Here is a 115,236-nt window from a genome sequence, read left to right as displayed (position 1 = left end):
GCAATTATTTCTGAAGTCTATTATTAGCTTAGTTTAGGAGAGTAGAATAATCTTTACAATCAGAGGACCAGCCAGCTACAGGTAATTCTCGATTTAGAACAGTTCATTTAGTGACCATTCAAAGTTACGAAGCTGAAAAAAGTAACTTACGACTGTTTTTCAGTTACAACCTTTGTAGCATACCCCATGATCATGTGATCAAAATTCAGATGCTTTGCATGGCAACTGGTTCATATTTGTGACCTTTACTGTGTCCCAGGGTCATGTGATCCCTTTTTGGGATCTTCTGACAAGCAAAGTCAAGAGGGAAGCCAGATTTACTTCACAACCGGGTTACTTATCAACTGCAGTGATTCACTTAACAAATGTAGCAAGGAAAGTCGTAAAATGGGGCAAAACTCACTTAACAAATATTTCACTTAACAACAGAAATTTTGGACTCAATTGTGGTCATAAGTCGAGGATTATCTGTTCTAGGAGGCGGAAGTTGGGTCAAGTATAGGTAGTCTTTGACCGTTCAAAGTTACAGTGGCACTGAAAAAAGTGATTTGTGACCATTTATGACACTTAATGATTTATTGCAGTATCCCCATGATCGCGTGATCCAAATTCAGACTCTTGACAGGTGGATTATATTTATGAAGGTTGCAGTGCCCCGGGATCATGTGATCACCTTTTGCAACCTCCTAACAAGCAGAGTCAATGGGGAAGACAGATTCACTAATTTAACAACTGCCATGATTCGCTTAACAACTGCAAGAAAAGTTGTAAAATGGAACAAAACTCACTTAACAAATGTCTCACTTAGCGATATGAATTTTGGGCTGAATTGTAGTATGTCGAGGATTACCTGCAATGCAGGATGGTATTCACTTACCTTCGCTACCGGTTCGCAAATGTGAGCGCATGTGAGAGGCTAAAAAGCGGGAGGTGATGACATCCAGGCAGGTGGACGGAGTCTTCCACAACCGCCACTACCAATTTTCCCAAACCGGATAGAACCGGCTGAATTCCACCACTGCTGCAATGCACTAAACAGAACAGTCTTGATGGTGTGGAAGCTTTATTGTCCATTGCAGGTCATAAGGGAATGTCATTCTCTGATTGGGTAAAGAGTATAACGAGAAAATTACTCAAAGCAGAGAATTACAACTGTTTAGAGGGATCAGAAAGATCGAGCTTTGAAACCTGCACATGAATGGTATTTATCAAAGGAAGAATGAGGTTTCACTTCGAACCACCAGTCACAGTTATGCAGTTCTCTGGCTTGTTACTCTTGTTGCATGACTTGAATAGCTGAAGTGTTCCAGAAGGAGAAAGTCTTAATCTGGACTGAACAATTGGGAAGTGGGGGAAAGCCCCAGAGGAAATAGCCAAAAGCAAACACTGCTTTTGTTACAGTATTTTGATCCAGCATATCACTTCTTTCCTTATTTTAATTTCTATCCACATTTTTTTTATTTTTTTTTATTTTTTTTAATTTGATTTATATGCCGCCCTTCTCCGAAGACTCAGGGCGGCTTACAATGTGCTCAGCAATAGCCTTCATCCTTTTGTATATTTATACAAAGTCAGCTTATTGCCCCCACAAACTGGGTCCTCATGTCACCTACCTTAGAAAGGATGGAAGGCTGAGTCAACCTTGAGCCTTGGCGAGATTCGAACCCTGCAGTAATTGCAGGCAGCTGGTCTTAATAAGCTTAATAACAGGGTGCCTTAAACCCCTGTACCACCAAGGCTCTTAAAATGTGATAAGAAAAAAAAAGCATGCCTATGCTACGTTTCCCACCGCTACTTGCTTTTGTATTTTTGATTACTCAGAAGCATTGCACGTGTGACTATGCACATATGTATCCACATTATAGTATGCACTAAACCAGAGTTGGGCTTCACATACTGTAGCAACTGGTTCGTGCATGCATGCGGTGTCACAAAACAAAGCAATTTGTTCATGCGCACCATCCACACCTGCATGCAACATCAAACAACACAGCAATTCACTAGCACGCACCGTCTACACGTGTGCAGCATCAAAAACACAGCGATATAGGAAAGGATTGTTCCCGAGCAGGTGGGCGGAGGTTGCCACTACCGATTTGCCCAAACCAGTTTGAACCAGCTGAATACCAGCTCTGCACTATACTGTAATACAATAAGATTTAGAGGACTAACAGTCTGACATCTGCAGAATTTTGTGACCTCAACAGAAAGTAGATGTTTTGTTTCTCGGGAAAAGTCACTCTTTCTCTTCTTGCCCTATTCCAAAATGGAGAGGGGGAGCCTCAAGATTTCTGCAGCATGGAAAATTGGGAGTACTGGGGTGTGGATAGAAAAGTCTCTGTGCACAGCTCTACCTAATTCTGCATTCACCAGGACCTGAGAGGTTTTGTCCTCTTACGTTGGTGGGCATGAGGCCATCCTACTTTCAGAGTAAAAAGTTCTGCAAATTCTAGGATGCGTTATTGAATAACAGACTTGAAAGAATCTTGGAAATCATTATCCAGCAGAAAAAGAAACAACGCCTAATATCATCTGGCTTTTCGTTCCCTCTTTCTTATTTACTGCTGTCTTAAAATAGCACAACCATTATAGAAGGAATAGAATTTCTCAGAACTGGAAATAGCTTCGCAGTAGTAAGCCCTCTCGAATTATAATTTTGCAATTGGTGGCAAGACAAAAACAAAAAAACTCACAGGTTTGTTTTTCGCGGATATATTTTGCCATGATTTCCTGAAAGAATCTTTTGCAGCCAAGCAACCTGAATATTTAGTATAAAAAACTGAAGACTGTAGAGAGCCTGATTATGTAAGCATTGGATAAACCGTGGAAATTCTGGGTTTCAATGTTATTCAGAATTCACCTCTCTGATTAGTGTATCATAGAATTATATAATTGGAAGGGATCTTGGAGATCTTCTAATCCAACTCCCTTCCCTGAGCAGGAATCCTCAGACTATTCAAAAAGGTGATTGCTTGAAACCTTCTCTGCTTCCAGGAGATGTTCCACTGTTTAATAGCTCTCATTGCTAAAAAAAAGATTCTTCTTTATTTCAAGCTTAGATCTACCTCTTTAAAGTGTCCACCTGTAGATATACTCTCTTCCTATGATGGCTGTTTCAGTATTGGAAGATGGCTATCATGTCTGCTCCTAGCCTTCTCATCTTTAGGCTAAGCATGCCCAGTTCTTTTGCAGTTCAATTTACAACCACAATAGCGACTGAAAAATTCATAGTTAACTGGTGCAGCTGTTAAATGAGACATCAAATGATCACAACTTGTGACTTTCCTTGCCGGCTTCCCCACTGACTTTGCTTGTTGGAAGCTGGCTGGGAAGATTGCAAATGGCAGTCATGTGAACTCAGAATACTGCAATCATCATAAATATGAGCTGGTTGTCCAGCACCCAGATTGGGATCATGTTGCTGTGGGGATGTTATGAGAGTTGTAAATGCAAGGACCAGACATAAGTCATTTTTCCCCAGGGCTGTCATAACTCAGAACAGTTGCTAAATGAATGGTTATAAGTTGAAGACCAGCGATAACTTCTTCATAAGACTTAGTGTTCAAGTTGCTCACTACCTTTGACACTGTTCTCTGTACTCTTTCCATTTCTTCAGCATGCTTCTTAAATTGTAGGAATCCTGGTGCAGTGATTAGAATGTAGTATTGCATGCTAACTCTGCCCACAGTCTGCAGTTCGATCCTTGATGGGCTTGAGGTTGACTCAGCTTCCATCTTTCTGAGGTTGGGAAAAGAGCCTCGGTGATGCAGCGTACTAAAGTGCTGTTAAGTGCTAGGACTTAGCTGCCAGCTGCCTGCAATTAGTGCAAGTTCGAATCTCACCAGGCTCAAGGTTGACTCAGCCTTTCATCCTTTTGAGGTAGGTAAATTGAGGACCCGGATTGTGGGGGCAATAAGCCAACTTTGTATAGAACAGTACCACTTGGGGGGGGGGGCGGCGAAAGCCCTAATAAGTAGGTATATATAAAAAAGTATGGAGGCTATTGCTATAATGCATTGTAAGCCGCCCTGAGTCTATGGAGAAGGACGGCATATAAATTGGACTAATAAATAAATAATTAAAATGAGGACCCAGATTGTTGGGGGCAATATGCTGACGTTGCAAACTGCTCAGAGAGTGCTATAAAAGCACTATGGAGCAGTATATAAGCCTAAGTGCTATTACTATTATTATTATTATTATTATTAATAATAATAATAATAATAATAATAATAATAATAATAATAATAATAATAATAATAATAATAATAATAATAATTTTATTTCTATACCGCCCTTCTCCCGAAGGACTCAGGGAGGTGTACAGCCTATTTAAAAACACAGACAAAACAACAATATAAAATTTAAAATAATTAAATAAAGTGGCTCAAATTTAAAACCCCAATAAATTTAAATACCCCAATTTAAAACTATTGTGTTGATAGTCCGGCCTGGCGGAACAGCAGGGTCTATTGCTTTTGTGCTGGCCAAAACTGGATGTACTATATTCTAGGTGCAGCCTAACTAGTGCAATGGAACAATGTCCTTGGCGTTATATCTCTGCTGATCCTGCTCAAGATCCTGCTGGCTCTTTTGATAGCAGCAGCACACTGTTGCTTTATGCTTAATCTGTGATCTATCAGGACATCCAGATCCTTCTCACCAGTATTAGTCCTAAGCCACATACTTCCTATCATGTACCTCTGCATCTGTGTTTTGGCTGGATTTTCCTACCTAGAACATAATCTTACATTTCTTGCCATTCAGGTGTGCATATTGTTGAATAGAGGCCAATATTCAGGTTTATGAAAAGCCTTTTGAACCTTGAACCTTTGTGGGAAACCGAAGCACCAAAGCTCCTTACATCCAAATATTTACTCTTCAAATGCATTCTTCTAGGGCTAGTTTCTATTAAAAAAAATCCCAAGCAATTCGGGTATGTGAAAAGAGTGGGAAGGGAGGGAGAAGAACTGGAGAAAGCAAGAGTCGGAATATAACTAGCAGATGCTGAGAATAAAAACAAGGGAGGGCCTGACTGACTTAGGTCATATCCCCATGGCTACTCTGCTTCCAGTTGCTCTTTGACTTTAGGGACACAAATGCATTCCTTGACTCTGGCTGGTTTGTTTTGACTGCCTCACAGTTTTCCAGCATTCATTAACTTCTTAAACTGCAGCTCACAAGACACTCCACAGGGACTGTTTTTCTACTCAGCTTCTTTGGCTGTTGTGTACTTTGCTTCTGGATGCCAACAAGCACGCTCTAAATAAGGGACTATATGACTGTGAGTAACATCTAGTCAGTGGATGTGTGGTAAGTCTTTTCTTTACCTGTTGGGGTTGATCTGAATTAATTTGATAGAACCTTCAAATAGCATCTAAAGGGTGATCTCTACACACCTGGGGATATTGGGATGAAGCTAGGAAGAATTAATTCCATGAGAAATGAAGACAGGTGATCAATATTTTGATATCAGCAAGATTAGTATTAATCAACTATGGGTACCAAATACTAAAGAAGACCCACTCCCTAATCTTGCACATTACTCCTCCTAACCTTACATAAAATTGCTGACTGCATTTTTCACCAAAAGGCAGGGATAGGTAAGCTGGTACACTCAAGGTATTCTGGATTGCAACTCTCACAGTTCCTTGTCACTGGGTACAACACCTGGAGGACATTTCAGTCCAAAAATCTCAGAAGCACCAGGCTGCTTCCTCTCCAATAAGACACATTCATTGGGAAGATGAAACAGTGACTGCTCCATCATCACTACAACAGTTAGAATCTTTCTGACTTTCTAATCCTAGCAAGGTTGAAGCAATTTTCCCTTCTCTCCTGTTTTGACTCAACACTGTTGAGATATATGAACTGGGTGGTAGAAATGAACCAAGAGTTAACAAGTAGGGGAGGGGAAATAACTAGTAAGTACAATCAAAGCCCTTCTTGTTATGAGGATGGAGTTATGGAATGGGATGAAGGAAACTGGACAAATAATCTTTGATGTGAAATGCTTTAGTGGCATCATGAATGAGAATACAGGTTCATATGCTAGTCATTCTGATTTGCCACCTCAGTACTTTGTCAGCTATTCTCCTGCTGCTCAAATAAATAGTCCTGGGAAATGGTGCCAAGGGACTAAATGGAAAGGATATGCCCACAATGGCCCAAATTTGTCAATAGTGCTGGATAGATCCCAGCCACTGACCATATAATCAACCATATTATTGTCAGAACATCCCACGTCATATTGACAGCCAAAAGAAGAAGTAATCAGCTAAAATGGATCAGCTAAAGTTAAATGTAAGTTGCTTCCACTGTTAACTGGAGCTGAAATAGAATCATTATAAGGTCATAGTGGGGTACCTTTGCACCATAATTAGGAGCATGGGAAGAAAAACCCTAATAATTCAACAAAAATGCTGTTTCAGACCCTGGCTGTATAAATGGAACACAACCATAACATCCAAGGAATCACACTAACCAACAAATCCTCTGTGCCTTTTTATACATTCAGTATTAATAAATCTAAATACCTTCATTACCCAAACTACATAACATCATCAAGGCTAGTCAGAACTTTTTCTAACTGTTTCTCTAAAATTCAACTTTCATTTCCATAGAGTATTACATGGAAAACCATTACCTGAACAATTTTTAAATCAGAACATCTAGATATTTTTTCCAAGACTTCATTTCTGTTTTATCAAAAGCTAATCTGTGATATATTTCTTGTCTACTGGGTTTTACTGTTGATTGTCAATCCTAAAAAGTAAAAAGCTATTCACCACATCAGTACCTTAATTGTCAATTCTAAGGTGGTTGTTTTACCTGTTGATTTTAAAAAGAATTAACATTCCACTATATTCTGTTTTTGTTTAGAATAAACCACACATTTGTGTCCAGTTCTGGTAAACATATTTAAGAAAGATTCAAAGAAAAACAATGAAGATAATGAATCTACCGGAAACTAAATTTTACAAGGAGCAATGAAGAAATTAGATGTTTAGCCCTGAGAAAAGAGGCAGGATATGATATCATTTTTGAAATATCTAAACAAAGAAGATTAATAGTTGGTCTTTATAACAGAGTTCAAGACAGAGTTAATAGACTGTTATGGGGGGGGGAAATCCTAAAAATAAGTACAGTTGAACAGAGTAGTAAAATCAAATACTGAGTATATAACAGTTTTCAGCAGTTTTCATAACAGCTATAATATGTAGAGATCACAAACCAGATGTCTATCACAGCATCAAGCTGTAAAGTTGCCAGCAAACTGTTGAACCCACCTTAGGATGAACTTTTGTTTTTCTCTTTGGATTCAGAAAGTTAGACATTCAGGTAGACTCTTTGAAGTATATGAAGATTGCTTTAGACAGGTACGCTTCCCTGAAATTAGCACAGAAATGAAGAAGGCAAACAGAACCTTTACTCATTGCCAATTCCACTTCTATTTTAAACGGGTTTATCTATATAAATACATAGCTGACAATTCTTTGAGTTAATAATGCTGTAAATTACATCTTTGTGGATTCCCACTGAAATCAACAGAGATATTCCAATCAGAATGTTATACATTCATTGTAATATCTTCCCCTGTGATCCCTGACTTATTATGTCATGAGATTGGTTTACTGTTGATCTTTTCTTCTGGCTTGGCTGATTTTTGACTCTGAATTAGTGACTCATGATTGAATTCCTTTCTGCTCATACTTCCACCTAGCCTTAATTTTACTCCTTGCTCATAAAACAAGTTGGTTTATGTTTACACCCTCCTTAACATTTATTTTCAAACCTGGGTAAATTGGATAAAAAAATTGGATAAAAGTGATTTTTCTTTGGGTAATGATACATGAATCCATCAGCCAATCACAACAGGGATATTTAAATAAGGGTTTTCTGATAAGTGGTTAAAAGGACTTTCTGATAAGTAGTTTAGGGGTATGAAGGAGAAGGTTTAGGAAGCACTGTTGTATAAAATATTTAAAATCACCCATTTTACACTGAAATCAAAGGAACAACTAAAAATCCTATGAATGTGGAACTGATCCCTGACCACATAAAGCGAAGTCTCTCTTAAAATGAGCTCACATCCTGTTGAATTCTTTTATTTTTAGCAAGTACAGTACATTTGTGAGATATTCTGAACACAACAGGAGTCTGGTAGCCCCATTTCAGCATTTTTTTCACGAGCCTTATGACTTTTAATGAAATTTAGTAGTCTGAAAAGGGGCTACTAGACTCATTTTTTTGTGTTCTACATTCCTAGGATTCTTTTTATGGCTACCATAGACTGACACAGTTCTCCTGCAATATCTACAGAAACTAAAGCTTGGCTGTAACATCAACAGTTACGGTTCATTAGTACATTTGAGCTGTTTAGTGGAAGAGAGTTTATTTTATTGGTTGTTGTTGCAGCGGCTCATTGTGGATTTCCTGCTCAAATAGCAGCACAGAGAAGGGGGAAGAGAAAAAGCGAAGAGGCTATTCATATTCATATCAGTTTCCACTCTGCATCAGGCAGCTGTTTTGCTCTGTTGCTTACTTAGAGTGAGATCATCATTCCGTTTCTGAAGTTACAGCAGCTTTCCCTCTAAAGTAAGGAAGATATCGTTCATGGGTGAGCCTCAGTATTACTCCTTTTTACCCTTACTGACTAATTTCAGGTAGGAATGACTTTTCCTTTTGATATTTTCAGTCGTTAGAAAGGGGCCATCGAGAGGGTAAAGTAAAGGGCGAGGATCTTGTTGTTCAGATTACACTTAAAAAAATGTTCATTGGGAAATATACTGTCTTAACTAGCCCTTTCCAGATACTTGGGACTACAGCTTCCATCCGACCCCATCAGTATGTGTTGTAGTCCTATGGATCTGGTAAGTGCCAAGTTAGAGAAAGTGAAACAGGAACTTTTCCAAAATTGTAGATAAGCAGAAACATGGTGTGTGACGCTAGGAAATATTAGGACACCACATATGAAATTGCATCATCCATTCAAACGCTTCTCTTACTGCTTATTTTTCATCAAACTCAATAGCTATATTGTATACTAAGGTCTGCTATATTTGATCTCATGCATGGTTTAGTATAGCTATTTTTTCTACCCATTAATTATTCACCAACTATAGTAGTAAAGGCATTTCTATTATATGAGACATTATTTTAGAGTGTTTTATTTCATTGGTATACATAGGCATCTCACCTAAGTGAAATGTCAAAAGCAACAAACCCCTAACTGATGACTTACCTCCATTTGTTTCTGAAGATATTACTTTAAGTAGGCAAGAGGTGGTCAACTCAAATGAACTTTGCATAGGTTTCATTGCCAATTCATAACAAATACAACGAGCAGGCTAACAAATATTTATAGATACACCGCTGTGAATTCGAACAAGTGCTTTGTTTTAGATGAAAAATCTTAGGGCGATATATGCTATCTCTTAGGAAAGTTTTCCTAAGATTAAGATTTGTTTTGAAAGTAATGTTTTGATGAAAACCATAACAGCCAGGCGGTTTAGTATTGTAAATCTATTTAACTGTCCATGAGCTCATCCAGTACTGTAAAAGTAGATAAACAAATGTTCCTCTGATGTAATTCTCATAGTTTGTTGTCACTGGACATACTGTCCAAGGCTTATAGGAGTTGAACTCCAAAACAAATAGAGATCTACTTCTAGTCTACATACTCTCTTTCTGGTCACCAACAGTAAGCAATATCAACTTCACCAGACCAGGAACTGGGAGTAGAGAAGAGAAAGAAGGCCCTACCCAGTGGAATGAAAGAAGAAAGAGAACCAAAGAGATAAGAGAAGACAGAATTTAAACTGAGTTCTGGCTCAATCGTCAACTGAAGTAGTAACGATAGTGAAAAGTGGAAGATCAAGGTAGAGTCACAAACCTGTGATATATCCTCAATATGAACAAAATTATTATATAATTTTTTTGTGGACTACAGTCCCTTTCACATGAAAGGGTACTTTCTTGATTCAATAAAAATCTATATAGATTCTGTTATGAAGAATAGGACCCCATTTATTAATTTCTTATTAATATTATGTATCTTCATCCACAACATAAATCCACTTCCCTTGGTCTTACTTTTTTCAATTTTTCCTCTACCACAATTATTTTTTAAAATAATTTCTTTTGCAATTTAGAATCATTCTGCATATTTACTGAAGTAATAATTACAAAATGCAAAGTAATACTAAAGGGAGGTTGAACTGTGATACAGTTACACCAAATGATATTGCTAGTTCACATTATAAACTTTTTGTGAATGAAAAAAAGATTGCTATTGGTTTAAGCTTTTAATATTCATTTAGAAAAGATGCTTCACATTTTTGGACAGATCATTCTGCCCCAGTTTATTCCCATCATTTCATCAAGCCACCCATCAAATAAACACATCATCATCACCATCACTAAATAATTTTATTTTCTTACTTTTCTCCTTGCACGCCTCCCCCCCCCCGAAGAATATAATCTAATGGGCTCAAGTACTGTACGTCTGATTTTTACTGTGCTGCTTAATTTTGGGGGGTGTTTGTCAAGAAAAATGAGCAAAGTAATATGCCCTACAAAATAGGGCATACATTTCAATAGACTTTCTTTGGTTGTTTTTGTAATAATAAGGTAATTATTCTGACAAACAATAGCCTGACTTGAAAGAAAGTATCCCACTACATTTTCAATTCATTAGATTTTAAAGAATTATCTGAATTTTCTTTGAATCCAAATGTATGGAGGATGGCATGCAAACAAGGAAAACAAGATTGAAAATAGTTTTGTGCAAACTTTCCCCTAATATATACTTTCCCTAAACAAAGAGCAAATCCTATACTCACTCACATTGATGATGTTACCTAGATGGTTAATGAAATGTCTGCAAGATTCAGTTCAACCCTGAGCTATATATATTCTCTTCTATTGATTTATCCTAATTGCATTTTTTAAAAAAAAATGGTGGATGCAAAATTTGGAATCAGGAGACAAGTGGGGAATAATTAGAATTTTATTAGTTTAAAAATGTGTTATGTTCATGTTCAAATATGAACTGAACAAATTGATCCCCTTTCCCTGCTGACAGTCAACCTGGAATGACTTCTCTATACATAGCTTTAGCTTCATTCTTCCAAGATCTTTAATATCTTGGTTTCTTCATTTTAGCAGAGGAAATCTGTGAAGGTCTATGTTGATTCTTAGCTATTTTTTTTTTGTCATTAAGGCAAATGTGAACATTCAGGAGTAGAGTTATTTCTGCCAGTAAAACGTAGAGTTAATCTCTGTATGGTGGAGCTTGTTTGTTGTAATACACTAATATCAAAATAAATAAAGAAACTACAGTTTCATACTATGGGTTGCTTGTGGCAGGCTAGAAATTTTGGCTATCAATTTGACATAATATAGCTGGGCTCACATTTTAAGTCACGTTAGTCACACTTATTTTAATCATGATTTCTCAACAAGCTTCATTGACTTTATTCACAAAAGATGCTAAACCAAATCGCATTGTGGGTTATTATAAGAATCCAATTATAATCTCTTGGGTCAAGAGATTATAGGAAAGCTGGAATGCATAAAGTACGACATGCATGAAAATGTCTATGGGCCAGCTATATTCATGCTCAATATGAAAAAAAAAAAGCTGTGATAGCTGAGGTTATTCAGTGTTTTCATTGGCTGAAAGAAGATATTTTATGTTGTGTAATAGGAAGAGAAGTGGAGGAAGTGGAGATTAACTCCAAGGCCATGTTTATTTCATTTATTTATCCCATTTAGAAACCCCCCATCTCCCTCACAGAACGACTCTAAATGGTGTACAAATAGACATAAAACATAAAAATTATATATAAGTACTATAATAAAAACAGTTAATAATATTAGATGGCTACCTCACGTGGCTGAAGCTGGGAAGTTGGAAGACAGATTTGAGGAGATAATTTTTGATGCTCCAGAATCTGATAGGGTTTCCTCAGATGTTATAACAAAAAAACCTCATTTTTTTCTTCTTAGTGTTTTCTTACAAGTGCAGGGTATGTTTTTTTTCCCAGATCAACCAAGTGTTGATCCATTGGAGGCAACAGGAATTGACTGACTGACTGACCTATTACTCAAGCCTGACATTGTGAGCTAAGAAAAAGTGACTTCCAATTGCATTGAGATTCTACCTTTTGTTTGAGAGCTTAAAGTGCCTTCTCTGGCTCATATCTTCTAATTCCCAATCATGTGGGTTGCCTGAAAGACAGTGACTGGTCAAAATTTTCCAGGAACTGTTCTGATCCACTTTAGCAACACTGAAACAAATCAATTATCCCACTAGTAGTATTCTGCATGTAGAAATGCAAGGAATACTATATTAGCCTTCAAAAAATATTGAGTCAAATCTTGGATAGTTCCTTCTATGGTTTTAACATACAGTGCTCTCAAACGAAAGTTCTCCAAATTAAGTTTCCATGTCTATTATACAAAGTAAAGGTAGTCCTCAACTTTCAACAGTTCATTTTGTGATTGTTCCAAGTTACAACGGCACTGAAAAAAAGTGACTTATGACCATTTTTTACACTTATGACCGTTGTACCATCCCTATGGTCACATGATTTATATTTGGATGCTTGACAATTGGTTCATATTTATGACGGTTGCAATGTCTTGGGGTCATGTGATCACCTTTTGCGACCTTCTGACAAGCAAAGTCAATGGGGAATCTGGATTCACTTAACAACCATATTATTAAATTAACAACTGCAATGATTCACTTAACAAATGTGGCAAGAAAAGTCGTAAAATGGGACAAAACTCACTTAACAAATTTCTCACTTAGCAACATAAATTCTGGGCTCAATTGTGGTCGTAAGTCGAGGACTACCTTTAATAGTTAAACTTTATGTGGTGCCTATCACTGCTTAGGCTTCTAGTAATAATTAATCACACTAATACTATGTACTATGTATTTATTAGTATTTTAAATTTCCAACCAAAGCCATTAAACTTTTGTTTTTACCTAGGAAAGGTCTGGAATCAGTGTTTCAAAGTCTGCTTTTCATGAACCATAAAAACATAACTTTATTATGAAGACTTTTCTGCAAAGACAAATACCTCTTCTAATCATGAATTTTGGACTTAATGTTTTCTTTCTTCTCCTGTCCGCTATCCAAGCAAAGCACTCTTATTTTATAAAACAAGTGCATTGCAGGTGTACCTGCAATGAGGGGCAGTTATGTGTAGGAAAAACCCTGGATTACCAGAGGTTGTAGCCTTAGACTTGGGTGAAAACGTGATGGGATTCTGTGAAAGACTAAAGAAATAAACAAAGAATTCACTTGAATGCAGCCATTTTTTTAATTACAAGAGTTTTGATTAGGGTTCTAGATGATGGTGGTGATTATTATTATCAACTAACATATTTAATGGCTTAAACATATTTAAAAACTCCTGGCCTAGAGACACCAGAAATGAACCTCCATGAAATTAAAGTGTTATAGTATAACTATTCCTTGTTTCCGCATTTTTTTCCCCAGACAAAACATTCTCTCCTTCTTATTTCCAGGTAATGATTAACTGAAGATGACGGGTCCCTGGACAACATGTTGCAATAAAAAACATAAATCCAAGAATGAATTACAGGAGTTGGACTCAGTGGCAGAGAACAAGAAGGAAAAAATGCAAATGAAACAAGAAATCACCTTGCTTAACGGCATTTGTTTAATTGTAGGGAACATGATTGGATCAGGAATATTTGTATCACCCAAGGGTGTGCTGATGTACAGCGGCTCGTATGGACTTGCGCTTCTCCTCTGGGCCCTTGGTGGGGTCTTCTCTTTGTTTGGAGCATTATGTTATGCTGAACTGGGGACATCCATACTTAAATCAGGAGCAAGCTATGCCTATATTCTAGAAGCTTTTGGGGGATTTATAGCATTTATCAGACTATGGTCTTCCTTGTTGATCATTGAACCTACCACTCAGGCAGTCATAGCGATTACTTTTGCTAATTATATTGTGCAGCCAATATTTCCATTTTGTGAGCCACCCTATGGAGCAGTTAGGTTGATTGCAGCGGCCTGCATCTGTAAGTAAAATTTTACTTAGTCCTTGCAATAATTTGTTATATAGTGCAGTTTTAGAATGTAATACGTTTTATTCATTTTCAGAACAACAGTGAGCCAAATCAGAATCTGCCATTTTATCAGAAGAACTTTCTAAATTCTTATTAGCTTAGTAGACTTGATTTGAGGATGAAAGCTGTTAAATATGAAAGGTTTTTGTATAGTTTCCTGTTAACTACCAGAGAGGGAAGAGTCTGTATGCAGGGGATTTTAGATTTTGGTTTTCATTGGGAATGTCCCAGTAGTGGGTTTCAAATTTTTTTACTACTGGTTCTGTGGCCATGGCTTGGAGGGTGTGGCATGGCTTGGTGGGCGTGGCTTGGTGGGCATGGCAGGGGAAGGATACTGCAAAATCCCCATTTCCTCCTGATCAGCTGGGACTTGGGAGGCAGAGAATAGATGGGGTGGGGCCAGTCAGAATTTTTACTAGCAGTTCTCCGAACTACTCAAAATTTCCGCTACCGGTTCTCCAGAACTGGTCAGAACCTGCTGAAACCCACCTCTGGAATGTCCTCTTTAGATCTTGATTATTGATTTCATATGTGATAAAACCAAACAGAACAGAAAACTGGAATTCAAAGGCATTGGCTAATCTAGTAAGTCACCAATTACATTATTATTTAGAGTGGGCAAGATCCAAAATACATAGGCCAACTATTTAGCTCCATGTGTGAGAATTAAATATGCTGCCCTAGAATGTGAACCAATATTTCATGTTAGAAATGATCAAGTAGTATCATATTGGACTAACTGTATCTAAAAATAATTTGAGCCTACCCCTTTTGTCCTTTAACCCAACATTATAACCTTGCACATGAGATCTAGATCAGGGCTCTCCAACCTTGGCAACTTTACGACTTGTGATTTCAACTCCCAGAATTCTGTGAGTTGAAGTCCACAAGTCGTAAAGTTGTCAAGGTTGGAGACCCCTGGTCTAGATGATGGCAATCTGGTGGCTTCCAGCTATTTTGAGCAGCAAATTCACAATTCATTATTATTGGTCTTGCATCTAAAAATGGTCATATTTTTATATTATTATATTATTATATATATATATTCAGCACATAACTGAAACTGAACTTCTTTTCACCTTCTCAATACCCCTGTAATAACATTTGCATTTCTGCTCTTTAAAAATGGGAAACTGAAACGAAACAGAAAGGTTTGCCAAGCCCATATAAGTTAAATATCTGAGGAAGGAATTCAAAAAAATTGTGCAATCATTCCAACATTTACTGAAAATCGTAGCACTGTGTGATTTATTTCTCTGAAAGTATGTGCAGTATTTTAACAAATCCTCACAATTTCTCTTAATCAGCCCGATGGCGAAATAAGAGGAGGTTTAGGATGGCATTTCTTCGCAGTTTACTCATGTGATCTGACTGACAAATTCTTTCCATCCTAAAAATGGCAAATCTGGTTAAACTTGCTCGGAAATTATACCATTATCCATCAAATATAAATCATATTTTCTTTAAAGAATAGCTTATGTTGTTCCAGTTGTTTTGGTTTCTGCCTCCAACTGAAGGAATATGGAAGAAAGATATGGACTCATTTATTTATATCCTGCTTGCAAATTTGTTTTTGGTCTGCATTGGGCGCTCACCTTTACAACTAGTCCTTGTTTAGCAACTGCCTCTTTAAGTGACTTAAGTGACCGTTCACAGTTTATGACCAATACCTGCACTTACAAAGGTCTATAAAGCAAAAAAAAAAAAGAAGCTGAAATATGGTCATAGGCACAATTGTAATTTTATTTAGGAACAGCTCCACTTAACAACCAAGTTACTGATCCCAAATATGGTCGCTAAACAAGGCCTACCTGTAGTTCTATAATACATGCACCTACACTTTTGAAAAACAAAACAGCCAGGCTGTTCAAAAGAGATATTTCAAATAGCTTTTGTATTCTAATTAAATTCTAACAAATTTGTTAGAATTTTGTATTCTAACAAAGTTTATTATGTTTGTTTCCTATTTTTTTTGTAAGGCTCCCTGACTTTTATTAATTGTGTCAATGTGAAGTGGGGAACCCGAGTACAGGACATTTTCACATATGCAAAAGTAATGGCTCTTATCATGGTCATAGCTGTGGGCCTTTATAAAGTTAGTCAAGGTAAGAATGAACTTATTGTTATAAATATGGCAAAGTAAATAATAGATAGAGGCAAACATTGATTTTAAATCAGATTTTACTTTTTGGCTCTATGATATGAGTGTGTGTGTAAGTGAGTGTGTGTGAGAGAGGGTGTAAGTGTGTGTGTGTGTATTTGACATTATCTATTCAGTGGTGAAATCTAAAATTTGTTACTACCAATTCTGTGGGTATGACTTGGTGGGAGGGGGTAATGTGACTGGGTGGGCGTGGCCAATTTTTTTTTTATTATTTTTAAAACCATTTTTTCTACAACCTCTTCAGCGAAGAGGTTGTAAAAATGCTTTCAAAAAGCTCTGATGATACCAGCTGAGTTGCCTGATTGGCAGAGGCTTTTTTAAAAAGCCTCTGCCGATCAGGCAACTCATCTTGGATCGTCAGAGGCATTTAAAAGAAAAAAAGGGTTTTTTTCTTTTAAATGCCTCTGATGATCCAAGCTGAGTTGCCTGATCATCAGAGGCTTTTTTAAAAAGCTTCTTGCCTGATCATCAGAGGCTTTTTTTTTATTTTTAAAAGCATTTTTTTCCACCGAAGAGGTTGTAGAAAAAATGCTTTTAAAAGTAAAAAAAAAAGCCTCTGATGATTGTGAGGCTCAGCTGGGCATGGGGGGGCAAGGATTTTTGCTACCAGCTCTCCGAACCACCCGCCTCCATCGCTACCGGATCGGGCGATCCAGTCTGAACCAGGAGCATTTCACCCCTGGATCTATTCCTGTTATGCAGGAAAAAAAATATTTTGATCCATCTGCAGTAATTTCTAAGGTCATGAACCTCTGAGCACTTTGTTTCCATACAACTCTTGTTTTCCAATATATACAATTTTCTGAATAACTTCATATTGGACATGCAGATCAGATAATGTAATAAATTGTATTATGTAATTATTCCTATGGCTGTAGACCAGGAAACACCAAAATAATTCAGTTTTTAAGACTGGATAAGACAACCTTTATCAGCATCCAATCCTTCTTGAAATCCATTTTTTGTAATGTGTCAAAATCTTAGTCATCATTATTTCCAAAAGCACCTTTAACCATGTACTGCCAGCAGATAATTACTAGAGCAGGTAACTACTGAGCAATCCAAGTTTCTGCAAGTTTTTATTTTATATTTTATAACAGGGAGCTGCTCTGAGTTCATTTTTCTTTTTAAATATAATGAGGGCAAAGTAACTCCACTAAAGAAAATTCTTGGAAGGACGTGTCATCGTATAGAACTTGCTTTCAAGCGGTGTATCTTTGCTCACATAACTAAATAACAATCTTTTGTCACTTTTCTCCTCTGATGCCAGAAAGCTGGTATGAACAGACTTCCTTCCCAGAAGGATAAAAAGAATTTACAAGCAATATAACCAACTACAAATTAAGTTATGGAAAGGGAAAATGTTACCATGATTTTTGTGCAGTGAATATTTCAGTTCTGCTCTGTTTTTACCTGAATATGTATAAAGTGCCTATATGCCTAAATTTAAACAAAACCTGAAACTTCTGGTGTTTCCACAGGAAAAACGGACAACCTCAAGGAACCATTTGAAGGTTCCACAACAAATGCAGGATTTGTTGCACTTGCTCTTTATTCTGCCCTCTTTTCCTACTCTGGATGGGATACATTGAATTTTGTCACTGAAGAAATGAAAAACCCAGAAAGGTATATGTTTGTTCTGGATAAATATAGCTCCGCCTCCTCTTTTTGCATCTGACATGATTTTTTACATGTACATATATGTAAGGTCAGTAATATAGCAAGATACTTTTCTATACAAACCGCTGTATTAATACTTGCTTTATTCCTTTGGATTTATCCTTAATTCAGGTGCATTTAACGTATTCTGCTGTTTGTTTGTTTGTTTGTTTTTCTTTCTTCAGAAACCTTCCACTTTCCATTGCAATATCAATGCCTATAGTGACTATTATTTACTTGCTGACCAATGTGGCCTACTATGTCGTGTTGGACATGACTGCTCTCTTAGCAAGTGATGCCGTGGCCGTGGTATGTGCATTATAAATTGTTGGGTGCATCTGATGGGCAGCCTTCTCCAATCTCAGGAAATCTACAGGTATTGAATTGCAACTCCAAGAATTTCAATGAATCTGGAGAATGGCAGGTTGAAGAAGGCTGACCTGAGTAATAAACACATTATTCTTACCACTTGCCTTTCATGCAGTCCAAACACAGTGCTTCTTTCATCAAAATAACAAAAAACAGTGCTGTGATATTGTACCACATTTATTTATTTAGCGTATGGTTGGTCACACACAGTATTAAAACACTTCATTTTTACAGGTTAAAAACAATTAAAACAATAAAAAAGCAGTAAGAAAACCTAAAAGGAAAACAGAAATAACATTTCACAGTTTAATGTCGAGTTTGGAGATCCAGTCAGTAGCTGCCGTTGTTATGCAGAGGAAGTCCCACATGTGTTGTACCACAACACCATCCCTTTGGGACCTGTGTATGATGTCATGAGGCACATACAAAAGCACAGGATGAAATGGCACAGCATTGTTTTCATCAGACCCATATGTTTTACAGGTGCTTCTGAACCAAACTTCTCATGTGTTTAAATTCCCTTGTAGAATTTCCTACTGCTATGGGAAATCTATGTTGGGTAGGGACAGCAGGTGACTAAACCAATTACACTCTTTGCTGATTATAAATTTTAGTAATCTTTTAGATTTTTATCCATAGAAATATATATTAGGTTTAGTATCAGCTCATTTTCTTAGATGCTTTGTCACAAGAAGCAATATTTGCAGAAGAAAACTTCAAGCTCCGGAAAAGCCAGATAATTTAGTAATTTTTCAGTATCAGTAGAACAAACCATTATTTTCATGTAAACTGAACATTCCCCTCCCCCATGGTCTGAAATATTACAAGCAAAATGCAATCATTTTGCTAATGAATTTTAGGTCTTGCTGGATGCTCAGAGCTGCATACAATTCATTGGTTGCCTGTTTTTTTAAAGATTTATGAGATGGCAATTTATGGATATAGCAATGCCTTCTTGTTTTCAAGTGATGGAATTTATTATGAGTATAATTCTGAACTAAAAGATAGTAAATATGGAAATGAGATATATTTGCATATATTTTGCAATCTTTGAAGCTTGAGAGCTTAGAAACAAAATTAGACATTTTTATCAGTGATTAAGGGACAAAAATAGAGATAGACAAATTAGTCAGAACATGTAGAAGAGCAATAGTTAAGAACTAAGGCTCTGGGAATTAGACAGGAAGCTGTTAGAAATTATCACTAAGTAACATTATCACTGCATTGCAAATATAACCTCTTGATTCTGAATTAGCAAGTCTGAGTCTTACTTTTAAAGTGAGTTATTATTCTGAAGGAGCAATCCATGTTTTGGAAGCTATCAAATGATCTTCTTTGGGAATACTTCGACCCTTGGGTCACTTTACTTAGAGCAGTAAGTTCCATAGACCTTAAACAAATGACATAAATAGAAGGAGACACAGGACTCCTTTCCCATGAATTGTTGCTTCTCATCCAACACTCAAATCCAATGTTGATTCAAAAACATCTCTTTCGAATTACAGCATGGTCAATCTGACCTTCGAACACTAAAGTGGAATACTGGTAGAAAGCAGAACAGAAATATCAACTCTATATCAAGAATCATCAGTATGTTGCCAATAGGTTTCCACTAGGTTCCATAAACTTGGTTCATTTTTTCCCCATTTTTATGTACATTATTACAATGATATTAAATAATACATTATCTTATTTACAAAATAATTAAAATTTACAGCTGACCTGTTGCAAAACAAAATTTTAATAGGTATCATTGTCATCCTAAGAATGATTCTGGGTTCCACATGAGACCCATAAGTATACTTATAAAATGAATGGTGTGCTGTAACGAAGTTTGACTATCCAACTGTCCAGGACAACCATAACAACAACAGAAGGATAGGAATCCTCCTCAAGGGCTGGAGGAACTGATAAGCATACTCTCTGGTTTGTGTTTTGTCAATGGATGTTTTATTATTGGTCACAACACACTTGAAAACAACTTTCTATTTAATAGCTTTGACTAGCTGGTAAGAATACCTCATTATCACTCAGGAAAAACTTTTATTTAAAGTGGTAGAACCAAATTATATTTTCTACAACATACATAATGCACCTAAGTACTCAGTATTGTTAATTTTCTCCTTCCTTTGTTTTCACTCACAGTTAAGTTGATTATTGAGGGGTCCTTGGTGCTCTCTGAGCTTGGCTGTTTTCTTGCAGATGTTTCAATACCCAAACTAGGTAAAATCATCAGTGCACTGATTACATTACGTAGTTTAGGTAATGAAACATCTGTAAGAAAACAACCAAGCTCTGAGATCACCAAGGACCACTCATTTCAACCCTGAGCTACAAATATTCTCCTTTGTAAGTTGATTGTTCTTCCCTGTATCATATACAGTATATACGTATCTTATGGAACTGTTAGAAACACATCTTTAATCTGGTCACCTCTAGATACAGTTTGGACTTCAATTCCCAGCCTATATAAAGAGAAGACATTATTTGCAATGTAGTTGGGAATTCTTGACCATGTAGTTTCAACACTTCAGGAGAGAACCATGTTAGGAAAGTTTTTGTAAAACAAATAAGGGTGAAGGTCATTCAGTTGTGGATGACTCTAGAACAAGGTGCTCATCTCTGTTTCTTGGCCAAGGTAGCCAGTGTTATCCAAAGACATCTTCCGTGTTCATGTGGCCACCATGGCTATATGTCAAAGGTGCATGGAATACTATTACTTTCCCAACAAAGTGGTAGCTATTAATCTACTCACATTTGCATGCTTTCAAACTGCTAGGTGGGCAGGAGCAAATAAGGTAGATGATTATTTCTTTTGCTACCTAGAGGAAGTTTGGGACTTTACAAAATTCTTGTATGATTATAAAAAAATCTTCACACATCATGATAATTTTTTTCTGGCTTTATTGTCTTTTATTACTTAATCACTAGAAATCTAGTTGTCCATGTTATATACCTACATTCAAAAGCTCTATCAAGATGTTGGTGTTGTCAGAATTCACTGAGTATAATTTTATGCTAGAACTTACATTTTCATGCAGTCGATTTCCCCGATACAGGGAAACTAGATGAATGAATCTTTTTCTTCTTTGTTTTTCTATTGCAGACATTTGGTAATGAAGCTCTTAGCCACGCTAAATGGATCATCCCTATTGCAGTGGCAATGTCTTGTTATGGAGGATTAAACTCATCAATTATTGCAGCTTCAAGGTATGAGACACTAGGAAATGGGTACTAGTAGGCTGATAAGTCAGTAGCCAATTCAACAATAAATGTTTCTGTTTCTGTTGTGCAATGTAATGCTGAGCATAAAGAGCTTTTTAAAAAGAAACTTTTAAAACTTTTTAGGAAAAGAAACTGGGTGGATCTTTTCTTGAATTTTCCTCAGGGGAAAGAGTTTTTCAGCAACCTATGAAGGGTAGGAGGCACCACTAGTCAAAAAGCCCAAGAGGAGGCGAGTTCATATCCTCTTTTGGAATTTAATTGAAATCAACATAGGCTGAAAATTACTGGAGAAATTACTGTGAAAATTAAGCATTTCTTATGTGCTCCGCGGTCTACTGAATAAGTGAAAAAGCACCACAATTTTATTAAATTGTCTGTGGAATGATTGATTGATAAACAAACAAACAAACAAACAAATGGCACAGCATATTCTTATTTAGTAAAATTTATTTTGTTATCACTCTTCCTCGTTCCTTTCCCTCAAACCATCAGACATCAATATGGTAGCAAAATTCAATCTCATTTTAGGAAAGGCCTATTACAAGGATCAGGTGCTATATCTTTGATAATTCCATCATCCCCAACAGCCATGCTAGCTGAGACTTGTGGTAGTTGAGGACCAATATATTTGTTGAGGGACACTGGGTTAAGGAGACATAATTTCAAGATACCACAGAAATTTATTATACTATCAGCCCAGAAATTTATGGTAATGTGAGCTTTTAATATCCCCACCATAATGCTTTCTGCTCATTCATTAATTCCTGGAAATGGCTCAAGAAGCAACCATGTATTTTCTTTGAACAAGACAGTAAAAGCTGTTCCTTCTATTAATATAGCTATGAAGCTGAAACTGTTCTTTCTTCCTTCTGGTTCCCTCTAGTGTCCAACTTTTAAAGTTGCTTTGAAATCCTATCTTTAAAAGGATAACAAGAAGGATCCTTATAATTAATTCCAAAATCTTATTTCAACCCAGTGCCCTTTTGAAGGCACCAACCGTGGTTTGAGCAAGTCCTTTGTATCTGACCGAGAGTGCTGTCTTGCAAATTCTTCACAAGCAGCAACTGTCTGGAGCAATTGTGAGAGGTCTCAAGTCATTCATTTCATTCATTCATTCATTTCGTCAAGCATGTATTAGATAACAGATATAAGTATAAACATAATTATGAATACATGAAATGGATACATATAAAAGGGAACATTAGGACAGGGATGGTAGACACGCTGGTGCACTTATGCACGCCCCTTAGAGACCTCTTAGGAATGGGGTGACGTCAACAGTAGACAGTCTAAGGTTAAAATTTTGGGGGTTTGGGGAAGAAACCACAGAGTCGGGTAGTGCATTCCAGGCATTGACCACTGTTACTGAAGTCATATTTTCTGCAATCAAGTTTGGCGCGGTTTACCATAAGTTTGTATCTATTGTGTGCTTGTGTATTGTCGTGGTTGAAGCTGAAGTAGTCATTGACAGGTAGGACATTATAGCAGATAATTTTATGTGCTACGCTTAGGTCTGACTGAAGATGGCAAAGTTCTAAATTGTCTAATCCCAAAATTTCAAGTCTGGTGGCATAAGGTATTCTGTTGCGAGCAGAGCAGTGGAGGACTCCTCTCGTGAAATATTTCTGGACTCGTTCAATTGTATTAATGTCTGATATGCAGTGCGCAGGGCCGGATTTAGATGAAAAGAGGCCCTAGGCTATTCCACTTATGAGGCCCTTTCACCTATAGTGAAAGTGTAATTTTAATTTTGCTAACAATTTGAATGTAGGCCCCTCTTGATCTTGAGGCCCTAGGCTGAAGCCTAGTTAGCCTATAGGAAAATCCGGCCCTGGCAGTGTGGGTTCCAGACAGATGAGCTGTATTTAAGAATTGGTCTAGCAAAAGTTTTGTATGCCCTGGTTTTCAGTTCAATATTACCGGAGAAGAAGCTACACAAGATCAGGTTAACAACTTTTAATGCTTTTTTGGCAATGTTGTTGCAGTGGACTCTGATACTTAGATCATTTGAGATGAGTACTCCAAGGTCCTTAACAGAGTGAGGATCATCTACAAGGTTGTATCCGCCCAGCTTGTATTTAGTGTTTTGATTTTTATTTTATTTTTTGCCAATATGGAAGACAGAACATTTGTTGGTTGAGGTTTGGAGTTGCCAATTGTTTGATCATTCTGATAGATATTCAAGGTCTTTTTGTAGGGTTTTGTAGGCATTGTCAGTAGTATTGAATAGTTTTATATCATCAGCGAAGAGAACACAGTTGCTTATAATATGATCGTAAAGGTCGTTTACAGGGGTGGGTTCTACTTACCTTTACTACCAGTTCACAATGGGATCGCGCGCACTGCATGTCAGCTTCCCAAAGAAGTTCCAATCTATTAGTTTTGATAGTGCAAATTCATATTTTATTTACACAAAGAATATCTTATCCTGCATTGTGTCTTTGTCTAATTCAGGGAATATGTCTTGCTGGTAATTTATACATAATGTTAACAAACATTTCCATATGATTAATTTCATAATGGAATTACAAAGGGCAGTTTCCTATGGATGGTGTGGAGACTGCATCCATTAGCACTTCACCACAAGGAGCACAGCAGGGGATAAAATGTTGGACTTAATCTATGAAGATCCAGTTCCAAAACTCTAGTCAATAAAAAAAATTAGGTAACTTTGCACCAATCATTTTTACTCAGTCTAATTCATTAGGCAAAAAATTGTAAAGATGTTCTACTCTGAATTCTCTGAAGAGCAAAATTAAAATTGTAAATTATTTTAAATGGGGAGGAGGAGGAAGTATCTATGTTATGCTATGATTTACATCAATATTATTGTGAATGTACAGAATTACACACTAATACTTTTTTCCCACTTTTGATAGACTTTTTTATGTTGGCGCTAGAGAAGGACATCTCCCTGATAGCCTGAGCTTAATTCATATAAAATGTTTCACCCCTGTACCTGCTCTTGTTTTTAATGTAAGTAATGATAAAGCATAAGAGAAGAAAGTTTTGCTTATTTTGAAACCTAGATTCATATATTTATTTCATGTGAACTGAGGCAAGCAATTGATTTTCACAAACTGAATATATAGGCATTGTTCAAGCAGTCACAATAGTACCCAGTTCATGTCTGTTTTGAAGGCTGGATTGGATTTAGTGGTCTGTCTTTGAGGTTGTGTAAAAGACCATGTTGCTGATGGTGGCTTTCTCAGGCCACCATCAGCAACAACAAAAATAAAGAAACTTCCCAAATATAACTATATAGCAGCTGGCTGGGGATTGGGACCACATATTTTCCTTCATTGTCAAGTTCAAGGGCAACTAGCACAACAAGAAGCCTCCAATTGGTGCACTTTATCTGATTAAAGTTGTTAGCAATGGAGAGACTAAATTGGGAAACTGTAAGGCATCAGTTGACACAAATCAGTGATTAAGAATCATTTAGAGCAGGCTGTGAAATTCTGGAAGTTGAAGTCTACATATCTTAAAGTTGTGAACTTGGTTGTTGAAAGTTGGAAACACTGATTTAGAGCATACATTTATTTTCCCCCTCTATCTTTACACTTCATTCTTTCTCTTTTATCTCCTGATAGGGTTTAATGACTTTGGTTTATCTCCTTGTGGAAGATGTTTTTCTCCTGATAAATTACTACTGTTTCAGCTATTGGTTCTTTGTCGGACTATCCATTGCAGGATTAATATATTTAAGGCATATTCAGCCAGATAGACCAAGGCCCATTAAAGTAAGTACATAAGGGAATTAAAGCTTAAAATTGCAACCATTAGTATATAGTTCTAATTTTTATATTAAGTCTCCGTGGAGAATTCCATTTATGAAACCACAGACTTTTTGCTTATAGGACCAAAAAAAAACCCAGGCTGCAAAAATGCATACATTCACTGGGTGGCAACAAAGAACTAGCATTTTCTGAATGTTTTAACTGTTAGGTAGTCGTGCCTAGATTTTTGCAGTTCTGATATGTAACCCAATTACGAGTCCTTTAGTTTGAGAAACAAACAAAATATTTCTGATATCTACTTTTTATCTGTTAAACTGGCTTCTGGATTAAAGTGAAGATCAGATTGTTCTTGTTACTGATGTTTCCGAGAATTTCAAACCATGCACTAAGAAATATTCTTTGTCATGGGTACAATTATTTTCTTCTGGGATATGAAACACAATTATAGAAAAGCTTACGTGAAATTGTGAGAGTTGTGGTAATGAGAACATTTTTCAGAAGCACTTTCTTTAACTTGGAATTATCTTTTTTTAATTTTCAGCTCAGTCTCTTCTTTCCCATTGTATATTGCATATGCACAGTTTTCCTTGTTATAGTGCCTCTTTATAGTGATACAATCAATTCTGTTATTGGAATTGGCATTGCACTCTCTGGGATTCCTGCTTACTTTTTGGGAGTTTATTTACCAGTAGAAAAGAGACCTCGGTATCTTCATTGGCTTTCTGGTAAGAAACTACATAGTTTATTTACAATTTTGCAAATTTATATCATCCATATGCTATATTAAAGATTTAAACAGATGGATGGAGTAATCTTAACATGGATAAAATCACAAGCTATTAACTTATATTTATTTTAACTCTTATCCATCTAATGATAGTGGTATCTCTTTTAGAGAGCAAAATAGTCAGAATGGTAACCTCAACCATGCAGTTGAAGTCCATATGCTTTGACTATCTATCACAATAGCTTTATGTCTATGGAGATTCTCAATCATCCAGATCATGGTTCTCCCAAAAGTGCTTTTCAAAAGGCAACTGAGCTTCTTACCTTGAAAATATTTTGCTTCTCATCCAAGAATTTTCTTCAGTTTGGGACACAATAGCTTTATGTTTTGACATCTCAGCCAGATACCCCTGCATGTGGTAGTCAACCATCCAAGGTCCTAGAACCACATACATCCTTCCACACAAAACCTTGTATATAGTTCCTCAGAATAGTTCCATTAAATTATAACTTTTAATGAGACAGAAGAAAAAAAAGAAAGCTGGGAATAATTTTTTCAACTATATTAGGTTAATTTAACTGTAGCTAAAGTTTAATGTAAATTAGATTGAATAAAATTAAATTTTGGTCTTCATCTTTTGACTTCACCTTGCCCTGTTGTTGTTGTTTTTTTTAATAATGCAATCCTCCTCATTCTATCTCTCCCTTAACTTCCAAAAAAAATTGTATCCCTATCTCATATCAAATGTCAGTAACCAATTTGTTATAAAAAGCAGGTTGCCATGTTAAATGAAGACTTTTACATCATAAGAAATTCCGGTAATGCTGATGTAATGATCATTTTTATAATATGGTGACTTTATTTTTTATCTTGCAGCTACCACTACACAGTGTGTTCAGAAGTTATTCTGTTGCTGTCTGACAGACATGGACCTTGAAACAAAGACACTGGAAATCAAAGCAAAGTAGACTATTTTGGACAATCACTACATTTACACATCCAAACAGCTGAAAATACTCCTTTGTGCTGTAGAACAAACTAAGAAATGTATGACTGTACTGTGCAACATTTTGCTGTATTTTTTTTCCCAGACTATTTTACTTTATCCACCTTTTCTTTGTTATCAATTTAAGGGATTTCTTCATATTCCCATATAATATATATAATATGGATTGATATTTTTTAAAATAAGCAGTCCATTGTATCAAAGCAAAAACTAAGGATTTAGAGTTTCCTAGAAAAATGACATAGATACCAACCAAATAGGAAGGAAAAATTTAAATAATGGCAGGAAGACAAACTAAAGATATCAAATTTCAGGTTCATCCTTGAAAATTCTAAAGCATTCTCTTTTACCGATGGAAGATGTCCAATTTATTTGGTGGATTAATATAATTAGTCTGTATCAGTGGAGTTCATCTTGTGTCACTGAGTCCAATCCATGAAGGCTATCAGTGGAGACACTATATGTCTTTGTACTGGTGCCTAATGTTTAGGCTCAATATTGAAACATGAAATGTTACTGTCACTGTTATACCACAGTGTGCCATTTCTCCTGGGAGATTAATGTATTATGGGGGGAAATACAATTAGTAAAGAACCTTGCTGTTAGCAGCATCTTCAGAAGAGGAATGAGAGCTGTTGACGTATCAGGAGTTCTATTAGTGATTCTGTAAATAACAGTTATGACACCAGTACCAGGCTGTCAGTGAAAACTATGTATGCCACACTATCATATTTTCTTCTAAATCTTCAATTGTCTGTAATATTGTAAAATACTGTATGCATCAATCAACATTTTTATTTTCATTGTCCAAATGTTTTATATATTTTTTTAAAATGCATGCTGTATTAATAGATGACTGTCAAACTTACTTCAGTTTTGAATAAACCTGAGTTTTAAATAACTGCTTTGTGTGTCATTGTATACATAAGTGAAGAATCATAATTCTCAGAATTTATGAGTGTATAAAACTTTTTCTGGAACAGAACTAAAATGAATTTAATCCCAAAGATTCCCTATAAAATTCTGCATCTGAAATTCATACAGGGATGTTTGTTCAGCATATGCTAATTTATAAAATATCACATTCTGCTGGACTTAAAATATGCTTTATTCTTATTTCCTCTAGACAACTAAAATTAAACTTTTTAGATAAACTCATGGAAAATGGTACTGTGATACAGTATTTGTACACCAATTTGTAAAGTGCTATACTTTAATGCAAAATATTTTTCTGGAGAATAAAGAATCTGTGGAGTCTTAGAAAAATATTCAATCCATCTAGATATTTTTTCCTATTAATCTCACAACTTGAAAGGATGTTACTGACAGTGATTAGACAGAGATGAACAACGGTAGGTAATGCTAATACAATCTTTTTGTTCAACCAAACTTAAAAGCATTCATTTTCACCCTTGAAAATATATTTCTGACATTCCTCTTTTCCTCTCTTTTTCTGATCTATTCTTTTCTCTCCTATGGATTAGTACTTCTTTTTTAAATAGGTAAGATGTGCAGCCATTCTTATTGCAAAGTGGTTGAATGATCTTATAGCCAAACTATATATCAGTATTGCACTTAATTATGGCATATCTTTTAGTTCATCCTGTCTCTTTTTGGTCCTTGAAGATGTTCTTTACTCACTCAGCTGCACAGGAGTGCAGCCTTATTTGGACTGAAAGAAAAAGGAAGAAAGGAAGAGTGAGATTGACCCAGGATCATTGGTTCTAAATCCTCAAACATAGAATACTGTATGTTGTAACTAGATAAATAAATGTGTTCTTTATCAAATACCAAATATTACACAAAGGGACTCTTAGCATTAGTAATACTGTTGAAAAGTTCATTTGCTGCAAGATTCATATTAAGGTTATAAGAACACTGAGTAATTTTTGAGAAATGGTGTAATGTTTTCTTTGTAATCAAGGAAAAGTAGCCTTCTGGGAAATGATAAGACCAAAATTGGCAGATAAAACCATATACAGAATGGTCCTATGATAACCAATTTGTCACACATTATATGATGGAACAGAAAAGCTATTTTATTTGCAAGAAAGGGATTTCAGAAAAGGCTTATGTACAAATGTCTATATGTATTTGCACAGTAATATAACTCTGGTTGTATATTACTACTCTGATAGATCGTTATTTTTGTGCATAGGTATATCTGTATAAATCTGATTCCCGATTCCCGTTTAGCAGTAATAGTGATTCATGTATTATGTTCAAAAATGGAAATATATCCCTTTGGGACAGTGGTCGATTGCTACCGGTTAACCCTGGTTTGGGAAAACTGGTAGCAGCAGCAATGGGAGGCTCTGTCCACCTGCCCTGACGTCATCAAATACGCTCTGCGCACGCGTAGAAGCTTCTGTGTAGCGCAGAAGTGGCGCGCGTGCGAGCAAACCAGTAGCAAAGGTAAATGAAACATACCCCTGCCTTGCGGCTTTTCTGTGCTAGTGTTGGATATGACTATGAAGACCCAGATTAAAATTTACATTTGGTAATGTTGGGCTATGTCAACCACAGAGGAATATTGCCATAAGAGTAGAATTAGGAATAGGTTGAATGTTGTCTTTCCCCAGGGCAGGGGCAGCTATGGAGAAGATGTACTTCCTAGGTCCCACTAGATAGTAACATTTAAGGGAAGGAATCAGGATCATGTCCACATCCAACCTGGTAGGGCAGGTATATACCTTCAGGGCAGATACCCTAGTATATGAGAGCAAACCCACTCCCTTTTAGCACTGATTATGTTACCTAGTTGTAATGTAATGTAATGTCTGCAAGAAAATAATCAAGCTCAGAGAGCATTAAGGACCCCAAAAATGTGTAAGTGCTTACAGATTTTGATATGTCTTCTGACTACACTAAACACTTCCAGGTTTTGCAGAGAAAGAACAGGCTCAATTAACTACTTGCCTATAATTATTATATTAGATTTTTATTTTGTATTTTATCTGTGTGTGTGTTTGTGTGTGTGTGTAGAGAGAGAGAGATGGAGAGCGCCAAACTGGCACCTAGATTTCAATTGTGGTATGTAGGAACCAGCTGGGTTGCAAGATTGGTAGTTTAGCTATATCCATAATTTAGTCTCTCAACAGGACAAAGAGAGCTTTGCACGGTTATGTAGAGTGAACAGTTAATCAGAAATCAATTGTTGGGGAACTGGAACAATGACAAAGTATTAAAACCTCCTTCCCCAACTGCTCCAATCCAAATAATCCCAACAATTGTTTGATCTTTCTACTGTTATTGAATGAAGGCAGCCATGGATGAAGCTAGAAAATGTCTCATCTGTGGTGGAAGGAATTTGTTTATAGAATGAGGGTGCTCAGTTCTACTTTCAGCCCAGACTGTATCATGTAAAGGGTGATTTGTTCGGCTGCTTTTTAAACAATAATAACTGTTCAATAAAACAATTTCGCCATAAAACAAATATGCCATTAGCTTACAGAACATGACCCATCTTCCCTTTGATAGCATTTGTGTTGCTGAGCTTTTATTGTTGACAAAATTGTCCAAATGTAATCTTTAGCCTGAAGGCTGATCCGTTCAATTCAAAATGGTAAATTAGAGAAGCCTGTCAAAATATCATTATATAGTAATTATTCTAATGTCCAACCCATGAATTAGTGCAGGATATAAATGGAAGCACCCAGAAAAGCAGAAATGCCTGGCCACAAAAAGGAACAAATACTGAATAATATAGACATTCAAAAGATCTCATCGAAATAGGGAAGATAAATCAATGTGCTTGCTGTTCACGGATTCACTACTGATAAGCAACTTCACCCTCTTTTTCTTTCCCTTATAGTCTATTTCCTTCAATACGATGTAGAGTGGAAAAGACAAGATGTTTCTCGAGGAGAAGACACTTTCTAACACAGGAATGTCCTTTGACAGATTCCAAGTAAGGGGCAAGGCTGTAAAAAAAAAAAAAAGGCCAAACTATCACAAACACCTGAATCAAAACAAGCTTTTTTAGGTTATTCAGATATTCATTTGATTAAACTCCAAATACAAACAATCTCATAGATGCAGTGATGTTATTAGAGCATTCCTTCTTGGACACCTATCTCCTAAGAGAGAACTTATTCTCCAAATGCCAAAAGAATCCTATTCACATATATGAAGAGTATTACTAGAAGATTTGCAAGGAAAGACGTTTTTTAAAATCATCACCACCAGCACCACCACGATGACAGTTGTGGTGACAAAAAAAATTGGTTGTAAAATAACATAATAATCAGGAGAGTATCTTGTAAAGAAGCTCTGCCAATTGAATATGAGTATTCTATAATGCAGTTTTCTGTTGCAGAACAAGATACAGCAAGCGACATATGCAATTTAAAATATTTTTTAAAGGAAATATAATTCACTTTATTTTGCAATAGGAAATAATAGAAAAATAAGCAATTTTTATGGTACATTCATTTGAAATTCTGTTCTTTTAAAACAAATGGAAGAAGTTATGGATTGAAATGAATCCCTTTAATTTTTTTTTTTTTTAAATAATGATTTCAAATACATTGAATCAAATACAATCTAATGCATTAGATTTTTGTGTTTTTATTTTTTTAATTTTTTGTATTTGTATGGCGCCCATTTCACAAGAGCATGACTCTGGGTGGCTTACAGTTAACAGATTTAGTTTTTAAAGAACATTACGCTAGCATGAATTATAAAAAATGGATTGTATATTTAATTGAACACTAACAGTAGATCAGTTTCAAGTTTTTTATATACTTTTGAAATGTTTCCAAAAACATTAATACTTTAACTCCTATTGCTTTGTCTTTTGCATTCATTGAGATATAAACATTAACACAGAGGAATTTACTGAACACAGCATAACTGACAGGAATTTGCATGGCAAACTAAAATGTTGCTGTTTGTTTAAAGCATTAGGAAAGACACAATCAGATTCTAAAGCTAATAATCCTTTTGCACATGTGCCAGGAAATTAAACACAGAAGAAATTTTTAGAAGATAAACTGTATTATAATGTATAGTGGAACATTTTGTCACTAGACGAGGACTTAAATTCGCATGACTTATTTTATCATTCTAAATATAGTCTGATAAAAGTAGACACATAGGCACAACATATTAGATATTGGATACTTAATTTTCCAAAATCATCGCATACAGGATGACAATTTTCAAATGTCCAAACTTGATAAACAAAACCATAACAATTTAAAAATTTAACTCCGACACTTCTCAGAGTACAGTATGGCATAATCCAAATACAATGGAAAAATATATCAGCAGATCCAAACTACTATAATCATAATGCATGTTAAATTGAATTACAATTTAACATCTGGAAAGGCCACAACCTGAAGGACAGCTAAAAGCTCTATCATTTCTTATATTGGATTAAATAAACCTAGGACCCAACAATCTTTGTTAATCAAATGTTGAATAATTTCTGCAGTAAACACAGCCTATTTTGATTTGTGCTAAGATAAACAATGTCAAAACTACTAAGACCATCCAAAGTTTCAGTATTTAAAATAATTAGATTTAATTCAATGAAATATAATATATAATCTCAAGTATAAGGTATGCAAAGCATTAGGTTTTGAACCATTTCAAGTCTATAATTTGAAACAATGTCCTGCTTTGAGCATGAAATTAAAGTGTACTGTAATGTGGTCTGATTCAAACATTTTGGAACTGTCTACTTTGATTTGCCCCCAAAGCAATTTTATTTCCTGCAGTAAAAGCTGCCATTCATGTCTGGACAATGGAAATTTTATCCCCATTTCCTTAAGAAAATAATACACTTGGGATATCCCCATTTTGAGAAATACGAAAAAAGCTTTTTTTTTAACTATGCAATTTGGACTATTGCAATAGTCCAAATATTGAAATATTAAATATACTTAAAGATTCTTAAATTAAGAATCTAAGATTCTTAAATTATTATTGGAAAAAAGTTATGAATCCTTTGAGAGAAAACTGGAAAATATTATGATGGAGACAAGTGTCATTTGCAAGTGAAGTGGAATAAGGAGATGAAACACCTTGTTTTAACCGAAACAACTTTACTATATTTCCTTTAAGTAGGAGATCAACACATGAACCCAATCAAAAAGGCCAAAAATATATTATGGTATTTTCCTGTTTTATCAAGAGCTTTGGTCATTCTAAATTGTGATTCAGAAACTGCGCTGCAAAGAGAGAAACGAAGCCCCTCTATTCCAGCGGTTTGTTTGATCAAGCCCACGTTTGTTTGGAGGCCTGGGTAGAGGAAACAGGCATAATGGTGCAGCTTCATTTCCCTCCTTCCCATTTCTTTTTCTTTCGCCATTGGGCGCACTATATGTAGTACAGAGAAGCATCCGAGGAAGGATGGGGAGGATGCTGACTGAGGCTGACGATATTTTTTAAAGGCCCATTTGGTAAAGAACCGGGAGACTCAGAGCTACAGCTCACTCCCAAGAAGATAATAACCCCTGCAATAATGCTGAGGCACTTCGCTTAGAGAGGCGCGATAGCTCGCTGCCCTCCCAACCCTCATTGTGCTGCCTCAACTGCCTTTCCCTCCTTCTCAGATGCTCTCAGGAGAAGCGACGCTCGGCTGTTCCCCCTAAGCGTCGTCTTACGTTCCCCCCCCTCCGAGGACAGACCCTCCCTCCGCTTCCACCATCACCACCCGGCCTGGTCCAAACGAGGCTCCGCCCCCCGCCGTTCCACCCACCCACCCTCCTCTGGCCCAGCGCCGCTCGCGAGGCGAAATGCGAGGGGGAGGAGGCAGCGACAACCAACAGCGGCCCCCAGCGCGGCGGCAGAAGAAAGGAAGGAGGCGGAGGCGGCGGCATGCGCAGCGGCCGCCGCCGCATCTCCATCTCTCGACGTCCTCTTTCCTCAGTCCCTCATGACGGTGTGGTGCTGCCGCTGCTCCTTAACCAGCCACTTCAGGTAAAGGATTGGAGCCGCAGTCGGGTCCTCCTCGGCTACCGAGCCTAGCGCCCGGTTTTCTACACACCGGCTTCTCGCTTTTTCTCCCTCGCCAACTGAGGGGCATCCAAGCATCAGGCCAGCGGCGTTAAGAAACCCGGCAATATAAACATTTTGCTCGCTGCCGCCGAGAGATGTGAGGCGAGAGAAGGCGAGGCGGCCCGGAGCATCCCGGCGGAGGCCGGCCGAACAAGAGGTGGTGGGGATGGGGGAGGTATGGACGGCTGAGGCGGAGAGGCGCCGGCCTCGGCTGCACGCGCTCGGAAACGCCGCCTTTCCGACTAGCGGAGACGTACATCGTTGTGTGTGTGTGTTTTGTCTGTCGATGGAAAGTGTATAAGACAAATCGTATGATTCGTACTTCATTCTGTCACTTCCCTCTTTCCGGTACGCGTATGAGTGAGTGTAAGGTATACACTCGAAGCTAAATGTTATGCTTCGAAGCTAAATATTCGAATGCCTTTTTAAAAAAATAAAATAAAAATATTTCTATAATAGCTGCCCCTCAAATTGGGGGGGTTGGGGGTTGGAAGAACAGGGTCAATTAGTGAAATTGCACCCGCTCCCTTCTCTTTGTTTGTGAATCCAGGCACAAAGTGTGTTATTTATTTGAAAGACACCCCCCCCCCCCCAAAATCCTGTAAATAAGGCTTACGTTGATAGATGTTTAGATGTACAGTTTGGTATTCACTAATTTTAAAAATGACCGTTAACCAACCTGTATCCAGATTAACATCTCAACAATCTGTCATCCCTACTGTTCCTATGTTTCTTGGGGTGGGGTGGGGAAATAATTTACCTATGCACGTGGTTAAAATACTATATTTATAAATCAGCATGAGTTAAAGAAGTATTTACGGTGAAGGATGTTTTATAATACTGATTATAATAATAATGATTTGTTTCATTTCCTTTTAAATAGAAATTACAGTAGTCCAGAAACTGAAGGATGCTTTTTGAATTCCTTAGTGCAGTATTTTGGTGACAATCTTGGGACCAACGCTAAAACTATGCCATTACTACAAGAAACTACGCTACCTGTGGACCCAACATTGACTTTGCCTATAGTAATAATCGGTGAGTTATTCTCAAATATGTTTCATGTTTAGCTCATAATGGATTTCCATTATTACATAGAAACAATTGTTGAATTAATCAACTTGACTTATGTGTATCCTTGTTAGCTCATAAACCTAATGTGACATATAATTATCAGGTGGCATTGAAAAAGATTTTGTAGCTGAATAATTTTTTGCCAGCATATATACTTTTTCGGCAAAGTATACTGCGTCAAGTTCTGGCGATCATAATACAAAAGGATGATGAAAGAATACTTTAGAAAGTATGAAGAACAACAAAGATGATAAAGGATTTGAAAGCTAAATCTTATGATGCACAATTGACGGAACTTTCAAAGAAAAGGATTGGGGGAATATGATGATTATCTTCCAGTTCTTGAGGGGCTGTCACAGAAAAGAGGGGATTGACTTCTTTTCCAAAGCACCAGAGGCCAGGACAAGAAGTAATGGATGGAAGCTTGTTAAAGAGAGATCCAATCTAAAACTCAAAGGTGTTTTTTCAAAGACAAAACTGTTGAAGAATTGAAAAGCTTCTTGGAACTTCTTTAAAGAAAACAAAAGTCCAGTTGCCTTTGAAAAACCTCTGGGGAAACCATATCCTGGATGATTAAGAATCTCCATAGACATGCAACCTAGAAGAAAGAAGAATAATGAGAATAATTAATCAATGGAATAGCTTGAGTTGTGGGTGTTCCATCATTGGAGGTTTTAAAAAATAGATTGAACAACCATTTTACTGGGATGATATAAAGTCTTCTGTCTTGAGCAGGGGGTTGGCCTAGAAGACCTTTGAGGTTCCTTCCAGACCTATGATTCTATATTCTACCCCTTACCCCATTATCTTTTGAATTGTATCTGTAAAATAGTAAGATTATGGGCAGTGTTGATATGTAATACTTTTTTTAACATCTACAAAGATTCCAAAGCATATTTTAAGAACAAAAACATTTTTATCCATTTAGTTGAACTCAGCCAATTAATTCTCTTTTTAGATTTTAAAAATCTGCTTTATAGTGCAGAATTTGGAATGGATGTAAGACAAATATTTAAGTATTTTCTCCATTCAATACTTCTTCATTTCAGATCATCCCTCCATATTCACTTTCTGCCCTGCTGGCTTTAGATACACATAATCCTCATTAATGACCAATGTTGGGACAAGTTATTTATTTTTAAATGGCATAGTTGCTAAGGGGAAAGTCACATGATTGTGACTGTGTTTTCAATTTACTTCTGCTTCCTTTTCTGTCCCACTTCCCTGCCCTTTGGAATGTTCACCTCATCTTTGGGGTAATTAGCAGAAAGGGAATTAATGTTTGTATTTACATTCATTCAAGAGGAAGGGATTACTAGAGAGTAAGTAGGCACACAATGAAGAATACACAAAGGAATGTACTAGTACCAGCTATGTGCCTCCTTGGTCTCTTGTAATTTCTTCCTCTTCAATCTCTCCATTCTGCGAGGAGGAGGAGAATAAGGGTCAGGTACAGAAGGGATTGCCTGAAGAGATTGCTTATTTAAACAATCTCTCCACTCTGTGAGAGGGGGGGAAATTAAAAAACAAATGGGTCAGACACAGGACATGTACTGACTGTAATGGTGAACTCTTTGGATTTTTGTATTTGTTTTTTGTTGCTTTCTTTCATGAGAAGTTGTATATCTGAACAATACTTCCAGGATCCTGATGATCCTGGAAGTAAATGATGCTTAAGAAAATTTAGTATATCTCCATTAATGTGGAAGCAAAAGTTATTTGAATTGTCAATAATTTGAGGAATGTCAAATACCATTATTAATTAGTGAAGTTAAAACTCATAAAACGTGATACCAGGTGGGGCTTCTGGGGGAGGCATAGTGAACTGAAGACATCTTCATGAAAGCAGAGTTGACAATTGTGGCAAAGACCAAAGTACTGGCAAAGTAAACAGGTTCTTCAGAACCTCTCTGAATAAGGAGAAGATGGAAGATTGCCCACATGTGCTATTAATATGTGTTTCTTGTGAGAAGACTAATGGTAGAAATCTCCTGTGGGCTTAAGCACCAAAAGACTAAGAGATTAGCCATCTTGCTTGCAATCACGGTAGAGCTTTTTAAAGGATACTAAATTCACAAGCCTCACTTTCTAATCACTTTTTGAAATTGCTTATTAAACCATCTTAAAGAGACCTTCAGAATGACAAGTTTGAAATAATTTGAAATACCTGTTTGTAAATTTATATAGGTAGCTCTTGACATTTAGTGGTCAGTCAAAGTTACAACAAACTTACCTGGGTGATAGTTTCAACCCAGATTCGAAGTTTGATTTCCCCCCAATGGTGATGTAACTGAGCTTCAGGCACTCAGCAGCTGCATTTATGGCTGTTTGCAGTGTCCTCAGTCATGTGGCCATGTTTTATGAAAGCTTTGCAGAAAACTAGCATTTACTTCTGTTTTCAGAAAAAATGAGGTATAGTGAACCATTGGTTTCCTTAAGGCATTCACTTAACAATCATTGAAAAGTTGTAAAATTGGGTGGATCACATTAATGACCCGGTTTTCCAACTATCATAATTTAGGACCATGATGGGCAAGCTTCACTACCGTAATAAGTCAAGAAATACCTCTAAGGGGTAAAGAGTAATTTGTCTAGATTGTATACAGATAAAATTTGATTCCTGGTGACACAATGCAATTTTCTTGGCAACAAAATCGACGCTGTTTTTCATTACCATCTCTATTTTGTTTTGTTTTTTTAAAATTTCAGTCGTTTACACTTTCTGTATTTCTTACTGATTTGAATTAAGCTCAACTGCTCTTTTTTCGCTTTTCAAGGTCATCTAGGAAATGAGATCTAGTTGGATTACTAATTGGTTCCAATTACTTATTATTTAGTAATAAGTAATTTAGTAGTAACAAAAAAAATTGTTATAAAATGGCACTTCATTTGTATATTTTCCTAATAGCAGTTTAAACATTATTAAAACAATGTCTAAAATGTGAAGGTTGAAAGTCTAGTGATAAGTCTGAGGTTTTGAAAATTCCAGGTTTTTATCCAAGTTTCTATGGAAGGAATTGTAAATGAAAATAAAATAGAATTTTTTATTGACCAAGTGTGATTGGACACACAAGGAATTTGTCTTGGGTTGCAAAGCCAAACCAGACAGTTACAGAGGTGCAGATGATAGACTCAATAATTCCTCTGTAGAACTGTATCAGCAGCTCCTTGGGCAGTTTGAGCTTTCTGAGTTGGTGCAGAAAGAACATTCTTTGTTGTGCTTTTTTGATGACATTTTTGATGTTAGCTGTCCATTTTAGATCTTGCGATATGGTAGAACCTAGAAATTTGAAGGCATTTACTTCTAAATCAGTAGGTTTAAAAATGTTAAATTTTTGATGTAATATGGACATTTCTTTTAATTTAATAAATAGATTGTTACTTTTTTAAAAAAACAAACAAATAGGTAACGGACCTTCTGGGATATGCCTCTCTTACATGTTATCTGGATATAAACCATATTTATCCCCCGAAGCTGAACATCCAAATCATATTTTGTACAATAAGTTAAAAGAAGCTATTCATCTTTCTATTGTTGATCAGGTACAGTAAACACTAATCTTATCCTTATATTATTAATAATCAAAAACATATTTTAACTATGAAACATGCATTTAATTTATGTCATATTTGGTTCTGTATTATATATCCAGCCTCAAAAATATTGATTCCATTTGTGTTGTAAGCTGCTAGTAGTTTTTATTCTTTCTTAATATTGCAGTTAATATAAAGTATATTTGAAATGCAAGATAGCAGACATGTACCATGCAATAAATACATAAACATTTCCCAAAGATCAAACTAGCTTTTCGCTGTATTACCACACTAGTACATTTATGGCTTTTGGAAATTCTTAAATACTTATTTCCAAAAGGTGGTACATTTTAGATATCATAACTAGTGGCTATTAATAAACCTGTGACCTATTAATGTAATGTGAACTAAATAGTAGGACTCAGCAAATTATTTTATAATGTGTCATAGACATCAAAATGTCATTAAAATATAAGCTTCCCCCCCCAAAAAAAAAGCTGTCGAAAAGAAATTGTTCAATTATAATACACTAATAACACATTTTCCATATTTAGCTAATGCACTCCCAATACAAATTAGTCAATTGTATACCATTTAGGAGAGAGATTTCCAATTTCATGCCCTGTAAATATTCTGGGGTTATTCCCCTCCCCCCAGACTTCCAAGCTAATTAAAATCAAAGGACAAATCAATCTTGATAAGAATTTGCAGACCGGAAGTAAATAAATTGTAGGTTCAAAGAATTTGCAAGAAGATTCATTTAACTGATGTGCAAGGGAAGCAAAGGGATTTTTCCATTATGTTGCACTCTGAGGAAAAGTTGAATGACCATTTAAATCTTATCTTTTCAAATCAGGAATTAGAGTACTTGGCTGAAGGCCTGGAAGGACGCTCTTCAAATCCTGTTGCAGTTCTGTTTGACACTTTGCTTCATCCTGAAGCTGATTTTGGATTTAAGTACCCACCTGTTCTTCAATGGAAATTTGAACCACATCACTACATTCCTCATATAGTTCTTGGCAAAGGACCCCCTGGTGGTGCTTGGCATGTAAGACAAACTTTAAATTTTTACACTTACTATATAAGACTTTTGATTGGTTGTGGCTTCTATAGCAAATGCCCATTTATATTTTTTGAGCTCTTATCATGTACACCATCCCATCATCATTGTATTCATGTTGGAAGCCCCGAGGCACTTCTGGGTTGAAAGGATTAACCGGTGACATCACTGTTGCCCAAGGGACATCCATTGGGGGCTTCTTTCATGTCCCCGTTAATGAGTCCGGCAAAGTGGTAGCTATTTATCTACTCGTGTACGCTTTAGAACTGCTAGGTCAGCAGGAGGTGGAGCGAATGACGGAAGTTCACCCTGCCACATAGCAGCACTCTGGTCTCGAACACGAGCTGGCAGATTCTTATAACCATGTGAGCTACTGTACTTCCAACATCCCATGAATAACCCAGTATTTTTAATTATCCATAAAAATAACATTAAATCTGATTGCTTAGCAATTTGTTTAGCAGATTTTCTGTCCTTATTTTCACAGGCTTAGAATATGGAAGATTGTTTATTTTTTATCCTAATCCTAGTTTTTATTTGGATCAATTAGTTAGTAAGCAACAATTAACAAAAGCTACTGTTAGTTCCTGAAGTCCTTATTTTATTACAAATAATAATCACTGGATAGTATCAGCTCAAGACATTCATTATAAGACTAAGAAAGTAGCAAAATAAATCCTACCAAAATAAACACATGATGATAAAAGACAGACTGTTAACTTATGTCACGAGGTGATACATTTTTTTTCTCTGATTACATTGTCAAACATAGCTTGTAATGTGATGCTCTGTAATGTGATTAGAAACTTAAACTCATTTTATTCTAAATATCATAATGACAAACGGAATAAGTATGCTTTCAGTAAGAGTCACTGTGGAAACTTGCCAAACAAATAATATATTAAATTAATAGGTCTTGGTACATAATGTAGGATATATATTTCAGTTTGTTTTAAAATTAATCTTCAGAATGTAATGTTATAGGTAAGAATATATTTTGAATAAAGTCATGATTTTATTTTCCCATAGTCTATGGAAGGATCTATGCTAACTATCAGCTTTGGAAACTGGATGGAATTACCTGGATACACATTTAAAGATTGGGCTGCTACTAAACGAAGGTGAGCTTGGTAACGTTTTTATACTGATTGTTGTAGAAAGAAAGAACTGATGCCTGGATGTAGAGATATTGTAGATTTCCAGCTCAATGGAAATCACACTGTAGGTTTCTACCTAGTGGAAAATTTTAATATAGTAAAGAATAAATGTACTTGAAACAATTTCTCCCCCCTCCCTCTTTCTTTAAGGGATAGTACATCATATTTAGAGTTGAGAGCTGTTTCTGTTGTGATTGTATTCTTTAAACATATCAAATGTACATAATTTTCTGATCTGATCTTCTTTCAGAAATATAAAGTGTGACAGAGTTTTGCCAGAGGAAGTTGCAAATTATTACAAGCACTATGTTAAAATCATGGGCTTACAGAAAAACTTCAGAGAAAATACTTATATAACATCTGTGTCCAAGTTTTATCGTGATCAGGACTGTGAAAGCGAAAGCCCTTTGCAGATAGAAGAACAAGGTGGGCAGACGACACTGATCAAAAGAAACTGGGAAATTAGAGGTTATCAGAGATCAGCAGATGGCTCTCATATGCCATTCTGTTTGTTTGCTGAGAATGTGGCTCTCGCCACTGGAACTTTTGATGCTCCTGGCCGATTGCAAGTTGAAGGAGAAGACTTTCCTTTTGTGCTCCATACCATATCTGATTTTGGAGCTGCCATAGATAAAGGAATATTACATGGGAAAACAGATCCAGTTTTAATTATAGGTGGTGGACTCACAGCAGCAGATGCAGTTCTGTATGCTTATAATAACAGTGTACCTATTATTCATGCATTCCGTAGGAGGGTCACTGACCCAAGTTTAATTTTCAAACAGCTACCAAAAAAACTTTATCCAGAATATCATAAAGTTTACCATATGATGTGTACTCAGTCAGTTACTCTGGATTACAACGTGCATCCTGTTTATGCCAGTTTACCTGAACATCAAGTTCTTTCTTTTCAGCCCGATATGAAGTGTATCCTACAGAGTTCTTCGGGATTAAAGAAGATTTTAAAATTCTCTTTAGCAGTAGTCTTAATAGGTTCACATCCTAATTTATGCTTCCTAAAGGATCAAGGCCAAAGCATATGCCATAACCCAAATGAACCAGTTACTTGCAAGGGCAACCCTATTGAAATTGATCCATATACATATGAGTGTATAAAGGAACCCAATCTTTTTGCACTTGGTCCATTGGTTGGAGATAATTTTGTACGCTTTTTAAAAGGAGGAGCATTGGGAATTACACGGCATTTAGTTGCAAAACAGAAGAAACATCAATTTATAGTTGAAAGAGGTGCAGATGGAGTCCCCTAAAGCAAATAGACATAGACATAACCCGAGGAGCTGCAGGCATATGGTAATAACTGATTTGACCATTAATAACTAAGTGATTAGTCTTGGTTTTGTTATACATATCAGTTTTTTGTGCTTGCATTGCCTCATAGAGGAAGATGCTACAACAGTATTGCAGCCTTGCAAAATGCAAAAAAATTGGCAGTTTTTCTGGAATTGCTTCCAATTAAGGTAAATGTAATGGATAACAATGCATGCTAATTTGCTTTGGTTTCAAAGCTTAGAAAGATATATGCAGTATATATATACATATATATATATGTATATATAGAAGACGTTTTTACTCATAAGCTAATTGTTTTGCTATACAAAACTAGATGAGTATTCAAGAATAGAATTTTCTCCTTAACACAGATTAAGGCAAAATTTCAGCCAGTTACTTGCAGCAAAGATTTTATAAAGGCAACCTGAGAATGTTGCATATTCTGAATCTCAATGAGCTACAAATTTGAGATGTGCCTAATCTCTTACATCTAAATCAGATTTAGTGCTTTAGTCTGATGAAGGCACCAATCATTAATCTAAAACATGCAGTACAATCCAGCTAAATCTGACATTTACACAGAAGCCATGCTCAAGAGAAGTATGTGGACATGGGAGAATTTGCCCATATTTTATGTAGTTTCCATTATAATACATCCACAATATATCTGAGGCAAAATAGGCTGTCAATTATGGGAATTATTGCTATAGAAACCAAAAGGGTAACTAGTGGTTCTCTTTGTATTTAATTTTTATAAATTATGAATGTTTTATTTTTTAGCCTCCTAAACTTTGATTATGTTCATTGGCAGCAATCCCTATAGACATCAAAATGCATGTGTAGCAAATTAGTTTCCTAATCTCCAATTTTTTGTCAGTTATGCCCCTGCCCATTTAAACCTGGGGTATTTACTATTTGGTAAAATAAAGAGGTAAAATGAAATGTAATTTATGCTAATATATAAAATATGTGGAACTGGAATTGTTAACCAATTATACTCTAAATATAAAAGTTGGCAAGAATAAAGGGCATTTACTTTTAATTCACTTTACCCTTGTGTATATTATGGAGTATGTAATATAGTAATTCTGGATTAAATTGCGTGTGGGATTAAATGAATGTCCAACATTTAAAGACTGCCTATTTTTCATTGTAGGGATAAACTTCAGGGTTGCCAATAATTTTAAATAAAAGCATGGCATTCAAAAGATTTGTCTTTTCCCTCTCTTACATAAACTTTTTTAAAACTCATCCTCTGGCTTTTACGCTTTGTCTCTATCAATTTGAATCAAAACAGTTGTAAACTCAGATTAGTAGCCTCAGTGTTTGAAACGCACAAGTTAAATTCATTGTAAAACACCCAATAAAGAAACTGTGTCAAGGTTCGTTAAACTATTTTAATATATTTAAAGAGGGCTCTTCAAATCAGTAGTTGGCTTTTTAAGTGTGTATCATTTACATGGCAAATCAACAAACTAATCTTTTAGTAACCAAGTTCCTGCAAAGACTAACTGTTCAAATTTGACTATAAATCACTACATACTTGCAGTTTTCTAATTTATTTATTTATTATTTATCAGTTCAATTTATATGCCGCCCTTGTCTGGAGACTCAGGGCAGCTTACAAAGCATTAAGCAGTAGCCTTCATACTTTTGTATACACCTGCTTAGTAGGGCTTTCGGGGGCCCCCTAAGCAGTGGTTTTTTTTATACAAAGTCAGCTTATTGCCCCCAAAATCTGGGTCCTCATTTTACCTACCTCGAAAGGATGGAAGGCTAAGTCAACCTTGAGCCTGGTGAGATTCGAACTTGCAGTAATTGCAGGCAGCTGGTGCTAGTTCACAGCACTTTAGTCTGCTGTGCCACCAAGGCTCTTGGTAATTATTATCTTTCCTAAATATTTTAGTGCAGAACCTTTCAGTATAATAGAAAATCAATATTTTGGTATTGCAGATAAAATTGCCTGTTTCTGAATTTTGAAAAATCTAAAATTCTGGTCTTTGTTAGAAAAGCCATCCAACCAGGGGTGAAATGCTCCCGGTTCAGATCGGCTCAGGCGAGTAGGTAGCGATGGCGGTGGGCAGTTCGGACAACCAGTAGCAAAAATCCCTGCCCCCGCCCCCCATGCCCAGCTGAGCCCCGCAATCATCAGAGCCTTTTTTTTTTCCTTTTAAATGGCTCTTGACCAGCCAATCTCTGACATCCCAGCTGAGTTGCCCGCTAATCAGGCAACTCAGCTTGGATCGCCAGAGCCATGTAAAAGAAAAAAAGTTTTTTTTTTCTCCCCACCCCACCCTCCCAGCCTCCAGCTTGCTTACCTTAGCTGCTGATCGCATGACGATCGCAATCCATGCATCAGCAAGCAACTGAATCTCCCTGCCTGCAATCAAGCTCATCGGTGAGCAGCTCTTTCTGCCTGCCTGCCTTCCTGCCTAGACTTGTGGACTTCAACTCCCAGCAAAGCTGGCTGAGGAATTCTGGGAGTTGAAGTCCACAAGTCTTAAAGTTGCCAAGGTTGGAGACCCCTGTTCTATTGGGTAAGTTTTTTTCCCCTTTGGGAGCTTTAAAAAAAAGTTAATTGGGGTTTTTTTTAGTTGTTCTTTTTTTAGACCTAGCCATTTAAAGTTTAGGAAGTTTTAAATTTAGCTGCTTTTATATAAAAATAAATTAAAATAAAATAATATTTGTGCAGCTTTCTGAGATTTAGTGTGTTTCTGTAGTGTTTCACTCTAACTACACAAACACACAAAATCTCACAAAGCTGGAATTTTGTGTGTGTAAAATGTGAACGTTGTTTTTTGTGGCTTTTTGTGGCTGTGTGAGGTTCCTGCTTGTTGTGGGGCCATTTTGAGTCTAGGACAGCTGCTTTTACATTGTGGGTGAGCCAATTGTGTTGTGTTTTGTAGGTTAAAAAAGGGCAAAGAAGTGACATTGACTTGGCCACGCCCACCCAGTCACCTTACCACCAAGCCACGCCCACTAATTAAGCCACGCCCACAGAACCGGTAGCAAAATTTTTTAGATTTCATCCCTGCATCCAACTATTCTGGAGAACGGAGGAAATTACTGCATTTAATATCTTAGGGTGTTTTTCCACTCTGAAGAGTGGAAAAACTCCTGCACGAGAATCACATAGTGAAGTTAAGCTTAGGTCTAGAGGTACTATTAAGCACTTCTTTTACACAAGTGGAGAACAATTAATCTCTATTGCACGTATTAAAACTTTTTAAGGCCAAACCACTGGCCCAAATCCCTTATTGTGCACAAATAGCAATTTATGCAAAGAAGAATGAACTAGCAGCAGTGCCCACAAATTTTCAGAAATCAACCCTCGGTGCTCCCAATGGAACAATGAACACCCAGTAAAGGCACAAGATGGGAATACCTGCAATCCAGATAAAGGAGGATAAACTATTAGCACATTAAATTTGTGCTAAAGATTCTGCAAAATGCCCCACAATATTGTATGAATGCCATGTGATATTGTATATAATTGAAGAAAAAATGCATTTAGCGGCTTACCTGATAATATTTGCAGCTGAAAAGCCACCCATGGCTTTCTTGGTTAGTGAAGCCAAATCTGATGGAAATATAGAAATATATTTTGCCTGCTTTGCAGAAACCAGAAAACAAAATTGTGGTTTTGGATTGTTGGCAGCCTCTCACATTTAAACCCTGTTCTGGGCTAATCAAAGTGCAAACATAATATTCTGACAGGCAGAGCCTGGATATGTAAGCATGTCTACATTTAAAGCAACCTTACAGCTAAACCAGTAGTGGGATTCAAATCCCGATGCCACCTGTTCGCTATTGGTAGCGGGTACGCTCGCTCGCTTTGCGAGCATGCACTTCTGCGTATGCACAGAGCATTTTTGATGATGTCTGGGCCGGTGAGCTGAACCTCCCGTCGCTGCCACTACCAGTTCGCCCAAACCGGGAGCAACCCACCACTGAATTAAGTTTACCATGATGTGTGAACGCTCATTTGCATGTAATATTGCTATTACATTGTGGCTGGCATGGCCAATGTGCATTTATGTTTAGGCAGAGTAGGACTTTATGAAGTTATAAAGAGAATGAAGTTGATATGGAGAAGGGGGAGGGAGAACATCTAATAATTACAGTCAATTGTTTTGCCATATTTTAAAAAACTTAAAACAGCCAACTCACATGAGCTTCATTAACCTTCTACAATGGACGTTTTCAGTCTTGAATCTGAGTGTGAACTAAACTGTTTCCCATTTTTAATCCATTTTCCTATAAAATTACATAACTGAAGTTCACTATGCTATTATTGATTATTCAATACAAATTTAAAGATTTTGAAGAAATATTGAAACTAGACTTGTTTTTTACTTATTGAAACCTGGGCCAAGAATTTATGCAGTGATTTGACATAAATGAAAATTAAATTGATTTTTAATAAAGCCATTAATTGCAGAGTATTTTTGGAAAGATATGGAATTGCAAAGTAATGTTCTTTATTCTAATTGCTGTTAATTCCTTAGAGGCAAACCTGATACATTAATTTAAATTACAATAATAAAACTATGTGTCTAGAGACTCAAGTATACCTGAAGGAGAAAATGACATCATTAAACTGCACAGACCTCAGAACAGTAGAAAGATTAGCTACTTTCCTCTTGCAGCAGTTGATGTTACCCATATATTTCTTTTAACATAATTTCTTTTAAAAATCTAATTTAGAGCATGATGTAAATGACATATTTGAACACTAGTGTCCAATTTGCTTGACAATAACTTCACTCTTATTGATAGGTACAATTCCTCCGATGCTGAAGTTTTACATTTTGATACTGTACTACAAGTATCTGGAAAGAAACATTATTAAATCTAACTTATATTTTGCCTAAGTCCTGCCTATATTTTGGAATGAGAATTATATTCAAGGTTTCTAATAGATTTAGAAAGTAAGAAGCAGGTAGTAATTTTAGATGTTCTGATTCATTGGAGTTATGTGAAAACATACTCTTCTTCCTGGTCAGAACTGTCAAGAACTTAAATGATATCTCCACAATGGACGTTGAGTTTTCCTTCTCCTCCCAAAAGTTTAAATAAAAAGAGTCTGTATAAGGATGCCCTGATGAGGAACAAGCTCAATGTCTTGGAGGAATATAGGTTGATTCCTGGAGACAGAGATTGATTTAAGAATTTACCAATTTATATAGAAAATGACCTTTTTCATCTAGAGGAAACACTTGGGCAGGACCGTTAAAAGCATCTTTAAGATGCTACACAGCATTTTTGAATATGTCTAAGAGGGAGAAATCTCCAGGAATATTCCCAGTCTCTCTGCTGAGAAAAGAACGATGATGTTTGTTGCATTTCGATCTTTGCTCAAGGCATTTGCCCTGAGCAAAAACCTGTGAATATGGTTTCATTTCAATATAAATTTAGAGAATGAAGCCACTTTGATCGCTGAGTTTAGCCATGTATAAGCTTTGATAGCATTCTTTCTTTAAAACATTTCAGTGCATTCTATTTGAAACTGGCCATGGCTACTTTAAATTTAAGCATAGCAACAGATTTCCTGCTTGGGAAGGCAATGAAAGAAAAGAGGCACTCTTTCCAGAAGTCTTCTCAGAGGACACCTGATTTGATCTTGCCTCTGATCTGTACTGCTCTTTCTGCCTGAACTCTGTCTCTGCATTTCATGTAGACAAGGAAAACAGAAATCCTAACATGTAAGCAGAGCGCCAAAGAATTGAAGCCTTTGAACTATGGTGCTGGAGAAGACTCCTGCGAGTCCCTTGGACTGCAAGGCGATTAAACTGGTCAGTCCTAGAGGAGATCAACCCTGACTACTCCTTAGAAGGCCAAATCTTGAAGATGAAACTCAAATACTTTGGCCATCTAATGAGAAGGAAGGACTCACTGGAGAAGAGCCTAATGCTGGGAAAGATTGAGGGCAAAAGAAGAAAGGGATGAGAGAGAATGAGGTGTCTGGATGGATTCACTGAAGCAGTAGGCGTGAGCTTAAATGGACTCCAGGGGATGGTAGAGGACAGGAAGGCCTGGAGGAACATTGTCGATGGGGTCGTGATGGGTCAGACACGACTTCGCAACTAACAACAACAAAAGTAGACTAAAGTTATTTCAGTAATTGAAGTGAGAGAGTGAGAGTAAGAGCCAGTGAGCGCTGTAGAAGATATAAAAATATTTTGAAAGGATACACATGCTAGCAGTTGTATGGATTTGTCTTACTAGTTTATTTTTGATAAAATGAGTATATAACAATCTCACAACACACTCACTAGAAAATGATACTTTTCCATTTTCTTATTTGCTTACAACTTTGATCTGAGAATTACATTATTAATCACACAGCTCAACTGCTGTTGTATATATGCAAAAAGCCTGGAAGTTATTTGCGTATAGTACAAGAAGTTATAGTATTCTCAGTGTTCCTTTCCTCTCCTCCCCTAAAAAATTATCATTAAAATTTCACCAGCATTTACTCAGGATAAATTATGATTAGGATAAATTAAAAATAAAAATAGCTGTAAAAAAAGATCATGTTTGAAAGGAAAACTATTAGAAAATAAAATTTGATATTCAGTAACCTACTGCATCAATATTTTATAGCAAAAGAGGGCTATTAATTCTGCTAGAAAACTGACTCAATGGACCTAGCCTCTCTCAGAAGAGTCAACCTATCTGCATCTCCACAAGTTGCAGCTAGCAAAAAGACCAAATAGGGTTAATTCCATCACTTCCTTAAGAAAACAGCAATTTAGGACTTGCCTTTTCTTTGAATAGTTTCCAAACTGTCTATTTGTATTACAGCTGCTTCAGCTACTTTTCTGCATTGGGGTTTCTTTTAATTGATGTTTATTATCAGACTCAAGCATAGGGTATCAGGATAAAATAGCACTTGCTTTCTCACAGTTATTTTAAAGGAATAAAGAGAAACTTGGAGGGGGGGGCAAAAATGTGATTCTTAAGAAATAAAACATACGTATCCAGCACTTTCATGGTTTCTATACATAGGTTTTAGACAATTATATTCTCAATACATGTAAAATAAATAATGTTGAGTTACTGCACAGGTTGGAAAAATGTAATGGATAAACGAGAATGATGATCTCAAACAATTGGGGGTATGAAAGAAAAATGCTTGGAAAATCAATTCAATTATTACTACCAGCTTAGGAAAGGTCTTCATATCCACACGGGAAATTGATTAATATTTTGCACTGCTAGCTCATTAGTACACTTCTTCAGGCTGGTGCTGTTTTAAAATAACATATAATCATTCAATGTTTGGTTCTACCCTTACCATGTTGCTAAATTTTGTGCAAATCAAACAATTGTTGCACTAAAAGAAATGGAGACTTTCTCTATTTTTGGTTTAGCATTTACTCATTTTTACTATTTAGAAGATGATATATGTTACGGCGAAGTAATCAACATCTGAAAATTATTTCTTTTCTTTCTTCAGATTAGAAAATAATATAAACAGGACACTTTTGGAAAAAGGCACATTTCCTCACAGAAAATGTTTATTGGTTAGTTTACACAAATGGCTGTTTTGTGGTATGATTCTCCAGTTGAAAATAACTCAGCTAAACCAACAAAATATTCATTTATCCAGCATAATATGTAGTGCAAATCTATATTGGAGTGATTCAGCTTGACAGTGAAGACTCCTAAATTTAAAATAAGATACTAAAAAAGAACTTTTTATTTGACCTTTATATTTAAGCAGACAGAAACTCCCCGAAAATCCATTGTGAAAGGAATTTGAAGCACATCCTACTTCAAATTCCCTGATCAGGATCTTTTTCTTAGAACTAGTTAAGGGAGTAGTTAATATTACAGGGACTAGTCTGTAACATCTGGTTTAAACTTGTGTTTAATAAGTGTGATGTATTAAAAGGTCCATCTTTTATAAATAGATACATCTATAAACACATCTTTTGTGTTTAATTTATGCAATGCATAAATTAAACACAAACTTTAAAATTACCTTTTAAAAATGTGGTATCTCCATTTCTTTTTATAAAAACAAAGGCTTTCATAGAAAGTTCTTAAAATGTGCCTTGAAATGGAATTCTAAAGGCATAAAACATATTAAGTTCAGTATCTGACAACAAGCAAACTCCTGGTCAGCAAAAAAACCAAACCTTAACTTTCCTATGTTGGAATGCTACTAAAAGCTTGATATTTTCAAGATTTGTTCCAAGATTGTTTAGATGAAATCTCTAATCATCAGCACAATACAGTATTTTGCTCCCACGATCCTATAGATGCATGGCAATACTTTCAGAATCATCTGTCTCTTCCTGTGCCTCTCTCACTAAACTTTCTAGCTACTCCAAGAACAGCTCTGTAGACCTTCCCTCATCCACTAATTTTCACCACACGCTACAACTGTGTATTTAATGGAAATACTGAAAGCAAGGTTCTCAGTGCTATTCAATGGATTTTCTAGGCTGGGAAAACTACATTTCCCACAATTCCGACATGCAACACAAATGTAGGTGGGAGGATTTCAGTAAATAGTAACAAGGTTGAAAGAGGCTTGAAAATTATGCAAATGCAGGAAACATAAAATTCCTCTCTGGCTCAGACTAGATGTTGAATATTTTCCTTTGGGTTAATATTTCAAAGCCTACAAGAAAATTGCCTAGTTTTGGATCCATCACTAATTGGACTAGTCTCAAGTTCTGTTTCTTATAAACAGAAACATTCTTTTTAAAAAGTCACATTTTCAGCAGATGTGGTTGATTATAAAGTAACTCTTTGATACTGCAGTTTATTACTAGCAAGCATTTAGAGGTACAATTATCTTCTTTTTATTCGCGGATCATATCTGTAAATTAAGAAAAAGTATGTAAATATAGATTACTTAAGAAATCTTTAAAACTTGTTTTGTGTTTAATAAATAAATTGACGAACAAACCAGACAATTATGAAGTAACAAGAAACCCTACAAAAATATTAAATGAGATAAAGTAATGTAGCAATTAGGAAATCTGACTACAGTAGAACAAGTTGCTTATTAAAATTCCTATATAAGCCATAAAGGATCCTGGGTGACTTCAGTCCTACCATAAATGTATGGCCTAACTAATCTTACAAAGTTGTCACCAGGTCAAAACAGGAAGCCTGGAGCAATCTCTGAGATCATTAAACAGAAGCTTGAATACAATGGCAGTAAACAAGCACTGGAAGTTTATTAATATTTCTCCTGAAATATTTGTTTGACCAACATGATGAAGCCATGCAGGCTGGTCACGCTGGGTGCTCTCTGGCGTAAAAGAACAAAAATACCAGGTCCACGCATGAAAGTTCAATTAAATTGATTAATTGCTATAGCCCCGTGATGGCGAACCTATGGCATGTGTGCCACAGGTGGCACGCGGAGCCATATCGATGGGCACATGAGCTCAGCTCCAGCACGCTGATTTTCAGGCCTTCTGGGTCCCCCAGTCAGCAAACAGCCCATTTCCAGCCTCTGGACGGCCTCTGGGGGAGTGGGGAAGGCCGTTTTCGCCCTCCCCAGGCTCCTAGAAAGGCTCTGGAGCCTGGGGAGAGTGAAAAAGGGTCTACCGGGCCCACTGTGCCATCATGTGCCAAAAGTGGGGGGAGCATGGGGGGGTCACACGCACATGCGTGGGGGGGCAGGGCGCATAAATTATGGGTGTCGGCACGCGCATGCGTGACCCCCCCGCTCTCCCACTTTTGGCATGCGATGGCAAAAAGGTTAGCCATCCCTGCTATAGCCTATGCACAAGAATCTTTTCAACAAATGGTTGAAAATAACCTGCTCTAACTGTTTAGAGTTAGATAAGGGTCAACAGCACTCAAAGAGGGTTGGACTTAGTTCACTTGTGGCTACATAAGGACTCTAGGTTGATCCCTCTTTTCACCCCACCTCCAGGTTCTTATATTCAGGTGCATTAATACTGAACTATTCTGATGCTAATGTAAACACATAACATTAAACCACACTCTTTCTTTCCACTGAATCTAACATATGAGATTCCAAGTTTCATATATTATATCCTTCATAATTTCAACATAACACTGAACATAATTCAATATTATCTTTCCACAGTACATCCATCCATTGTCCAGGAACATGTAAAATTCCAAACAGAACAAAAAACTATTTATGGTAACTGCTTTAATACTCTGGAATAGTGTGGAATCCCACTTAGCTAGCCAGTCAATTGATATACAGGGAATTATCTTTACCAGGTGCATCCTCTCTTCTGATATTTGAATAGTTATAGAAGTTTAAAGTCCCAATTCACTTAATGGAGAACAAACTGGTACCAAAAATTAAGAGACAATCAGTAAGAAAAAAAATAATCAAGAGTTTCCTTCTAAAAACATACATGGTCAAAAACGTTTGGTTTGAAAAAACAGCTTCACACTGTTGTGGTCCGCCAGCAGCCTGCAGAGCTGGCAGTGGAGTCAGACAGTGAGGAGGCTGGGGAGGAACATGGGCAAGTCTTGGAGTGTGGGGAAGGCTCGGATGAAAGCTCTGAGTCGGAGGCAGAGATAGGGCCAGGGCCATCTAGGAGTTATGCATGGACTCCAGAGTCTCCAGAGTTGGACATCAGAGAGGCAGAGGAGCAGGAGCCTGTTCCTAGTGCGCGCATGCGCAGAGCTGCCAGAAGGCAAGAACAGTTAAAACAAAAGGGATGACTCGGGAGTAAGGCCTGGAGATGATTGGCCCCTCCCATAAGGCTTAAAAGAGGAGCAAAGGCACATGGGACCTTTGCAGGAAAACAACGTTGATAATTCTGTTCCCAGTCGGCATCTCTGTTTGATTTTGGACTCCGTATGGCTTTGCCAAGTAGGTCTTTGGCAGTATGTCAAGGGAGATAAAGGTTGGCGATTATCCCGAAGGACTTCTCCCGAAGAACTTTTTGCAACTAATTGGGACTCAGCTGTGAATGAATGTAATTCACAGCTGTTGCAATAAAAGAGGTTTTTGGGACTACTCGTGTGTTTTAATGACTCAGGAAGCCTAGATCACAACACACATTTCATGTATTTATTTACATAGGCAAACTTAGTTACCATATATAACTCTGATCATCAAAAAAACAGGAATCATGTGCTATTTCACTAAACTGCTCAGAAGAAAAGTGCCACTGACTCCACTATTAAAAATAAGTTTCTTACCGGAACAGATCATCTGCAAGTGACTCCTCTCTTGTTTGACAATTCTGCTCCTAGAAAAAAAATGAATGTTTCTTTAAGAACGAGTAGCAAGAATTTTTAAAATCAATTTTAAATAGAGACATTCATAAATAATATCCTATGCTGTACAACCACAATGCTATTTCTGTTCACAATCTTTCCTTCCTACTGCAAACCTAGGCAATATCAAGCTTTTCCTGAGGTTAAGGAAGGGAGGGGGTACAGGGAAGGATCTGATTTTTCACAATACCTCTTCTTCTATGCCAACATGCCATCCTTGCATGTTGTGTACATGAAAGACTCTAATAATTGCACTCAATGTTCTGCTGTGTCCAGAAATAATAAGGGTTTAATAAAAACAAGTTCTATAGTTTTTTAAGGTGTGTTATTTAGGTCTTGTAATTTTAATTTTTCTTATGTTTATAAATATTTTTATTGCATTGCAAGCTGCCCAGAGTTGCTTTGGATAGCAAGATGGATCACATATAAATGTAAAAAATAAAATGGGTTCCTAAGAACTCTTAATCACAGCAAGTACGTCTTTAAGAATCATGCACATAAACATCAATCATATTCATGCATCTTCTATATAGTTGAGGTTTGCTATTTTCTCAGAGAACATTGTATCAAACAGCACTGAGAGTGCTTAGATCAGGCACACCCAAGAACCAATCTAGCATATGTTGTCTGAGCATATGTTGTCTGAGATTCCTGATTTATTTAAAACACTATTTTATTATAGGCATTCACTTACTGTTCTTCTTGGTTTACAAAATACACATATACATACATACATACATACATACATACTTACTTACAGTACAGAGCTATATTGTGTCTAAGCCGTCAATGCACCACAAGACATATTCCTAATATTTCTGTTCAACAAAATTATCAATAAATTTAAAAAGTGACCCTAAATTAGAGGGTTGTTTTAAGTCCCCACCGAACCACAGAGCTTAGGGTTTGTAAACTCTCTTTCAGCTTAGTCTAGTTGTGGGAGCATAATTAAGGTAAATACTATATGTGTGTATATATACTTTGCTTCCCTGAAAATAAGACCCTGTCTTATATTTTTTGGCCTTATTGCCACGCGCTCAAAAGCCCAAATGGGCTTATTATCAAAGGATGTCTTATTTGGGGAGAAACAGGGTGTGTGTGTGTGTGTGTGTGTCTATGTGTGTGTGTGTGTATTTTAAGCACACAATGTCGGTGGTGTTTATGTTAGATTTTTAAAAATGTTTGCATTTCCTACCTCCATTTCTTGTCTCAACCAATCTTCCATGTCGGGGTTTCTTCTAGCATGATGAGCTATAAGATCTGATCCTCCAATAATGTTTGGAAGCCTCCCTGCCCCAGGATAAGCTATCTGTCCAGGAAAAAAAGGCATATCCGTGTGAACAGAAGTATTAATTACTGCCCATGGTTGCAAAGCAGAAAAAAATAAATGCAAATTTAGACCTTGCCTCATTTATTTCTTAAACAAAGTAATTCAATACAACATATGCCAGGATGAAAAATGAATCACTCCACCAGCCATCGTATATGTATTTGGGACCATTATTCCAAGCTGAATCGTTTTAAGCAATAATATTTCAAGGTTTTCTAGTATGAATTGCTCAACTCCTGGCCCTACAACAAATTCCTATGAGATTTAGGCCTGGACGTAACTTTCCAAAACACCTGTAGACCTGCTTGTTAGTCTGGGATCACTATCTTGCTGAATTACTCACTTAACCGTATTTTTTGGAATATAAGGCACACTTTTTCTTCCCTAAAAGAGGGTGAAAATTTGGATGCGTCTTTATTGATTGATTGATCGATTGATTGGTTCAATTTATATGCTGTCCTTCTCCGGAGACTCAGGACGGCTTACAATGCGTTAAGCAATAGCCTTCATACTTTTGTATATACCTGTTTAGTAGGGCTTTCGGCCCTCCCTAAGTGGTGTTCTTTTTATACAAAGTCATCTTATTGCCCCCACAATCCGGGTCCTCATTTTACCTACCTCGAAAGGATGGAAGGCTGAGTCAACCTTGAGCCTGGTGAGATTTGAACTTGCAGTAATTGCAGGCAGCTGGTGCTACTTAACAGCACTTTAGTCTGCTGGGCCACCAAGGCTCTTCATACTGAATGTAGCTCCTCCCACCCGCTGGCCCCCACCCTTTGGCCTCTGCCTCTCAACAACCTCCTTGGAGCAAGCAGCAAACAGCCCGTTTCAGCTTCAGCACCGCCTGATTAGCATAAGCAGTTGATTGTCAGTTGGATCAGCCTCCCAACCCCCAGCTGTTTCAGGCTGCAGGGATTGCCATTGCCTATTGCTACGCTGGCCTCCGCTGTTTGCCGCAAGAAGGCAAATTGCTGGGAGGCAGATTTTTTTTCTTGTGCTAATCAGGCTGTGCTGAAAATGAAACTAAAGCAGGCTGTTTGCTGCAACGAGGCAAATTGCTGGGAGGCTGAGGCAGATTTTTTTTCCCCCTCCCCTAAAAAGGTAGGTGCGTCTTACAGTCGGGAGAGTCTTATATTCTGAAAAATACGGTATATTTCAGCTCCAGCTGAGAGACAGATAGTCTAATACTCTCCAGTAAAACTTTTGATTTAAAGCTTTCTTTTGCTATGGTAAATCATCCAGGTTCTGAGTCAGGAAAGTTTTCTAAACCATGTTTCCCATATATCACAAACACTTCTTGCATCAGAAAAAAAAACTTCCAAGCGTGATAAATGGTATAGGTAGTCCTTGATTTAACAACCACAATTGAGCCCAAAATTTCTGTTGCTAAGCAAGACAACTGTTAAGTGAATGTTGCCCCATTTTACAACCGTTCTTGCCACAGTCGTTCAGTGAATCATTGTAGCTGCTAAATTAGTATCATGGTTGTTAAGTGAATCTGGCTTCCCCATTGACTTTGCTTGTCAGGTCACAAAAGTTAATCACATGACTCTGGGACATTGCAATTGTCATAAATATGAACCTGTTGCCAATATCCGAATTTTGATCACATGATCTTGGGGATGCTGCAATGGTCGTGGGAAAAATGATCAATATTTTCAGTGGTGTGGTAACTTTGAACATCCACTAAATGAATGGTTTTAAGTTGAAGACTACCTGTATTAGGTGCTTGTTGTAGTAGGCAGTGCTTGGTTTCTGCCATATATAACAGCATTAATCTATGACTCAAAAGTTAAACTTTTTAAACAAATTATCTAGTTATCCTGACAGCTGTCAAAATGCTCTTTGGCAATTTTCTTAGTGAACAGTGATTTCCACCCTGGTAATCTCCTCTGAACCCATTTTTACCTGTAATTTTTTTTGGTGGTAGAATTACAGATTTTAGTTAAGGAAACAAAGACCAGAAAATTTCTGGAGGGTTTGGGGTTTTTTTTAATGACTTCCGGGATGACTTTATGCTGTGCCCTTGGAGTAATTCGGACAAAACCATCTATGAAGATTTATTATTGTTTCAAGTTTTCTTCATCACAGGACTGTGTCTCTGACAATAGATCAGCTGAGTCCCAAAACATATTCTGCATTGTAAGCAATACAATGCCTTTTTTTAAAGAAACAGAAAACTCCTGAAATTTCTTTGAGTGAGGCCTCTACAATTGTTATGGTAAGAACTTCACCGTAATGAAGAAAGCAAAAATTTGTGGGATTAATATAGCTCCATCTTGAATAATTTCAGCCTTGATTTTCTAATGATCTACTCACACAACATATCTTTTAATTGAACTAACTGAACTTGGGGAAGATTTCTTTTTCACACTGACACACGTTGGACACGCATGTTTATGAAATGAAAGAAATGAAATGAAATGCTTGCATATGCAAACATTCAGAAAATACAAAAGGATGCAAATACTTTTTAAAAGTTACTAATAGCACACATGCAAAATCAAGAGAGGCATAAAACAGGATTAAACAAACATTCTTAAAATTTAATATTCTGAACAAGGCTCCCTTGTTACAATATACAAACCTTTTTAAATTTTTTAAAGTTGCTCAGATGCCCGTAGTCTGAATTTGCTGGAGGACTGATTTTCTTTGGCTGTGTAACAACCAATGATCTAAATTCCATTAGCAAAAGTTTACTAGGGAGATAACTTGAAACATCTCCACATTTACTTGGATTCTTATTAAGAGACAGAAAGGAAGAGCAATTAGTAAAGGCACTCTAATCAAAACTTCTCTATCATTAATGAGATTACCAGAAATACTGTATGCCCTCCCCCTACTCTGGGGATGATATCCTTAAGTCAATATTTCCCCAAATTTTGTAATTAAACCCATTTTATCATGAAAAATTCAAACAATGTGAACTGATACAAGAATCATGTGCTATGAAATCTTCCTAACAAATAATTCATCTAATATACACAGAGGTTTTTTCCCCCTTTAAAAAAAATCAACATTCTGTGATAAAGTCACTCTGACAATTCTTGATCTTTTGGACAATTGGGAAGATAAAAATATTACATATTTTAGATGCAACAAGGGAAGCAACCATCTAAGTTGGTATAATTTAGGGACTCTTTCTGATTTGGGAAGCTACATGTAACCCCTCAGGCTCTTGATTAGCTACCTCTGATCTAATAGTCTCAACTTTTTCTTTCTAATAGACATTTTCTTTTTAAATCTTCCAACAGTCCCTATGAAAAATAAAACAAAATGGATCTCCTTTCATACTAATTCTCAAGTGGAATAATTACTGTTTGATCGCCTGACAAATAATAGCAAGAGCCAAAAAAAGGAGAATATTTGTAGCTCAGGGTTGAAATGAGGGGTCCTTGGTGCTCTCTAAGCTTGGTTGTTTTCCTGCAGATATTTCAATACCCAAACTAGGAAACATCATCAATGCTAGTAAGGGGTTTGCTCAATTAATAGCAAGAAAGAGGAAAAGAGGCCAAAAGCACATGACGTATTTTCTTAACGCTACCACCAATATTGTTTTGGGTAAGAAACAGTTATTTAAAAAGCTTTGCTTAACACTTTAAGCATTTTTTTATTTTTAAAATATTTTTCCTTCTATATTCACCTTTTACTAAACTTATTTCTTCTATTTACATCCCACCTTCCTCCAAAGCTCAAGGCACCATAAACAGCTGTGCCATTTTATTTTCACAATAACCCTGTGAAGTAGCTTGAGATAAACATGAATATATTCCTTAGATCTGAGTCACTTCTTACAGGTTCTGGTGGCTCTTCTTTGATTTCTTCTTTCTGGTTTTCTGCTGGAAGGGATTCCGCATTTTTTTCCTGTTTAACAAAAAGATATATTTGTACAGGTAGTCCTTGCTTGAAATATTGCATTCGACTGTACTACTGTGATTTAAGATACTTACATTTATTCGACAATTACCACAATGTGATATTTTGTGTATATGCATTTGTGTGCTTTCCCAGAATGCAAATCTGTGATTGCTAGTTACATTACATTGTGGAGCAAAATTAAGGTATTACATGTGAGGATATATGAAAGGAAATTATGTAAATGCTAACTGATTAATATAGTAAAGTGTCTGCAATTTGAAGGACCTAATATGTGAATAGATCCCATGAGGAAAAGCAGGTCTTACCAAAAATCTAGTGGCTTCTATTTTTGTTTCTTTGTTTCTTAAAGTGGTTTCTTTAAGATCCAGTTTCACTTTCTTCTTTGCATTTTCATCCTGAACTCCTATATTCTCTTCTGGATCCAACTCTTGGCTTGCAAATACAAGTTCTAATGAAGCTTCATCTTCCACAGGCTCCTCTATTTTCTTTCTCTTCTTTGATGCAGGCATTTCAACAGGGATACTTTCCATTTCTGTTTGCTCTAACTTGTTATTTTCCACTATTGAAGATTTTCTTGAGTCCATGTTTGAGACACTTATTCCTTGTGTTGCTGCACACTGTCCTTTTTGAGAATCCACATTATTTTCCCGTAGCAAAAAAGGTACAGATGGTGTTTGATGGGAAACCTGTGATGACTTCTTATCCATCTTTGCATGTTTTGATAATGGTGTTTCTAATTCTTCATTCCTTTCTCTTAAACTAGAAAAAAAAAAGAAACTGAGAATTGGCTTTACTTTAAAATAACTTTCTAGTCAATAATAGATAATTGAACAGGTACAGTTAGAGAACCTATAGATATTTCAACAAGATAAGGAGGTGTTTACATTTAATCCTGCTTTATAAGCAAGACCAATTCTAAATTCTACCAAGCCCGGATCACCCTGTAATAACCATTATCGGAATAAATATCAAATAACAGCTCCCTTTAAGACCTTAGGAACTAAGTTAGCTAACATAAAAATAAAGGTTAAGAAAGAAAGCTTTTTTTTTAAACCCTTGTGACTCAATTCTGAGAAAAAGAATTATTGTACCTTTTTTTAACAGTGGCCTGAAAGTAATTTTTAATTGAACTGAGTTGCTGTGAATCTTCCTTTCTGTTCCTGTTATGACTTGAAATTTCAGAAGATAAACATGCTTGACTGGTGAAGTCAGCTCCGTGTGTCTTCTTTAGATGGGGCAAGATTCTCTCTCTGTTTCCACGGCCTGTTCCTTCTGGAGTCTCCCTAACAATCATTATATCCTGTGACTGGATTGCAGCCTTTGTTTCCTCTTGTGATAATTCTATACTGTAAAAGCGAACAGATTAGAAAAAAATATTAATCAAAACTGAAATAAGCACACTCCTTGAACTATAATCCATGGAGTCCTGGAAATAACTGAAGAATTCTAAATTGTCCTGACATCTAAGAAAATGTTGACACAATACAAAATTGTGTGGTATTTTGAAGTCTTATCCCTATCAAAATTTGCCTCCTTTGTTGTTGTTAGTTGCGAAGTCGTGTGTGACCCATCGCGACCCCATGGACAACATTTCTCCTGGCCTTTCTGTCCTCTATGATCCTCTGGAGCAGGGGTCTCCAACCTTGGCAACTTTAAGACTTGTGGACTTCAACTCTCAGAGTTCCTCAGACAGCTTTGTTAGCTGAGGAATTCTGGGAGCTGAAGTCCACAAGTCTTAAAGTTGCCAAGGTTGGAGACCCCTGCTCTGGAGTCCATTTAAATTCATGCCTACTGCTCCATCCAGCCACCTCTGTCGGCCCCTTCTTCTTTTGCCTCCTTACTGACCCTCACTGATTTTAATCTTTTTCCTATTATCTAATATGAGAAAAAGGCTATTATATAAGATTGTATGTTTGCATGCTATTTCAAAGAAGATTGGATATGTCAAAACAATTAAAACTTTTGTTTCATTGCCTAGAGTGGAAAGGCTATATAAAAATACAGAATAAAATACATGTATTTAAATATAATCCAATTAATATTCCATTGCAATTATGTTGACATACTAAGTGTAGGTTGCTATTTGGTTAAAAAAAAAAGTCGTTTGCTGCAAATAACTAACTTCAACAACCAATTCCTATGCATGTATAGCACAGTATACATTGTATATTTAGATATCCATCCACCATTGACTGATTATTTATTTACTTACTTTCTATAACTGCCCATCTCAGCCAAGTGATTTTGAGTTGAATGAACCATGCAACTAGATTCTCCTTAACAAGCAGCTTAATTGTTAAAACAATCATTTGAAATTGCCTTTAGAAGGCAATGAATGCTCCAACACTGGAAGTTTTTAAGAAGAGATTGGACAACCATTTGTCTGAAATGGAATAGAGTTTCCTGCCCGAGCAAGGGGTTGGACTAGAAGACCTCCAAGGTCCCTTCCAACTAGGTCTAGGTCTAGGTCTAGGTCTAGGTCTAGGTCTAGGTCTAGGTCTAGGTCTAGGTCTAGGTCTAGGTCTAGGTCTAGGTCTAGGTCTAGGTCTAGTCCATTCACAGAAGTTTCTACACTACACTACCCTGTTTTCCTGAAAATAAGACATTCCCTGATAATAAGCCCAATTGGGCTTTTCAGCACATGCACTAAAATAAGCCTCCCTCCAAAAATAAGCCCTCCTCAAAAATAAGCCCTTCCCAAAAATATTTAAATGCGGAGCTGGAAATCAGGTAAGACGGCAAGAGGAGCTCCATCTTGCTCCACATGCCCCAAAATAATCAGACCTCCCCGAAAATAAGGCCAAGCGCTTATTTCGGGGTTCAAAAAAATGTAAGACAGGGTCTTGGGAACACGGTATATAAGATGCCCCCAATTTCAGCAATTACTGAAGGGGTAAGAAATTACAGTTTTGGAAGCAATTAAAAAAAAAATCAGAATGATAATTTACAGCAATGTGTCCATCACTTCATCCATTTCTGTGTCAGCTACAAATGCACTGATGTCCTCTTGGTTGGAAGGCATTATTGTTTTCCTCACTGCCACACTCTGAGACTGACTTTGTTCAGGGACCTGGGATGCCACGGCAGCAGTTTTTATATCTGCAAGTTAGATATTAGGGTAAAATGAACCACCATTTCATCAGAGTTATGCAAATTAAATTCATATAATTCTGGTTTTATGTTTATTTTTATATACAGTATTATGTTACAATACTTACACTCATATTTGCTCTACACAATACGGAATGTCTACAAGTTACTAAGTAAAAAATATTAAACATGTTATTCCTACTATTCCTAGTGATGTTTTCATTCTATATGTGAAGTGTCTTAATGCTGCCTTGACTTCCTGAAGGAAAGGCAGATTAAAGATCTAACAAATTATGGTATTTGCAACCCACAGCCTGATGGCGGTTCCCAACATAAATCAGAACATCAATAATAAAGTCCACTGCTATTACTGTAAATCATAGCAAGCTTCATATCTGCATCCGTAGAAGGTAACAGTTAATAGTAATACCAGGAGATATTCAGATAATGCAGATGTTATGCAGCCCATGGTATTATGACCTTAAACACAGGCAAATAATGGGCTTCGAGTAAATGCAATAATTTCCACTGGACTAAATGGTGTTTAAAAAGATAGGCACTGCTTAGTGCTGCCAATCAAAAGGCACAAACTTATTCTGCATTTTTTTGTGAAATAAAATTAGAAGAGAGAAAGACAAACATATTTTGGAAAAAGAGGAAAATTATAAACTTCAGAATATAAATTTACAATGACAGGGTTATTTTCTAGCATTCCACATGAAGGTCTGTATTTAAACCACCACTTGTTCATAAAATATATTGAATTATCTTTGATTAGATATGCAAGATATCTAATGAAACTTACAGCATTACCAGTTTGATAACATCAGTGGTGGGATTCAGCCAGTTCAGGCAGGTTCAGGCAAACCTGTAGTAAAAATTCTGGCTGGCCCTGCCCACCCACTCACTCCTCATCTTGCCCACTCGCCCGGCATAGCTGCTGCTTCTCCCTCACTTGCCTCAACCACATGGTCTCTGCGGGCCAGCCAGCTTGCCTGCCTTCACCCCGGTCTCCCATGCGGCCGAGATCCCTGCTGAGCCTTCCTTCGCCATTTTCTGCTGCCTCTGACGCAGCCCAGCTACTGCCTGTCTGGTGAGCCTTCCTTTGCCTCTTTGCTGGCATGAATGGCCTGTTACAGGGCCTTCCTACGGCTCCCCCGGCCTCTTACAGGCCAAAATGGAGAGTTCCTGGGCCCGAACCGCCCTCCCCACCCCATTTCCCATGGCTTTACTGTACTTACTTTTCAAAGAGCTGCAGAAGAGGCTGAGCCACATGGTAGAGAAGCTGTTCTGTCCCCCGTCCTCACACAGACAAATGCAATATCAAACACGCCTGCCAATAATTTATTGTATAAACAGACCAAAATTCCTGGCAGACGAGAGTTCTGGCAGCTAACTGTAAAACGCCTGCCCAGTCCAATTAATACTCCCCAAAAGCAGGAGAGGCCTTATCTTCAGTCTGTTTCCAGAGCGAGAAATTATCCATAAGAGCTTAGTCCAAAATATATCTGAGCCGAAGTGCAGGATTCACGATGTGACTCTTTAGAGTTTAAACTTTTGTCCGTCACAAAGCCTGCCCAGCAATCATGCCCCCTTTTATCCCTTGTGGGGCGTGGCTCAGTGACTCAGCTCAATCCCTGGCCCTCCCACGCCTCTTCCTTTGCTGCACACGCTTCTCCCTCCCACGCAGCCTGGGATCAAGCCAGGATTCATCATTATCACTTTCTATCAATGGGTGCTTCGAAATGCCTTCCTCCTGGCCCATCCCAGGCTGTTCCTCCTGGCCTTTGGATGGAACATGAGGCATTGCCAGAGAACCTGAGGCCTCCCACTGGAGAGGGAGGCCTTGTCAGTTCCCCTCACTTTCTGAGTTCTTTTCCTCCATGAGGACAGGCTGGGGAGTCGGAGTCACAACAGAAGCCAAAGTCTTTTATTCAGAAGCCGGTAAAGCTATAAGAATGTGAGATGTAAGGAAAACAGCTTTCCCCACCTGCAGGTTTAGTTTTTACCCAGTCTTGTCAGGGTTAGTTTGGGCTCAGTCTGCTTGCTGCTGATCGACTAGTTCGAATGAGCAGTTTCAGGGATGGGGTGTGGCAGCCAATCAACAAGGGCCTTGCATTTCAGCCCAATGAGACAAAGGAAGCTACCTCCCCTTTCATTGGCTGCTGCTGTTGCTTCCTCAATCCCTGAAGTAGGAAGCTGCTGCTTCTACATGCCCCCCCCCCCTGAAGTGTTTTACTGAGTGTTCTATTCAGAAGCTGGTGAAAATGTTTTCCTTAGATTTCACATTATTACAGCTTTACCATCATCTGAATAAAACACTTTGGCTTGTCTGCCAGTGGGTCAGCCTCTTCTGGACCTCTGGAGATCTTCAAAAAAGTAAGATCTTCAAAAAGTAAGTAATAAAATAAATTGCATGATTAACATTTCCATTATTTTCAGTGGGAAGTAAAGATAATTAAGTTAGCATGAATGTAACCTATTAAAATTATGTTTAAAAATATAAAAGAAAGATATATTAAAAATGTCCCTGATTTGCAACTAAATCATTTATATCCAAACTTTGATTTTTGTAGCAAATTGTACATTTGTTTTGATAAAAGAAAAGTGAATATTCATTGAGAATCAATCTGTTTCTTCAGAGTAGTTTCTCTCCAGTGGTGAAATCCTCTAAAGCTCTACTCCTCAACTGATTTTTCTTAATAGTCTATTTAGAACAGCAGAAAGGAAGCAGAAAAAAAGGCAACAGAATTCCTAATGGAGCAAAATCCCTACAGCTATATAGAGACCCTACAGGGGTCTCTAAAGTGGTCTTATTACCATAGTAAAAACCTAGTGCAATGACTTTAAAATACAGCTATTACTGGTTCCAAAAAATATATACCGGTACTTGCTAAAATTTTAGAATGTACCTATGTTAACAGATAGCTGTTTCCATTAGCAGAAGAACAGCTTCCAATATAGGGGGGAATAATCACAAATCCAGCAAGTTTTTATATTGTATGAGAAGCCTTTTGCAATGTTAGAATGAGACTTCACTGAACAACTAATGTAGTTTTGTCTTCTTGTAGTTCTTGAAATCCATATCAGAGAGTTCAATGTTTCAAAGGTATTCATATCATTTTAGCCATTTTTGACATATAATTGCCAAATTCTGAGTGTTTAAACATTTCATGGAAAAGTCTTTTTATAATGCTACTATAAAGCATTGTACATTAGGCTTGTCAAATTTCTTGTTTCTGATCAGATTGTATTTCACAATGCTTCGAAGTGTATGAGTTATGGTTTCCTTAAAAAATAGTAATTAAAGCAATATAAACCATTACTGGACTTTTTGTAAGAAACTGAAATTAAAAGTTGATCTGTGCTTTGATGATTAGATATGGGATTATGGAAATAATGTAGACAAATTTTAATCTTAGAGTAAGAGTTTGATATATTTTGTACTTATATCTGTACCAAAGTAATTTGGAAGTCATTCTTTTTCAGTTTTCCTTCTTTTCCTTCTTTCTTTCTTACGCTTTCACTCTTTTTCTTTCCTGAGCCTTTTCTTTTTTCAAATCTATTTTTTATTTGTTTGTCCCTTAGCTTTGTATTTTTTTTTGGATGTTTGAAGGATCAAATAGCCATTATAATTCCACATTCCTTATTTACAGAAATCATATCAAAATTTAGAATGAAAACCACTGGGAGCCATCTCATATAAGGCAGGCTCTGAGCAGTGGTGGGTTCCTCCCGGTTCCGCCGAGCCGGTAGCAGTGACAATATGATGTCACTGAACCGGTTCTGCCCCCCCGCCCCCCCTGCATTATTCTTACCTTTTATTTGGCCCCACCCCCAATCTATTGCTGCCTCCTGAGTCCCAGCTGATGGCTAGAAGGAAAAAAACTGTTTAAACTCTTGCCACGGGGCTTCAAAGGGCCGCCCTACAGCTGATCAGTGTTAAAAGGCAGTGTGGTGGTAGACCGGTGCCTCCAAAAACAAATGAGTAGACCGGTGCCTGCAAAAATAAATGGGTAGACCGGTAAAGCTCTGCAAGTAGTTAAAAGCCTGGTAGACCAGTACCTCTGCTAAATCCTAAAGAACTGTCACATGACTATCAAGCCACGCCCACAGAACCGGTAGTAAAAAAATTTAGAACCCACCCCTGGCTCTGAGTCCCTCTAACCAAAAAGTGTTTATCGATAGAAGAGAATATTTGTAGCTCAGGGTTGAACTGTGGGGGTCCTTGGTGCTCTCTGAGCTTGATGGTTTTCTTGTAAATGTTTCATTACCAAATGAGGTATCATCAGTACTAGAAGGGAGTGGAGTTTCCTCTTATTTTCATATATTTCCTTCTGTCATTGTTGATCAGTTGCTTCACAAACAGTGTTTTGATTGGTGCCAGGACTCTATAGCCTCAGGCAGAGAAGGGCTATTCTGCATCCCTCCCTCAAATGTTCTTTAAAATGCAGTTTCCCAGCTTTCCTTTAGGAACCTCCAACATGCAAACTGTGGTTACTCATCCTAAAATGAATCCTCTTTACCTGGAGCTTCAAAGTTTGCTATTTGCTAGGAAGATATGTAGCTAAAAGTCACTCTACATTTAGTGTACATCTGACTTTGGGGATATTTCTTCATAACCAAACAAAAGTGTATTTTTTGTGCAGTTCACACCCCTTGCTCACTGGGTCTGGATGTCTCAAAGCAAAGCCCACATTTTGTAATTAACCCCCATGCCCCATTTTGACTGGCAGAGTGCTACAGGAGGCTGAGTGCTGTCACGTACCCTGCCCACGCCCACCCAGGCAGTCATTAGGGCAGGGGACGTCATGGTTGTTAAAAAATTTGCAGCCCACCACAGCTCCAGGGTACCTTCTGATTCAAAAGTCTCCAAAACAAGGGAATTTGCTTAAATTGAGAGGGAGAGAGAGAGAGAGAGGGAGGGAGGGAGAGGGAGGGAGGGAGGAGGGAGGGAGAAAAAGAGAGAGAGAGAGTGTGTGTTTCTCAGGAATAATGGAATAACAGAGTTGAAAGGAACTTCTGAGGTCTACTAGTCCAAGCCTCTGCTCAGGCAGGAAAACTGAGGATACCAAAATCTGAACGGAGAGCCTGAGAAAGGTGTCAGAATAACAGAATAACACTTAGAAGGGACTTTGGGGCAGGGAGACCCTATACCATTTCAGTCTTTTCTTAAAAATCTCCAGTGATCAAGCACCCAGAAGATCTGGAGACAGTAGTTCCACTGGTTAATTGTTCTCACTGTCAGGAAGTTTCTCCTTAGTTTTAGGTTGCTTCTCTCTTTGTTCAGTTTCCATCTATTGCTTCTTGTTTTGCCTTCTGATTCTTTGGAAAATATATTGGGGGGCCCCCTTTCTTTGTGGCAGCCCCTCAAAAGCCTGTTTTGTGACCTGTCTATCCATTCTTGGGCAAAGCATGTGAGCCATTTCCTCCTTTCAGTGGTCCATGAAAGTACATCTATAGTATGTAGATGCAGATAATAGTCAAAAAATGGTGAACAACATTTTTACAGAGCTATAGATATGTTGAGGCCGGGTGTGACAAGGAGTGGCTGGGATGGGAGGGGCCGGTGAGGTGCCCATCAACGTGAGTGATGTGGAGTTGGCCATGCCCACCTGGCCACATGCCCACCTAGCCACACCCACAGAACCGGTAGTAAAAAAATTTGAATCCCACCACTGGATAACATGAATAGTAGGAGTGGCTGCTGCTATATCTGAACTGTAATTAAATCTTGGGCTAACAGGCTTTATTCATCAACATCTTTTATTAGGAAACTATTCATTAAAATATTCTTTTTAATATCAACTTTTAACATTTTCCCTCTTCTGAAATATTTTATCAAAAGAGAGAAAAAGCAAATAATTACTTTTACTGTATAAAAAGGAAGTTATATATGAATTTTTTGTTCAAATGACTTTAATGTATTGATGAGATTATAACTGTTGCTGGGCATCCTGAGTCTTTAAAAAAAAGTTCGAGTTTCATTTTAACAAAAAGATGTAACAAAAAGAAATCTATGTGGAAGGAAATTAGAAATTATTTCAGAAATTCTCTCTGAGATTAGTCAATGCTGATGGGTTTTGGTAATTCAAAACTCACTTTTTGCTATATATAGTAAATTTCAGTGTGCTGCTCTCATAAGTATTTGGAGGGGGTTACACAATGCATAAGCACAGAAAAAAGGACCATCTGGTTACATTCTAGAAATAAAATGCAAATGCTTTTATTTTGTTTTTATAAATTAGGCTAAGCATGATTTGCTTAGGCATAATTTGTTGAGTAAATTCATGAAAAAAATTTAGAAGAGAGAAAGACAGTAATATTTGGTGGGGGGAGGGGGGGAGAGGAAAATTACTTTCATGTACTACAATATTTAAAAATAAAACCCAGCTGGAATTTAATAAAACAGGTAAACAGTCACCCTAGTGCTATTGACTCAATATCAATTTCTTAAACAAAAGAGTAATAAGAAAAGATAAAAACGAAGTGGGAAAAGTATTTTTGTTACCTCCACTGGGTGAAATTTGAGGATTACAGTATTTTTCTGTAGATGCAAAAATAACCGCTAAACCAATTTCTGCTTCTGAGATTGTTCTGTAGTTCTTCCTAACAGAAATAAAACGAGTTATCAAAAAAAGTATCATTCATCTAAAAATATCCAAAAAAACATTTAAAAAAAGACTTCCATACTAGAATTCAGAGTAGCATAAAAATATTCAAGTAGGTTCCTAGATCTTTCCCTACTCTTTAAAATGCTTTCTTGAAACACAGGGAATCAATTCATTTTTTTAATGTATAGTTTTAAGTCTAAAATCCACAACTGTGTCGGTTTTTCAAACATAAGGGTTCTCATGAAAAAATGAAAAAGGATTTCCTGTAACTGGTCAACCCCTTAACAGCAATAACACTTAGACTTATATACCGCTTCTCAGTACTTTACAGCCCTCTCTAAGTGGTTTACATTATCAGCATATTGCATCCAACAATTTGGGTCCTCATTTTACTGACCTCAGAAGGATGGTCAACCTTGAGCCACTCAGAATTGAACTCCTGGAATAACCAATGAGATAGCCCTGCAGTACTGCATTCTAACCACTGCACCACCACGGCTCTTTCTTTTAATCAACCAATTATGGGTTTTTTTACTATTTCACATTGGACAATTATATCCAAAGCCTTGATAGTAAACAAATACATATTTTCAGGTTTTGGAGGCTACAGTAACTTTGTTATGTTACATGGAACCTTAGAATGTCAAGCAGATGTTTCATCTTTAAAGTGTATTTTAAAATATTTCAAAATTTTCTTCTGTAAAAATACATTTCTCTGAACAACTGATAGTGGGCTGCATAGCAAAAACTTTCAGAATTCCTACTAAATACAGCAAAAGCTAATCTAGAATCTTCGGAGAAACTTGTGTAATGTAATGAAAAAAACCTTAATCAAATTCAAATAGTAGTTTCTTGCACAAGTTAATAAACTATGGTGTAAGATGGATTATTTCCTTTATGTTTTTAATTTTGCACCATATCACAAAATGTTGATGACTCAGCAATTCTGTTTGAATTATAAACAGTGAGCCACACCTTCGCAAGGCAGCTGTGATATTATCAATCCATTTTGTGTCCAAAATAGAAACTGATGGTTGGGAGTTTGTAGATCCTACTTCAATGACACAAGTGTTAGATGTTATTAAAGCAGCAGCATATTCTGTTTCATCAGTCAACAGTCTTGCCTCTCCTCCTCCAAGCTTAATAGCTGAACTCAATTTTGCATGCTGGAACGAAATTAAGTTTAAAGAATTGAGCTGGTATTAATGTGTAATTTTTAAACATATATAAATATACTAGTCATTTTGAAAACTAAACATTAGAACAACAAAAAGACACCTCTCTAAATTGCAATAAACAAATGTTAAGTTACAGTTAAGTGCTCGATTTACGACCATTCCTCTAGTGAACAATCGAAGTTACAACAGCACTGAAAAAAGTGACTTGCAACTGTTTTTCACACTTACAACTATTGTAGCAGCCCTATGGCCACATGATCAAAATTTGGAAATTTCACATTTATGACAGTTGCAGTGTCCTGGGGTCATGTGGCCACCATTTTCAACCTTCTAACAAGCAAAGTGAATGGAGAGGTTATTAAGATTCACTTAATAACCACTTAATACTAACTTAACAGCCGTGATTCTTTTAACAAGCGTGACTAGAAAGGTTGTAAAATGGAACAAATCTCATTTAACAACTGTCTCGTTTAGCAACATAAATTTTGGGCGCAGTTGTGATATATTCTTTTGTTCTGTCTACAATGATACCTTCTTATAATTGCTACCTAGATAGATAATAAATAGGGAGCTAATACATCCTAATAATTGAGTGCCGTATAGTACATAAAATAATATGAGTAGGCAACATAAGAGACAAAAAATACATGCTCAGAGCATAAAAGTTCTCAAAGTCATAATCATAAGAACAAGTCCTGAATCTTTGTTTTCGTTCAGGCAGTTTGTTACTCGACCCTTAGAAACTGAAAGTTTGTTTGCCTTTATTTAATGAGTGAAACTCAACAGGTAACTTTAAATAAACCAAAACAAATATCTGACTGAAACTCAAAGACAGAATTCTAAGAAATTAAAAACCTTTCCTCTTAGATCAGGGGTGGGTAACTGTGGCCCTTTTACAACCTGTGGACTTCAACTCCCAGAATTCCTGAGCCAGCTTGGCTATATCAGGAATTCTGGGAGTTGAAATCCACAGGTTGTAAAAGGGTCACAGTTGCCCACCCCTGTCTTAGATCATACATAGCATATATGTGCAATTATCTATTACAGAATCGGATTTGTTACCCGCCTTTATAATAACCACAAACTAAATCTAGATTTCTATCAAATTTTAATAGTATATGCTTTGGTCAACTTTGGTCAACTTAATTGTTTGAACATATTCATGAGATCCATTCAAATAATTTCTGGTCCATTCACATGAAACCGGTTCCATCTCTTCAAAACCCGAACAAAACATCAGCAACAGGAATCTACATGAATGAGTGGACACCTCAGATATTCTGTCTGTATAAAGGGTCTTTGGGTGTAATCACATATGTATTCTACCACAATCATTCAACCTACACTAAAATTTAGTCCCACTCATTCACATGAAGGGAGCCATCCTTTTTTTTTAAACTAGAGGTCTTACTCTCTAAAGATCTGCAGAAATCTTTGCTCTTTGCTCCTCCTATTATGGAGGGGGAATGTTGTTTTCAATTAAATCAGTACATTAACCTTGCTGAAAATCCACTACTTTATTTTCTCAAATAAAAAATTCAACAGAGGGCCACAATATATCATGTGGACTTATCTAAAAGTAATCTATACCAGGGGTGTCCAACTTTGGCACTCTTAAGATTTTATTTATTATTAATTCAATTTATATGCCACCTTTCTTCGAAGACTCAGGGCGGCTTACAATGCATTTAAAAAAAAACATTATAAAAACATTTAAAAATTAAAATATTAAAACCCATTCACACCATTCATGGCCGGATCTCACAAGATCGCAACAGCGAGATCAACGGCCCCAGGCCTGCCGGAAAAGCCAGGTCTTCACCGCTTTTCGGTAGGGTAATAGAGTGGGGGTGGTCCGGACCTCAGGAGATAACTGGTTCCAGAGAGCTGGGGCAGCCACAGAGAAGGCCCTCCCCCGCCTTTATAGACCTATGTATTTCAATCCCAGAATTCCCCAGACCGCATAACTGGGATTTGAAGTCCACATGTCTTAAAGTTACATGGTTGGACACCCCTAATCTACACTATAAACAGAACTTTTGTCGTAAGAATACTCTTAATTCTTTATCAGGCTTTGAATAAAACTAAAGAACCCATCAACTTGTTTTCTTGGCATTTTTCACATTGCAAGTACCTTCTCTGGCATGATTTTTTTCTCTCACTGAAAATCACAGTATCATTGTATTTTTGGTGGTCTTTCATCCATATACGAATCAATTCCAACTCCACTTAGCTCCTTGGGCTAAACAAGGCTTTGAATAGCGAGCCATTTACCTGCTTTGCCGTTAGAAACATAAAAAATTTTCCTCTAAAAATAGTTCTTCTTCTAGGACACTTGGTCAGATCTATATTTTCATTCTCAATACTTGGTTCATCAACTCGTGGAAAAAATCTAAAAACAGAGGAAACTGTTATAAAAAATCATAACTTATTTATAAAGAAAGCCTTTCTTTAAAAACAAAGTAGTTTTTCCCTCAACCTTTCCTCAACATTTAGAACTGTTATAATATAAAAACCTTGAACACATTCTCTTCTTGAGATTCTATTTGGCACCGTCCTTTGTCTTGGGCATGTTCTTAAAGCATGCTCAAGGATAAACACAAAGGATAAACACAAAGATTATTACTCCCCATCAAGTATTTGTATATCCAAAAGTATTTTATTATATTCACAGTAGTCCTTGGTTTATGACCTATTATTTAACGACCGTTCCAAGTTACAATGAATCTTCCCAGGACTACTTATGACCCAGGTTTGAAGTAATCCTCAGATTACTTCGTTTCCAGCAAAGATTACCTATTGCAGACAATGGGTTTGCATAACAACCATGGTATTTGCTTATTTATTATTTATTAAATTTGAATGCCACCTATCTCACCACTGAGTGATTCTAGGTGGCTGCTAAGTGGTGATTCACTTACGTCATTAAAAAGGTCGTAAAAATCAGACAAGTCATGTGGTAACCTATTTAACCATTGGTACAAGATCGTAATTCCGAGCCCAACTACAATCATAACATGAGGACTACTTTATATCCCACCTTTCTTCAGGAGCTCAATTTTTCTTCACAGTTAAAACACTCTGAGATAGGTTAGACTGGGAGAGAGTGATTGTCTCAAAAACCATCCAAGGTGTTTCTGTGGCTAATGGTGAACTAGAAGTCAACATCTTCATCATTATATTAGTAGGGATTCCATGATGTACCCACACTATATCATTTATCAGAGGAAAAGTTAGTGGATCAAAACAAGATATGTGATGTTGAAGTTTAATTAAAGTGTTCAAATATGAGCTCCTCTGTAGTGATATTTAAAAGAGCCTTGGTGGCGCAGCTGACTAAGTGCTGTTAAAGTAGTACCAGCTGCCTGCAATTACTGCAAGTTCAAATCTCACCAGGCTCAAGGTTGACTCAGCCTTCCATCCTTTCGAGGTAGGTAAAATGAGGACCCGGATTGTGGGGGCAATAAGCTGACTTTGTATAAAAAAGAACACCGCTTGGGAGGGCCGAAAGCCCTACTAAGCAGGTATATACAAAAGTATGAAGGCTATTGCTTAATGCATTGTAAGCCGCCCTGAGTCTCTGGAGAAGGGCAGCATATAAATCGAACCAATCAATCAATCAATCAATCAATAAACCCTTCAGTTTTAATTATCAAATCTGACCAATCTGTAACATTTAAATTCATAGTTTTTCTGCTGATAAGATATTGATTAATACAATATTGATTGGATACATATATATTAATATTTTAGAGAATATTATTTACTGCACAAAATAAATTATAAAGTATTATTTAAAATCTTTGTTAGTGTACCTATCTTTAAAAAGACTTATACTGTCTTGAAGATGTTACTGTAGAGATCTCTATAGTAACTTGATGAAATTAAGCCAATGATATTCTTATAATAATTGAAAATACCTGGTTGCCTCCCCAAAATGCACATAGCCCTGTATCATAAATGTAATATACACACTGCAAATTGAAATCTATATTAAGCTGAGTTGTATCCAGCCTGTTATAAGAAATAAGTGCAAATGACAAAGAAAATATATGTCTCCACTGTGGTTTATGTAACGGCCAGGAAAAATGTTTTAATTATGTAATAATTAAATCCTCATAAAGAAAAAATGGGGGAATATAAGTATAGGTATTGACTATTTTAATGGAAGTCCTGTAAAGATTCTCAAGACAGAAACAACTGTGACCATCTTTCTGTGAAAAACTTAAAAGATGTCCTCTGGTTGATCTAGACTCCCAATGATTACATGGATATAACCATGTTGTTCACTTGGCAGCAATGCAAAAATGTTTTGCCATTGCATTTTTCCAGGACATTCTTCAATTTTCCAGTCTAGCCTGATATTATCTGCTTATCTTCCATACCAGTCTAACCAGGGTTAATCCTATTGAGCTTTTAAGTCCAGACAAGATCAGCCAGATGCTGTCATCTGAGACTGCCTGATAAGGGGACGTTTGCAAAGTCAAATGTTGTAACCTTTAAATCCCATGAACCCATCTTCAGCCATTCCAACTTCACTGGAAGCATTCTCTCATCCGAATGGACTATTCTGTTTGATTGACCCAACTTTGAAACATAGTTTTAATTGTCACAGGTAGTTAAATGGTAGTTTATACAATAACAGTCCTTTTCCAGATCAGACCATTTCAATTACTATTAGAACAGCCCTTTTTAGAGCCCTTCCAGAGATTGCAGCAGGAAGGCATAATATTTAGTCCTCAAAACATTATGCACCCTTCGTTCAATAACCTTTAACCCAGAAAGAGAGTGGTGGTACAAGCTAAGCCTTTTGACTTCTTACAACGTTCAAGAATACAAATCAAATTGTTTTGCAAGTTACTTTCTCAGTGGACAATTATAGCATACAATATAAGGAGGAATCTTTCTGTTTCCATGAAGTACTGACTGGAAATTATAGAAAGAACTGTTATTAATAAATAGATGATATTTAGTTTTTTTTCTATTGGAACTGAGTACAATAGCTGAGTAAAATCCTGAAATCTATAATAGGGCAGGTAAGCATGGAATACAATGAAATACAATCCAGGCAACTCAGAACTATTTTTATTGTGCCCCCTGGAGAAATGTTTACACTTTACATGCTAAGAATTTTATGATGCTTACAGACAATAATAAATTAAAGTTACGTGTCCATAGCTCTGAATATTGCTTTCAATAATGTCACACTTTCAATTAAGAGGGGACATTCATCAAGGGATATACAGTACCTAGCTTCTAAATTGAGAGCAGAATACATCTTTTTTAATTGATGTGGTCTGCTTTGGAGACATTTAAAAAAAAAAAATCTGTTTCTTTAAAGTCAGGATGAAACACTGCAGGACATATATATATGCCAATCCTCAATTTACAAAAGTATTTTCTGGAATGAAAATGAAATATAGGAGTAAAATCACTTTATCCTTGTGTTCTCTCCCTCAAATTTAAGGACAGTCCAGAAATATATAATTCTCAATGGTATTAAAAATTTGTTTAAAAATCAAGACGAGTAAGAACTTGCTGTCTTCCTTGCTTGTCTTCTAATTTAATCCATTCATTAGGATAATCCAGACTAAAATTGGGTCTACAAGACCGAAATGTTTCTTTGCTTTGACAAAACCCAGAAACAAAAACCTGTAATAAGTTCATCTTCCATTACCATCAAGATTTTATCTTTCACTAACCCTAGATTTGTAGAACTTTCATCATCTGAGGTTTATCAAATCCAGGAGCTTCATTGATATAAGAAGCTGGGCTTTTTGGACTTTTAATTCTTAAAAGATACTAGGATACACATGGATCTCATTATTGATCCGCCTATTGTTTAAATTAATATTTTTATGCTTTACTGTTCCCTGCCTAGATAAATACTGAAATGCAGAAAGAATGCCATTCAGTAGCACAAGGCCATAAATAATAAATACGAAAATGTAACTTATTTTCTTATGAAATAATAATAGAAATTTATTTCACGTAAAATGAATATCTAATACAATTAAGCAAAACTGCATACACAGTCAAAAAAGATAAAATGTATTATAACCTGATATAGAAAATTTTACTGTACTATCAATATATAGCACATGATTAATGTACCTTGGATAATTACATTTAATCAAAGCATACTTCAGTAGTTTGGAAAGTGAATGTAATCTCAGCAAATGTTAACTTGTAGATTATTATAAGATGAAACATTAAACCTTTTTAAAAATGAGGATGTACCTTAGAATTTATTACCTTTCAGGCAGTGGTAACTGTTGCTTTGCTTGAATGGCTTTGATAAATTCATCAAAATATTCCGGCTTCATAATTGGTCGACCACAAATCAGTGCACATATTGTCTACAACAAAAGTGGAAAATTATAATAATAATTCATAGTGGTACAAAACATGTAGTCTCTCTGATCTTAATTCAGGTTCCTCAGCCTAGTACAAACCATTCTGCTTCTAAACTTATTCATTAATTATACTCCAAACTGAGATTCCCTTACAAAAGGAACAGAAGTCCTATAATAAAATTCTGTAATCACTTTACAACAATTTGCACTGTTTTATTATTTCATCCAGTCGGTATCTTAATTTTACAATATATAGCAGCAAATTCTGCTACAAAAGGATTTCCATCAATATAAATAGTCTTTGTTTAGCAACTACAATTGAGACTGGCAATTCAGTCATTAAACAAAATGTTGCTAAGTGCAATCGCAATAGGGCATAAGATCTTAGTTCAGAGTTCCTTTGCTTTACAGTCTTTTTGGATCAATGTCATAACTGCGAACAGTTGCTAAACTAGGCTGTTGCTTAAACAAGGACCACCTATATTTTCAGCTGTCACTATTAAATATATGGGTTTTCTGAAAAAAATTGAATTGGAAAATTTTCTCAAGAAATTCTGGAAAATATTTTTATGTAATCAAGTATGATTCAAATTAGAATACACATAGTTCTTGGGCTATGTCCCTAGTTGATTAAAATATATTAGTTTAAATTAATTAGTTGAAACTGCTGACCCCACCCCCCCGCCCCACAAGAGATTTCTGTGCCAGCAACTCTGTTAACTATCTCATCCCATTCAGTTCTTCAACTTCTACATACATCATACATATGAATCACTCATCTCCTTATACCCTGTGCATTTCTCTTGGGTGATCCAATATAATCTAACCTTCTCTACGATTTCTTCATTGAAATGGTTTATATTAAGTTAATTATATTTTTAACATTGAAATGTCAATATATCCTAATATTATTCACACAGAGAAATCATTTATTAAACAAGAAAGAATGACATCTGTATACTGTACGCCATAAATATTATATTCCTTTTCTCTTCCTTTCTGTATTACTAGCCATATGCTAAATATATATATAGCCGCCCAAAATTGTTGGGTATGACATGGGTGGCAAATAAATTTCATAAATAAACAAACAAAACAAATAAATGCATTATTAGGCATCCAAGCCTACACTCCTATGCACAGATCGACATATGGGACTTACTTCCAAAAAAATCTTGTGTAAGAGTGCAAATAAAACATTTCCCCCATCTACCTTTCCGGTGCCCATTTCAGGGATGCCTCCATTTGATTGTGTATCACTCACCTTCACAGTAACTTTGACTAGAACCATAACAAGATGGGTACATTCTTCATTCCACTCATTTACTACGTGGCCACCCAGCTGAAGAATATTTTTATTTAAAATATTTTTCTGCGAAACATCTAAGCATGAAGAACACACTACCAGTGGTTCATATTTTACTCTGCAAAATACAATAAAACAGAATTTGATTATAAATAATGCCAAGCAGCTCACCATAGCACAGTAGTGGTAGTGATTGTTGTGGTCTGCCAGCAGCCTGCAGAGCTGGCAGCGGAGTTGGACAGTGAGGAGGCTGGGGAGGAACATGGGCCAGTCCTGACGTCTGGGGAAGGCCCAGACGAGTGTTCTGTGTCAGAGGCAGAGATGGGCCAGGGTCATCTGGGAGTGATGCGTGGACTCCAGAGCCCCCAGAGTCGGACAGCAGAGAGTCAGAGGAACAGGAGAAGCCTGTTCCTAGTGCATGCATATGCAGAGCTGCCAGAAAGCAAGAGTAGCTAAAGCAAAAGGGACGACTCGGGAGTAAGGCCAGAAGATGATTGGCCCCTCCCATAAGGCTTAAAAGAGAAACAAAGGCACTTGGGCCGTTTGCAGGAAAGCAACACTGCTAACTCTGTTTCCAGTCAGCATCTCTTGTTTGTTTCTGAACTTCGTGGGGCTTTGCCAAGTAAGGCCTTTGGCAGGGTGTCAAGAAAATGAAGGTTGGTGATTATCCCGAAGGACTTCTTCCGAAGGACTTGTTTTGCAACTAACTGAGACTCAGCTGGGAATGAATGTAATTTTCAGCTGTTACAATAAAATAGGTTTGTTTGGGACTAATTGTGTCTTGTAATGACTCAGTAAGCCTAGGTCACAACAGTGATAGCAGCTAAAGGAGTTCACCCTGTTTGATGTGGTTGGACAAGAAGATGAAACAAGGAAAAGATAGTCCAGATCCAGAGTCAGGTATGGCCTTAAAGGTGACAATCAATAGCTTTAATAGAACACTGAAGTCAAGTGACAACCAATGCCGGTTCCAAAGCTGTGGGATTAATCCAAGAATATCAAGATTCATCCATCACAGCCTAGGATGATACATGCTATATAACTGTAGTTTCTGAATGCTCTTCAGGGCAGCCACATGTACAAGTCACAGTAATTAAAACAGGAACTGACTAGGGCATAAGCAACTGTGAGAAGGACTGTCTCCCATTTCAAGAATGGTGCAATTGGCAAGCAATATATAGCTGCAAATACCGTCTTAGTCACACCTTTTTTAAGCAGGAACTGTGATTCTAGAACTCCTAAATTGTGGACCATTTCCGAACAAGGGAATAGAAACTGTTCAGAGTCAAACATGGAACTGTTAAGTCCACAAACCTCAACTCACTCTACCTCTGAAGGATTCAATTGGAATACGCTCCTCCTCAATCAAACCCCGACATTCTTTAGGCACTGGTCCAGCACTTCAAGTACATTAGCTGTTGGGCTCTGAGGTGAGATGTATAGCTTGAAATCTAACTTTGTGCTGGAGAATGACCTCCCCTAATATTAAAAAGAAGTAGATTGAAGAGAGAAGCATTCACAAGATAGATGCTTCAGGGCAGATTTCTCCTCCCTCCAAACAAGCTGAAATCACATCTTCAGAAAGGAGGAGAACCACTGTTAGACAGTGCCAACCACTCCTGGTAGACTCCAGGAGGCTACTAGAATTAATAGTATTGAAATCTGCTGAGAGATCAAGAAAGATCAACAGGGCTGCACTCCCCCTATACTGGTTTCTCCATAAATCATCCTCAACAGTGACCAATATAATGAGGTGTATCCCAGCTTGAACCCTGATCACCAAGGGTCCAAACAATCTACTTTCCCTAAGGCTACCTGCAGTTGGAAGCCCCCATTTCCTCCATAACATTTCCTTAAAAAGGAAGAACAGAGACAAGTGTAAACTTGTCCAAAACAGCCAAATTCATTGATGATTTCTTAGTAAAGCTTTAACACTTATTTGGCAATAAGATCTGCTGAATCTGTAGATATGCTTCTAAGTTAACCTATGTAGGGTTATAATTTTATACCTAATTTAAAAGAATTGGAATACTGAATGTTTGTTTTTATCAGCTAAATACAGTCCTCTATAAGCTTCACAATTATGAACATTTTGTTTCATACATTTAATTCATCCATAACCATAATCTATCATGTGGATTTCCGTTTAATTGTTTCAAGATTAGCACAAATCCATCATACCTGTACTTGCTTTCATAGACTCCAAAAGTGATTCTGTCACCAGTATTTAATGTTACGGTATCACCATTTTGTAGCTTTTCTCCATTAACAAAGGTACCATATTTTGAAGTATCTTTTAAAGTTAATTCAGGAAATGATGAAGATTGACTCTGAAAATACAAAAAAAGCTCATAGCATTTAAGGTTTCAAAGATAGCAAGCCTATTCAATTTACTAGATATACCCCCTATTTAAAAAAGATCAAACTACACATTAATGTGGTTTGTTTTTATTGGTTTTTATGAAAGAGCCGGTTTGATGTAGTGGTTAAAGACATTAGGCTAAAAACTGAAAGAATGACTTATAGTTCTGCCATCTGGGTGATCTTGGGCCAGTTACTTTTTGTCAGCCCTAGGAAGAAGGCATTGGCAAAACACTTCCAAAAGTCTTGCCAACAAAACTGCAGGAATTTGTCCAGGCAGTCTTCAGGAATTGGACACAACTGAATGAAAGAAAAAAAAAGTTCTACATATGTATACATTACCATTTCTTTGCCATTAAAATACAATTTTTATTGTGGAGTCCTTGGTACTTTTGAGCTTGGTTGTTTTCGTGTAGACATTTCATTACCAAATTATGTAACATTATGAGTGTGAAAAAAAACACCCCACAACCAAGTTCCAAGAGCACCAAGGACCCCACGTACTTCAATTACTTTAATAGTACTTCAGAATGACACAATACACAATTTACACCAGGGTGTCAAACGGCGTCACGTGATGTATCTTGACTTTTTCCCCCTTCGCTAAACTGGGTGGGAGCCAGGCCAGCACATGATGCACCTGACCTTCACGTGACCTACGGGCCGTGAGTTTGACACCTCTGGTTAAACGATAAACCAGCAAATCAACCAAGTTAATCACACTTTAGCTTTACTTCAGCTATAGTGGACATTTTTTCCTTGAAAACATGTAGATGATAAATAGGAACATTTTTTGCCCTTTAACAATTAATCAGTACAATACTTTACATCAGAAGTAAGGCAGATATTAATCTTATCTGCTTCTAGTATTAACAGTCTTATCTTGGCAGCCATGTTAATCTCTAATATATAAAAAATTAAGGAATGTATTTGAAATTTAAGCATAATCAACTAGAAAGATAGTTTGTTCTTTGGCGCTCAGCTTTCTTTGCTCCAACTTTCACAGCCATACTTTGCAACTGGGAAAACCATAGCCTTGACTATATGCACTTTTGTTGGCAGGGTGATGTCTCGGCTTTTTAGTAAGCTATCTAGATTTGCCATAGCTTTCCTCCCCAGGAGCAAGCGTCTTTTAATTTCTTGGCTGCAGTCCACATCTGCGGTGATTTTGGAGCCCAGGAAAATAAAATCTGTCACTACCTCCATTTCTTCCCCATCTATATGCCATGAATTGAGAGGGCCAAATGCCATGATCTTAGTAATCAGAGGTAATCAAAGACTATAATTGATTGAAAAATAAAATGCTTCTAATCATAAAGCCAAAGTGAAAGCTTATATTTTATGTCCAGTTAGTGTTTTATATGAAGATGTTGCAGTAAAAAACTTTTCTAAGCAATGAAGCTTGACTGAAGAGGTATAATTAATCATATTCATCTGCAACAAGCTATCAGAATATTGTTGCCTAAATGACACAAATTACATAATTTCTGTCAGTGGTTTCAGATCCAAATTTCATGATTTCTATATTTTCTATAATGCCATCAGGATGCATTTGATTCTATTTGTTCCAAGTCAAAAAAAGTTCAATTTAAAAAACATGCTTTTATATAGTGGATAACTGCCCAGGAGACAGTTGGCAGAAAATTTAGGAATATGATACTTACAAGATTCACTTGGGGATGATTAACTGAAAGAACTGCATGACTTCGGCTGATTGACTGATCATTTTGAATTAAAATTCCACAATTCTTTCGTCCAACAACATACTCAACACCAACTAGAAGCCGATACAACGGTCCTGAAATTAAAGAAAAATGTTAGTTTTAAGAATGGTCATAAGCAACAAAAACATTCATTGTAAGAATGTACAGTGTAAAATTATTAAAAGACTGAAACTAAATAAATAAAGGCAAAATTTAGTGTATCACTGGATGTACATCTATTTATCAACTATAGTTTGATATCTCATGGAACAAGATTGTAATGAAAGGTTCAGTTTTGAAATTGCTGTATCTAATTGTTTTATATAATGTTTCTTATTTTGTACTATGCCAAGCCATTTTGGAGCATACAATAATAAACTGCATCTAATTAAATATGTCTTAACACATAAGAACAAATTTAACATATTCATTTTAAAAATGATGGAGCTAAAGATGGTATAGGAAGCATCTCAGAGGGGAGAACACTCCAGAACACAGGTGTAAATATAGAAGGTATCCTGAAAGCAGTTGCCAGGTAGCCTTCACTGGATCGTCCAGCTAGGTAGCAGCACCTAAATAAACTTGACTGATCTCAAAAAGATAAGTATTTAACTGGTACTTGGATGGAAGACCAGTAGGTGATCCCTGGGTTGAAAGTGAAAAGTGGAAAATCCCCCCACCAATCCCAGACATAAGTGTAAAATCACTTCCATATTATTTCTCAGTAAGATTTGTCCATAAAGTTACCATGAGTCAAGCTTGGCTTTACTTACTGTACAGAGCTAACTGTAGTTTCCTACTTTCTTTCCCCACTTATACAAAAAGAAAACAAAATGGTTCCATATACAAAAGACTAATTCACCTATATCAGGGGTGAAATCTACTTACCTTCCTTACCGTTCAGAAGCGCATGTGCCATGCACGCCTGCTTGCTTCACTCGCGTGCTCACGCATCACATGCGTTCGCACACCAGTGCATGCACAAAACCTTCTGTAGATGGCAGAAGGTAACAAAACATTACTTCATGGTTAAAACCAGGAAGTAATGACACACGGGCGGCGATCGCTACCGGATCAGGCGATCCGGTCCGATCCGTGAGCATTTCACCCCTGACCTATATGCTTATTAAACTAGAATGATGCCGCTTTGTTCTTTCAAAGATGGTGGAGGAAAAAATATTGAAAATAATTGTCAGGATAAATTTTATTTATGATTTTGAAAATAGGGCTGTATTTTTTCAGAAAGAAGAGAACTGTTGTTTGGGCAGTCTCCTAAAATCATCATTGTCACTGAAGACCTATACAGTTGCCAAAACTAAAGTCCCCATTGACAGCTGCAGCCTCCTGGCCAAGCATTTAGGTCAGGGGTGTCAAACTCGCGGTGTCACATTGTTGTCACTTGATGTATTGTGACTTTCTTCCCCTTTGCTAAACCGGGGAGATGAACATGGCCAGCATGTGATGCACAAGTTTGACACTCCTGATTTAGGTGCTGTTGCCTAGCTGGGTGAGCCAGAAATTAGTAACCATTTGCAAGCTCAGCCTATTTCTCTTAAAACTAATGGATGGATTACTGGACAGATTTTAGGAAATGGTTATATTCTATGTTAAACAACACATAAAAGACAAATCTAGTAATAGTAATATCAGTGGAGACACATTTCATGTGCTCCAAATTCTCTGTTCCTATCTTCAAAGTGGCAATCACTGATAGTTTACTTTGCACTGCCATATAAATACTTAGTTATTTCACTGGGAGATCAAAATCCAATAGATCAGGAGTCGGCAACTGTGGCCCTTTTATAACCTGTGGACTTCAACTCCTATAATTCCTGAGTAAAAGGTTGTAAAAGGGCCACAGTTGCCCACCCCTGCATTAGGTCACAACTTAAACTGAAATTTCTTTCATGGCTAACTACTCCAACAATGTAAAGCCCTCTATCTCTATATCATAATCTCCACTTCTGAGTGACCATTAGATCTAGATCATTTTTAAAGTTCTTGCATTATTTCCCAAAAGTAGACATTGGAGCACATCCACACATCTTTTCTCATATACTCCAAGCCCAAGATTAAGGAGGGTGCACTCCATTAAAGTGTATTTCAAAATAAATTTGATTTGCTGACTTTAGGTGCACAAGTCTGAACTTCAACTCGCTACTTCAGTTTCTTCATCCACCCAACTTGCTAAATTCATCTAAGCAGAATGTTTCATGCATGTTGCATCTTGGTTAGGGAATTCTAGGAGTTGATGTCCATAGCAGTGTTTCTCGACCATAACAATTTTAAGGGGGATGGACTTCAACTCCCAGAATTCCCCAGCCAGCAAGGCAAAGCAAAGCAAAACTGGCAGGAGAATTCTTGGAGTTGAAGTCCATCCATCTTAAAGTTGTCAAGGTTGAGAAACACTGCTACAGCATAAAGTTGATAAGGCTGAGATATCTGGTAGGATGAACTATGCTAAAGTAAACCCTATTCAGACATTCAACTATGTATGTATGTATGTATGTATGTATGAGCTGGAAAGGACCTTGGAAGTCTTCTAGTCTAGCCCCCTGCTCAAGCAGGAGAACCTGTACCAATTCAAATAGGTGAGACTCTTACCTATCTAGACTAGATAAGAGTCTAGACTCTTACCTAGAGTCTAGACTCTTCTTACAAATATCCAGTGATGGAGCGCCCACGATTTCTGGAAGCAAGCTGTTCCACTGTTAATTGCCCTCACTATTAGGAAGTTTCTCCTTAATTCCAGGTTGCTTCTCTCTTTGATTAGTTTCCAACCATTGTTTCTTGTCCAGTCCTCTGGTGCTTTGGAGAATAATTTGACAACAGAGAAAGCAGCAAACAGGCGCCAAGCCGGAGGAAGTCCACTCACTCCACATATGAAAACTCAACCCATACGATCATCTGACCCGCAAAAGTCTGGCTGACCATTAAATGGTACCCAAAGCACTCGGCACACTTTCTCTTGTCCTGCCACGTAAGGATAATCCGGAGTGTTGCAGTCTAGATTTATTCGCTTTACCGTTCCCTTCCCCGCCACCCGCTTCAGTGTTCTTGCTTACCTCCTCCGGTCTCATCGGCCGGGCACAGTTTCCACATCCTAACCCTAGAGAAGAATCGAGGGTGCCGCTTTCCCGAGTCAAGAAAAGGGCCCCCACGTCCTTTGCCCAGGAAGCAAAAAAGAAGAGTGCGCCTGCGCGCAGTTTATCTCTCGGTTGGAAAAACCCGGAAAGATCAGCGCCATCTACGGGCAGCGAGAGGAAAACGTCCCTTACCGTGCCAGGAACGTGACTCGTCATTGGTTAAAAAAAAGGTATTTCCCGGGAAGAAAGGCAAATCAATGAAAAAAGTAAACTGTAGACTCTTTTTAACTAAAAATAGACTCAAGGAAGTTTATTATTTTTAGATTAGCTTACTATTATTTTGTGTTTATTATTTTATTATTTTGGTATTCATTTATTTTGGGGTTAGTTTATGTTTTTTTTAAATATTTTAACAATTGTAAACCGGCCTTTATCTCAATGCTGAGAAGGCGCATCTGCACGGGAAGTTTGCAAAATTGCGCTCGACGATAAGCGGGGACTTTGCCCAACGCGGCGATAAAACTGCACTAAACTAAAAAGTTAAGCGAAGTATTCAAAGTTTCTATAGGAGAAAGTTTTGCCTTTCGGGGAGGGGCGTGGCTTGCTGTTCTCCGCAAAAGATGGGCGGGGGAGGGGAGGGGCTTCCTGTCAAGCCCCGCCCCCTCGGCCCCATCCCCGCGGTCTCTTAGACTGCGGAGAAGGGGAGGCGTTTCCGAAGCGCCACTGGAGACGGAAAGATGGCGATTGGGGTGTTCGCTCGGTGCGGCTCGCAGGCTTTATTCGCTCCGCGGCTTTATTCGGCGGCTGTGCGGGTGAGAAGCTGAAAACTCTCTTCTCCTTCGGGCACCGTTTCAGCTCTCTCTTCAGGGAGGCGGCGAATTTAACAATTGCCGTTTCTAGTGAGTCCCGAAACGGCGCCCGGAGCGGTCATTTTGCCCCCCCAAAAAAGAGACCCCTGGAAAGTGCAGGGAGGAGAAGAGTAGCGAAAGATACAGCCGTTTCTGGACAGATGCGGAATAATAAAGGAGTTAGGTTTCTCCTCCCCGAAACTGTTGCTATTCATTAGTAATGGTTAAACACCCCCCTCCCCGAAACTATTACTATTAAGTAGTAATAGTTCAACCCAAAAGTTTAATTATTACTACTAACTCACTCCTGGCTTTCAAGGAAGCGTTCAGTACGTAATTTCTATACATATAATAGTCCTTTTGGTCAGCCAGTTCTTAAAAGAACTGTTGTCTAGATGCTGCCTCTATATAATATCCATTTCGGTCGCCGTGTGTATAGACTGTGAGCCGCTCTGTTAAGACAGAAAGTTGCCCAAGGTTTTACCATGGTGGAGGAGGTAGTCTGTACACCAAATCCCATCTTTATATGGGGTATATGGTCCATATACACCCCATTATAATATCTATTGCATTGTAGTTCTATGGCTCCGTATTATAGTGATTTTATTATGGCTTTATCTTAATTTAGTATATTACATCCTATGTTGTGTTTGTGTGTGTGTGTGTTATATGTATGAATAGGAGTATAAATAGGAGTCCTGCCTCATGATGTTGGAAGGGAAGATCTGGCCAACTTTTCTTTACTATAGATTGCCTAAAAATGCTGTGGTTGAGTTGTGCACAGAATTAAGTTTGAGTGAGGTACTGACTCATTCATTCTGGTATAAGGCCAACGCTTAAGCTTATCAAAACCAAATTTTATGAAAGATTTTAGTAATTGTTTCTTACTAATACACCTATAACAAATTCTTAGTGTTTGGTGGATTTTTGAAAGGTTTGAACTTTGGCTGGGCACCAATTGAAAACTATTAACTGCTGTTGCTCAAGGTAATGCCTGCTAGGATTCATCCCGCTTTTCTACCACAGGTAAAACTTTTGTAACTTTTACCATTTCTTTAACTTGCTGATAACCTTTAACCTAGAGAGTAAAGTGATCTTGTTATCTCCTTAACAGCCTAGAATCTTTTCCCCCCACAATTGACTCCATTTCTCATACAGGTTTGTTTTTTTTGTTTGCAACTTTATGATCTGTTTTGTCATTCTGCTATTCATGCTTATGTTGCACTTAAATTGTACAGTAATCAATAAATACAGATATGGTATGACTATCAAATGCCTTTTGATTACAGGACTTCTAATAAATAGCAACACATGTGTTATGTTAATGAATCACTTAATAGAAAAAGCGGGAAATATTCTGTGAAGATGTTTTAATGTGAACTTTGTCCTAAATACAGCTCAAATTATGAGTAATGCTATTTTCCAACCAAAGAAGCAGCTTGCTAATAACTTGAAGCTCCTGTGTATAGTGTAGTTATTTAACATGTGGATGATTTGCCTAATTTTTAGATGAACTATAATTTATGTGTAAGGATATTCTAATTCACCCACCATAGTCCTCTCTTAACATCAATGATAGTTTTAATCTACCTTTACCATTTTTCTCAATTTAATGATTTCAGGAAGAGCAGCACAGTTGAGCCAACATGTACAATGTTCATGCCTTCAAATTGCAGTTTGCTGAAACTATTCAATTTCTTGTACATGTGACACCTATACCAGCCTTTCTTTTTAATATTGAGAATTTTTGAATTTTTTCCTTATTTACTTCTGAATTAACACTTAAGCAGAATAGAATTTGCTACAATGCTTATTTTTAATCAGAGGCTACTTCTTTTTTTAAAAAAAAATGTTATTCTTTTATCACCAAATATAAAATACAAAGAAAAGGAAAGGAAAAAAAGAAACAAACTAACAAATATCCAGTACTAGCAGCAAAAAGGGGGGAAAAAACTTGTGTGCAAAAAAAGAAAAATAGGCCAAATATCAAATTCATCTACATTAAACATAAGAAAAAATCCAGCTGAATGCTGAAAGATACAAAAAAATCTAATATATTCTCCTCCCCTTATACAACAGGTCTACAAATAGTTATAAACTTTTCCATTGTATTTAACAAAAAATACTATATTACATAAACAAATATCCCATGAAAATCTATGTATCTAATAATCAAATTGACCCAACATCAATAGTCAACAAGTTACCCCTAATCTTCAAATCCTTCTGTTAACCATCTGTCATTGTATTTAACTTGTAGAAAATCCACAAATGGCTTCCAGTCTTTTATAAATTTGTCTAATCTGTTGTCTCTAATCAGAACAGTTAATTTTCCCATCTCTGCTAATTCAGTCAATCCCACTCTTCAACAGTTGGTGTCCCCCTGAAAAGAAATAACATTCCAAACGGTTTTTCAATTGGCTTATTCATAATACCTGAAGAAAAGCTTCAGGTTTCATTAATATTTGTATTCTAAATATTTTCTGCATTATCAATATTGTGTTTATCCAATATGATTTAGCATACTTGCAGGACCACCACATATAATAGAATGTATCTGGATTTTGGTTGCAGTTCCAAAACTTGTTGGAAATCTCTCTCTATATTTGAGCCCAGTCTATCTCAATACCAATATCATCTTATAAAAAAAAAAATTAAACTGTAATTCAAAGTAAATTTTAAACCATTACTTTATATATTCTCCCATTGATCTACAATTATATTGTAGTTTTTCGCCCATTTTACCATACAATCTTTAACAAATTCATCTTCCAGATTCATCTTAAATAACATTTTATACATGTTAGCAATTACGTAGTTATCTCCAAAACATAAAAGCCTATTCAGTTCAGATTTAATTCCTGCAAATACAAGTTTTTATCTAGTTTAATCTTTGAAAGATTATATTATAATTAAACCAATCAACTAACCTTCACTTAGTAATTGTTCTTTTTATCTTCTTGTTTTTATCTTCTACAAATATCAGTAGATCTAGATATGTCATTTGAATTAGAATTTGCATTAATGAGAGTCACCCCCAAATACTTTACCTGTTTCATAAATTTAATCCAATTTTAAATTCCATTTCCTCTGCTCTTCCACATTCATATTCTTAGTCAATATTGTTGTCTTTAATTTATTTATTTTTAAACCTGCCATTTCTCCAAATATTTTAATCTTCCTTATAACATATTCAATGTTCTTCAATAAGTCTTGCAAAATCAAAACCAAGTCATCAGCAAAAGCACGAAGTTTATACTTATGTACTTTACTTTGTAATCCTTTTACTCTGTCATCTTATCTGATGTCCCTATTTAGCAGTTCCAGTATCAGGATAAATAATAAAGGGGATAAAAGACACCCCTGTCTTGTTCTTTCTGGATTTCACATGGTTTTGTCAAATCTCCATTCGTCATAATCCATGCTTATTGGAGTTTATAAATGGACTTCAATCCCTGTAAAAAGCCCAATCCAAAATCCATTTTTTGACTACTTTAAACATAAAGTTCCAATTGAAATTATCAAAAGCTTTTTCTGCATCTAAGAAGATTAGATTAGAAGATTAAAACAGGCAATCTGTTAGTCACTATGATGTTGTAAATGTTCATTTAAAGGAAGATTACTCTCACATTGTCTTTTAATTGGCTTCTGGATAGAAAACTACACTTGGTCTTCATGTATGAAATCTCAAAAAACTTTTTGAAATCTTTCAGTTAAAATGGATGTAAACAGTTTATAGTCATAGTTAAGAAGAGAAATTGGTCTATACTTTTTCACAGAAGTCTATACTTAGGTATCAAAGAAATGTAGGCATTTTTTCATGAATCAGACATAGAATTTCCTTGTAGAATAGAGTTCATTAAATCTTTCATTGGAATGAGTAATTGGTCTTCAAAAGTTATAGAATCCACTTGATAAACCATCCAATCTCAGCGCTTTACCTAAGTTAGCTTTGTTAAAAAAAAAATTAATTTTTGATTTATATGCCGCCCTTCTCCGGAGACTCAGGGCGGCTTACAAGGCGTTAAGCAATAGCCTTCATACTTTTGTATATTTTATACAAAGTCAGCTTATTGCCCCCACAAACCGGGTCCTCATTTTACCTACCTTAGAAAGGATGGAAGGCTGAGTCAACCTTGAGCCTGGTGAGAATTGAACTCGCAGTAATTGCAGGCAGCTGGAAGCTAAATACTACCTTTAACAGTAGCATTAGTCTGCTGCACCACTCAGGCTCTAATTGCTTCTGTTATTTCAGAGGTTGTTACTGGACTGGACTGTTCAAATTTTGCTTGTAATTTTCCAATAGTTTAGGAAGATTTTGAATCAAAATATAAACATCAATATGTTTTAATGAAACTTCATGTTTCTTACATAAATTAGTATAATAGTTCTGAAAGAGTCTTTGAATATTTTTGTTATCCATGTAAGCTTTATTTCCTTCCTGAAGCTTAATTATCATCTCCTTTCCTGTATGGTTTCTTAATTTCTGTACCAGCCACCCCCTGGTTTATTTGCAAATAAGTGGTGGTATTGTATATTTCAATATCTGAAGCAGTCAACAAAGAAAATTTTTGTGCTATAGTTTTAATTGGTTAAGAATGTTAAGATCTTCTGGTGATTTTTGAAGTTTTCTTTCTTCAGTTTTAATTTATCTAACACTTTTTGGATTGTTCCATCCATTTTCTTCTTAATGTATTATATTGTATGAAATAGCCTCGTATCACGGTTTACAATCATCCTAAACTCTTGTCAAGTTAGTTCCCTTGCCCAGATTATTATTAAAATAATCTTGGAATACTGGTTTATAATCTTCAACAAACTGTGGTGTCTGCAAAACTAGACTCATTTAATCTCCATTTAAAAGACTGAGGCCCAAATTTAAGGTGAGTTATGATCAGAAAAAGATTTTGAAAGAATATTAACTATAGTTGTTTTGTAGAGCAATTTTTGGGTAATCCATATCATATCAATTCTAGAAAAAGATTTATGTCTCTCTGAAAAGAAAGTGTAATCTTACACCAGTCTATTTTATATCTCCATACATCAATCAAACAAACCTAAAATATCAGTGAGATCAAAATAAGTTTGGAGCAATTTCCCTTGTGTTTCTTTAATTCTTTTCAGTGGATCTGTCCAACTGTGGGATTATTACCCCATTCTAATCCCAAAGTACTTTTCAATACTGAAAAGTTATAAGAAAGATGGGAGTCAGAAGAATTACCGTATTTTTTGGACTATAAGACGCACCGGAGTATAAGATGCACCTTAGTTTTTGGGGAGGAAAATAAGAAAAAAACTGATTGGTGTGGATTGGCCTCCCGGAATACCCCCAATTAGCTCTTTCTCAGAGGTGAACTTTAGCAACAGGTTCGTTGGTTGTGAGCTCTGCGCCTTGCTTTTTTTTCAGCCTCTGAAACTTACGTTTCAGAGGCTGGGCGGGGCTACATTCGGACTATAAGATGCACCCAGATTTTCACCCTCTTTTTTCACCCTCTTTACCTCTAAGAATTAATGTAGACTAAATTCAGTACCCAAGGTATAGGATTTTTCGGAAAGATACAGATCAGAACTGCACAATTTCTCAAAAGATAAAGATCTATTATCATAAGAATTGGGTCTTAAAGAAAAAGATAAGTGTGATGCTGACCAAGGTCATGCTGTGGAGATGGGAGCTATAGCTGGAGTTCCTGAAACTTCTTCATAATGCATGGATTGTAAGATTTTAACATGGAATGTTAATGAGACAGATTTTCCCCACAAAAAAGAAAAAAGCTATTTCACTATCTGAAAAAATTAAATCAAGACATGATATGTTTGCAAGCAACTCATATTCAAGAGACTGATAAAAAGTACCTAGTAAACAAAACTTTAGGTTTGTAATATATCTCTGCCAATTGTAAGAAGAAAATCAATAAGATAGTTTTGTATATAAACCTCCAATTACTACCATTTTTATTGTTTGCTGATGATCAAGGTAGATCATCATTGTGCAATTTGAACTATAAGGAATAAAATTCATTGTAGTAGGTTTATATATCACAGGCTACTTCTTTAATAGGGACTATTCTTTAACAGTCAGTAAAATGTTTTTGAGTTGTATCTTCCCCATCCATTCTCAGTCAAAATTAAGGATAGTGTTTAGTTCCGATGGTGGAGCAATATAACCTGAAGCTGATGTCCATGCTATGTAAGCATTTATATCTCTGATAATGATTATGTTGTGTATTGGGGACCCGAAAGTCCATTTAACAGCTGCAGAAGAATATGAGTTCATGCGTGGATGTATAAAACAGAATTGTTAAGTGAGGCATCACAGTACAACTTGAGTGCTGGCCTCTCCAGCACTTTGCACTTTGTCCAATAATCTTGGTTTACTCTTTCAACAAAATAAAAGGATGTAATTCTTTTAATTCTGTTCATTTAGCATATAGGCCATGCAAATTTTGGCACATGATTAAATCTGTTTCATGGACTTTTGGCAAACATAGCTGTAACTTGACTAAATTATCTGATTCTGCAGATAATGGTGCTAACCAGCAACTAATAATCATTAATGTTCTAGAAATCTGTACCATTATTTTAGCCTTATTCATGCTGACATCTTTGTTGATACCTTTGAACAGAAGGTACAAATGACTGTATATCCCTTCCCTATCTAGTAAATTTTGTACCTAGTAAATTTTAGTGTCCCATGCTCTTGTTCTTCTACATTATAAAGACAGAGATTTCAAGAGGCTTCTTTAGACATAGGAAACTGCTCTCACTGTTTGAAGATCCTGCCATTTTCTCCTCACAAAGGAACCCGAACTGCAAAGCGACTGTGTGAGCTCAAAAAAAAAGTCATGGCTTCTTTAAAGAATGAGCATCTTTTCCACTTCAGAGCTAAATAGCTGTCTTGCATGAATATCTAGATTCATAATATTGTTTAAAGATCTTTAAAACCTCTTAAGAACTAGATTTGGAAGTGTGTGCATGTATTAAATATAATTTGGCCTTTAACCATTTTAATAGCAACTATTTGATACAATGAAACATAGCAGAGCCATTGAAATTAATTGGACTTGAACTGGTAATGACCAATTTTAGGTGTGACTAAAGCTGGAACTAAGAGAATGAAAAAATGATTTAATATTTATTTCAAAATTGAGGGGAAAAATAAATGATTTGAAGATTGAAGGCCAGCATTTCTTATTTGGTAGAAATAGTGATTATTAACTGTATTAATGATATATTTATATGTACTGAAGAAAATGAAGAAAAAACTAGTTCCGGTCAAAGAGCTATTTTCCGCTTCCTCCAAAAATTTCAGGGCAGGACAAATGCCTTTCTTCATTTTATCCCCATTATATATAATTCTTACTTGGATGCCAACCTTGAAGTTCTGAAGCATATGAGCCTTGGTGGCTCAATGGTCAAAATGCAGTACTGCAGGGTATTGTACTTTTCCTGACTGCGGGCTGCCTGCAATTTGGCAGTTCGAATCTCACCAGGCTCAGGTGAGATTCGAACTGCCAAATTGCAGGCAGCCTTCCATCCTTCTGAGGTGGGTAAAATGAGGACCCAGATTGTTGACGGCAATATACTGATGCTTAGAAGCAATATCTCATTAAAACAGGAACAGGGTCTTAAAATGAGAGCCAACATTGTGGTTTTGTTATAATGGTAGTGATACAGAGCATCTTCCAGAAATATGTGGTGTATGTAAATAAACATTCAGATTAAGAGTCACCAATTTAGGAATGGAATCTTCTGGAGAGTATCCCTGTCCCTCTGCAGACCACTTCTTCTGTAGCATAATATTTCAGGGCAGTTCACATTGTCAGAGTAATATCATCTAAACAGAAAACAATGAAACGAGATTGTTTTGGTACATGTTATTGATTTCAGGAGCATTGGATCAATTATGAGCTGAAATTTTACTTTGCCGAGCAATGTTTGCTTAGTGTGAATAGCTTTATTTAATAAAGCACTATACTCTTTCGTAAACCAATACTGATTTATTTACTAAGTTAAGCAAATCATACCTTAAAGTAATGAGTGAACTTAGTCACAGACTTTACATAAAATGTTTTTGTAAGGATCATGGCTATATCAAGACATGTAAAGCAGAATGCTTGAAAAAATTATATACATTATCACTTATTATTGACGGTAGCAGTTGCCTTGGTGCGATGTCTACAGTTGAAAAATACCTCTAGGTTAAAATTATCCTTTTTTCCCCCCCAGCATTTCACCCATGGAACAAACGTACTATATCAAACGAAGAGTGGTCAAGGCTCCTTCTTTACACCGCTTCAGAAAGTGATGCTGCCACCAGATGCTTTTCATGGGAAAGTGGCCTTTATTACAGGCGGTGGTACGGGCATTGGAAAAGGGATAACAAATGCACTCTCTAATCTGGGAGCAGAATGTGTTATAGCAAGCCGGTAAAAACAAAACTTATTACATTTCCATGTTCTCTTTTACTTCCCATTCATCCTAGTTGAGTGATAAATTGTTCCTTGCTGGATAAACTCCTGTTTGTTTAGTGTTATGTACTGGATGAGGCACAACAGTGTTAGACTTTTACTACAAGGGCAGAGAAATTCCTAAGAGCATGTTTGCCTCTTTGTTTTCTGAGGAAATTCATAAATTCTCAGAGAGCCTAAGGTAGTCTCCCATAGACCCTAAGACTCTGAATTTCTTTGGTGCATGAATCTGGTATGAATTAGCACAGAATAACAGTTATATAAGGAACAATATGAAGAATCTGTAACTGCATTTTCTAAACTATATAACACTATATACACTATAACACTGTGTATGGTGTCAGATAGGACATCCAGCCAGTAAACTCTCAGCTCCATCCAGTAACTCCAACTCTATCCCAAATTAAAGGATTATAGTGTCATAAATATGGAATACTTTTTGTTATGTAAACAATTAGAACTCACATTTATAACTATTTGCAGGAAACTTGATGTATTGAATCAAACAGCAGAAGAAATATCTTCCAAAACTGGAAATAAGGTATTTAAAATTGTTATTAGTATCTTGCACATCATCTGAATCTAGTATGCAAAGCCATATTTCTTTAATGTTTAATTTCTTTAAACATTTTTTTTGCTGGTGGTTATGTAATTATTTTACTGTAATTATGCAGGTTCATGCAATTCAGTGTGATGTGAAAGATCCAGAGTCTGTTACCAATGCAGTCAGTCAATTAATTGAAGTGGCTGGGCATCCTGATGTACGTAATTGAAAAGTTTGATTTATTATTCCTGGAAAAATAATGTACGATGTAACAAAAAAGAATGTCATATAAGTAAACTAATCAAGCAAAAGGCAATACAAATGGACTTTTATTGTAATTTCAGTAACAAGGTATTAACTATCATCTCTCAGTGGTTCTCAACCTGTGGGTTGGGACCCCTTTGGGGGTCGAACGACCCTTTCACAGGGGTCGCCTAAGACCATCAGAAAACACATATTTTCAGTGGTTTTAGGAATAATTTTATGGTTTGGGGTCACCACATGAGGAACTGTATTAAAGGGTCGCGGCATTAGGAAGGTTGAGACCCACTTATCTATATGTATACTAATTGATAATTGAATACTAATGCATATTAATTGATAATACCCATAAAGCCCCATCCAGTGGAACAGGCCATAATATGACATAAGGTCAGCAAATCAGAATCTCCTGAAAAATAATTTATCAGAAAACTAGTCTATAAGATTCAGGGAGTTGCTTCTTCTCTCTTAATTAAACATATCTCCAGTAGAAGTTTGGACTTGTACTGTGAGCATACCTTCTAATGTACAGCATTTTTCATATTGATAAAATTTTCTTCAAATTGTTCTGGGCAAAGTCCTAGCATGGTTTGTTTGTATTAAGGTTTAATTTCTGGAATGAAAGTCATGATTTTGGAGTGACATGTCAGGATTTGTAGTTTGGTCTTGGTCTAATGACAAAAACTAATTTTGATTGATTTCATTTCTATTAAGTTATTTAATATTTCTTGATCTCATTTTGACATGTTAAAAGTTTACATTTTAGTAAGAATTTTGGACACCTTCATGATCCATTCATAATAGATTGCATTATATCATAAAAATCAGCTTTATTACCCTCTGATATACAGCCACATATGTCAAGGCTTTTTTAGATATAACATTTCACTCATGTAAGCATGCATAAACCAACAGGAAAGACGATTATTTAAGCTGGCTGAAAAATTCTGGAAATTGAAGTCCATCTAAAAGTTGCTTAGTGTCAGGCCCAAGTCCAAAGACGAAGCAGTGAGATCTGATAAAATCCAGTTGTTTATTTCCTTACACCTAATAGACTGAATCTTGCCAGACTAAAGCTATAATCTCCCAATTTAGTAGATATATTCTGAGAGATTGTATTGTGTGGCTACCCTGAACCTTTTCCTCCCTTCCCTTCCCCATCTAGTTCAGGACTTTGAAGTCTTTTGTTTTGGGGTCCTCTGTGGAATGTTGTGCCTCTTCCCTGGGAAGCCATGATGCTATTGCCAGCATTCCGTTCCACTACTTCTCCAGCTGTGCATTCCATATCAAGCTGAAAAACACTGGAATAAGCAATAGTAGATTATTTTATTATTAGCATAGTTTTACTTGCTAGTTAGAAAGTTTAGGCACAGTCATGAGAAAAGTACACACCATTGATTTTTTTTTTTATTTTATTAACCTATTTCAACATACAACAGTACTGATAGATATAAAAAAATATCATGCACATTTGCTTTTTCTAGTCCATTGTGTAATTTTAAGTAAACCTCAATGCAGATTTTGCATGTGGAAAACATAAGTACCTTCCTACATTCATCACTATCTCAAATACTTAAAATTAGAATCAGGTGAACTAAAATGATACATGGAGGATAAAATTTGAGGACATTGAAGCTGAAATGAAGTGTACGCAAGCAGACAAGAAAATGAAGAAACAAGACACAACGGCTGGAAATAAAGAAGACAAAGACAACGTGATTAAATATGAATAAGTAACGTACGGGTGGATAGTAATAATAAAAAGGAGGTTTTTAGATACGATATTGTGAATAACAAAAGTTATAAAGATAATTACACTGGGATTAACAGTGAAAGAATTGGGGAATATCCCCAGGTGCACTGAGCTTGAGTTGAGAGCTTATTGTAATTGGCTGCTAGCTATCCTTGCTCAGGCTAAGCTAATCAATAGTGGAGCTCTAAGAATGCCAGATGAGAAGGAGAAAGGGTTGGTGGGAGAAAGAGAGAGGGTAGATAGGGAGGGAAGGGTAAACTCTTTTACTCACACTTCATCCTCACTGTTTGGGGATCCCTACGTGCACTGAACTTTAGTTGAGAGCTTATTGTAAGTGCCTGCACTAGCTATCCTTGCTCAGGGTAAGCTACAAAACGTTTCAAAACCTCTGGCTTTTCTTCCTCCTACCAAAGACCTTCTAGGGTTTTTCACAGAGAGGGAGGGAGAAAGAAAGAAAAAGAGAGAAGAAAGAAGGAGACAAAGAGAGAAAAAAAAGAAAAAGGAAGGGGGAGAGAGAGAGAATGCAGGTATCTCTTAACAGAGGCTTGAACTTGCCTGAAATTAGATCAAGACCTACGTCACTTAACCCAATGTATCAGATTAAATTGTTATTGAATTATTTTTGGTATATATACTACATTCTCTTGTGTAATTTAGTTATAGTGTAAAACTAGTCTATTATGTCTCAAAATAAAAGGGAGATCAAAAATCCAGTTTTGAAGGATTTTAACTCTTGTGTTTTAGCTTGGTTGCTGATTGAGCTAAGGTTTTAAAGGTTGTACTTTTAAAGTTATTGTTGATACCATATTGTTTTTGTTGACCCTCTTTTCCACTTACAGAACTAGTTTACTGTTTACTGTTTTTCTTTGAAATAAATATTCAAAAACATTTAACCTACTGATGCCTCACTTAATGTAATTTTATTGGTATCTATTTTTATTTTGAAATTTACCAGTAGCTGCTGCATTTCCCACCCTAGGCTTATACTCGAGTCAATAAGTTTTCCCAGTTTTTTGTGGTAAAATTAGGTGCCTCAGCTTATATTCGGGTCGGTTTATACTCGAGTATATATGGTATTTATTTTTTCACATGACTATATTGAAATAGTCACATTTTAAAGCCAGAAGTATTACTTGACATGACAAGTTTTGACTGTTAGTCTTTTGTTTATGTAGAAATTGGTAACTGCTTATTTATTATCTCAAGTAAACAGTATACCAAATGCAGATCTAATGTATTTTTCTTTATTTCAGGTAATAATAAATAATGCTGCTGGAAATTTTATTTCTCCTTCTGAACGTCTTTCTCCAAATGCATGGAAGGCTATCACTGATATTGTTTTGAATGGTACTGCTTTTGTAACGTTGCAAATTGGAAAAGAATTGATTAAAGCCCAGAAAGGTAAGCACAAATTGATCAACATCACTATTTTGTCACAATGCAAGTGACATCTATGTTTGTTTCCTTGCAGATGTCCGGAAATTTCAGCTTTTAGTATAGTTCATTATTCTGAAAATAGGCCTCATACTTTGTTAGTTATTAGCAAACCCTTTTGGGAAAATGAGTCAACTTTTTCTACCTACCCACCTTCTGGAGGAAAAGCTACATTACAGTTATCAGGTACCAAAGGAAGAGCTGCTGTTAGCCTGTTTAACAGTTCACGTCTTGCCATTGCTATACATTATAATAACTTGGTCCTTAACACCAATAAGACCAAGGAGCTTATAGTGGACTATAGCAGGAATAGATCAGACATCCAGACCTTGGTTATCAATGGAGACCAAGTGGAGCAAGTGGCTAGTTTTAAGTTTCTGGTTGTTATCATAAAAAAGGACCTGACTTGGGGTGCTCATTTATTTTATTTTTATTTTTATTTTTCAGATTTCTATACCGCCCTTCTCCTTTCGGACTCAGGGCGGTGAACAGCCAAAATAAAACATTTGTACACAAAAGTTAAAATAGATTTAAAATAATTAAATAAAGTCATATTGAAGCACTGGTCAAAAGAGCCCAGCAAAATGTCATTAGTTACCTGGATCGTATTATATGTGTTGGACATGTCCAGAAGCAAGAAATTATTGGATGAAAATTAAAACATGGTTAGAAGAAATTACACAACAACATATAGATTTAAAACCTGAACTGTTCCTATTGGGTATCTTACCAGAGAAATTTAGTATGGAATATATATATTTGATTGTACATGTGATAACAGCAGCAAGGGTAGTATTTGCACAAAGATGGAAAGCAGAGAAAATCCTATGGAGGAAGAAATAATTAAGAAAATATTGAATTGTGCAGAAATGAATAGATTGACCTTGATATTTAAAGATAGAGAGGAATCGGAGTATTTTTAGATATGGGGGCAATTTTATGATTGGTTGAAGAAGAGATGTATAAAGTAATATTGTAAAGAAAGGGGGGAGAAATGTTATAACAAATGAAATGATAAATATTAAGATATGAGAAATAATTGAGTAGGGAGAAGACACCAAAGATGCACGCAGATGATTCACTGATGGATTGATTATGTATTGTATGTTTGTTTGTCTATAAAAATAAAAAAACTTTTTTGAGAAAAAAAAAGGGGGCCAGCAGAGATTATACTACCTAAGACTTCTCAGTAAACAACAACTGAATGAAAAACTGCTGGTGACCTTCTACTGTTGCACCATATAGAGTATTTTAACTTACTGCACCTGTATGTGGTTTGCCAATTAATTGCACAGTGGCAAATAGGACAGCACTCCAGAGGGTTAACATCATTGCCCAGAGGATTATTGGTTGCCGTCTCCCCTCTTTGGAAGTTCTTTATAGCTCCTGCTGCCTTAAGAAAGTTCAAAACATTCTTAAAGATTCATTTCATTCTGGGCACCCTTTTTTTGAACTATGATCATCTGGCGGACAGTACAGGACAATAAAAACAAGGACAAATAGGCTGAAAAACAGCTTCTATCCCAGAGCAGTAACTATATTGAATTCTACTGTATAGTGCAATATTAATGCAATATCAAGGGTTTTCAATTAAGTTGTATAGAATGTGAAGGATGTGTGTTTTGTTTTATTTTATGTATAATGTATATTGAAGATGGCATTTAATTTCGTTGTACGAGGTGCAATGACAATAAACTAAACTAAACATTACACATACAGTAAATTTTGCTTGTAGATATAAATTATGCAAACTAGGCATTTTATGGAATGTTAGGCAATTTATGGAATGTTAGCACTTATAACCCTTGTAATAATGATTATTGAAAATGGCTACCACTTTTATTATTAACTGATTCCTACAAACCATTTTGGCTTTGTCTCGCTTGACACTACAAACAAAACAAAGGAAATATCTGCATCACATTTATATGGATGCTTAAACATTATTTTGCAACTGCTACCATTTGTAAAGCACATTTTTATAAAAAAAATAAGATCATTAATTATGCTAACTATCCAATTTAACTATATGTCATATAGTTAAATACATAAATACTGAGCCACAGTGGTTAGAATGCAGTACTGCAGGCTATTTCTGCTGATTTTTTTTTATTATTTTTTATTTTTTAATTTCTATACCGCCCTACTCCCGAAGGACTCAGGGCGGTGCACAGCCAAACAATAAAATACATACATACAAAATTTAAAAGTGGAATTAAAATCAAATTAAATAGTTTTGGCCCAGACAAATTAAAACCCCAATCAATTTAAAACCAATTTTAAAATTTGAATATATAAAATACTAAAAAATATTAAAAATTAAAAATCTTTTATAAAAGAGGGAGAAAATTAGGCCAGGCCCCCCTGGTGAAATAAAAAGGTCTTTAAAGCACGGCGGAAGGTGTGCAGATCCGGGATCCTTCGTATCTCCGGGGGGAGCTCGTTCCAGATAGGTGCCCCCACAAAGAAGGCTCTCCTCCTGGGGGCCGCCAGTCGGCATTGTTTGGCCGACGGCACCCGGAGGAGCCCCTCTCTATGGGAGCGTACTGGCCGGTGGGAGGCTATTGGTGGTAGTAGGTGGTCTCACAAGTACCCAGGTCCTGAGCCATGGAGCGCTTTAAAGGTGGTAACCAAAACCTTGAAGCGCACCCGGAAGACCACCGGGAGCCAGTGCAGCTCGCGCAGGAGGGGTGTTACATGGGAACGCCATGTCGCTCCCATTACCACCCGCGCAGCCGCACTCTGCGCCAGTTGGAGCCTCCGGGTGCTCCTCAAGGGGAGCCCCATGTAGAGAGCGTTACAATAGTCCAGGCGGGGGTGACGAGGGCATGAATGACTGTGCGTAAGGAGTCCCAATCCAGAAAGGGACGCAACTGGCGGATCAGGGGAACCTGATGAAAAATCCTCCCGGTCACGGCCGTCAAGGGCTCTTCTAAAGACAGCCGTGAATCCAGGAGGACGCCCAAGTTGATTGCCGGCTGCCTGCAATTTGGCAATTTGAATCTCACCAGACTCAAAGTTGACTCAGCCCTCCATCCTTCCGAGGTCAGTAAAATGAGAACTCACATTGTTGGGGGCCAATATGCTGACTCTGTAAACTGCTTAGACAGGGCTATAAAGCCCTGTGAAGCGGTATATAGTCTAAGTGCTATTGCTATTGCTATTTTTTCTTTAACTTTATATTGCCAGTAATATGTTCAACATGAAGTGTACATACTTATTGATTAAGTACATGTCGTCAAATATATGATCAGTTTTTGTTTTATTAACAGTTGGTCAACAAAACTGCAGCCTTTGGAACTTAGCTGCAAAGAAAAGAAATAAAATATAATAATCCATTTAAGCATCTAATGGAAGGTGACTTATTTGCAAATCACAAATAGTACAAATAATAATTTTTATCCCTTTCTGTTGCCAAAACAATGTTGTAAATATGGGTATGAATGTCTTTTTAAAAATTGTATTCTTTCTTCTTTTGAAATGGATGCTTTTAAAGTCTACAAACAGAAAACTGAAATTACTGCATTGTGTGCATCTGTATGAATAGGTACAGATACACAGATACCTACATGTCCATAAAGGTTTAGATGTAAATGCTAGTGTTTCGGTCTTGACTGATACATCCCAATTTCTACAAGAAATATAAGAAAAGCTCAGTCAACTGTCAGGTCAAAGTTATAACTGAATTTTCCTGAATTTTTCAGGGGCAGCATTTCTGGCCATTACAACCGTCTATGCAGAAAGCGGGTCTGGGTTTGTAGTACCAAGTGCTTCTGCCAAAGCAGGTGTAGATGCCCTGTGCAAGTGAGTATTATTTAAAAATGCATTACTTTTTCTTGATACCTTTGATTCTCTCAAGGAGAGAATCAAATTTAGCTGTTTTCCTGCTTCTCCTGTAAACCTTCGTTTTAGATCTGTCTCTACTTTTCACAGAACTGTAGTCTCTGCTCATTTAGCAGCCTTACATTTTGCAGCTATATTAATCTCTGGATGCAGAATATTTAATTAATTTCTGCTGATTTCTAGGTCTCTTGCAGCTGAATGGGGTAGATACGGCATGAGATTCAATGTGATTCAACCAGGTCCAATAAGGACAAAGGTAAATTATTACCCATTAATAAATTAACTGAGTTCTTTGCAGTGACCAGAAGCACTGCCCCACACAGGGTTGGGTATGGATTTAACTCCAGTTTTTGGCAAAACCGCCCCCATAGCAAACCAATGATTTGCTTAACGATTGCGAATTTGATTAACCACAAAGGCCACAAAAAAGGCCATAAAATAAGTCGTAAAATCGGGTCGGTCAGATGAGTGACCTGATTTACAACTACCCGGAGTTACAGCTGTGTCGTAACTCAAGGAGTTCCTATAATTATGAGTGACATTTTAGAATTGCTTCCTTGTGATCACATTTTTTTTCCTTTTGTTTTACTGTTCTTTTTTCTTCTACTTTCTTTTTGCAAGCCACGAATCTTTTTGCTACAACAATCATTTTTCCCCCCTGGTTGTTGTTGGTTTTTTTTTTCCAGGGAGCCTTCAGCCGCCTGGATCCCACAGGGATCTTTGAGAAAGAAATGATCCAGAGAATTCCTTGTGGTCGCCTGGGAACTGTGGAAGAGATCAGCAACCTTGCCACCTACCTCTGTAGTGATTATGCGAATTGGGTTAATGGAGCAGTAAGTTGATCCTGGGTGCATGAAGCTCACTGCTGCTGTTAGAAAAGTGTAATTACACCCAAGCGCCACCTGATTCCTTGAAGGTGTTTAATTCCAGCGTTTTTACATCAAGCTCTGTGGGCATGATGAGAATGCTTTATGAATCACTCTTTAACTTTTTAAAAACTACCTACGGCCTAGTGGAAAGAATGCTTTATGCAAATTTAGTACAGTTCAATAAGTCACAGAAGTTGAGTACTTTAAAGGTATTTCTTCTTGTACAAAAGTTCCACTGAAGTAAGCTAGTTCAGCTGATAATTTGAATTTCTTAATGGAACAACCTCTGCATCAATCTTACAGGTCATTAGAATGGATGGTGGGGAATACGTGTCTATGGCTGGAGAATTCAATGAATTACGTAAGGTAATAATTTACAAGGAAAACTTTGTAACAAAAGGCTACAAAATGGAAAACTCTTATCAGGCGTGGTAATCAGTTAATCCTGCCGTCCATTCTGCTATGCTTCCCATCATATTTCTTCATTTTTCCTCCCAATGTCAGCTTTTCATGCTTGGTTAAAACAATCCAGGTCTCATGAGGCTATTGCCACCTCTATCCACCACTTTTAAGAGTTATTTTTCTTCTTAGAATTTTAAAGTGTTACTATATACTTTTGATTTGAGTACTAAGCTTTAAGTCTCATTGATTTACTTGGGATCTGTTCTGCTCTGAATGCAGTTTAAGAACATTATCCCTGGCAGGGTCATGCCCATTATAGCGACACATTACATGATGATAGTTTAAAAAAATCAGCATCTCAACTAAAGTGTTTTCTTTTCTATGCTAGGTCACCAATGATCAGTGGAATATCATGGAACAAATGATACGAAAAACAAAAGGCTCATAATTTACATTTTTATGTGACTTTTTATATAGCTTCTTTCTAAAATTTTCTGTATTCTAGCAATAAAATCCACCACTGCTGATAATTATCTGTATGTCCATGTGTATCCATTTTATGTTCACAAACTCCAATGTTGCATTCTTTGTAGGCAATATTTTAACAGACATACACAAATTGTTAAATGTTAATACATTCATAGTTCCTTTTTCTTTACGAGAAGTTCTCAATTTAACAATCACAATTGGGCCCAGAATTTCCATTATAAATTGTTGAGGTTGTAAGTCAAGCTGGACTGGATTTTATGACAACTTTTAGACAGGCATTAAACTAATCACTGCAGTCATTAAGCAAATCATGCTGTTAAGTGAACCCAGCTTCCCCAAAGGGTTGGGTTTTTTGTTGTTCTTTTGCCAGAAATTATCAAAAACAGTCGCAAATCTTGATCACGAGACCACAGGATGCTGCAACCAGTCAGATGTTAGCCAGTTGACAAGTGCCTGTATTGTGGTCATGTGATTGCAGGAGTGGTGCAACAATTGTAAGTGAGTACAGGTCATCACTCACTTCCAAAGCCATTGTAACTTTGAAACATTGTTAAATTAACAGTCGTAAATTGAAGACTGTATTATTGTTTATGGTCAGTAGTCTATCTTGAGCAACAAGTGGATTTTTCACTTGTTTGAATTGTCTAGAATCTTAAGAATGGGAGTTGCCTCTGTACAAATATTACCATTTAATATTAGGCTTGTGAGATAGGGCACTATCTTTTCAGTCTACATTTATATTAAGTGAAAATCAGACAGATGTCCATAATTCGGAAGGAATTGCATTTGAATTACAATGATAATATATAAAATTATTGTAGCTACAGCATTGGTAAGAAAACATTTTTAAAAATACACTGTGAAACATACTTTCTACAATGAAGAAAAATAAAGATGTGTTTGGGCTATAGGAAGCATCATGCTGCAGTCTACACAAAAGGAGAAATTGTGCCATTTAATAAAGGAATTGAAGAAGTGGCAGGGATTAAATCTAAATGCTTCCACATTTAGTATAGAAATTGAATCTTCTAATCATATCTTGATCTTATGTTGACAATATTGTAAGAAGCAGTGTCCACTAGAGGGAACCATAACACAATATTCTAGTTATAAAACCTGAAAATAATTGACAGCTTGTATCACATACTCCCTTCATTTGAAACCACCAGCAGACATCACTGATGCAATGAAATAAATTCACATGCCATCCTGAGTTGATGCTGTTCCAATTTTTTGATGCTGACAAAAAATGGAATGCATCCTTGAATTGAATTTATTTTATTTTTTTTGCAAATGTTGGCAGAAGCATTTAATATGATCACCTTTTGGAAGTTATAGGAGTGACTGTTCCCTTCATTCCAACTTGGCATTTAGGACATTGGGGATAAACTGGATGGCCCTGAAATCTGATGTGTTTGTTGGTATCTGCTTAATGCACAACTGCTGAATTCTAATTTTGTCACAGACTTCTAAGAACAATGAAGGTGGGACAAGATTCAGTTCTCAATAATTGACACCACATTGTATAAAGTAAACCAAATAATCCGTAAAAGAAATTTGAAACTATTATACAGTGACTGAATTCGGACCACAGTCTTAAGGTCAGTTGGATTGGTGGCATTTTCACATTCTTTTTAAGTTTATTCAGATTGCTATAGTTTATTAACTTGTGCTAATCCACTTGATTTGGAAGGGGGGTGTAATTTAATAAACCTGTACTGCATAAAGCCAGAAATAGATTAATTCTGAGATCCAAATAAATATATGTGAAAATCCAGCTTCAGAGCAGACTTTGTTTTGTCTAGCTTGGCACTGTCTAAATAAGGGAGAAACCTACGGCCTTTCTTGTGTTGTCATATGGCAGTTTCCCTCACTTGTAGTCATCATGGCCAGAAGTAGAGATAACAATCTTTATAAAGACCATCAATGTATCCTCTTTATTCTAAAAAGGTCTCCAGGTTTCAGTCAGGAATCTTTCTCAGCCCCATCTGCTAAGATCTCATACAGATCTTGAAAATTTGCCTGAAAATGATTTCTATCACTAAGCTGTAGTGTTTTCCAGGGTTGGGTTCTAAAATTTTTTACTACCCGTTCTGTGGGCATGGCTTATTTTGTGGGCGTGGCTTGATGGTCATATAAGAATTCTTTAGGATTTAGCAGAGGTACTGGTCTACCAGGCTTTTAACTGCTTGCAGAGCTTACCCAATTATTTTTGCAGGCACTGGTCTACTCATGTATTTTTGCAGGCACTGGTCTAACCATTTATTTTTGCAGGCACTGGTCTACCCATTTATTTTTGCAGGCACTGGCCTACCCATTTAGTTTTGCAGGCACTGGTCTACTCATTTGTTTTTGGAGGCACCGGTCTACCACCAAACTGCCTTTTACCACTGATCAGCTGTAGGGCGGCCCTTTGAAGCCCCACGGCAAGAGTTTAAACAGTTTTTCCTCATAGCCCATCAGCTGGGACTCAGGAGGCAGCAATAGATTGGGGGTGGGGCCAAATAAAAGGTAAGAATAACGCGGGGGGGGCGGGGGGCAGAATCAGTTTGGTGACATTATATCATCACCGCTACCGGCTCGGTGTAACCGGGCGTAACCAGAAGGAACCCACCGCTGGTGTTTTCCTTGGATGACGTTGACATAAAGGAACTAATGGTGCTGGGATCATTCTTGAGTACATAATTTATTTTCTTTTATGAATATGAAAGAATTTATGAAAGTTATTTGACACCCAAGAAAAGCAGTGCAGTTGAAAAAGATTAGAGAGATGATACCAAATCTCAGGGTATACAATGTTACCCTGTTACCTTTACATTTTCAACTCCTTTGAAGTAATCACATTCATAGAATAAAGATATTTTTTCTTTCATGTAAAGAGTTGGGAGGGAACATCCAGCAAAATATAGCATGCACCCTTGTGCTTTAATTTATAATAAAATATACTAATATGAATTGGTAATTAATATTCATTGGCCTAATTTCTGAAGATTCACAGCAGCTGCTCTTATTAAATGCCATGGGCTTTGTAGCCACACAGTATTAACAAAAATTAGGGCATGTATATTTAGATGCTTAATTATAGGTTCATCTTGAGTAATATTTGAGTCACTCAAGATTGATATTTTGATCAATAGGAGTATTGATCCTGTATGAATAAATACCTACCATGGTAAATAAAAGGAATATCCTGTAAGACGAGCTTTTTCAAAAGCCATAATTATATATCAAGTGACTTACTGATGTTATGATATAATTCCCAGTTAGCTAAATGATTTCACTGTAACTTTATCTCTTCACAGTATTCCTAAATGTTAATAATTAAACAGTCCCATAACCATATGAAGCTGCCTACTACTGAAATAGTATGCAAATCCTTTGACATGCAACAGCCCATACAAGTTACCATTGTTTAAATGGTTAATACCTGAAGTAGAATTAAGACAAGAGCCTTTTGACCTGATTAAGCAGTAACCTTGATGCAGTAACTTTTCTGATGAAGAAACACTCATAATGGTAGTACAAATTTTAAAAAAACATACAAGCACTTGCTAGTTGGATCCCATTTGTATCAGTGAAATGTACATTCTAGTCATATGGTAGGAAAAATTGCAGCCTTATATTAAGTAACTTTGAAAATATAAAGGAATAGATTGATCAAGAAAACATACAGTAATAAAATAGATACATCACAAGTTAAATTTAATACAGACTTGGGAATATTATCACATTTGTTTGGAAGTTATGTAGATCTGATTGAAAGCAGTGAATAAATTTCAGCCCAATGAAATAGTTCCCCAAAACCAATTAAAATAAATGAATGTATGAAGATTTGATAAACAATATTTTAAATGTTTTATATAATGCCTTTTGAATTGATATGATTGAGAGTCAGCTTCTATAGTTTCCTTTTGCAGTAAACAGGTGTACTTTTATTGGATTGTTACAACTAAATGACAAAATCCTACCCAAAATAATTAAATGGAATTGTGATGTAGGTATGAGTCAGACACATGGTTTTCTGTGCTCCTTCAATCATTTCTAGGTTAGGTACAGTACATGAATGATAAAGCAATTTTATTTGCACTGAATATGCCTCAACCGTTTATAAAAATTAGGAGATAAATTAACTGTTTCTTGTGGAAATTGGAGGATTTGCTAAATTGGAAAATTAGCTGGGTTATCAATTGATTCGTATGATTGTGTATCCTTTATTAATTATCTGTGATAAAACAGAATATCAAACAAATTGTGTACTAGTATATTAGCATATTAAATTTAATTATAGATTACACAGAATGATGTAAAAACAGCAGTTTGCAAGAGTTATATTATGCAAAATATGGAAATAGTTTTAGAAAAATGGACTGACATTCTCTGACATTGTAAACAGCATTTACAAATGCTAAAGATTGAAAGTAAAATATGAGGCAAATTTGTGTATTGATTTTTAACTGATTAGAAATATGCCATTTGTCCAGTAAAAATACAATGTTGTTCTTGCCAGGCAACAAGGAAGCTTAATAACTCAGGAAGTTCAGCACCTTCACATCCAGAGTCTCTCTTGACCTTGGTAGTGAATTTAAGGAAGCTGGAGAGCAAGACATTTATAACATATTGGAAATTGACGTGATCGTAGTAAACTAATGCACTGCTGATGTGTCTATGCCCAAATCCTTTCTCGACTGAAACTGGTTTGCTAATAATTAACTTCTTAAAACATTTCTCAGTGGTTTCAGGTATATTTAGATATAGGATATCTCCTAGAACAAGGGTGTCAAAACTGGCAGCCTGCGGTCCAGATGTGTCATGCACAGGCCACGCCCACCCCAGCTCCGCAAAGGGAAAAAAAGTCATGTGACAGCAACAGTTTGATACCCATGTGCTACAAAGACGTGACTAGTTTTTTTGGACTGATTGACTTATAGTACACTTGACAAAAAGGCTGACCATCACTTTCTAGAAGATGAAGCCACCAAACGATTCTGGTGGATCCCAACAGCCTCCCTCTTATCCAGGTCCTACATTCCTTTAGAAGAAAAGGAAGGAAAAAATAAAAAGAAGTCCACCCTCATCCTAAACTGATTTTGAATGTGTGTTTCTTTCTGACATTGTCGAAAATCTATTTGCTTAATGGAGTCCTAGCCGATGCCAATCTCAGCTGTGCTCTTAAAACCTTTTCCCATGTCTCACAGAAACAAAGCCATGTTTATTGGTAAATGCATTGACAGACTGGCCCGGGGTAATATAAGACATCCTCTTTAGTTACAAAAGCTGTACATTACGAACATAGTAGAAACAAGCTGAAAAGAATTTGCCACATAAGCTGGCTAATTATCTATATGCGATTTTAAATTTACAAAGTATAAAAGAAATAAAGCCTACTCTCTTATAATGCACAGTTAATTTTGTGGGTTTTTTTGTTTTTTAAGATACAATATATTACTAGTTGGAGTGGAAATGAGAGGAGGACTCTTAATTTTCCCCAGCGCAGAGGATGAGAGCAAGTTCTGTTCTGTAAAGTTTTCCTCCATCAGACAAGGCCATAATGTTCTTCTTGTAGGTTGCAAGGTTATTGATATCTAATTCCTGTTTTTAAAAAAAGAAAACGTATTTTAAAGCCACTAGATATCATTCCTTTCAACTCTACATCCTCCAATAGTGTTGAATTGCATTTTTCACATTTACCCTCACGTGGTTCAGAAGAGGAGCAGTTGTTAATTCCAAGCCGCTTGAAAGGAGTCGGTTTAGAAATGTTTGCGAGTGTGAGAATAATTATGTATTTCTGAGATGGTGTGTATGTGTTGTGCTAAACTAAACTACTGTTTGTTTTTTGTTTAGTTATTACGAATTCCAACTATTGCAGATTATAACCCCTGCTTTAGTGTAATATGCAGATAGTCCTCAATTTACACATGAAACAAAATGTTAAAAAGTTATGGTATTTATGTAAATTACTTACCAAGCACATCTAAATTACATTAAAGTAACCAAAATATCTTTATCGTCCCCAAGGCGTGTCACAACTTTTGAGCACCCCTAATGTTTGAAAGTTGAAAAATTTGAGATGCCTTATCAGTTCATTTAGTGACCATTGGAAGTTACAATGGCACTGAAAAAAGTGACTTATGACCAGTGGTGAAATCCATTTACCTTTGCTACTGGTTCAGGAATGGGAACGCGCGCGCCTCCTCTGCACATGCCAGAGCCTTCTGTGCATGCACAGAGGGTCAAAAACGGGACTTAATGAAGTCCTGGCAGGTGGGAGGAGCCTCCCGCTGCCGGAGCTTCTGGTTCACACGAGCCAGATAGATCCGGCTGGATTTCACAGCTGCTTATGCCCATTTTTCATATTTATGACCATTTTAGCATCCCCATAGTCATGTGATTTACATTCGGATGCTTGACAACTGAGTCACATTTATGACGGTTGCAGTGTCCTGGAGTCATGTGATCCCCTTTTGGGACCTTCTGACAAGCAAAGTCATTGCTTAACGCACTGTAAGCCGCCCTGAGTCTCCGGAGAAGGGCGGCATATAAATCAAATTAAAAAAAAAAAAAAAAAAGTCAACGGGAAAGTCAAATTTACCTAACAACAGTGTTACTAATTTAACAACTGCAGTGATTCACTTAACAAACCTGGCAAAAAAGTGTAAGATGGGGCAAAACTTGCTTAACAAATTTCTCACTTAACAACATAAATTTTGGGTTCAATTGTGGTTGTAAGTTGAGGACTACCAGTATTACCGAGTTAATTGTGGGTTATTAAAAAAAAAGTCAATAGCTAAAAAGCCCTACTGCATAGCATAATAGTCCTTTGGCAAGTGAGGATTATTTATTTATGTATTTGTTTACTTCTTATTTGTCTCTCAAGGGTCACAGTGGGCACAGCCAGTAATGTGGTGCAGAGGTGGGTTCTAAATTTTTTTACTATCAGTTCTGTGGGCATGGCTTATTTTGTGGGTGTGGTTTGATGGTCATGTGACAATTATTTAGGATTTAGCAGAGGTACTGCTAAATAGGCTTTTAACTGCTTGCAGAGCTATACCGATCTACCCATTTATTTTTGCAGGCACTGGTCTACTCATGCATTTTTGCAGGCACTGATCTACTCATGTATTTTTGCAGGCACCGGTCTACTCATTTGTTTTCTTTTAACACTGATCAGCTGTAGGGCGGTCCTTTGAAGACCCGCGGCAAGAGTTTAAACAGTTTTTTTCCCTCTAGCCATCAGCTGGGACTCAGGAGGCAGCAATAGATTGGGGGTGGGGCCAAATAAAAGGTAAGAATAATGTGGGGGGGATGGGAGGCGGGAGGGGGGGCAGAACTGATTCGGTGACATCATATCGTCACCGCTACCGGCTCGGCGGAACCGGGAGGAACCCACCACTGATGTGGTGCCACCGAATGGAACAGTTGAATTTCTGGGCTGGCACAATCAAAACATTTATGTTAAACCAAATAAGGCTTCATGCACACATTTTCAAATTTATTTTTGCAAAATGTGCAAGAAGTAAATACATTTGGGGAGGGCAAAGAGCCTATTGACTATGGGATGCTAACCTTCATTTTAGCAACCTTCGTGAACCCTGCCCCAGGAGTGACATTGTACCATACCAACAACTGTGTTTCCATTCTTTTGTCACTAAGTGTATGTTCCCAACCGTTTTACTATGAATTAACTACTAGGGGTGTTGCTAGATATGGACTTCTTGTTTGACATTTATGGTTCTCTTAAGGGAATATGGTTAATTGCTGCTCCCTGAGGGCTGCTTGAAAGAAAACAGTGGAAAGGGGTTTGTGAAAAGAGCAGCTATTTTTGTCTTTGTTAAGACAGAGCATTGTGTGGTCCTTTTCAAATTTATTGTTAATAGGTATTTAGTTCAAAGAAGGAAGACACCTACTATACTTTCAGCCTGGGGATACATCTAAGAGAAGTGGTGGCTGTTTTACTAAAGCAGTGATGCGAATAGATTAATGTAGGAGTAAACTGTGCTGCCTGGTATTACATATACATTTTCATTCCTTTTGTATCCAGAATTCTAAATATAGAGCATTTCAAAAGAACTTCTTGAACTGGCTAGACTTGGGAAGAGAAAAAAGGCCATTAAGTACAACTTAAATGGAAATCTTAGAATTACCTTTTTATTCTTTTCACAGAGATCTTTTAGCAAAGCATCTAATTCCTGTTCATCGATGTAGCCATTCCTATCCTGAAAAGGGAAAAAAAACCTTGAGTTTTTCTATTATTCATTCCTGCTGCTTTCATTAACTTGTTGCAGCTTAGAAATACATTGAAAACTTTGATTCACAGACTTTATTTTTTAAAAAAATTCTACTTACTGAATCAAATGTATCGAAAACTTTATTAAATTCTTTTCCACACATTTTAATACCCTAATATTCAAAAGAAAGACAAATATTAGAAGATAAACGAATCAAGATTTCAGTACATGAATATACAGAACACTTTTAGACAGGCATACCTGAAATTTAAGGAGAAAGTTTTCCTGTACTGGCAATAACCTTGGGAGAAAACAAGAGGAATTTAGAACAAGTCCATAGTGAATAAAGAAGCAGAGAACAGAGGGAAGCAAATCATTTCAATTTTGGAATGCTTGAAGTAACCCATATCCAGTTTGTTAGAGTTATTTCAAGTTGAAAACATTAATGTTTCATTGCAGGTGTTTTCCACTGGAAATTATTTCTAGCTCACACCACTTCTTCAGTGAACAGCTGATTGAACTCAAAATTGAGCATTCCAAATTGAAACTGTTTCTAGGTCAAAATACTTTGCAGGGATACATTTCACTCCCTTTAAAGATTAACAGATGCTGAGAAAGTCAAATGAACTGAAACTTCCTGTATTTTGTAGGCAAACCCTTTGAGAAGATAGTTTTTTAAAATTTGTATTTATTTGAAGCATGGAATTAGGCAGTGGTGGGATTCAGCCAGTTCGCACCACTTCGGGAGAACCGGTTGTTAACTTTCTGAGCAGTTTGGCAAACTGGTTGTTGGAAGAAATTATTAAGGCAGAGAACCGGTTGTTAAATTACTTGAATCCCACCACTGGAATTAGGTAAGTGGGTGACCTTGGGCCAGTCATTCTCTTCACCCAACTCAAACTCCCAGGGTTGTTGCAGGGACAATAGAAGGAGGAAGGGGTATTGGATATGTTCACTTCCTTAATTTATTTTTAATAATAAAGGGATATAAATAAACCAATTGTTGGAGGTAGACGATATTGCTAGCTGGGCCTAGAAGTGTTGTCGTTTCTTGGAAGTTCTCATTTCTTTCTCAATGTCAAAAATCAACACATGTCCATATTTGGACAATTGCTTGCTTGGGTTGACCTTTTCCACCCAAGAATGGACTGCCCAGTTTAACCTTGGAGGAACCACTCCAGCACATCCTACAGCACTGGCTTTTCACTAAGTACCACCATTCCTTTTGCCCACCTGCATTGTGTCATATTCCACAACCAATCGATGAAATTTTCTACCTTTTTTTCTCCAAAAAAGGAAAAATATTTTTCTCCAAATATTCTTACCGGGCCATTTCTGTCAGTTCCAGCTTTCCATCATGGTTTTCGTCAAACATCTTGAGCTGAAAAGATTAAGTTATAGTCTATAATAAGTTTATTTTTTAAAAAAATCAACCAGAAGAGGAAAAGTTTGAGTGAGTCCTCTCATGTCTGGGAAATATGCTTAACTTGATGAAACCCAGTAGCCTCCCATGAAGTCATTGTCACCACTTCAAATGTTTGGACTTTTAATGATGTGTACTTTATTACATCATATTCTTCAGCAGCTTTTATATCTGCTTTTACATTTTGTTTTAATCAGGTTGGATCCCAAATCCTGGCGTTGAGTTCTGCAATTAGGGTTCACTGCTGAAAGTTTGGGAGATCTCCAAGAAAGTATAGAAAGTTATGCAGGGAGAATTGCTAGTTGTCATGTTCTCCTCTAAAAACCATCAGATCCAAAGTCATTCTTTACATAGAAAAACAGCTGACAATGCAGTCTTTTAGACTGGTTTTCTAAGACATTTTTCATATTGATTAAGAATTCTAAGCCACTTTAAGTGTAGGTTAACAAAGGAAAATTGGATCAAATTTAATATAAATGCTATACAAATGTTAGACTTTAGTGGAAACTAAATTTATTATTTATACCACACCACCTCTCCAAATCCACCTTCTGAGGCTGATATTGACAATATTTTCCCAATGCAATGGCAGTTCACTACAACATTAATGTAGCTGAAACAATGTTATGAATATGCAGTACATGGCATTCCCAAAATTCTCTTGAGTTTCAATTGATTATCTCCAAAAGATTTTGAGAGCAGACTTTCTTAACATGGTGTCCTCAACTCCCATATTTCTCTGCTGGGATGGTCATCGTAGACAATTCTGTAAATGAAATCCATGCAACACAATGCACAAAGATGATAGCAGATTATTCTTGTACACACAAAATGGACCTGCGTTATAGGTGAGCCTGCTGGATTTTTTCAGTTATAATTTCAGACTTTTAAAAAATTGCCCATTGTTTATGAAGCCTATGGAGCCAACTAAATTGTAACTCAAAGGGTGAGGTAACAGTCTAAATAGAGTTATGAGATATTATTTTAGGTTCTGTACCTTAAAATGGGGTAGGGCAATTAATTCCAATAAATAAATAGCAGTTCTTACCATAATGTCTGTGTATTCCGATAGTTTTGAATCATCAATCTGTTTGTTTGCTTTCTGCAGTAAATCTTTCAAAAAGTTCTGAAATGAAATTAATATATCAAAAAGCAATATTTTGTCTATCTACTTGCAGAATAAAATATTTTTCTTCTAGTTAATTATGGATAGAGGAATAACATTTTTCCTCACTTTTCTATTAAAATATAAAGGATATAATCCTAATTCATACATGCTTGGGGGTAAGAATCATTGGCCTTAATAGATCTTCTTTCTGAGTAATCATGGATTCCCCTATGTAATGCCAAGGACAGAAGTATAGTGAGTAACACTCATGCCAGTTGGAAACTTAATCTGTCTCCTACATTCCAGGTGCCTAGTCTTCTCAATGGGGATGATCAATAGATTAGCCTGCATTATACCATAAAGTAAATTTAATTAATAGCACTATATTGCAGAAATAATTGTCCAACTAGCAGGCATAAGGAAAGCTTCTGTTCCAGTTTATGTTATGAGTGTCACATAGTTGGAAGCTGCAACTCATTCCTCTGACCAACTGGTAGGCCTGTTGGTTACTTCATGAATGTTGGTTGTTTTGTGATTTGGGGTACTTGAAGACGGTTGGAGGTAAGAGTACAAATAGCTTGCCTTGTGTGTTTGTTTTTTAATAAGGACAGAACTCAAATGTTAGGGAAAGGGGGTACATGACTCATGTGACTAAGTAGTACTGCTTTAGCACTTCCCCATCAACTAGTCCTCAACTTGAAGTTAGAATTTTGTTTCTTAAACACAGTGCTTCTTTGAGTTGTAAATGTCATCATTTGAATGAGTTTCATATCCTGCACAGAGCTTATGTAAGAACGAGACTCCCTTTGGGTAGCTGTATGCTGGGTATGCCTGAGACAAGCAGTAGGTGAGGTCAGAACTAATTTGGATAAGGTCATTTCTCATCAAACATTCCTGATTTTTTCTGATACTGGCTTCTTCCAAGCAACAGGCTATGGGAGAGAGACATCAAGCCCTTAGGAAAACCCTTGGCCCTTTCAAAGGTAATTTCAAATTAGATCACAGACTGTGCGTGACCCTAAGGCTACAGGCTTGCCATTCCTGATCAGTCAGTTCTGTTAGTGCCTGTTCTTTTAAATGCAGGTTCCATAATTAACGAAGTTGCTTTCCTGACCTTGCAAGAAAACTTTGTTTCCCAGATGGGCAGCCAGTTGCCCTACTTTTGTGACATGATAAAATTCTTTATTAAGCTAGAAGTTTTGAGAGCTGGGGAATTATGAATGCCTATCACAAAAAAAAAAAAAAAACCCACATATGTTTGTTCTAAATTTCTTTCTTGTTTTATTCTTGGTATTA

The 115,236-nt window shown here is 36.7% G+C and overlaps 5 protein-coding genes across 8 annotated transcripts in view; 3 read left to right on the top strand and 2 right to left on the bottom strand.

The window, feature by feature from the left end:
- The first annotated feature begins 8,540 nt into the window (after positions 1-8,540).
- Positions 8,541-27,859, top strand: LOC139315721 (Y+L amino acid transporter 2-like). Of its 4 annotated transcripts, none has more exons than XM_070942145.1 (11): positions 8,541-8,620; positions 9,705-9,881; positions 13,547-14,068; positions 16,096-16,221; positions 17,762-17,906; positions 18,125-18,248; positions 21,415-21,518; positions 24,413-24,509; positions 25,127-25,276; positions 25,815-25,998; positions 26,877-27,859. In XM_070942145.1, the coding sequence occupies exons 3-11, from the start codon at positions 13,564-13,566 to the stop codon at positions 26,966-26,968; spliced, it is 1,527 nt and encodes a 508-aa protein (XP_070798246.1). In that variant the 5' UTR covers positions 8,541-8,620; positions 9,705-9,881; positions 13,547-13,563; the 3' UTR covers positions 26,969-27,859. The 4 variants fall into 4 exon arrangements, with proteins under 4 accessions (XP_070798246.1, XP_070798247.1, XP_070798248.1 ...); XM_070942146.1 differs by having other exon boundaries at positions 8,564-8,666; XM_070942147.1 differs by lacking the exon at positions 9,705-9,881 and having other exon boundaries at positions 8,564-8,666.
- A 6,033-nt stretch (positions 27,860-33,892) lies between these two features.
- Positions 33,893-42,107, top strand: OSGIN2 (oxidative stress induced growth inhibitor family member 2). The gene is made up of 6 exons (XM_070942144.1): positions 33,893-33,936; positions 34,898-35,052; positions 38,495-38,631; positions 39,479-39,670; positions 40,712-40,803; positions 41,090-42,107. Exons 1-6 carry the CDS (start codon positions 33,893-33,895, stop codon positions 42,105-42,107), a joined length of 1,638 nt encoding a protein of 545 aa, XP_070798245.1.
- Positions 42,108-50,136: 8,029 nt separating this feature from the next.
- Positions 50,137-84,331, bottom strand: NBN (nibrin). Its single transcript, XM_070940459.1, has 16 exons — positions 84,253-84,331; positions 81,149-81,282; positions 79,305-79,453; positions 77,082-77,241; positions 75,717-75,820; positions 71,736-71,853; positions 69,259-69,449; positions 68,181-68,278; positions 61,528-61,678; positions 59,671-59,925; positions 58,885-59,338; positions 58,496-58,564; positions 57,288-57,440; positions 54,566-54,679; positions 53,293-53,342; positions 50,137-50,965 (listed from the first exon to the last, which is right to left on the bottom strand). The coding sequence occupies exons 1-16, from the start codon at positions 84,287-84,289 to the stop codon at positions 50,938-50,940; spliced, it is 2,265 nt and encodes a 754-aa protein (XP_070796560.1). The 5' UTR covers positions 84,290-84,331; the 3' UTR covers positions 50,137-50,937.
- Positions 84,332-84,974: 643 nt separating this feature from the next.
- Positions 84,975-103,225, top strand: DECR1 (2,4-dienoyl-CoA reductase 1). The gene is made up of 10 exons (XM_070942143.1): positions 84,975-85,085; positions 93,348-93,547; positions 94,073-94,130; positions 94,264-94,350; positions 97,401-97,548; positions 101,286-101,385; positions 101,608-101,680; positions 102,111-102,257; positions 102,597-102,659; positions 103,084-103,225. Exons 1-10 carry the CDS (start codon positions 85,011-85,013, stop codon positions 103,141-103,143), a joined length of 1,011 nt encoding a protein of 336 aa, XP_070798244.1. The 5' UTR covers positions 84,975-85,010; the 3' UTR covers positions 103,144-103,225.
- Positions 103,226-108,659: 5,434 nt separating this feature from the next.
- Positions 108,660-115,236, bottom strand: part of CALB1 (calbindin 1) — a 22,250-nt gene continuing 15,673 nt past the window's right edge. Inside the window, exons 6-11 of the mRNA XM_070942142.1 lie at positions 113,881-113,958; positions 112,735-112,790; positions 111,671-111,710; positions 111,528-111,581; positions 111,326-111,397; positions 108,660-108,773 (exon numbers count right to left, since the gene is read on the bottom strand). Coding sequence (XP_070798243.1) covers positions 108,660-108,773; positions 111,326-111,397; positions 111,528-111,581; positions 111,671-111,710; positions 112,735-112,790; positions 113,881-113,958 — 414 coding nt within the window. The remainder of the gene's footprint in view (positions 108,774-111,325; positions 111,398-111,527; positions 111,582-111,670; positions 111,711-112,734; positions 112,791-113,880; positions 113,959-115,236) is intronic.

This window comes from Pituophis catenifer, unplaced genomic scaffold (genome assembly GCF_029215685.1).
Source record: "Pituophis catenifer annectens isolate HBS135680 unplaced genomic scaffold, rPitCat1.0.hap2 SCAF_3, whole genome shotgun sequence".
In the NCBI taxonomy this organism is placed as follows: domain Eukaryota; kingdom Metazoa; phylum Chordata; class Lepidosauria; order Squamata; family Colubridae; genus Pituophis; species Pituophis catenifer.
The sequence above is the reverse complement of the archived record's forward strand: the minus strand, read 5'-3'. Positions and strand labels throughout refer to the sequence as shown.

What these genes read in the sequence shown, in the direction of transcription:
- LOC139315721 (XM_070942145.1), top strand. Translation starts at nt 13,564, where the DNA reads ATGACGGGTCCCTGGACAACATGTTGCAATAAAAAACATAAATCCAAG. An exon ending in GATTGCAGCGGCCTGCATCT is followed by an intron (nt 14,069 to 16,095) that starts GTAAGTAAAATT and finishes TTTTTTTGTAAG; the next exon opens with GCTCCCTGACTTTTATTAAT. An exon ending in ATAGACCAAGGCCCATTAAA is followed by an intron (nt 25,277 to 25,814) that starts GTAAGTACATAA and finishes TTTAATTTTCAG; the next exon opens with CTCAGTCTCTTCTTTCCCAT.
- OSGIN2 (XM_070942144.1), top strand. Translation starts at nt 33,893, where the DNA reads ATGACGGTGTGGTGCTGCCGCTGCTCCTTAACCAGCCACTTCAG. An exon ending in TCCTTAACCAGCCACTTCAG is followed by an intron (nt 33,937 to 34,897) that starts GTAAAGGATTGG and finishes CCTTTTAAATAG; the next exon opens with AAATTACAGTAGTCCAGAAA. An exon ending in CCCCTGGTGGTGCTTGGCAT is followed by an intron (nt 39,671 to 40,711) that starts GTAAGACAAACT and finishes ATTTTCCCATAG; the next exon opens with TCTATGGAAGGATCTATGCT.
- NBN (XM_070940459.1), bottom strand. Translation starts at nt 84,289, where the DNA reads ATGTGGAAACTGTGCCCGGCCGATGAGACCGGAGGAG. An exon ending in TGTTTCTAACGGCAAAGCAG is followed by an intron (nt 69,450 to 71,735) that starts GTAAATGGCTCG and finishes ATTTCGTTCCAG; the next exon opens with CATGCAAAATTGAGTTCAGC. An exon ending in TAGAAGCCACTAGATTTTTG is followed by an intron (nt 58,565 to 58,884) that starts GTAAGACCTGCT and finishes TTTGTTAAACAG; the next exon opens with GAAAAAAATGCGGAATCCCT.
- DECR1 (XM_070942143.1), top strand. Translation starts at nt 85,011, where the DNA reads ATGGCGATTGGGGTGTTCGCTCGGTGCGGCTCGCAGGCTTTATTCGCT. An exon ending in GAATGTGTTATAGCAAGCCG is followed by an intron (nt 93,548 to 94,072) that starts GTAAAAACAAAA and finishes AACTATTTGCAG; the next exon opens with GAAACTTGATGTATTGAATC. An exon ending in AATTCAATGAATTACGTAAG is followed by an intron (nt 102,660 to 103,083) that starts GTAATAATTTAC and finishes TTTCTATGCTAG; the next exon opens with GTCACCAATGATCAGTGGAA.